This window comes from Primulina tabacum, chromosome 2 (assembly GCF_025594145.1).
Source record: "Primulina tabacum isolate GXHZ01 chromosome 2, ASM2559414v2, whole genome shotgun sequence".
Lineage (NCBI taxonomy): Eukaryota > Viridiplantae > Streptophyta > Magnoliopsida > Lamiales > Gesneriaceae > Primulina > Primulina tabacum.
The window spans coordinates 48438542-48582720 of NC_134551.1; the positions used below are offsets into that span (position 1 = coordinate 48438542).

A 144179-nucleotide genomic window follows, 5' to 3' on the forward strand; every position below is an offset into this window, starting at 1 on the left:
AGACGGTCTAACGGATCTTTATTCGTGAGATGAGTCAATTTTATATATATTTATGATAAAAAGTAATGCAGTTTCACAGGTTACTCAAATAGAATATTTTTCTCACAAAATTAATCAATGATATCGTCTCACATCAATTTTTGTATAAATTTAATATGGGATATCCTACTGCCGAGGGAAAATGTGGACACCACGTATACCTAAGGCCATCTTCAACCCAAAACTCTATTTTAAATCAACTTTATTTTAAAATAGTGCAGTTTATGCACCAAATACAATATTTATCTCCAATTCATCTACTTAAAATCTTACTCTAAAAAATATATTCTCGAAATATTTTTTTTTATTTAATTTATTAATTTTTTTCTTATTAGTTATTAGTTATCAAATGTGTATTTTTTAAATTTAATGATATAAGTATGGTTATATTTTATATATGATATAATTACTATTATATTTTATTAATAATTGCAATTCATGTGGGTCGAGATGACTCACATTAAAATTAAAAAAAACTTTAAAAAAGAAAATAAATAAATAAAGAGAGAGCTCGACCTACTCATTTTTTATTTTAAGTACCCACTCTTCCTTTTTTTTCAATTTTTTTATTTATTTTTTTTCAAAAAAAAAAAACTCCTTTGCTCCAAGAAAAAGAAACATTACTATTAAGTAATTAATAACGTAGATATTTAATAAAACATTACTATTAATTAATTAATAACGTGGATATATTTGTGTCGTGTGGTGTGAGATCAAATATACTTAGAAACTTCAAATTTCTACTGAGAAACGTTTTAATTAAACAATTAGATGAAGTGAATATCATGTCTCATATTTTACCGAATTTATAAGGAGTTGGTCTCTTGTGAAACGATATCACGAATCTTTATCTGTGAAATTGGTCAAACCTACCGATATTTACAATAAAATATAATATTTTTCATTGATTACCCAAATAAGAGACATGTCTCGCAAAATACGACCCGTGAGACCGTCTTACACAAGTTTTTGTCATCTATAAGTTTCAACTATATGCTTCTAAGATCAACGGTTCCAATTTTAACGGATTGTGGAACCAAAAACAAATTCTTGGATACGGTTTTGAGTTTTTTTTCTTTTGTTTTACTAATTAGGTTCTGGTTCTAATTCTGGTTCGACTACAATTTGAACTGAAAGTTAATTTTTAAAATTTTAATTAGTATTTTACATATTCGTATAATACGAATTGTATCATGTATATTGATTAAAAATTAGATAATATAAAATTTTGGCTATGCAAACAAAAACTAATTTGACAGTCGCTAATATATTTAATATGAGAAAAAAATATTATTACAAACTATGAAAAATTTCCTCAAATACAATATTTGTCGTTGAGTTTTCTTGGTTACCGTCTATATCACATACTAAAATTTTGAGACCTTTAGGATTTACAACTTTGGATACAGAAACGTACAACAAACAATGGCTGAAAAATAGTTTTTTTTAAAAAAAAATAAGACATATGATCATGATTATCTACGACTTTTGTTAATTGTCATTGCATACGAAACAATAAGGGGAAATTATCTCTGTTTGAACTTGAAATGAAATCTTGGATTATAAATGGTCAATGACATTCTTGAAATAAATATTTTGTGACCCACATTACTTCTGGTATGAATTTTTTTTTTCAAAACATTGTTCTTAGACTAAAAATAAATAAAAATCTAATTCCATTGCATGATCCAAGATAATAATCTATATTCCGTAACAACACAATATGAGTTCCAACCTTCAAATTTACTTCATGTTTCGGAACTCCAATACATCAAATTCCATTTAAAAATTCGGGTGAATGCACATCGTGTAGCATATCAACATTTATATCTGAATCGCATGCCGAATCAGAACTTAAATATAATCTTCTCACTGAATTTTTTTTATTGATATCATGTATTCATTTATTGACGGAACAACATCATGTATCAGTGATAATCTAGCTCTCTATTTGAAGTATGTCGTATCACTTGCCATACGACCAAACAATAGATATGTAAATACTGTGATTGTTGCAATAGGATAATCACTGTATACAAACAACATTTCATATGGAATAGCGATCATCGCATAGTCGTCATTTTGTTCTTTGATTTTTCGTCAACTATATTTGCAATACAACCCAAAAATATCTTAATTTCATCACCTTCTTCGTCGGAAGCCAAAATTTGAAATCACATATTCTTAGTCAATATCAAAATTGTACAATGTCTCCATAGGTGCGACGAATTAATAATGGCATTAATATATATAGATTATATATATATATATATTATTTTATTAAGTTTGAGACACTTATAATAACTAATTTTGGTGTCATGATCTGTTTTAATAATTATATATATTAATAAAATATTAAAACTTTAATGTAAGTTATATGTAGTTCAGTGGATAGAGTCATTGTTTCTTGGAAATTAAATTTTAGGTTCAATTCTTATTGAGATCACTTTTTTATTCTTTTATTTTTCTATTTATTTTTTAATTTATATATCAAAATTACAGTATAATATCTCACTATTCTTTATAATTATATTTTAATCTTTATTTAAATTTTAATCAAATGAATTATAAAAAATTTATGAGTGATGTAAATGAGTGACGGGGTAATTATAATTAATAACTAATGGGCCAAACTTTTGAAATATGGGTTTTACGACTGGGCCCATTTGACCAATAAAAGCCCATTTTGATTAAGATGAGCGCGAAGCTAGATATGCCAACAAAAGGACCAAGACACTCAAACTCCCAACAATTCCATTATTTAGCCCGTCGGAAGAAGTTAATTTTGGATAAACTAATTATCAATTTTTTAAAGTATACATTATTTTGTTTAATTTCAAACTAAAACAATCGAAAAATAATTGAAAATGGTTAAAAATTATTATCTATTCATATTTTCATTTTGTTTGTTCTGTTTTCAATTTGATTTTAATTAATCACACGAAAAGCTTCAAAAATCTAGTATTACTTCTAAAATCTACTATGAACATAATTATTAAAGTATGTCTCTTGTGAGATGGTCTCACGAATCCTTATCTGTGAGACGGGTCAACCCTACCGGTATTCACATAAAAGTAATACTTTTAGCATAAAAAGTAATATTTTTTCATGGATGACTCAAATAAGAGACATGTCTCACAAAATACGACTCGTGAGACCGTCTCACACAAGTTTGTGTCTAATTATTAATGATAAATAGAAAAATATTGCGATGTTAACAAGTATTAAACAAATATTGATGCACATACGATTCTTGAAATTTAAATATTTATGTCAACATTTAGATGATTTTAGCATTCCTAATCAGAATGTGTCAATAATAGTAAAAGATGATTTGATGTTTTGAAGCCTTTTATTGTTGGTTGGTAGTTTCAGCTTTTAAAATGTCGATAACTAGTTTTATAAGTACGAGTCAAACTTACCGATATTCACAATAAAAAGTAATACTCTCAGTATAAAAAATAATAATCTTTCATGAACGATCCAAATAAGATATCCGTCTCACAAAAAACGACTTATGAGACTGTCTCACACAAGTTTTTGTCATATTTGAAAGGTGTGACGTGAAAATTTTGATAAATTGTTATGGTATGCTTATATTGTTTCTGATTTTGTGAGATTAGTTATATTGTGATTGGAAAGAAATAGGTAATGTATCGATATGACGTTTAATTTATTTTACGAAAGAATGATAAGTAAGTCTTTTATGGGACAATCTCACGAATCTTTATATGTGAGACGGATCAACCCTAGCGATATTCACAATAAAAAGTAATATTCTTAGCATAAAAAGTAATATATTTTCATGGATGACTCAAATAAGAGATTCGTCTCACGAAATACGATCTGTGAGACCGTATCACATAATTATTTTTTTTTGTGTTAAATATGATATATTTTAAAAAAAATAAATAGAAATACAAAACATATATAAAATCGGATTGGACGAAAAAGGGTCAAAAGTTGAAAAAATAGTCGGGGAATTAAATTTTACTCAAAAAATAATCATTATTAAAATTAGAGGAGAACTTGGTGACGAGTCACGCCTCATTTGCCGACGTCTGTTCGTGAGTCACGCGTGCACATAGTCAAGTCAACGCCTTTGGGGAAATGTGAGGATTTGATTTAAATAATTAAATCCCAAAAGCATACCATAAATGCACATTTGATAATAAAAAAAAGCATGTATGATATCATGAATCTTTATCTGTGAGACGGGTCAATGTTATCGATATTTATAATAAAAAGTAATAATTTTTCATGGATGACTCAAATAAAGATCTATCTCACAAAATACGATCTATGTGGTCAATCCTACCGATATTTACAATAAAAAATAATATTTTTTTTATGAATGACCCAAATAAGAGATTTGTCTCATAAAATATGATCCATGAGATCGTCTCACATAAGGTTTTGTCATAAAAAAACCCATAATAATTTGGGTTCTTGAGGTGTATTTTTAAATTTTTCGAAATAAGCGTATGTACGGGAGGTTCAATTTCCAGTTTAAAAAATTTGGTTATACCTAAAATTTCAATTCTTCCACTACCAATTTTCTTTTTTCCTTTCTCGAACATGGAAATTTTTTTTAGTTTAGGTGGTGGTGGTAGTAGTATGTACGTGGCCTAACTTGTTCATCAATATTGATGAATAGCCAATAATTAACATGGCTGCGATGTGTAATCTAACGAATTATCATTGATTAAAATATGTCGAGTTTATGTTTGATTATTCATAAATTTTATATACAATAGTGATCATTAGATTTATCACAAGAATAATGTTCTCAACTAAGTTGAATTGAACCGTATATATTCTCACAAAACTTGTCATCAAGGTACACAAGAAAAAATAGGCAAATTTAAGAGTTATTTTCAAGATTTCTGTTGGCTCCTATGATAAAGGAATCATATTATCTTAATTCTTAAGAAAATATTAAAATGATTATTTATTTGTATAAAGTTTTACAATAACTTAAAAGAATTGGAAAAAGTTATATGTATACACAGTTAATATATTTATATCGAAAGGGTGTAATAAATTAAATGAATATTTCTGAACGGACTTAAATTTAGGTACTATGTTGAACTGTTGACTAGAATTGTTTATCTCACTTGATAATAAATTATATTAAGCATTGTCCTTGAAATAACTAACTTTCTCGACCAAATCGAACCTTTTCTTAATCAAAACATCGTATCTTTGAAAGTATTCTCGTTAGATATGAAATGCGTTTCATTACGAATCTAGACAATTTTGTATATATATATACATGTCAATCAACACAGTATATTTTTAAAAGCAATATTAAATTTAGTAGCAAGTTTCTTGTGAGAAGGTCTAACGATCTTTATTCGTGAGACGAGTCAATTTTATATATATTTATAATAAAAAGTAATACAGTTTCACATGTTAGTCAAGTAGAATATTTGTCTCACAAAATTATTCAATGATATCGTCTCACAATAATTTTTGTATAAATTTAACATGGGATATTCTCGGGGTATTTTTTTTAACCTCGGTTAACTCTTTTTTTTAAGAAAATGACTTCCTCAAGTTAAAAAAAGAGTTGACCGAGGTTATTTAATCAATTTCTCTGATATCATCCTCCGGCCAAGGGAAGATGTGGACACCATGTAGACCTAAGAAACATTATTATTAAGTAATTAATAACGTAGATATTTAATAATGTTGGTCTCACGTGCGGAATTTGAGATAATAAAACCAGAAAATAAAGAATAAGCTGGACACCGAGATTTACGTGGAAAACCCCTAAAAATTATTAGGGTAAATACACGGGCAAGATGAAAAGAATTTTCACTATAATATTTTGTGGTGTATAACTCACTCACTGTGTTTCGAAAGAGAACACACACTCTCTTAATACAGGAGAACAAAACACCTCACAAATATTATAGAACTAAGCACACAAATGCTTATAAGATGAGAGAAAACTCGAAGAAGGGATGAGTTCAGAATGAAGAGGGGAGCTCTATTTATAGAGCCTCTTGACCGTGTGAATACGCGTTAAAAACGCGTATTCTAATTCCGTCTGAATTATTAGTCAACTTTACCAACTTTCCAAGCCTGCAAAAAACGTGTTAATGATTTTTGTCCCCGCCCCATTTAATGTTTTTGCCGACATTTCTCCCACTTGGAGATCGGATTGAGAATCAAACACATCTCCACACATCTTTTCAATCTTGCCATTGCCTGCTGCTTACGTTTCTGCTAGGCCACTTGAGGATCTACACCACACAAACTTATCAGTGTTTACTGGCTTGGTCAGAAAATCAGCTATGTTTTCTTTCGTATGGATCTTCTGCATATCCACACTTCCTTCATCTACTACTTCTCGCACAAAGTGAAATTGGACTCCAATGTGTTTCGTCTTGGAATGAAAGGCTAGATTCCTTGCAATGTGCAAGGCACTCTGACTATCACAAAACGAAGGAACATTATCTTGTTTGTGTCCGATCTCCTTCAATAACCTTTTAATCCATATTGCCTCCTTGCAACCTTGAGTAGCTGCCATGTATTCTGCTTCTGTTGTAGATAACGCCACAACTGTATGCAGTTTTGAAACCTAGCTTACTGCTCCCCCTGCAAGTGTAAACACATAACCAGTAGTAGATTTCCTCTTATCAGGATCACCTGCATAATCTGAATCGACAAAGCCCCTGAGTGTAAAATCCGATCCTTCATAACATAATGCAGCATTCGAAGTACCCTTAATATATCTAAGGATCCTTTTAACAGTGCTCCAATGCTCTCGTCCAGGATTCGTCATATACCTACTAACTGCTCACACTGCTTGAGCAATGTCCGGTCTTGTACATATCATGGCGAACATCAAACTTCCCACTGCTGATGCATATGGTACTCGAGACATCTCCATCCTCTCTCCTTCATTGCTAGAACACGTCTCGGAGGATAACTTGAAGTTAACAGGAAGAGGGGTCGATATTGGCTTGCAATCTTGCATGTTGAAGCGTTGCAAGACTTTCTTCAAATAATTTTTCTGGGAAAGCCAAATCTTTCTGTTACTTCTATCTCGGTGAACTTGCATCCCTAGAATCTTGTTTGCTGGTCCCAAGTCCTTCATATCAAATTCCCTAGCTAACTGTGCCTTCAATCCTTGGACCTGATCTTTGTTGGGGCCTGCTACCAACATGTCGTCCAAATACAACAGTAAAATAAATATAATCATCACCGGACCTCTTGAAATACGTACAAGGGTCTGCACTCAATCTGTTGTATCCAAGGCTCATGATATAGGAATCAAATCTCTTGTACCAACACCTCGGCGCCTGTTTGAGACCGTACTGAGATTTTTTCAACCTGCAAACCAAGTTCTCTTTGCCTTTTTCTGCAAAACTTTCTGGCTGGAGCTTATATATTTCTTCTTCAAGATCTCCATGAAGAAATGCCGTTTTCACATCTAGCTTTTCTAGATGTAGGTCAAACACCGCACACAATACCAATACTACTCTGACTGTTGTAAGCCGAACCACAGGAGAAAATATCTCATTGAAGTCAATGCCTTCTTTCTGAGCATACCCTTTTACCACCAATCTAGCACAATACCGTTCCAATTGGTTATTGTCATAACGCTTAATCTTATAGACCCATCTGTTACCGATGGCTTTCCTCCCTCGTGGTAGTGTAACAAGATCCCAAGTTTTATTCCTATCTAATGCCTCCAATTCTTCTTGCATTGCTATCATCCACAAAGATACATCCGAGCTTTGAGTAGCCTCATGGAAACTCGATGGCTCACTATCCTCTGATAATAGACAATATGCAATGTTACTTTCAGTGACATAATCTGAAAGCCAACCTGGTGGGCTTCTGTCTCGAGTTGACTGCCTCACATTGGAAACCTCAGACTCAACATGTTCTTGTTATTCGTGCTCTGGTACTGCTTCACAAGAAACTTGACCTTCGTCCTTCTTATTTTCCACCTGAAAAATAGTAGTTTCTGAATTCGGTGTGCATTTGTCTCCCTTTACTTTATCTTCCTCGAAGATAACATTCCTGCTGATGACAAGCTTGTGAACAGTAGGATCCCACAAGCAAAACCCCTTTACTCCATCAGCATAACCCAAGAAGATACATTTTCTGGATTTTGAATCCAACTTTGATCTTTCTTGCTCATTGTACAGAACGTACACAGGACTTCCAAATGTATGCAAATGAGAATAATCTGTCGGTTTCCCGGTCCACATCTCCATCGGAGTCTTCAGATCAATCGCCACTGAAGGAGAACGATTGATAATATCACAAGCGGTTTTGACTGCCTCCGCCCAAAATGACTTGTCTAGACCCGCAGTCCTCAACATAGCTCTTGTTCTGTCCAACAAGGTCATGTTCATCCGCTACGCCACTCCATTCTGTTGTGGTGTGTAAGCCGTCGTGAATTGTCTTTTGATGCCTTCATGTTGACAATATGCATCAAATTCGTCACTGGTATATTCTCCTCCGTTGTCAGTCCTCAAACACTTGATTTTCTTTTCAGAATCAAGTTCAACCCGCGCTTTGAATTCTTTGAAGATTTGGAAAACATCTGATTTCTTCTTGATTGGATACACCCAACATCTCCTAAAGAAATCGTCAATGAACGAGACAAAGTATCTCGCTCCTCCTAGGGATACAACTGGTGCTTGCCAAACATCCGAATGAATCAGCTCCAATATGCTTTTGCTCCTGGCAGTAGAAGTGCCAAATTTTAATCTGTGTTGTTTACGAGTAACACAGTGCTCACAAAAGGGTAGTGGTATTTTTGTAAGTCCCTGGCAGCATCTTCCAGTTCTGAGAGAATTTTCAACCCCCGTTCTGACATATGCCCTGAGCTTTCTATGCCATAACACTGTTAATTTTTTTCCTGAACCAATTGATGCAACATCTAGTTCTGCCTCTTTGTGTGTTTCTCCCAAAAGTACATACAGATTTGCAGCAATCTTTTCCGCCTTCATAACCATAAACGCGCCCTTCACAATTTTCATGATCCTGTTCTCGATACGAGTTTTGCATCCGATGTCATCCAATTGCCCCAAGGACAAAAGATTTTTCGTCAGCCCTTTTACATGTCGTACCTCCTGTATGATGCGAATGGTGCCATCAAATATTTTAATTTTGATAGTACCGACCCCAGCGATTTCCAAGGCATGATCATTTCTCATGAATACAGATCATCCTGAGACTGGTTCATAATGATCAACTCATTCTCTCTGAGACGTCATGTGCCACGTCGCTCCTGAATCCATAATCCATGTGTCACAAAATTTGTGTCTGCCTTCTGCAACAGTTGCTGCTTCGCTAAATAATATTTCACCACTGCCTGAAGTACTGGCCACGTTTCCTTGAGAACTCTTCTCGATACTCGTACACTCTTTCTTGAAGTGCCATTTACCGCCACATTTAAAGCAGTAAATATTTTTCTTCTTACTTCTCGACTTTGATCTACCTCGTCTTTGGCTCCCATTGGAGTCACGGTCCATAAATCTTTCTCTTATCATCGGTAAAGCCTTTGCCTGCTTCGAAGTTACCAACCTATCTTCCTTATTCTTGCGCCGGCTTTCTTCTCCGAAAACCGCAGTTAAGACATCGTCGAATCTTAGAAAGCCTATAAGAATATTGTTGGTAATGTTGATGATAAGTTGATCATATGAATCTGGTAGACTTTGAAGTAGAAGCTCCGCACGTTCATTTTTCCCTATTTTATGCCCCATGGAAGTGAGTTGGGCAAATAGAGTATTTAGTGTGTTGATATGGTCGGTCATCGATGAGGATTCCGCCATCCGAAGAGTATAAAGTCTTCTCTTTAGGAAAATCATGTTGTGTAGCGACTTGACCTCGTACTTCTTTTTCAGAGTATCCCAGATAACTTTGGCTGTTTTTATCTCAGAGATACTTGACAAAACTTCGTCAGCTATAGCTAAGTGTAAATTAGCAACATCATTATCATTCATCTCATTTCACTTTCCATCATCTGCAATCTCCACCGGTCTATCTCCAATAGCCGCCAAGCAATTTTTCTTTCTTAAAATTGCTTGTATCTTTATTTTCCACAGCATAAAATTGCTTCCGTTGAACTTTGTTATCTCATACCTTCCCGCCATTATGTCTACAACAATTTAGTAGACTGGACAAAATAAATTCCGCCTTAAATAAAAAATCTCAAAAAATCTTTTCTGATGTGGAAGATCAGTCTAGGCTGCAACCACAGAGCATACTTAGAATTTTAAGAATTTTAAACCAAGGCTCTAATACCACTTGTTGGTCCCATGTGCGGAATTTGAGATAATAAAACCAGAAAATAAAGAATAAACTGGACACCGAGATTTACGTGGAAGACCCCTAAAAATTATTAGGATAAAAACCACGGGCAAGATGAAAAGAATTTTCACTATAATATTTTGTGGTGTACAACTCACTGACTGTGTTTCCAAAGAGAACACACACTTTCTTAATACAGGAGAACAAAACACCTCACAAATATTATAGAACTAATCACTCAAATGCTTATAAGATGAGAGAAAACTCGAAGAAGGGATGATTTCAGAATGAAGAGGGGAGCTCTATTTATAGAGCCTCTTGACCGTGTGAATACGCGTTAAAAACGCGTATTCTAATTCCGTCTGAATTATTAGTCAACTTTACCAACTTTCCAAGCCTGCAAAAAACGTGTTAATAATTTTTGTCCCCACCCCATTTAATGTTTTTGCCGACAAATAAAACATTGCCATTAAGTAATTAATAACGTGGATATATTTGTGTCGTGTGGTGTGAGATCAAATATACTTGAAATTTCAAAATTCTACTGAGAAACGTTTTAATTGAACAAGTAGATGAAGTGAATATCACGTCTCATATTTTACCAAATCTATAAGTTTCAACTATATGCTTCTAAGATCAACGGGTCCAATTTTAACGGGTTGTGGAACCAAAAACAAATTCTTGGATACGGTTTTGATTTTTTTTTTTCTTTTGTTTTACTCTTTTGGTTCTGCATTCTGATTCGGCTACAATTTAAACTGAAAGTTGTTTTTTAAAATTTTAATTAGTATTTTACACGTGCGATATACGAACTGTATATCATACATATTGATTAAAAATGAGATAATATGAAATTTTTGGCTATGCAAACAAAAACTAATTTGACAGTCACTAATATATTTAACATGAGAAAAAAATATTATTACAAATTATGAAAAATTTCCTCAAATACTGGTATTTATCGTTGAGTTTTTTTGGCTACCATCTATATCACATATTAAAAATTTGAGACCTTTAGGATTTGCAACTTTGAATACAGAAATGTACAACAAACCATGACTGAAAACGAGTTTTTTCAAAAAAAAAAAATGATAAATGATTATTTACGACTTTTGTTAATTATCATTGCATACGAAACAATAAGGGGAAATTATCTCCATTTGAACTTGAAATGAAATCTTAGATTATAAATGGTCAATGAAATTCTTGGAATAAATATTTTGTGAGCCACATTACTTCTGGTAAGAATCTTTCTTTTCAAAACACGGTTCTTAGATAAAAAAATCTTGTTCCATGGCATAATCTAAGATAATAATCTATGTTCCGTAACAACATAACATGAGTTCCAACCTTCAAATTTAGTTCATGTTTCGGAACTCCAATACATCTAATTCCATTTAAAAATTCGGATGTATGCATATCGTGTAGTAAATCAATATTTATATCTGAATCGCACGCTGAATCAGAACTTAAAGATAATCTTACCACCAAATTTTTTTTATTGATATCATATATTCATTTATTGATTGAACGACATCGGATATCAGTGATAATATAGCTCTCTCTGTTGGAAATATGTCGTATCACTTACCATACGACCAAACAACATATATGTAACTACTATAATTTATAGTTGCAATAGGATAATCACAGTATTTAAACAATATTTCATATGGAATATCAATCATCACATAGTCGTCATTTTGTTCTTTGATTTTTTCGTCTCCTATATACATATATATATATATATATATATATATATATATATATATATATATATGAGTGACGGGGTAATTATAATTAATAACCAATGGGCCAAACTTTTGAAATATTGGTTTTACGACTAGGCCCATTTGATCAATAAAAGCCCATTTTGATTGAGACGAGCGCGAAGCTAGATATTATGCCAACAAAAGGACCAAGACACTCAAACTCCAGCCCGTCGGAAGAAGTTAATTTTGGATAAACTAATTATCAATTTTTCAAAATATACATTATTTTGTTTAATTTCAAACTAAAACAATCGAAAAATAATTGAAAATGGTTAAAAATTATTATCTATTCATATTTTCATTTTGTTTGTTCTGTTTTCAATTTGATTTTAATTAATCACACGAAAAGCTTAAAAAATCTAGTATTACTTCTAAAATCTACTATGAACATAATTACTAAAGTATGTCTCTTGTGAGATGGTCTCACGAATCCTTATGTGTGAGACGGGTCAACCCTACCGGTATTCACATAAAAGTAATACTTTTAGCATAAAAAGTAATATTTTTTCATGGATGACTCAAATAAGAGACATGTCTCACAAAATACGACTCGTGAGACCGTCTCACACAAGTTTGTGTCTAATTATTAATGATAAATAGAAAAATATTGCGATGTTAACAAGTATTAAACAAATATTGATGCACATACGATTCTTGAAATTTAAATATTTATGTCAACATTTAGATGATTTTAGCATTCCTAATCAGAATGTGCCAATAATAGTAGAAGATGATTTGATGTTTTGAAGCCTTTTATTGTTGGTTGGTAATTTCAGCTTTTAAAATGTCGATTACTAGTTTTATACGTAGGAAATAGTGTAAAAAAACGTTTGTGGTTTTAACAAAATTTATCAAAATTAATAATTAATGGTAACCGATATAATTCAAAATATTTGAAACACAATCGTAACACAGTCAGTGTCAGGTCATATGGATCCTTCTATTTGTTTATTTTAATATATGACTTGTCCTAACGGGACTGGAAATTTAAGGTAGACGGAAAATATGATGAAAATCCAGAAGTCAGTTGGCCTTCATTCCACTGGGGGCTTAGGTGAAAAATTATTCCAAAATGGATTTAGTTATTCATTAAGCGGATTACTTTAGCCGATGACCGCGTGTCATAGTTAGGGGTGAAAACGAACCGAATCGAGCCGAATAATAGTAAAAGGTTAGGCTCGAATTAAGTATGTTCGATTTCGAGCTTGGTCTGAAGCTCAAAAATTTAAACAATTTGGCTTGATCTCAGCTCGAAATGAAGTTCGAGTTTAAGTAACTCGAAATATTCGAACCTATTCGTGAATTATTCGAAATATTGTCCGGATATTAATGTTCGAGAACTTTGGTCGAAATTTCGAAATGTACATATATATTTATTGTATCATTATATTATATTAATAAAATATTAAGGTTCGCTAGCGACTTATATACTATCGAAAAAAATAATTTTAGCTCGAGTTCGGCTAGAAAAAAATTCGAAGTTGTTCGAGTTCGAATCAAGTTCAATAAGTTTGAATACAAATAGAATATTTATTGAGTCGACTCCAAAACCAGTGAATCAGCTTGATTTGTTTACATCCTTGGTCAAAATAATGACCAAACCCATATGGAGCAAGTCGTCTGCTAGCTTCCAAATCCATTGACAACGAATTAGGGTATACCCACCTAGTCTCCTCTATTTACTATTTAAATTAAATTAAATTAAAATTGGGGCCTAAATGCCAAGATCGTCATTATGTTTGGCTGCCGATGAAATCTAGTGCGTGAATATTCTCGTTGAATCCAGCGTTGTCCTCTCGAGGCAATCGCTTAAAGCACGTCACTTTTCACTACAAAAGCCTTAAATGACTAAAGGGCCGATTCCAAAAATTAATGAATCAATCAATAAAGCAATGCATTTTGCATAATTAACCAATTATTAACATCTTTATGTTTTTTTTAAAAAATTATCATTATTACAAAGATCCGTGATTGTTTATCCGCTCTTGCGCACAAACCGTGACGAAGGAGAAATAATACCTAATTAGATGAGCTCATATCAATGATAAAAAATAAATGATTAAGAAAAAACAAGAAGATTGTGTTGGATGGAAGGATTTTAGATTAGGACTGTAATATAATTTTATATTAAAAATATATATTTCGAGCGTTTCAGATGTTTCGAGCTTTCGAACCTTAATGTCTAAACAATAGTTTGAATAGCTTGCGCGAATAGATTCGAAGATTTCGATTTAAAAAAAAATTGAGTTTCGAATCGAACTCGAATATAATTAATTTGACACGAATTGGAACCTTAAATTTTTACTAATATTCAAATCGATTCAGTTCATTTTCACTTTTAATTTGGATATTTGGAGGATTTCAAACGAACTTTTTTGAAATGTAATGATTTTTGTTGCACGATTTATTGCCGCAATTGTACGGTGTCAAGTGTTAGTACTAGATTAATACGTATATCGTCTTATAGAGCGTATATGTAAATTTATATTAAGTACCGTAATTAGTATAGTCGAACTTTATGTAGAGAATTTAAGAAGGATGTTGATTATTTACTAGCAACTAAGATGAATTTGAGCATACAAACTATGCAAAATTAGTGATAGAAATAATCTAGAAGTGAGATTTCACTTGATCTTCGTTATATTTAATTATTATTTACATCTATATTCATAAATTTAACATGTTTACTAACCAAGAATTCTTACTTCTTCCAACTCCCTTTCCCGAGTGATAAGTAAAAATTAATCATCTAATATCGATTTAGTATCTCTACGCGGAATTAAAAAAATCAGAAAATGAAATCCCACATCGGGAGATTTCCAATTTTGGCTTAAGAATTCTGTTATAAATTGAGTCTTCCTTATTTGCTTTCAGTATCCCAAAATCAAAAGCTTTTCAGCTTTGATAAAAAGAGAGTGCATAGAAAAAAAAAGTGTATTTTTTTCTTGAGTGCGGGAATTCTCTTGTGTGAGTTAGAGAAATTATTTTCTCGGTATACTCGGGGTTTGGGAGTGAGAAATATTGAGTGTATTGGTGTATACACTTGTTGTAATATTTCTTTCAGTTATAAAAGTTGTAGTGCTCCGTGGACGTAGCCTATATTGGGTGAACCACGTAAATCTTTGTGTTCTTGTTAATTATTTTATTCCGCATTTTTGGGTGTATTATCATCTTGATCGGCATCGCTTCGGGGTAATTTCCTAACAACTGGTATCAGAGCCTTGTTGTGAAAATTCTTAAAAATTCTGAGTATGCTCTGTGGTTGCAGCTTTGTCTGATCTTCCACATCAGAAAAGATTTTTTAGATTTTTTGCTAAGGCTAGAGAAGCGATGGCCGGAGATGATGGATCAGGACCGGGAATCAACAAGTTCGACGGAACAGATTTTTCGTTCTGGCTGTTACAGATAAGAGATTATCTGTACAGTAAGAAGCTGCATCAACCTCTATCAGGAAAGAAACCAGAAAAGATGGAGGATGATGATTGGGAGCTCCTTGACCGACAGGTGTTAGGTGTAATACGATTGACCCTAACGAAGAACGTGGCACATAACGTGGCGGAGGCAAAAACAACGGAGGAGATGATGTCCATTTTGTCGGACATGTACGAAAAGCCATCGAAAAATAATAAAGTTCATCTCATGAAGAAGTTATTTAACTTGAAGATGAGAGAAGATGCATCGGTGGCTAAATACATCAATGAATTCAACACGATTATTTCACAGCTAACATCGGTTGAAATTAAATTTGATGATGAGATTCGGGCACTTATTCTTTTGGCGTCTTTACCAGACAATTGGGAACCAATGCGGCCAGCGGTTAGCAACTCTGTTGGAAAAAGAAAGCTACAATTCAATGACGTCAGAGATCAAATTCTTGCCGAGGAAGTTCGCAAGATGGATTCTGGTGAAGGAACATCATCAAGTTCTGCTCTAAATCTCGAGAATAGAGGAAGAGGCAGAAGTGGCGATAAGAGTTTTAACCAATGGCATGGTAGGTCCAAGTCAAGAAATGAAAAAGACAATAACACATTTGAAAAAAATATGAAGTGCTGGAGCTGTGGTGAGACTGGTCACTTGAAAAGGAATTGCAAATCAACAAAGAACAACGCTAATGTTGTTACTGATGAGGTACATGATGCTCTATTACTATCCATGGAAAGCCCGGTTGATTCTTGGGTTATGGACTCGGGAGCTTCGTTTCATACCACTGTTAATCGTGATGTATTCGATAATTACATTGCGGGAGATTACGGAAATGTTTTCCTGGCTGATGGAAAACCTTTGGAAATAATTGGTATGGGTGATATCCGGATGAAGATGACAAATGGATCTGTCTGGAAAATCAACAAAGTAAGGCATGTACCAAAGTTGACACACAATCTGATTTCAGTGGGACAGCTTGACGACGAAGGTCATAAGGTGACCTTTGGTGATGGTTCCTGGAAAGTGAAAAAGGGAGCCATGATTGTTGCTCGGGGAAAAAAAACTGGAACACTTTATAAGACTTTCAGTTTGAGAAATAAATTAGCGGCTGTGGATGCTGGAGCTAATTCAAGTCTATGGCATAGTAGGCTTGGGGATACGAATGAGAAGGGAATGAAGATGTTGGTGTCAAAAGGAAAGCTACCAGAATTAAAGGCTGTTGAACACCAACTATGTGAAAGCTGTATCTTTGGAAAGCAGAAAAATGTGAGGTTTTCAAAAGAGGTTAGAGAACCAAAATCGGCGGATTTGGAGCTGGTATATACTGATGTATGTGGACTATCTCCTGTGACATCCCTTGGAGATCACTCAAGATATTATGGCACTACTGTTGACGATTCGAGCAGGAAATTTTGGGTTTATTTTATGAAAAATAAATCGGATGTTATGAGACCTTGAAACAGTGGGAGTTAGCCATGGAAGATGTGATGAATTCACTGTCATCCAATCACATGTGAGAGTTGTCAGAACTTCCTGAAGGTAAAAAGGTTTTACATAGCAAGTGGGAGTACCGGTTAGAACATGACGGTATCAAGCGGTACAAAGAAATACTTGTTGTAAAAGGTGAAAAGGAAGTCATTGGTTACACTGATATTTTCTCTCTGGTGGTAAAGTTAACTACTATCAGGACTGTACTTGGATTGATGGTAAAAGATGATTTACATCTGGAACAGTTAGATGTAAAGACGACGTTTCTTCATGGTAAGCTAGATGAAGAAATAAATCAATCACAGGGATTTGAAGTACGAGGGAAAGAGAAAATGGTGTGCAAACTTCTGAAGAGCTTATATGGTCTCAAACAAGCTCCAAGACAGTGGTACAAGAAGTTTGATGGTGTAATGAATAATGATGGTTTTCGGAGGTATCAGGCTGATCACTATTGTTATGTGAAGCTTGATGGTTATTATATCATACTACTGATATATGTAGATGATATGTTGATAGCAGGAGCTTGTGTGGAGGAGATTGATAAACTTGAGAAAGAGTTATCAAAAGAATTTGCTTTGAAGGATTTGGGTGCTGCAAAACAAATCATTGGAATGAATATCCTTAGAGATCGGATGATCACGAAGGCTGTTATCATTGAAAAACTAAAGTTGTGTTTGACTTCAGTTGGTCTCCTGGACTAACAAAGGAGGTATGAGCTGCTGCACTGATGGTGTGAAGACATGATTGAAATCAAGTCTTCAAGTGGGAGAATTGTTAGGTGAGTTTTTAATGAGGTGGGGCCCACGCGGAATTAAAAAAAATCAGAAAATGAAATCCCACATCGGGAGATTTTCAATTTTGGCTTAAGAATTCTGTTATAAATTGAGTCTTCCTTATTTGCTTTCAGTATCCCAAAATCAAAAGCTTTTCAGCTTTGATAAAAAGAAAGTGCATAGAAAAAAAAAGTTAATTTTTTTCTTGAGTGCGGGAATTCTCTTGTGTGAGTTAGAGAAATTATTTTCTCGGTATACTCGGGGTTTGGGAGTGAGAAATATTGAGTGTATTGGTGTATACACTTTTTGTAATATTTCTTCCAGTTATAAAAGTTGCAGTGCTCCGTGGACGTAGCCTATATTAGGTGAACCACGTAAATCTTTGTGTTCTTGTTGATTATTTTATTCCGCATTTTTGGGTGTATTATCATCTTGATCGGCATCGCTTCGAGGTAATTTCCCAACATCGGTTGCCAGTTATGTGTTAAAGTTTAATTACTGCAAACGACATAACCGACTACCAAGAAACTCATAAATTTGCTCTAAAACGATTACATAAGCACGGACACGGACGATAATATTAATGCAAATAATGGACTTATCCATTTCAAATGAGTACGTTGGAGAATGAATTTGAAATTCAAGAAAAAAAATATAATGTAACAACACGAGATTTCAAGTTCTCCGTTCTAATTTTGAGCCAAATCGATATAATAGATTTGAGAATTTAAAATCAAATCTACTCAAATTATATGATTCAAATTTATGCTCAATCCATATCCTTTTATGTTAAGGATATCACATGAAATTTGTTAAATACTACCTGAGTCACAAATCATTCCGACCAGCCATTTTCAAAATTTGTGGCTACGAATTTTCTTAACTATATAATATATAAATTAGCATACTTTTATTTATCAATTCAAAACCCAACCCAACTATACATTCATAGCCTAAGGGATAGTTTATTTTCCCATTTACAATTTGAAAATTGAGAGAAAAAAACAAAAAAAATAAATTATATGGGAACAAACCTAAACCTCGAGGAGCCGACGAGTGGTAAACACCAAAAACACTAGCATGGGATAATTTCTCAGTGGGTGTCACGTGTAACTGTGGAAGGCCATTAATTTAATTTGCTGATTCTTTTAATGGTTGACGCTTGAAATACCTAATGGCCATAATACATAGTTAACCTTATCTATGATGCAGTTAGCTGTATTAATTGCAACATAATTAAGCCACATGATATTCAAGGATGTTGCTAATTACTCCAACAACATTATTATAAGAATTTGATATAAGATATAATTAAATTTGAATGTTATAAATCTTGAATATATAATTACAAAATTTTGAAATTAATTAGTTAAACAATTCCAACTATCAATTGCACGGTCCTATTTGGTTACGCTTTACCTTTGCATGTTACAGATATGGTTAATGAATATGAGCATGGTTGACTCATATCATAGTAGACGTAATAAAATCTCATATTAATATATATGTGATGTTGCTGAAATTCGGGATGGTAGTTGGGAGGTCGGATCTCACTTGGGAATATCGGATCGTACCTTCGAAATTAAGAAGTACAAACAAGAACGTTAGAAGGGAGAAGGTTGTTCCGGCATAACCTCTCTGACGCTCAAGTCAGAGAATAGAAAACAGATAGAATACTGTGTGTAAAGTGAGTATATGAATTAATAAACAGTGAATGGAACCTGGTATTGATAGGAGAAGAATAAAGTCTTGATTTGATAGGTCTAGATTCCCAGAATCTTGGACGATATTAGATTAAATATTCGCCGGCTTTATTTTTGTGGGGCTATCCGTTAATGTCTGAGTAGGAGACTCTCTTATGCAGGACATGTCTACAATCTGGATACTGTGTGAGCTCGGCCGAAACATTCCCAATCAACACGATACCATAAGCGGGAGGTTGGCTCGAGTCATGATGGGAGGTTGATAGGAGAGGTCGGCCACATCTTCCGGATTGACGAGGTTACGGACGTACGAGAGATCGATCGAGATGACCTCCCACAAGCTTCGTGTGAATGAGACGACCTCCTGTCAAGCTCTATCCTAAAAATGACCTTCCGGGTTTTTCTAAACATTGAGCACAAATCCACGTGGACTATCGAGAGTAGGCGGACTCTATCCCTAGGGTATCAATATGAATGGTTACACACATTTTGCATAACGAGAGAGAGACATGGGCAAGATTTTAACAGCTTGATATATTTTTATTGATAAATTTAAAATATCATAAAGTTGAATATATAATTTCAAATATTTCATTGATATTAAAAATTGGCTTAGGTGATGTTGAGCAGTTGAGAAGGGTAGTAGCCAACAAGAAAGACCAAGGCAAATTATAATGCGCAGCTGCATCTCTCTCCAACATCCCTCTTTGTATGGAAACCAATGAAAGTGGCAGAGTTTGAATTGCTGCTTCCTCGTCCAGCATGAATTCCCTTTTCAAATTAATCCTCATCATTACCTTTTTTTTCGTCGCAGATTCCACACAAACATGCAGCAACAAAACAGCAGACCAAGCTCTACTTTCCAAAGCATTCGCCTCTGTTTCTGGGTTCAACTTTTCTTGGTTTTTCTTCACCAACTGTTCAAGTCTTCCCATATCAGAAATCAAACTCCCTTCGAGGAATCTCACTGGCACGATTTCATGGAAGTTTCTTGCGAACATGACGCAGCTGCAAGTAATAGATCTCTCCAACAATTCTTTGGCAGGTTCTGTTTCGCCTGTGATATGGTTTCTTCCGAATCTCGTTGAAATCAACCTGTCCAACAACCGGCTTGGAGGTGTACTTGGGCTCCCGAAGCTGGGCATGGTGAAGTTTAATTCATCGTTGCGAAGGATTGATGTTTCGTTCAACAGGTTTAAGGATATTGGTCGCGTTTCGAATTTTAAGAATCTTACTTATCTAGATTTTTCGCATAATAGTTTCAGAGCTGTTACGTTGCCCTTTTGGTTTACCAACTTAACTAATCTAGAATATCTCGATCTTTCTAGTTGCAATTTTTCTGGGGACGTAAAGGCAATTTCCCGTCTCCAGTTCTTGAAATATCTTGATGTTTCTGACAATGGGTTCACTGGAAATTTTCCCGCTGATTTTCCACCATTAAGTAACCTTAAGTTCTTGAATGTCTCATCCAATAACTTTTCTGGTGAATTGGACTCAAAATTTGTCCAAAAGTTCGGTTTTTCAGCCTTCAGTCACGCCGGACATTTCATCACTAGGAATAGCACCGCCGCCGCCACCGCCAGGCCTGATTTACACATTAAACCTCACCCGGGAGCCTCGCCACCGCATAAACCACCACAGAAAAACACCGTCAAAAATCGCAAACCTGTCAAGAAAGTTAAACCCGAAAAAGCCTTAATCTTAGCTATATTACTACCTTCAACATTATTCCTAATCTTGCTTAGTTTTTTTACGTACTGCCTATGCAAGAATAGAGCGACTTCTAAACGAACCAAATGGGCAATCACAAAGCCAATCCAAATCCCATTCAGGTTAGAAAAGTCGGGTCCGTTCTCTTTTGAAACAGAATCCGGGTCCTCGTGGGTAGCTGATCTAAAAGAGCCCACTTCAGCTCCTGTGGTAATGTTTGAGAAACCATTGCTGAAACTCACCTTCAAAGACCTTATCGCTTCGACTTCGAACTTCGGGAAAGAATACCTTCTTGCAGAGCGAAAAAACGTGCCCCTTTACCGGGCTGTGCTGCCCGGAGACCTTCACGTGGTAATCAAGGTCCTAGAAAATGCCAGAAGCCTGAGCCATGATGAAGCTGTGGCAATTTTTGAAGATATTTCTAAGCTCAAGCACCCTAATCTACTACCCATCTCTGGATACTGCATTGCAGGTAACTGTACTGTGCATAATTGTTGTTTTGCTTGATTCTACATTTTCTTAGCTACGATATTTGTTGTTTTGCCAAATTTTGCATTTTCTTAGCTACCTTATTTAATAGAATCACGTGAAATTTGGTTTCTGAGAAACTAGCTGAGTATAGACGCATTCGATTATTGCCAGAAATAGGTTTTCGTGATTAATTCCTTGGAGCGTAGCGCTAAAATTCAATTTTTCAGTTCTGTAAAATCTCCTTCTGAGGATGCATTGATGTTCGTGTCATCAAGAAAGTCAAACTTGGAGATTTTAGCCAACTGGGATTTTGATTCCAGGAAAGATATATACATATCAACGTTTTGTAGAGGAATTTAATATTAGATATTACAAAATTTAATTAAATTTTTAATATATATATATACACATACACAAATTGAAGTATACCAACGAGTCAATATGGTAGAAAATTCTACCATGCATTGACCATTGAGGGATTTCTTGAATTGCACACCTACTTTCATTAATGAAAGGCAGATATTTGTGCCGAATGGCAATCGACAGAGACTTGACAATGAAAGAATGAAACATTAAATTCGGTGTAACGTTGGGGTATCCAGATTGGTGGATATAATCCAATTCATGTCATCCAAATATCTTCTCCATCTAAATATTCACCACTGCATATAATTGATTTGTGTGCCACAACAATATCCGGTTACAAATTTGTAATCGGGTATTGCTATTTTTTTTAAAATTTGTTGAAGACAGCGTGATTGAGATGCGCTTATTTTTTGGGTCGAGTTTTTTTTTTGGTCGAGCTTAACCCATGCTCGACCCAAACACAAGGGTCGAGACCCAAGCTCATCACTATTTTAGTGAAGAGTTTGCTCGACCCTTGGGTTGAGTAGGGGTCCAGCTTTTTTTTTATTTTTTTTTCACTTTTTTTAATATTTATTTAATTATAATTAATTATTATGTGAAATATAAATGTACGACTGAATGAAATCTACAAAACTTTTTTTTAATGTTATAAATATTGTTTTGTTACAAATTAGTTTTGTATAGTTTGTTATAAATTTTAAAATTTTGTTAATTTTTATTTTTTTACAAATTAGTTATTCAAAAATAATCGTTATAAATTTTCTAATTTTGTATTTCAATAAAAATATAATATTAAATAATAGATAAAAATAATTAAAGTGGTGAAATGATTTTATTTAAATGAAAATAAAATATTAATTAAAGTGACAGCGGGATCCATAAATATTTGGTTGGTGTGAGATACTTGATTGTGAAATATGAGATATCTGAGTAGAGAAATATTTGATTGATGACGTGGATCAGGAGGTTCATAAATATTTGTAGGAAATATCCTTGTTAACGTGGATGACCTTAGTTTGTGGATTGTTCTTTCCTATTGTGCAGGTAATGAAAAGTTGGTGTTGTACGAATTTATGGCCAACGGTGATCTACACAGGTGGAAGCATGAACTCCCGACTGGAGCACCAAATGTTGAAGATTGGAGCAACGACACGTGGGAGATCAGATCCGGGTCCCACTACACTTCCCCCGAAGAACTGGAATGGCGCACCCGCCACCGTATCGCCATAGGCATCGCCCGCGGGTTGGCCTACCTCCACAATGCCCGGTCCAAGCCCGTGGTGCATGGAAACCTCGCGGCGTCAAATATCTTATTGACGGACGATCTAGAGCCCAAAATTGCGGGTTTTTCTCTAGGTGATAAAGGTCGACTCGGTGGGTCTTCCGAGGGCGATGTGTATAACTTCGGAGTCGTGCTCGTGGAGTTGCTGACCGGCAAGTTGGGTTCGGCCGACACGGTTGATTGGGTGAGACGGTTGGTGAAGGATGGGCTTGGGGTGAATGCGCTGGACTCGAGGCTGAAACTTGGTGGCAACTCCGTGGGTAAGATGACAGAGTGTCTTGGCGTCGGGTACTTGTGCACGGCACAAGCGCCGGGGAAGAGGCCCACGATGCAACAAGTCTTGGGTTTGCTCAAAGACTTGCATCCTTCCCCTCTAGAGTTGATTTGAGTTGATCCCCCGCACATGTGAAAACAGACTTGGTGCGTTTTTCTCGTCTCTCATAACTGGCCCCTAGCATGTACAATTATAGATTGGAGGAATTTATTTCAAATTTAAAGAAAAGGTTTTTCAATTCCTACAAGTTATATTTTTAGAGGAAATTTTGGACTGGTGAAGAGCTCCGATTGAAGAGCAAAATTATATATTGAAAGTTCCCACGATTGATATATATTCTCTTCCTTCCGAACATGTTAAGCCCTCTTATACATGCATGCAATCTCTTTTCTTTCTTTCGTAATTTACGAATATAATTAATATTCATCTCATAAAATTAACTCGTGAGACCATGTCATATGAATTTTGTGATATATATATATATATGAAAAAGGAGCTGTAATTGTCAAAACTTGATAAAAGCAATATTCCATTGTCATTAAAGTGCATAACAACAATCTTTAGCAACAAAATTTGGGTCGACAGAGAAAAAGAGAGAATGGACCATCCACCATACATAAATGTAATTAATTATTGTTAAATTAATTCATAGTGTATATACGGAATATGCATGCATGCATGGTCCACTCTTTCGATTTATTTATGTATTCAATCAACGCAAAATTTGAAACCATAATAATATATATAGTCTGCATGGATTCAACGTGTATGCATGGAAAACCATGAAAAGTGAGTCTGCGACCGTAAATGGATCAATTGTCGAAAATTAACAAGTTAGCCATCGTGCCGTGTGGGAGAAATCTCCCAAGCTTTTCTTTTTCCTTTTTCTTTTTCTCCAAAATCATTATCCCGCACGACCTTTATTTATTTCTCCAAAGGCATACATAACTTATTTATTTTCCTCATCTCCAATGATTGGAACAAATTATTGGTTTATTAGCCATTGTTTTGTGTACAAAATAAGAGATTATTAATTTTTTAATCTTCCACTTATCATGTGTTTGGTGTGTATAATTAAGATTATGATATGCTAATTCAGTCTGCACCCGGCAAACACCGTAGGCATTATTATCCTCTTGTTGGTGATTACATAATCACTTGAGAGAAAAGAGATGATGTTTGATTAATTTAAATTTCATATAATATCTTAAACCTTAAAATAATTATAAATTCAACAAATTTAGTAATATTTAAATATAATTTATAATTTGATTAATATTATAACTAGTTTAATTATTATTAGTAATATTTTAATTATTATTATATTATTATTTTTAACTATAATATTATAATTTTTGCTAATCATTATTTAATATTCAAATTTGTATTACAATTTTAATTATCACAATACATGCATATATATGTTATTATTAAATTTTAATTATTTTCTATATTATTAATTGATTTTTTAGTTGTTTTCGGAAATTGAAATTAGTAAAAATTTAATAATTAATACAATATTGTAATTTTATTTATAATTTTTTAAATAAATTAATCATAGAAATTTTATTTATTTATTCAGCCCATTTTAATAATATATTACTAATCAATATATGATGAAGACATTAAAATAATTATAATATAATTAGCAAAAATAATCAAGCAATTTAAAATTTTATCAAACATCATATAATTTATCATAATGTGTTATTCATCGTTATCTTTCATTTTAAAATTACTCATATTATGTATCATTACTTATCCTATCAAACGAACCAAACAATGCCTTACAATATTTTAGTCACTAAGCATTTCACCCACTCACTTTTTTACATAATTAATCATTGCCGTTAAGTTTACCATTCAATTGTTAAAAAGACTAATGTTGTGATACTTATCAAACCGTGGGGACAAAAGAAGCTTATAAACTAAAAATCAAGTAATCATATTTATCTTTGAAATTTTTATTTTATTTTTTGATAATTTGTATTTTTATATTAAGTTTAGAGGAAATGAATATTTTATATAAAATAAGTATTGGAAGTTTAAAATTTAAAAATTTTTTTTTTTGCCTTTCACAAAACTGTAACAAAAAATTATTAATTTTGAAAAATTAAATCTCCAAACCGATCCTTTTCAAAATGTTTTTGGTCATTTATATAATGCAACGTAAAACTTTGATATTTTTTAAAAAGATGAAGAACTAAATCAATTCGTTAACTTTAACTATAAAACTAAAGGCAAAGACTAACTTTGTTATATCTTCAGAAGTTTACAGACCAAACGTGTCAAATATAAATGTTTAGGTACCGAAAATGTTTTAGTGATGAAGTATAGGGACAAAAAATGTCTTTACCTTGTGTTGTACAGTTGAACATTGTAGGTAGCCTATCTTTTACAAGTACCTAACCCGCCTTTTTTATGAATTTCAATCATCGGGATAAAATACTTACAGCTATAATCTGATATATCAGAAAAAAGGGGATGAACACTTGCAAATATCAGCTGGGAAAACACACTCGAAACAAGAAATAAACGAGCTGCATGGACTATTGATCTTTGCGCATGCACTCATTACATCTTGGATGTCGATAAATGCTTTTGCCAGATAAACAAGTGTTATTCACTACTCTTTGGCCTTCCTCGATCATCCTTCGTATTCTTCTCTCAAAACTGTGCCAGCTGATTGTGTTATTTTCGAGAAGGATTGAGGCCAAACTCTTCTTGCTAGGCCTCAAGATGGGAGCATTTCCTCCACCATAATAGGTACGAAAACCAGACACCAAGGATGATAGCTGGCTTCCCGAGTCGGTCACGGAGAAAACATCAGAAGCAGCACAAGCGATAAAATCCAAAGCTGCAAGCTGCATCCGATACAAGGAACATGTCTCATGATAGTGTGAATCTTGTACATAAAATGTATATGCATTGAGACCAAAAATAAAAGTAAAAATTGGCTGTCAATGGTAGCATTATGTCTCAACGTCTAACAAAAATATATACAAAAGCTTAACCACTACTTTTCAGTAGTTGCTGCTAGTAATATATTAGTAGTTTGCAAAGCTGAAAACATATGCCTTAATCCTTCTTGTTCACCTGAGATGAAAAATTCCGTAGAGGTTCGAGTTCTTTGGGAGAAAGGAGATCCTCCTTTGTAACCATATTCGGATAAAGGCCAGTAATAGATTTCATCTTTGATTTTCCTCCATAAATTTTTGATCCAGCAAGATAGATGTAAGTTCCACTGTTAAATCCGAGCCCTGCAAGAACCAATGCCGCTTCTTCTGGTGTTAATGGGCACCTTCCTGTTATTCTTAAGTCTGTCGGAGAAATCTGTCTGCAGCCATTTAAAAGAAAAAGGGCATTTTTCTAGACATATTAATGTGAAGAATGATCTCAAACGTTCAAGTGTTTCTCATATACCATACTTTATTTTCTTCAACCGCTCGAGGAGAATAGGAAAATGCTCCTCTCTATAGGCCTGGAGCTCCCGTTTCTCATCTTCACCGCCTCCAAAATCACACATGGAATATGCCACCATATCAACTTCGAACCGCAAATGCAATGCAAGGTATTTGGAAGAGCTTGTTATGGCGACTTGCTTTCTTGGAGGGATACTTGAGATGTATTTTCCAAGAAGCGCTTTGTCTAAAAGGCTTTTTGCACTCTCATATTTTCTTATCCTCTTCACTAATAAAGAGCCGATTTTTTGAATTCTCGGGACGAACTTTAATGCGTGAAAGTTACACTTGCATCTTAGTTTCTATGAAATAATTGAAGGTATCAGAGATCAATTTAAAAGTATATCTTAGAGGTACTTAACAAGAAGATCACTTTTTTTTACCTGAACATCAGAAGGCATTGAGTTGAACCCTAGTCTATTACCGAATCCAAGAAAGTGAACAACTCCATTACGAATTAAAATAGGGAGAATGTTCTCTGTGTATTCTTCAGGCGTTGCCTCCTTTGAAAGATCTGAATCTGTTACCTGACAGCAGCAACAGAAAACTACAACATTGTCCCAGAAAGCCTGTTCTTGATTCAAAAATATTATATAGGACACATACGAGACTGCCAATTGCCTTGAGATCTTTTGATTTCAGATTCGAAGGGAGCTCCTTCACAATATTTACATTATTCTTCAGTGTATTCATAAAAGTATCCTCTTGATAAATATCATGAAACTGGCTGCAATAACAATAGAGTGCACAAAAATGAATCAGGTGTGTAATAACCAACCGAGGTTAAAGAAATATTCAAAAGAATTGTTGATAGTCTCGAAGCGTTATTTACCTTGGATCCTTCCATACATTGCTGTAAAGAAATCGAGGAATTACTAAAGTTGCATTAAGGAGAGATGCTACCGCAACTGCGTTACAGACCTGTAAATAGAACAAGAGGTTGGATTTGTTTGGTCATAAATCAAAATTCAGCAAGGGAAACAAAACTTGAGCGAAGCATCTATCTTGAAGAGGGACACAATAAGCAAGAGAAAAATTAATAGCAGAAATCTAACCGCAACACGTTGTTGATTTAGACCTCCATTTGCACTAACTAATACATAACCAGTGTGGTTCCTGAGTGTTACAGCTCTGGTTACTATAAGTAGTTAAAGTCATAAAAGTTACCTTGTATCGAAGGGAATAAATCGAATCTTAGTAAAATCTAGTAATGATGATGTACCTTGTGACCCATTATCAGCCCAAGGTTTCCACAAAGAAGCTTGAAGATATCGTTCCTTCCAAAAATTTGACTCCTTTTGCTCAATCTCTCTCTGCAGTATGAACATTAAACACGACAGTAAAATCTTTTTATACAAGACATTATAAATCATACCCAGGTCTAGAATCATACCTCTGCGAGTGAAACTGATGCCATATGTAATAGCCGAAAATACATAACTGGAATTTTCGCTTGGTCATCATATGTAGTGTTTCTCCCCTGAAACCAACAAACAATGCACAAAACATCATCTTCTGGACTCTATTATGTATGTAGATCTATTGCAATCATATATCGGATTATCACAAATTATGCCAAAGTGTAAGTTCTACAACAATTTACTTTGAAATGTTATAATCAGGATACTCAGGAAAGTGAAAACTTCATTGAGATCACACATAAACTGAAAGATGTATTGTTGTCAAAATGGACATCGAATGGCAAGTATGCTGCAGAAAGATATGATATTTGAAGAATATGTGAGTTACACTTCCTGCAAGCTAAATTTATCAAGGTTTACCTCTTGATCATATGATTTTCTCGAAGCTTGCATATTCTTGAAAAGTGTGGGATTAAACACGGATGGCAATAACGAATCCAGAAGAAAAAAAAAGCCCATCAACATAAATGTAAACACGATAGACCTGATATGCCTTCGTAGCCACTTCATATGCTTTTTACCCCCCCAAACTCTCTTACAAGCACTGTACTTTACTCTATCATTCTTATACCATTTCTCCGTTCCAGGTTTGTCCCAATTATGCTCTCCTCCAAACGACCTTCTACCTAAAGACGGATCACCATTTTGTGACATTCTCAATTGGTGCTCCATCACCGTAGGCAGCCCCGACTTAAAGCATCGGGAACAGGACTATTCTGAGTCCCTCAATTCCTTATAGAACCAAACACCTTTCTGCGTGCTGTTCTCTTAAATTTCAGGAATGGCAGCTGTTATACCACCACCATCACACTTCTTTCAGTACATAACTACACGTTTGTCCCAAAAAAGCACCTCAATGGAAGAACAAATATTCTATGGACTAGGGAAACTTTATGCTTAAAAACCATCATTTAACAACCAAACGCACTGTAATCTGCGTTTATTCTTGGGATGTTTGGAAATGAGGTAGGAGTTTGGAGAGCTCAAAAGTTGGATGGGAAAATATCCACCCAATATTAGATAAACCGGAAACATCAAAGAATAATAATCTTGGATTGAGAGTAAAGTTAAAGAAATCTAAAACATGTGTCAAAGTATAAGCAAATTGAATCGAACACATTAAAAAATCCTAGAACTTGTATTTGAAAGCTGACCTTTCTGTGCGAATACAGTATAGGCCAAGAATCACATCGGCAACAGCTACTCTACCAAACTGGATTCTTTTCGTTCTGTTCAAGCGACGAGTGGGAGTAAAACAATAAAACCTTTCAATCTTGAAAATGGTAATGGGTGGGAAAGGGTATTTCAGAAAGATCAGACTTGGTTTTCAAGGGCCCATTTTATACCGACACAACTATCACAGGTTCTTCTGATTCTTGGAAATCAAGAATATTGACCGTTGCCCGATCAAATTCAAAACAGACGTTCACCCAAAATTATGAAATTTATTAGAAATATTACTATGCAATTATTATTATACATTTAAATAAACAAGGAATGATCACGTGTGATGCACGTAAGTGACTAATAATAAATAATAAAGATTTAGATAATTTTTAAAATCGTTTGAATATCATCTTGTTTATAAGTATTTATTAATCTAAATATATCAAAACAAAATAAATAAAAATACATTATGCCGATAAATCGAACATATTCATTTATTTATATAGTATTTTTTAATTCGTGTGATTATAACATAATGATAGCTCTATCAAATTAACAAAGATATTTTTTATCCAAATATTATTCACAATGAAAAACAATAAAAATAAAATTAATAGAATAATGAATATTACTAAAACCAAAATCACAATATTTTTAAATGAAGTGCATATAGAGATTATCAAATAAAATTCTCTTAATTAACTAAATTATCATAATGATGTTAAAATAAAACCCCTAAACTTGTTATTAAGTTAAATATCAATTTTGTTTTTGCTAACTTTTAACTCTTTCCGAATATTGTTTACTTTCTCCTTTTTAAAAAATATATATTATACATAGTTAATATATATCAGAATATATCATTTGAAAATTAATATTAATGATTAATAATTTCATGTTAAATAAAAATTTAAAATGATATCAATCAAATAAATATGTGTAGTAAAACACATATACGTAACATTCAGTTTAAAAATATCATATACAAAAAATTTAATTTCTAACAAATGATAATAAATTAGCACTATAATTCATATTTATTATAAAGATTATCTTAATTAAAAATTATAAAGATTATCTCATAAATTTAATACAAAAATATAAAGTAATTTTCATTTTTTTTTAATTTCTCATTAATTTTTTTTCTATGAATAAAGTTGAAATAACTCAAAATAATCAAATTAATAATAACTTAAAATAATCTAATTATATTACAAATAAAATATTATAAAATTTGCAAAAGAGCATATAAAATCTACATGCTCTCAATATCCATTTTAATTGGAAAAAACCATAAGAAAAATGACATTTTCTCGTATAGTTTTTATAACACTTGTAGAAAAGTGTAAGCTTGAGATATATATTGAGACATTAATTAATATCACAATTTATTAAATTTAAAATATAAAAAAGTATCATACTAATGTATTTGTAATATTTTTCGTCAATTCAACTAAAATAATGAAATAAAGTTATTCTCATTTTTCATCTCAACTCTTAAATCAGAAAATTAAAAATTCACCAAAATAAATAAATGAAACATTAATTAAGTAATGGTCTCTAAAAGTGTAACTAAGAAAATTCACAATCAAACTCATATATTTATAGGTATATAGATCTGCTAACTTTTAACCCATTGCGGATTTTGTTTAACTTTATCTGTTTTTTTTAGAATACATATTATAGATAGTTAATTTTATATCAGAATGGATCATTTATAAATTAATATTGATGATTAATATTTCATGGTAAATATATTTTTTAAATAATATCAGCCAAATTAATATGTGTAGTAAAACACATATATAAAAATAATAATAAGTAATAAAAAGTTAAAAAATATTATATTTAAAAAATTAATTTATAATGAATGAAAATAAATTATCACTATAATTCATATTTATTAAAAAAATTATTTTCGTTAAAAAATTATAAAGATTTCTAATAAATTTAATATAAAAGTAGAAAGTAATTTCCGCTCTTTTTAATTTATCATTAATTCTTCTATCTAGTTGAAATAAATCAAACTAATCAAATTATAAGAAAAATTTACAAAAGAGCATATAGAATCTACATGGTCTCAATGTCTGTTGGGTGCAATAATTATCCCTGCTTGGTAGAGCGATCGAACCGTGGTGCTTGAGCTGCTGTGCGGTTTAAAAGATTTGAGTTGCATCATTACCACTAGCTATAGCTTTTGGTAAAACGGTAAGCACTCGGTCCTACAATTGGTATCAGAACCAAGGTCACGGGTTCGATTCTCATTGATCGCAAGGAGTGCAATTATTGGGAGGCAGATTGTTGGGTGCAATAATTATCCCTGTTTGGTAGAACGATCGAACCGTGGTGCTTGAGCTGCTGTGTGGTTTAAAAGATTTGAGTTGCACCATTACCACTAGCTATAGCTTTTGGTAAAGCGGTAAGCACCCGGTCCTAAAATGTCCATTTTCATTGGAAAAGTACCATAAAGAATGACATTTTCTGAAGTTTGACATGTGTTTTAAGATATTAATTAAATATCACAATTTATGAAATCAAAAATAAAATAAAGTATCATATTAATGCGTTTGTAATATTTGTCGTTCATTCAACTAAAATAATGAAATAAAATTATTTTTATTTTCAATATCAATCTTTAGATCAGAAAATTGAAAAATCACATAAATAAATAAATAAAACATTAATGAAGTAATGATGAGTGAAATGGTAACTAAGTAAATTAACAATTCAAACTCAGATCTCACATAAATAAATAAATAAAATATTAATGAAGTAATAGTGAGTGAAATGGTAACTAAGTAAAACATTAATGAAGTAATGGTGAGTGAAAATGCAACTAAGTAAATTCACAATAAATTAACAATTCAAACTCATATCTCACCTAAATAAATAAATAAATAAAACATTAATGAAGTAATGGTGAATAAAAATGTAACTAAGTAAATTCACAATAAATTAACAATTCAAACTCATATCTCACCTAAATATATAAATAAATAAATAAAATATTAATGAAGTAATGGTGAGTGAAAGGATAACTAAGTAAAACATTAATGAAATAATGATGAGTGAAAATGTAACTAAGTAAATTCACAATTCAAACTCACATATTTATAGATAGTCCCTAAATAAATAAATAAATAAAACATTAATGAAGTAACGGTGAGTGAAAGAATAACTAAGAAAAACATTAATGAAGTAATGGTGAGTGAAAGTGTAACTAAGTAAATTAACAATAAATTAACAATTCAAACTCATATCTCATCTAAATAAATAAATAAAATAAATAAATAAAATATTAATGAAGTAATGGTGAGTGAAAGAGTAATTAAGTAAAACATATAGAATAGTATAGATAAATAATTTCATTCAATAGAAACATTAACATAAAATTTTAATATAAATTTATAGCAAAATTGTAACTTTTATTCCATTCCTTTGCTTTCCCAAATTACTAATATATCTCTCTAAGCTAAAAAAATTATTAAAAATATATCAAAATGATTGATTAAATTTAAAAATATTTGCATAAATAAATGATTGTCGAGAGTTGTTAGTTGTAGTGTGTGTGTGTATATATATATAACTTAATAATATAGCATTGACTAGAATGTGTGAATATTTTTAAATTAAATATTTTTAAATTTAATATTAATATACATGCTCGTTTGATTCTTGACTTTCAATGTTCCAAGTTCCAACTTTTAAAATTGTAAGTCTTTTGAGTTTGGCCATCAGTATTTTTTACAGGGATATAAATATATCAAGTCATTTATAGTTACTTAAAATTCGACTCAGTAAAAAACTTGTTTGACACCATTCGTTAAGCCTATCAAGCCGAGCTTGAACTCGATTTCGAGTTTGAAAATTTTACCAAGGCGAGCTCGAGTTTAAGGATATTCGGCTCGTAAGCTCGCGAGCTTGTTCACAAGTTCGAGCTCGATATCGGCTCATTTACACTCGAATAGTTTGTTGGGATTTGAGCGTAAATAATAACTTGCATTGTCTCAAATCAATTTAAGTGTAAAAGAAGTGCTTGAAAGACTATAAAATGAATAATATACCTCGTTAAATACTCATATCTTATTTAATATTTTGGCTAAGAATGATCAACAAGCTCAAAAATGATATTGCTTAACGAGCTCGAAAACGAATCTGCTTAACGAGCCGAGCTCCAGTTAGACTCGTTAAACAAGATAAATGAACTATTAATGAGCTGAGTTTGAGCTATTCACATGCTTAATAATTTTGAAACTAGGAAAGCTCAAGCCTCATGATAAAATCTCGAATCGAGTTCGATCCTATATATATATATATATATATATATATATATATATATATATATATATATATATATATATATATATCTTAAACGAGCCGAGATGAACAACCATCTACATCCCTAACTTTTTTCATCAACCAATTGATATTTTAGGTCTACTTAATTAGTCATTTATTTTTATTGTGAATTTTTGTTTTTTCAGATTAATATAGCAATAAAAAAAATCAAACATACCAATTACCCTATAATTTATCTTTTATGCAAGGTTTCTAAAGCGTGAAGTGTCACTGTCAAGTTTCAAGTTTTACAAGTTTAAGAGAGTGTAGAACGAGATTAAGAACGAAAAATCTTTTTATTTTAGTATAATTTTAATTGTTTTAAGTTGATAAATATATTAAATAATATATACAAACACATTTTTTGAATTAGTGCATAAATTTTCAAGCTATTAGTGTGGAATAAAATTTTTGTGCTAGGTTAAGTATCATCCCTCAACAACCGTTGTCGTATGTTTTCAACAACGGTTTTAGCGAAAACTGTTGTCTTTTGGGGGTCAAAGACAACAGTTTTTACAAACCGTTGTTTCTTTGGGGTCAAAGACAACGATTTTTAGAGTAAATGACAACGGTTCTATAAAACCGTTGTCTTTGAGCGTTTTTTAGGATCAATGACAACGGTTCATAGAACCGTTGTCTATTAGCGTGTTTTTTTGGACAATCCACAACAGTTTTAAGAAACCGCTGTCGATTAGCGTAGTTTTTGGATAAACAATAATAGTATACGTTGCCTATTTAGCGACGGATTTTCGAAACCCGTCGCTACATTTAGCGACGATTTTTTGAAAACCGTCGCTAATTTAATAAAAACCATCGCTAATTTAATATTAGCGACGGTTTTGTTTAAACTGTCGCTAAATTTAGCGACGATTTTATGTTAAATTATTGCATGTTTAAAATTAGCGACGGTTTACAACACCCGCCGCTAAATTTAACGACGGTTTTGTATAAACCGTCGCTACACTGAGCGACGGTTTAAAACCAAACCGTCGCATCATTAAAACATGCGACGATTTTTCTAAAACCGTCGCTACATTCGATTTTTCTAATCCCGTCGCTATAAAACAGTCGCTAATTTAAATTTAGCGACGGTTTAACCAAAAACTGTCGCAAACTCTCTATAAATAACCCCATTTTCAGTCCATTTTCCTCCACAACACTTCACAACATTTAAAATTTTTCTCACTACTTCATAACACTTAAAAATTTTCTCTCTTACACGATTTTACTACTTCACAACACTTAAAATTTTTCTCTCTTACATGATTTTAGTTTCGATTGTTAGTTTCTTTTAAATTTATTAAAAGATTTTTTTTTATTTTTCGAAACAAATTAACGACGAAAATCTTGATTAAAGACCGTCGCTAAAATTATCGACGGTCGTGATTGCTAACTGTCGCTAATTTTAGCGACTGTTTAATAACCTGTCACTAATTAGCGACGGTTTTGAATAAAAATGTCGCTAAATTTATTAGAAACCGTCGCAAATTCTACCTACCACAACGGTTTTTCGTTGAACGGAATTTCAACAACACCTTCAGTTACAGCAGTTTTAAAAAGGCTACGACAACGGATAAAATCCGTTGTTGTATGCCGTTTTTATTGTAGTGTAGGAACGACCAGAAAATCGTAATAAGGAAAAAACACATTTATTTGACTTTTGTGTTTGCCACTAACACTAACACACCTTCCTTCAAGCTTGGTGCAAGTTGCAAATATCAAGCTTGGATATCAAATTGCATGTTGCTCTTTATCCAGACTCTTGGCGAAGATATCTAAGAGTTCATTATAAATGGAAATGTAAGTCGTCTGAATGATGTTGACTTAATTTTCTCTCTAACCACGATTTGAATATGTTGAGTCCTCTCACGATACATTAGGTTCGTAGGCCACAGCGATGTGTAAAGCCGTCTTATTATCACATAATAAACTTGTTGGGCTGGTGAATATAACACACATGTCATTTAGAACTCCACATATAAACAACCTCACAAGTTCTAACAATCATTGTCCGATATTCTACCTATGCTAATTATCTTGACACTGTATTAATCTACATCTTGATACACAAAGACAATAAAAATTCACCAAGATTAATATAGAAACATGTCAAAGATAGTTGAGACATAGGACAAGAAGACAACCAGAATTAGCAAGCAGAAATAATACATCTATTTGTGTAATAGGCCAATGATTTATTGCTGTCAAACTAAACAAGCACCTAATAGTTACAATCTTAGCGATGAGAGAAATATATCATGGAAACCTATTCCCGGTTGGTGAGTGTAACCCTCAGCTACTAAATGTGCTTTGAATTTATCCACTGACCCATGGGATTATACTTAATTTTGTACACAAACGACATCCAATAGGTTTAGCATTCTTTGGAATATCAATCACATCCCAAGTGTGATTTGATTCCAAGGCAACAAATTCTAAGTTCATGGCCTTTTTCCATCTTGAATCCTTGATTGCCTCATGATAAAAAAGAGGTTCATGGACATAGGATATAGTGGCCACGAAACCCTGGTATGAAGAATAAGACAGATGATGAGATATAGGATAAACACAATGAGTTGAGTGGCTTTGAGGCAAGGTGAAACAAGAATAATCATTTGTCCATAGAGGTGTAACTCATGTCCTAGAAGATTTGCGCAAAGGTGGAAAATCATTGATTGAATAAAGAGGTAACATAGAGGGATCATCAGCAGGTGGAAAATGATGATCAACTGCTGAAAAACAGTCTCAACAAGTTAAATGATGTGAAAAAGAAGAAACAAACTGAACAAATTTGGCAAAAAGAAATTTGTACTCATGAAAAATAATGTCTATGAACATAATGAATATTGACCTAAAAAAGATCCATGACCTTTTATCCTTTTTGCGCATTTGAATAGCCTGGAAAAACACATTCAATTGCATGGAAAAAAAATTATGATCAATTTTAAGAAAGGTAACATAACAAAGACAATCAAAATTTCTTAAACGAATATATGATGGAACTTTATGAAACAGAGTCTCAAAAGGAGTTTTATTGCACAAAATGGGATTTGATGTTTTATTTATAAGTTAAATGTCAGTCAACACACAATCACCCCAAAATTTAAGGGGAAGGGAAGACATAGTTTCTAAAGCAAAGAATTGTTGAGTAACCAAAACCCATCAATCTTAGAATGCATAAGAAATGCACAAGTTCCCCAAGAAAAATTATCAACTACACTCAAGAGATACCTTTCCCCAATATATGTAGGTATAATAAAAGGGCCCCAAATATCGAGATGTATGAGATGAAATGGATGCAAAGACTTAGATACACTGACTTTAGGTAATGCCGATCTAGATTGTTTTTATTGAGAACAAACATAACAATGTTTCAAAGACATATCTTTTGATAAGAATGACAACAAATAGATTCTGAAAATTGACATGTGCCCCAACCTCTTGTGCCAAATGTTACAATCAACAGAATTCTAAGAAGCAATATGAATAATTTTAAACCGTAAATTATTATAAAGAAAATAAAGGAATGTAAAGAAGTCACATTGTTGGCTGAACTTGAATGTTGAAATAGATGATTGCTGAGATGATATAACCCATTTTTTTCTCTATCAATCTCCACTGTGAGAATCCGAATTTTCAGCAGTAGCTAGCATTTTGCAGCAGCTAGAAATATCCACCAGCAACTAATATTTCATAAGATGATATTTTTCCAGCAGATAGAATCCAGCAGCAGAAGAGTTCAGTAGCGCGAGATTCCAGCAGACAACTACTGATTCTGCTTATGACTTGTAACTGAAGTATTTAACATGGAATAAAGTCTGTTAATGGCACATCATGGCAAATTATGACCATTAATTGGAGACTAACAGTAAGAATTTTACCTATAAATAACATCCTCAAATTTCTGAATTTGGGTTACACAAAGCTTGAGTTATAACTTGAAATTCGAGCTAAGAGAGTGCCTTTTTCGAGCAAAAAAAAAATCCAGTAGCAAGAACAAGAAGATTCCGAACTTCAACCGAAATTTTCTAGCAAATTACGGTAAGTGGACTTATGTATAAACATCTTGAAACCAGTTTGATAATTTCTGTTTTGAAGCAAAGTAATTTCCAGCAGTAGCTAGCATTTTGCAGCAGCTAGAAAATATCCAGCAGCAACTAATATTTCAGAAGATGGTATTTTTTCAGCAAATAGAATCCAGCAGCTGAAGAGTTCAGTAGCACGAAATTCCAGCAGACAACTACTGATTCTGCTTATGACTTGTAACTGAAGCATTTAACATGGAATAAAGGCTGTTAATGGCACATCATGGCAGATTATGACCATTAATTGGGAGGCTAACAGTCATAATTTTATCTATAAATAACATCCTCAAATCTCTGAATTTGGGTTACACAAAGCTTGAGTTATCACTTGAAATTCGAGATAAAAGAGTGCCTTTTTCGAGCAGGAAAAAATCCAGTAGCGAGAACAAGCAGATTCAAGACTTCAACCGAAACTTTCTAGCAAATTACGGTAAGTAGGGCTTATGTATAAATATCTTGAAACCAGTTTAATAATTTTTGTTTTGAAGCAAAGTATATGTATTTTTTATTTCTGATCTCTGATTATGAAGCACTGAGATCTAGTGAACTAATTGTAGGAATATATATTCTGAAACATTCCTGATTACTGACTACTGGCCTCACCCCTTAGAGGAGAGAACATATAGGGGACTGATATCAGTTTAGCCATGAAATTCACAAACGTGCTCAGTGCTTACTTGCTAAATTTTAAGTTCTGATTTCTGTTCTGAAACATGAATTCCTGAATATCGATTTATGTTCTGAAAGTAAGAGTTTCTGTATATTATTTGTATTACTGTTTCTGTTGTAAATAGTTTTGAAAACTGAGAGTTATTCCCGCCCCCGCTTATTGAGTGACAATCATATCACTCATCCACTAAACACATATCAGATAAGAACAAGGAAGAATCGTTTAGAAGAATAAGAGCAGAATCAGTTCTGGGGCTAGTGAAGAAGACTGTTGTTTTTCAGTTCTAAATCATGTTTTTCGCTGTATCTGTTAAACATTGTTATGTCTGGTTTTACATTTCCACTGTAAAACATTAGTTATTTGAGTTTGTATCAGACAAGGAAATACTCAGTATTACGAATAAAAAGACTGGTTTCTGAATTTTGTACTTTTGAGGTTTGTTGTTTTCGAATGTAAATTTGAGAGCAACGTCGGTGTCGACCAACCCCGTCCCTGGGGCGTGACACCCACCATCATTCCACATTTGAGGTCCTGAAACAAACAAAAAGATGGATATAAGGTTACAAAATAGTTATGTGTTTGGTAAACTTCGAGATGGACAAAAGATTAAATTGGAAATGAGACACATATAGAACATTATATAGGGTGATATATTTAGATAAGGGAATATGTACAATGTGGCGGATATGAAGCATTTTACCATTTGGCAAACTTATATATTGAGAAGCATCAACCATAAACTTAGCACCTTGCAACAACAAGAAGCAATCAATCACATATTCATTAGCAGCCGTGTACAAAATCCAGTCATTCACAAAATGATCAGAAACACTACCTTCCATGTTAGCAATAGGAGAAGTCCGAGGATTTATGCTAGTAGACCCCAAAAATTTAAGTACTTTCAGAATATTGTGCAAGAGAAAATACCGTGAAGAGAAAGTGCCATGGAATGGTGGTGCTTCAGTGCAACTCTCCTTGACTATGTTAACATCTGTAGGTTTCTTAGGCTTAATATAATCTTTGAGGTTCTTTTTGTTATGTCCTTTTGGCTGTTGTTTAATAAGCGATGCCCCGAAGGATACCCAATCAATTTGTAACAAGTAGCTCTAGTATGACCTGGTCAATTATTGATGATGACCGAGTGAATCGGGTAAGAGTTTGGTGGGCGATAGTACCGGGTCAGGTTGATGAGCTGGAGATGGTTGCCCGGGTAACTGCACTTGCACTTTTAAGGGAGAAAGAACGTTAATGGGCACCGAAAGATTCTCCGGCATGACCACTCCGACTCTCAAGTCAGCGAAGGGTTTTAGAGAGAATCTGGTAATAAATGATGTAGGCAGTATGAAAAAAATAAATCCCCTTAACGTTAAATAAACCTATTATTTATAGAAAGTCGATGATGACCTTGTTTTCAGTGTTTTCTTACTAAGTATGGTAAGATGGTTGCTCATACCTTGTTTTCTGACATTAACTGCTCCTAACCATCCATTATGTCCCTTGATTTGACAACAATGATTATTGAGTCGAGGTGCCCATACCTATGCACTCAAGTGCGTTGCTTTTATCAAGGCCACCCGGACATAGAGATATCATCCGGAATCTATCTGAGAGGCCAGATATCCTTAGCCCGAGGAAACGATGCCCCATGCATCCATCTATCATGGCCATACCTGATCAACCTTAGCCCGGGGAAATGATATCCTGGGAATCCATATATCCGGGCCCTTACATGATACTACCGAAAACTTTACGTGCTCCGAGTTATTTTAGGATTATCCAGGACCCGGATTCATGACCCTGGTTCTTCCCACATCCATGACCCTGGTTCCTCCGGGGGTATCACCAATTATAATTATCAATTTTGAGCACCTCATCCTTTGTCTCATCAGCCTTGATTTGTGATGAGTAAAAAAAGAAGCTCGTGTCTCCATAGAAAACAATGGTCCATGTGACTCGTCCAGTGAAATTTTAAAAAAAGACTTGGCCAACACTAGAAAGTGGAGTCATCATCAAAATCTTGTTGCAGACTTGTTCAATCCCATTAAGAATTGAAGTAATTTCTATTGCTAATTCTGGTCCATGTATTGCTTCGATGTTGCACACCTACACAAAGAAAAAGTAACCAAAGATGCAAATTCATCCCAAAGTTTCTCGAGTTTATAATAATAGGGCATAACAATTTTGCTTCTGTGATTTAATCGACCTATATCGCTATGGATTGAACAAGTCCTTGAGCCATTGCTTTTATCAAACTATTCATTTAAATCAGCCCAAACTATTGACACACATGTGAGATATACAATGCCTCCGAAAATTTCTTTGGAAACAACATTCATAAGCCATGATAAAACAACGGATTGCATCACTCCCACTGATGCAATGAAATATGTCCTGCAAAAGGTCGTGGATAAAAACCAGTCAATAAACTAAATTTTATTTTTTGCGCGTAAAGCAATCAACATAGCTCTACTCTAGATTTCGTAGTTTTCAACCGCGAGCAATTGATCATTGATTAAATTTATCCTCGAAGTATCCAAAAGATACAAATACAAAGGACCATCGAAATCACTGGAATTAGTGAAATCAATGAAACAAAAATCATGAGCTCCGAGCAATACCTTCACAAATAGTGATCGTTTTCAGGTAGAATCTACGATGAGATTCTTTAGAATCTGCAATTGCCGCTATCACGCCCCAAAATCGAGACGTGACATCGGCGTCGTTTAACAATTTAAAATCGTATATCGTTTTCAGGTAGAATCTACGATGAGATTCTTTAGAATCTGCAATTGCCGCTATCACGTCCCAAAACCGAGACGTGACATCGGCGTCGTTTAACAATTTAAAATCGTATAACAACAAGCCACGTAGTACATCAAATAACCTAAAGCCAGTCTATTACATAATCAATAATCGTATTTACAATGCGATTACAACGAAATGCGGAAGCGTAGAACACGATAACACAACTAAAAGATAGAATGACAAGACTGGTCTTGAATTTGTTTGACTTCATCACCAATTCCAAAAGTATTCTTGTTATTTATCTTCGATTTGTTTATCGTTCTTATCTAGGGTGGGAATGTAAAGGGTGAGTATTTGGGAAATACTTAGTAAATGGGGGTCGATCGGGCATAATGAATATCAAAGTTATAATTATACGAATACATTATCATAATTTCAATCATAAGTATATTGAAGCGAATACGAACAAAATACAAACATAGCACTGAAAATCATCTCATTTCCATGGTTTACTGATCAGTCCCCTATATGTTACTTCTCTAAGGGGTGAGGTCAAAGAACGGTTATTATAACCCACCGCATCAGGGCTTTAAACAAAACATATCATATATCAAAATTTCCTTGCCATTTCTAATTCGAATCATGACAGTGCATTTCAAATATTTCAAACATGCTTTCAAATATTATAACTAATATCAAACAACAAACTGTTCAAAGATTTTCATAACAAATAAGAACGAATATATCATGCCGATCGAATTTCAAGAAACATACATAATGTATTTTTAAGCAATTATGGATATACTTACGAAGAACAAGTATATCGAGATATATATCAAATAGTACACTTATGAAATGCAAGTGTACGTAAGTGTATAGCAAAAACCCACTTACTTGATGATAATCTTCAAAGATTTGAGGGAAAGACAACTGAAAATTCGATCACGAAGTTGCTGGATTTCGTCGAACCGGACAAGAATTCGGCTGCTGCGGTGCTTCGAAAATGGACAAGAATGAGTTGCTGAAATACTGCTGGAAGGTGTGATTTCTCCTACCCTTTGGCCACTATTTATAGGCTCATGGAAGGGAGGTGAAAAGTCTCTCATTCAAGACCATTACATCCATGTTTATAGCATCCTTAAGGGCTTTAAACACCATTAAAAAGCTGTTATGGCTCTTCAAATTCAGCCACCATTAAAAGGCTGTTATGGTTGCTGTTATGACTCTTCAAATTCAGCTTTAAATTTATGGCTTGAATGGAGTTTAAAGGCTTGGCTTGTGTGGTTAATTTCAGGTCACAACAGCCGCATCAAAAAAACATTCACAATTGCTGCAATCAAGCATCAAAATTAAACAAAAACGAAGATATTTTTTCTCTGATATCATATTAAATTACGAAAGAATTGATCTGAACAACACATTTTTATATATGCATAATTGGTCGTAACATAGGAAGGAGAGCATGTTTACACAATTCTCAAACCCATCTAGAATAAAGAATTATTGTTGAAGGGAGGATTGCTACCCATGAACAACTCTTGTATTTCGTAGATATTAAAATTATGATAATTTGTTTTTTTATTAGATTCTAATATAAATTCCGGCATTCCACAGAGATCACATTTCTTACTTAGTAAGAATATTGAATATAATAATTTTCTTTATCTTATGATTTGCGTGATTAACCTACATATCATTACTATGGATCGACAACTTTGCCGCCCTTTCAAGTTTCAGACATCCATTGGAACGAAGAAATGTATGAATTTGGTAAATTACTCTACGAAGGTTTAAATTATAGCAATAAAAAATTAGTAGTGTTTTGCTCGTAAGTTTGTTTCCCTAAGGATGCATTTGAATGGAACAATTTGGAATAAAAAGATATCTCCAACTGTTTGTTTAATTTCTAAAATTATTGATTTGAAATTGTTAACTATATGTTATTCTAGTTTTATTTTTTAAATAATGATAATGAATTTCGAATTCTTACGAACCCTTTACGACCCATGATTTGAAATCAAATTCTCCAATCTGAAGAAGGGAAAAACTTGTTTGAGATATATCTTATTTGGGTCATTAATGAAAAAGTATTATTTTTTATGCTAAGAGTATTACTTTTATTGTGCATATCAGTAAGGATGACCCGTCTCATAGATAAAGATTCGTGAGATCGTCTCACAAGAAACCTACTCTCTGAAGAAAGCCTGAGATGGACTTAATATATACGTAAATTTTGGACATAGCCGATCCTAACAATTTTTTTTCCTGAGTCTAACTTTATAAAAAAGTCCATGAATCATAATATATGTTGATATTTTTTTAGAATCATAATAATTTTTTTTGAATTATATCAATATATTAAAGACATCAATGCACAATAGTCAAAATATTTCTATTATATTTGAGTAGTAAAATCAAATGTGCACAAAATAATCACTATAAAACAATTTGTCTTAAAGTTTTAGAGTGAATAGTATTAATCAAATTGTTCATAAATTTATTTCTCAACTGATAAATCCATTTAATCTTTTCTTGTGACATGATTTATCAAGAAAAAGTTTTTATGAGCTTTAAATTTTAGAAAATTCGTTTTGCACTTACGAACATAACCATAATAGTCAACAAAATTTTTAAAAAGCAAGGGTAAGCATTTGATTAATATACATCTATTTTATTTTAGTAACTCATCTAATCAATTTGTCGATTTTTCTTTTCTTGATAATGAAAAATTTAATAATGTCAACTTCGAAAATAAATCGTTTTCATCGATATCAGATAATCTTTATAAATAAGAAATGAATTTTTATATTGGTCCAATAAGGACTAGAAAATGTTTTTTGTTTATATTTGACACAAGGAAAATAAATTTATATTGAGAAAAAGTTATCAAAAAACATAGGAATAATATATTTTATAAATAAATTTAAGAAGCTCAGTAATAATAAAAAAAAGTTACTTCTATGCACATGAAAGATCAATTTTTGTGGTATCAAGGAAAAAGCTCAGAAGTAATAATTTACATTATGTCAATTTACAATACTATATAATAATTTTTTTCCCAAAATTACGAGCTCCCGATGAAAATAGATCTGAGTCGACGACTCATCTGTCTCCAAATAAGAACGGCCCTGAGATTCAATTTTCTTTGTTTATTAGCCTCTCCCGCAACTTCATATCTGATTGGTATGATCAACCGATCAAATTCACTAATTTAAAGAGGCTAATTTTTACATTTTTCTATTATCCATGATTTTTTTTGAGCTAAATTCAAATAATGGAAATTATTAAAAAAATTATTAATTAAAATAATGGAATTTGTCCACTACCAATTGACACAAGGATGACAATGACACAACAAAGGGGTTAACATCTGACGTTCTATCTCCCACCCTTGCAGACAGTATGCACTCAAACACTTGCCCAAATTTCTTCATTTAAAAATTGCATTTATGCAAAACAAAAACTTGTTTGAGACGATTTTACGGGTCGATTTTGTGAGACGGAGCTCTTATTTGAGTCATCCATGAAAAAATATTATTTTTTATGCTAAGAGTGTTACTTTTTATTGTGAATATTGGTAGGGTTGACCCGTCTCACAAATAAAGATTCGTGAGATTGTCTAACAAGAGACCTAATTTTTATGTAAATATTTCTTTATTATTATTATTAATATATTTTTTTGTCACGTTGTCAACAGTAAATGTAGTATTGGTGGCATTGAATTTGAAGGGAGCCCGATAAGGTTATTTATTCATACAAGGAATAGTTGTTCAAATTGTTAATACACTTTGCCATTTATTGACTGAATTTTTCTAAAACCTAATAGTAGTTGAAGTATAATGAAGTCAATAATATATATTATTTCTTTTCTTTTATTTTATTTAAATAGAATGAAGTCAATAACAAATAATGTACACTTACTATTTCTTTTAAAAATATGTCTATTGTGAGACGGTCTCACAAATTTTTATCTGTGAGACGGGTTAACCCTACCGATATTCACAATAAAAAGTAATACTCTTAGCATAAAAATTAATAATTTTTCATGAATGACTCAAATAAGAGATCGTCTCATAAAATACGACACATGAGACCGCCTTACACAAATTTTTGTCTTCTTTTAATTGTCTGAGTAATAATACAATTGTATTTATAATACATTATTAAACTTACAAATCTCATACTAACTAACATTGGTATGTCAATTTTACGTTTAATGATATCTGTTAGTTAACTTTATTGATGTAAATTTATTAGTAATTTTATATATATTTCAATTTTTTCTGATTTTTTTTCCTCTAACTTATATCTAATTTATTATTTGTTTCATGCTGCTCGTGCAGCCACTATCGGCACGAGCTAGCATGTCTAGGATCAACAAAACCCTAATTTATCTACAAGTTTAAAATTATTTCAGTAAATATTATATAATCATTAATCTATAAGTATTATAATGTTAATCTATAAGTATTATATTATAATAAAATAAATATAATTTTTACAAAAAAAAGTATCAAAATTTTTTTAATATGCGTGTAATGTAAAGGGGGAAAAGAAAAGGAAATGAAAAATTGATGTGAATGTGGCCAAAATGGAGCCCAAGCCCATAAACTGTGTAGGCCCATTATCATCTCCATTCATAACTCGTTACAGCAACTTCAATAAGTAAAACGCGTTTTCATTAAAACGTCGAGGCACAACTTGGTAATTAAAGCACAAGTCCAGGGTCCCTTTCCTAATTATCTGTAAACAGAACAAATGAGAGAGGGGGAAAAAAGTGGGAATAGCTGTAATCACATGGAGTGTTGTTTGGTGGATGGGTCCTGCACCACTTCCCACGCCTTTTTCTTCTTCTTTTACTCTCTTTCTTCTCTCTTTGTTTCTTCTTTTTCCCTGCCGACAATGATGAATTCTGAATCCTGAAGATAATTTTTCATTTTTTTTGGTCAAGTGTTTTCTTGTTCATTGCCTGGATTTTGTCTCGTTCTAGTGCGTGCTATGGCCGACGATAAGGTACGGTTTTTGCTTTGTTTTTTATCACCGGAATTATGGGTTTGTGTTGCTTGGAAGGTTTGTTGAGGAGGGGGTGTGGTTGAACTTAATCTTGTCGTTTTTATGTTTTTAATTTAATTAATTTTATTTTTACAAAAATATGCTGTAGAAATTGCAGATCTAGTTTTAATTTTGATCTTGGGTTGATTTGTTAATTGTGTGGTGATTTAGAGTCAATAATAGGAATTATTGCTGCCGTCTTCTGTTTAGGAGAGTTCGTCTTCATTTGATCTCTACTAAATATGATTTCTAGTGATTTTTTTGTTGTTTTGGTCTTTCCAACTGCTTATTTATCATGAAACGTGACTTTTTTTTGACGAAGGTGGGATTAATTTCGTAATGTAGGTCTTGTTTGTTTGCTCTATATGAAGGAAGTTAGCTTCTTTTTTTTTTACTAGGTCTGATTAAGTTTGTAATCTTATATTAATGTCATTCCTGTTTCAAAAGGTGTTTTCATCCTTTACTTGCGAAATGGCTGATGACCCCAAAATTTTATAATTCCTTCCGGAGCTACTTCTTCATGGCTTAACAAATCAATTTTCTACTTGTCATTCGTTGTTCTTTGGCTCTTGTTTTGAGTGTGATTTTACTGAGTGTAGGAGATGTCTGCTCCTGTAATGGGTGGGAATGATCCAGTCACTGGCCACATAATTTCTACAACCATTGGTGGCAAGAATGGAGAACCTAAGCAGGTAAAGCTGTTAATTTGTTGAAACTCTCGTTGACCGACAAAAAAACCAATCATACATAATAATTTTATCCATTTATCTTAACATCTTTCTAAGTTTGTAGTTGTAATCGACCTAAGCTTTAGCAGCCGCCGTGTTTCCATTATTTCCCTTATTACAAGCTATTACCTTTCTCAGTTGTTAGACAGCTATTGACCATTGATAGTGTGAGTTATTTTGCGATCTGACCTGACCATTGGGTAACGAAAGAAGAAGTGAGAACCTAATTTTAGAAATCTAATTTTTGTCATGAAATTTATTTGCAGACAGTTAGTTACATGGCAGAGCGAGTTGTGGGGACAGGTTCATTTGGATTTGTATTTCAGGTACACATATCTATTCGCCAGTAGTTTTTCAGTCAGTTTCTGTTGTTTTGGTAAATGTGTTGTGCTTTTTATTTATTTATTGATTATTAATTTATGTTTTACTGTAGGCAAAATGCCTTGAAACTGGGGAGACTGTAGCTATAAAGAAGGTTTTACAAGACAGAAGATACAAGAACCGTGAGTTGCAGTTAATGAGGACAATGGATCATCCTAATATTGTTTCCCTGAAGCATTGTTTCTATTCAACCACGATAAAAAACGAGCTATTTCTCAATTTAGTTATGGAATATGTTCCGGAATCAATGTTCAATGTTCTAAAGCATTACAGTAACATGAATCAGAGAATGCCACTTATTTATGTAAAGCTTTACACCTACCAAGTAAGCAATGAATTTCCTTGTGGGATGTGTAGAAGTCATCGTTCTTTACTTAAGTCTCAATAATGTGACATTGCTTTTACAGATTTTCAGAGGGTTGGCATACATGCATTCTGTTGCTGGAGTGTGCCATAGAGACTTGAAGCCACAAAATGTTCTGGTACAAATCAGGAGCAACGTTTCTCAACTAAGTATTTGATTTTCCTGCACTCTTAGCTTGATTCATTTTCTCTGTTTATAGGTTGATCCTGCAACACAGCAAGTGAAAATATGCGATTTTGGAAGTGCAAAAGCATTAGTAAGTGACACTATTTTGAAATCAATATTCCTAAAGCTTATTCTTTCTCTTTTTTATCGTGTGACGATTTTGTAGTGTTTTCTAGTTTTGTTTCTAGTTGCCAACTAATGTGTTTCTGACATCTAAGTCGTTTTCTTTATTTTGAATAGGTGACAGGCGAGGCAAACATAGCATACATCTGTTCGCGATTTTACCGTGCTCCTGAACTAATTTTTGGTGCAACTGAATACACTACATCCATTGATATTTGGTCAGCTGGTTGTGTCCTCGCTGAGCTTCTTCTGGGCCAGGTGAGTTGCATTCTTATTGTTGCCATCACTGAACAGTTGAGACTTGAGATGCTTTTTTGTTTTTTCATTTTCAATTATGGGTATCTGCGCTGGTCTGACTTAATTGAATCGAATTATTTAGCCTTTGTTTCCTGGAGAGAATGCTGTGGATCAGCTTGTGGAGATCATCAAGGTATAGTTTCATCATCATATATGGAAGTGATTGAAGTATTATCTAGTGGCTAATGAATTTATCTTTCAGGTTCTTGGAACTCCAACAAGGGAGGAAATTCGTTGTATGAATCCAAATTATACCGATTTTAGATTCCCGCAAATAAAGGCGCACCCTTGGCACAAGGTATGCATTACATTACACTTTTGAAATTTTATCATGTTGGAGTGGAGTTGTGTCTTTGTTCCTGCTTTGTTTGCATTTCATCCTCTTTTTATTTTTATCGTGTTTTTCACTTTTGAAAGAAGTGTGTTAAACTGGCATGTGTGTTGTTTGGGGAACTATCCTAATTCCTGTACGACAAGAAAAGATAATAAAATAATTTAATATTCTTTGGTGTCGCGAGGGATTGAAAAGAAAAACAGTAGATAACACACCTTTGAGAGATTGTTGTGTGGACATCTAGAACATTCTCGCTTTATCATGCGTTAATTATTGCGACAATGACAGTAGGAGTTAGAGATGGAGTATAGAACAAGAGAGGAATTGAACGGTTATGTTCACTTAATGGTGTATTTTTTCCATCTTTTCGCTTTCTGATTGACATTTACACATATGAAACTAAACTAAACGGTAATTATTTGACTACGTGGCAACAACATATATCTGGACTGGAGAACTACCATTCCAGGCTTGGAATACGGATACCCAAATCTGATTTTCACAGTTTTAATAATTTCTTATGCAAATATAGTGACACAATATTACGCTGTCTGACCAGACAGTTGAATATATCGATTTCCTGACATCTGGTTGCTCCTCATTTTGGATTTCACCTATATAATAGTGAATCACACAGGGTCACCAATCCCGGGTTATATGGAAGAAATTTGCTAGAAAATGGTTGTATACTGTTACTTGTGGAAGAAATTGGCTAAAATATTACTGTTACAGCCAATACTTATGCCCAGTTGAGTTTGTCCTTGGAGTTTACTGTTTCTTATGGTCATTTTTATTTGGTCCATGCCTTGAGATGTTTTTTTGTCTTGAATTTTTTTTTGAATGGAATGGAATCATGAACTTGCTCTTCTTTCCATAGTTTTTGTAAATAGACTTTCTTAGTATCTATGCCATGTTATCAGGTTTTCCAAAAACGAATGCCTCCAGAAGCAATAGATCTTGCCTCCAGGTTGCTGCAATACTCTCCAAATCTCCGCTGCAATGCTGTGAGTTTCCTTTACTTACCTTTTTTTAATATTAAAATGATAATTTCATGGCAGATGCTTTGATTTAACTATTCTCGGCGCCATACATCTGTAGGATCAGCTTTTATGTGTTTGTATCTTTGTATTATTATTATTATTTTTTTTTTACTCTCATACTTCTTATTGCAGCTAGATGCATGTGCACATCCATTCTTCGATGAGCTTCGAGAACCCAACACTCGATTGCCAAATGGTCGCCTACTACCACCTTTGTTCAACTTCAAACAGGAGGTGTGTGAATTTAGCTTGATATCTGTTCCCTAATATCTGTTACTGATTTAAATGAAACACCGGAACTGTTAAGAAAGTAATGTTCTCTAGATAGCCCAAAATGATTTTTTAGCTACTCTATGGTTTCATTTTATGGGAAAATTCCAAAAATTCATATCCGACAAAATTCATGAAAATATCTTACCTGAAAAATGCATTTTACTAAATTTTTGTAGCAAAAAACCTATTAGGTCAACATCTATTATTTTCTTCCTAAGGCATTTGATCAATATGTTCGAAAAATCACTATCTTTTATTAGAAGTACCTCTAATTTGATTGAAAAATCTTTTGAAAGATTTTAAGAATATATATTTTGGAATAATTAATCATACATGCCATAAGATTTTTAATCTAAATCTAAACATACTTGCGTCCATTAAATTGAACTTGGAAAGGATTTATTTTCTTGATCATATTTAATTTTATGATGAAATATATAGCTAATTCAGGCAGATTATTATGTTCATCGGAGACAGATTTCCCTTAGTAGCCAATCTCACTAAATCTCACTCACAGTGAGGGGCTTATATTAGTTTGTGGTGTTTTGTTATCCACTACTAATCATGGTTTTCCTTCTTCCTGCAGCTGTCTAGTGCTGCTTCACCAGACCTCATTAACAAGCTGATACCCGACCACGTGAAAAGACAAATGGGTTTGCATTTTTTTGCATCCTACGAGGGCATGACGTGAGATTGTTTGGCCCGTGGATGAGTTAGTTAATATGAAGGGTTCTAAATGGCCTCTAAAAGATGAGGATTTGTCCTACCAGCCTGGTCATCCCTTGAGATTCGAGGACAAAGCACCGAAGAAGGCTACAGCTTGCTATTTAGTCCAGTTGACATCTCTACGCGTGCTGTTTTCCTAGTTGTTTCTACCTGTTCTTTGAGCGCCATGCTATGAAGAAAGAAAAAGATCCTGTTTTGTATATGTTTGGTGGTTGATAAGAGAAGCTTGCTGCAGACCAAAAATATAGAGTCTATGAATAGATGAACAGTAAATATCCCAGAAGGAGCAGGCGGAACCAAAGTGGCGGGGTATTTCTATTTTTGTCCTCTTTTTCTCCCTCTGTTTTGATCGGCTTCTCTTTTGTTTCCACTTGCTGCTTTCAACTTGTGAAAATATATTTGGTTTTTTATTGTGCCAAGTAATCAGTATAATCTTTGTGCTTCTTCGCATTTGCATCCCTGGTCAACAACTAATCGTGGGTAGATGGAGAATTTCCGGGATGCGCCCCAATCTAACGACTTTCTTGCACAATCATTGTCTGCTGCTTTTTAGTTTTTGGTTCCGACGGAGTTTGTTGGGCATCTTGTCCTTGGTGCGATTCTCAAGCTCCGAGAGAGGAATTAGTTTTTATTTAATTTTACTATTGGCTTTAATTAATTACACTTCAAACCTGGTTTGTTTACATTTGAATATATTTATCTAATATTATTATTAGATATATATAAATTTAAATATTTTGGTTTGAAATATTCCTCTTTCCGATCTAGTATATATAGGTCTCTATTTCTTTTTATATTAAAAAAAGCAAAAACTTGTATGAGACGGTTTCACGGATCGTATTTTGTGAGACAGATATCTTATTTGGGTTATCAATGAAAAAATATTATTTTTTATGTAAGAATAATACTTTTTATTGTGAATATCGGTAGGGTTGGTCCGAATTGACTTATTCATTAGGAAAAGCTATTGAAAAAATAAATGTTATATTTTTTTTTCATGTTGGCCTTAATTTTTACGAAGGTTTTAGTCGGATATAATTTTTTTTAAATTAATTAATTAATTAATTAATAGCAACTGCTTAATATTTGGAATGGAGTATTAATAATTGAAAATTAGCCTTAATATATATATGATAGAGACTAGCCACAAACGCGTGTAACGTAATACATGATATCATGTAAATACAGAACATATTATATTTTTTTCAAGTATTTTTACATAAATTATTTATATATATTTTTGTCTTTTGCATAAGTTGATTGTTTTTTTTAAACAAAAAATCAAAAGCAATGAAAAAAAATGGACCATGGTTAAATTTGAGAGTATTAAATTTTTTTTTTAAAATGTATTTTAAGCAACTTCAAAATTATATCCGAAGTGATTATCTTGAAGTGGTAAGTATTATAAAAAAATGGTGTAAAACTAAACAAACTGGTCCGCCACCAGTAATTATCGTGCATTCCAATAAAAGTAGAAAGTCAAAGCAGCACAGCACGCAATTCTAAGCAGCTCTATGAATTGAGTCTCTTTAATATGAAAATATTTAATTTAAGGACTTCGTACTCTTTTGCGCAGTATTATAATAATAATAATAACACTAATATTTACCGGTTTACTGCATTGTTTTTAAAATTTCGAGCTCCCCGCCCTCCCATATATAATATAATATAATATAATATAGTATAGACTTGCACAAATTTATATTAGTTTAGTTTAATTAAATAAACCACCACCAATTTCTATACTACATTTTGATTTCTTTCGTTGCATATTTATATATATATATGTGTGTGTGCAATAAATATAATTTTTTTAAAAAATTATTTGATTAATTAGATTAATTTAACACATATATTAAAAAAAAAGGAATAGTTATTTGATCTTAAACATGAGCAAACTTTATAAATATTAATTCATAATATTCTATACGTATTTCCAGAATAATTTGACGCAACGTAAACATCATACACAAAATGTCCATTTACTAATCTTCACTTTTGTTAATGACCAATTTGCCATCAAATTTAAATCAATTGTTTTTCAAATTATTGACAAAATTGCCATCAAAATAAATTGAATATTTACACGTTTGCCATCAAAATTTATTGGACTATTTTTATTCACTTTATTTAAAATTAAACATATTGATTATATTATGAGTTGATCTGCGACTCATAATTTACATTGTTTACGTTAGTTATATCACAGGTATCATGGGGTCTCACATTGATGTACATCTGCAATCCTCATGCTCACTACCTTACAATCTACCAGAGGAGTTTTTTTCTAAATTCCATATTCTTGCATTTAGTTGTTTGTATTTAATTGATTTTGTGTCTTGTGTGTCGTCTAGTGAATTGAGTACAATGCACGAATTTAGTATGTGGAGAGGTAATTCTTTTTCTTTATTTATTTGTTGTCATATCAGGAAAAAAATTCATCGCGTTGTGTCGAGTCGTAGGAAATCTAGATGATGAAATTGGTAATCGTTGACTAATGATGAATATGAGTTGACGACATACATGTCCATTGATTTTGATACTTCATTAGTAAGATGCCCTATTGTCAATGCATACTATATTTTTCCGGATGTTGAATATTTTTTAAGCATGTACGTGGGAACAAGTGAATTGTGTGAACAATAGTGAAATTCAAAATTTTTGTGGGGAAATTGAGAACCATGAAGTGTTTGTTGAATTTGAGTGCGTATCTTTTGAAACAAAGTATTCACCAGGTATCATGAAAATGACTCTCATGCAATTTTTGTGATTATGCAATTGAATTGAGCCTACCTTGAAATATACATCTATGAACTCTTTCTTACATCAAGTCTCAGCATTGTAAGCTTAGAGAAATGAAATCAAAAGTCATACATTCATATCTTATAGGAGTACATATGTGAAAATTTGCACTTATGGAAGAAAAAGGTTTATTGCAAAAAAGAACTTTTGAAAATATAAGATGTAAGGTGAGGGGAAAGCCAAATATAGGAAAGAAATCTTATTCCTAAGCTAAAAACAAAGGAATTTATGGAAAAGAATAATGTCATGTGAAAAATCTGACCGTGCATAACTGAAAATGAGCAATGTACTCCCATCTTTTTGTTCATTCCCTATTGTCATTGGTAGCATTCATTTGAAGCATAATTTGCACCTATGAAGTCCTAATAATTTGTGCTTGTTGGTGAGTAACTAGTGGATAGGGGATGTATGAAAGGAATAATTGCATTGGCTTGTTGATTGTGTAGGACCGTATATCATATTAACGTAAATCCTATGTTGTTTATTGATAATTCATGCACTTGCTATGTGATTACGTGTATGACATATATAATTGACAATGAAAGTGAGAAAATAGGTGGTGATAATGAAAGATTGTATTAGAAATTGATTTGTGATTGAAAAGTATGCTGAACCACAATAGAAAAGTGACACATATTTCGGTTTTTACCATAATTAACAAAGTATTAGCCCAAATGAAAGGAGACTAATTTCATTGAAAAGCTAATACATAGTACTAAAATTTTCATGTTTTGAGTTGTGTCCAAATCCATTCGAAAATAGGGGCAAAATCATCCCGAAGTGTAACATGGGCATTGTAGTTCCTGCACTGACACATTTTGAGAGAATGAGCATAACTCTCGCAGTACGATATCCAAATTGAGTGAGGTCAGTGTAAAATGAAAGATAAAACATAGAGCTATAACTTTCATGTTAACCACGTTTGCTAATTCGAAACCTAAAATATAATTTCGGATAGAACAAATCGCGCTGGGCACAACTTCTGCGCCCCCCACCGCGTGACAAGCCTTTGGCCGAACCGGGCGCGCCCGAGCGCCATATTTGACCGCCCGGGCACGAATACATCTGCTGCACATGATTTAAGGCTGATAAGAATGGATTTTCTCACAGTTATCTTCCATCTCCACTGAAAGTTGAAGGGAAAAACAAGAAACCATGGTTCTATCGCACGAAATCACCTCGAAACACTGTCAGAACTTGGAACAAATTATATATTCGGAATTCTCGCATCGAGAGCGTTCTTTTGAGGTAAATTTCTTCTAGTTTCAGGAGCTCTAATTATTAAAATGCTGGAATAACATGTATTTAAAGTCAAGATTCATATATGCGATAGAATAACCGACAAGAAACTAAGTTTTGAAGTCGGAATTGAATTATGTTCTGATTTCAATTTGATATGAATTTTCAAAGTATCAAAAGATATTTGAAACTTATATTGTTGATTTTGAATGATGTTATTGATTGAAATGAAGTTATTGATGTGAATAAATTATTATACTGATATCTTCAAGCTATATCGACTGGAACGAAGAATTGAGTTATGTTGCGACCGAGTAACATACGACATGTATCTGTATCATATGATATATGTTTGATTGATGTGACAGAGAATATATGTCTATATGCCTTATTTGTTGAGCTGATATGGAATACATGACATACACGTTGAGCTATAATCCTTGGATACCTATTATGATTGGATTTTGTTCTTGGGTTTGTGAACACGATGCTATGTTTGACATTATGTGACCCTTAAAGCATAGTCATTAGTGGCCCCGATGATTGATTGAGATTTGAGATTTGATAGCGCTTTGTCGACATTATCATACAAGTATCCCTGATTGAGGCCAGTGTGCCAGCTTGAGCATTGATTTGATAGCGATTCGTTTGATTATGACATGTGCTCAGTGGATGGGCATTTGACCTGATACCTCCACGACATACATGTATTGAATATCATATATCATTGTTTAGATACTTGTGGTATATATTGTGGTCGTTTTAGACTGAGCTTTGCTCACCCCAGATGGGGCTGTTGTAGTCTTTGTATGTGGACAATGAGAGGTACTCCAGAATATCAGGAGATCGGAGAGGGTCCTTCCGGAGGGAGTCACAGTTTGAGCTAAGGTTTTATGTTTTTTCCCAGTGTATATATGTATCTATATATCGGGGCATGTCCCGTGGATATAAGTTGTTTGTATGTGATTGATTTTAATTATGTGTGGGCATGTTTTATGAAATGAGAATAAATACTATTTTTAGTTTTCAATTAAGATATTTTGGGCGGCATTGTAAAGAAAATTTTAACTCGTTTTTCGCTGTAATTAATTAATCATAATCAAATTGCATTGTAACAACGATTAGGAGATAAGGGCCCCACAGATTGAATGACTTGCAATTCTTGATAACGAACCTATTTGAAGTGCATGCTACCAGTAACAACATAACACACATTCATACTCAAAATTCAATGAATGCTTCAATGGGTGTGATAACTTGTGTTGTACTATAATTGGTGAAAATATGTCAAAAATTCAGTGAAGCATGAAATTTAAAGCAATGAAATCACCGTTGAACTAGTTTCCGTTGTTGTTTTTATTTTCTCTTTAACATATTTTGCTCGAAAGTGAGCGATTAGTATGAGGAAATTGATAGGGGTCATATTTACGTGTTTTATTGTTTTATTTTTAGTTTATTTTGCATGAGTTTGTGTGTATCAAGTTCATGTTTCATTCATTTGAGTGTTAAATTATGCCTACGGTCACTCCTCATGGTTGTTGGTGGTGAATTTGTAAGAAAAAAATCAAAATAATGAAGTGAAGGTGAAAAACTGAAGATCCGGATAGAAGGAGTTGTGCTAGGGCAATTATTTTCAATAGACAAAGCGTGAATATATGAAATATCGAGGAGCAAAACAGAATATCTCGCCCTAGGGCGTTTGGTTTTCGATTGCCTAGCACGCTTGAAGGAAAAATATAGTGCTGAGGCAGAAGACCTCGAGCTAGGACAGAAATTTCTGACCGTCCTATCGTGCCTCGACAAGGAAACCTTTTGTATGCGCGGATTTCTTACCTTGTTGGACTCTTGGGCCCTAGACAAGAATTACATACCAGAATTCAGAATTAAAAAAAAAACACAACCATCGCACAAGAGGAAAGCGAAGGGCGGCCAAGTGAAGAATTCAACCGAAGAACAAGAACACATACAAGCATTTCTTCCATCATATTTTAGCTAGGATTCAGGGGATCCTACCCCCAAACAATTATGTTTTATTTTTTTGAGAAGATTAAATTTTATTACTGAGCACACTTGATTATGTAACTGGTTTTTGTTATATCTTTGAATCATGATCAAATTCGAAGTGATTTTATACTGTTATAATTGAGATCGAAGTGAGATTTTATAGCATGATAGAGTAACATAAGCTATTGTCAACAATCTGCATAATAATATGAGACTAGATACATGTTGATAGTAATAGTTTAATAGCCGAAAGCTAGAGTATTCCACCGTTCGTTAATGCGATTGCAATTGCTAAATAACGTAAATACAATTTGTTATAACATTTTGTTAATTATATTAACATAGCTAACGTAATATATCGATAAATTAAGAAATCTCATCAAAAACATGTTTTATAAATTGAAATTCAATCATCAAAAAGATTAATGGATATTTGAATCACGATACTAGCAATTATTTATTTATTCATTTGATTTAAATTATTTTATTATGTGTTATAAATTATTTGTCTAATCAATTTCTATTAAAATAATACTCTCGTACTTCTGCGGTGTATTTGAACATAAAATATTTATTTTTAATAAGAAATTTTCAGGGGAAGAAAAGGTCAAATCACGCTGTGTTCCGTTAGGGGCATGCATAAAACAAAATGAGCAAAATTTTCAGGTTCAGTGAGCCAAAATTTGTTATTGTTGCTGTTTAGTTTTGAGAACCCATGAGAGAAACGAAGCTAATTTTGGCACTCACTTTATACTGGATGACTACGGTGGCTGATGCTTCATCAAGTCTTCTTTCCCCTAAGGGTGTTAACTTTGAAGGTGAACACCATTACTCTCTCCATATATAATTTCCTTGCCCATTTATTTTTATTTAAATGCACCAGTTTTGTATTTAAGCAGTTGCTGCGCTGATGTCTGTGAAGAAAGAGATGAGAGATCTGAATCATGTTTTGGATGGATGGGATATCAATTCTGTTGATCCTTGTACTTGGAACATGGTCGGTTGCTCTGCTGAGGGATTTGTTGTTTCTTTGTAAGATATCCTACAAATTTAAATACTCTTGCGTGCTGCTACTTTCTTGAATTACGGAAAAGTGTATTAGCTGGTTTTCTTTTCGTTTGCATAAAGTTCCCATTTTGTTTTATGTTGCAGAGAAATGGTCAGTGTGGGATTATCCGGCACCCTGTCACCTAGCATTGGAAACTTAACTCATCTGCAGACAATGTGAGTTCTTCTAAAAACGTGACTATTGTACGGCATTTCAGTATGACTAGTATTAGAGGGCAGTTGTATGCTTTTAGTGTGGAAATGTTGTTGAATATTATCAACAAGGATGGTATGCTTTGTGAATTCAAATTATGAGGAATTAAATTTTCAGTGCATAAAAGGAAAATTTTCTGATAATGAACCAGCCAACCACTCTTTCTTGATTTGTTTACTTAACATAAGATGCATGAATAACGTTTATTCAAGTCGGTATCTGCAGGCTGTTGCAGAATAATCAGTTGACGGGAGTTGTTCCTTCAGACATTGGAAAGCTCTCAGAGTTACAGACACTGGACCTCTCTGGAAACCAGTTTTTTGGTGAAATTCCAAGCTCTCTTGGTTGTGTAGCGCATCTTAATTACTTGTATGTTCCGATGCTATGCATCCGGATTTTGTTTTAGTTAGAATACAAGTTTGGTTTAATTTAATTGCTATAATAATTTGACATGGATTTTCAGGAGGCTAAGTAGAAACAAGTTGTCTGGACAAATTCCTACATCCATAGCAAACCTTACAGGTCTTTCATTCTTGTATGCATTCTGACCCCGAAGTGATTTCAAGTGTGAGAATGTGAATTAATACACACAGTAAAAGAAATCCATTATTTTGCAGGGACTTGTCATTTAATAACCTAAGTGGTCCCATCCCTAAGATACTTGCTAAAGATTACAGGTCAGATTGAATTAGTTTTTATAGCTATTTATGGATAATATGCAAATGAGTGTTACCTTAAAGAATTTCAATATCAGGACGATTAATTATGCTTGAACAAACTTCATTGGCATCGTGCTGTATATCTGTTTCTAACTGTTCCATAAGGACTCTCTTTTTGTGCACTTTTCTTTCATGAAGCAACAATGCTGCATGCTCATTGTTTACTATTTTTCTTTTATATTACTTCATATATTTTCAGTCCATTAAAAATGCTTAAACTGGAAATCATTGCTCAAAGTTGTTTCATACTTGAAAATTTATTCCAAGTTTTGACCAACTGATGTTTGGAGACTTTCATCACATCCAAATTCCTTTTTTTTTGTTTACTATGGTGAATTTTCATGTGCACAATTTTAATGGAAGTGGAATGTATCTAAACATGTAGAATTGAAGAAATAGATTTGTTTTTACGTGGATATGGAAGTTGCGTTTGTCATTTGCATCTCAAACAAACTGGCATCTCTGTTTCAGACAGTACACTGACAAATATTCTTGTTATCCTGTTCAAGTCTACTGAAGTGGTGCTTTTTTTACAGTGTTTCAGGCAACATTTTCCTCTGCTCTTCATCCTCAGAAATTTGCATGGCTTCTCATAACCCAGTGAACGGTAAAATATTGCACCTTTTAACACCGCTCTTATATATGGTCTCTGCAGTGTTAGAAACTGGTATAATCTGTCTTTCAGGGACTAATTCATATACGGAAGTCAGCCATCATCATATAATTATAGCTGTTATTGCCGGAGTCAGTTGTGCACTAGTCGTCTCTATCTCACTGCTCATATGTTGGGTGCGTTGGTATAGATCTCGTGTTTTGTGTACTTCCCATGGTACTTCCTCATGTCTCTCTCATTTTTTCTGCTTCATTAAAGTCAGAATGAAGATGATTATTAAATTCCCTTGTCATTTTTTAATGCAGTGCAGCAAGGTTATGAGTTCAATATTGGTCATTTGAAACGCTTTTCCTTATGCGAATTACAAGTTGCAACAAGCAACTTCAGCTCTAGAAACATAATTGGACAAGGAGGATTTGGAGTCGTCTATAAAGGTTTTCTCCCGAATAAGACAGTAGTGGCAGTCAAGAGATTCAAAGATCCTAGTTTCACAGGGGAAGTTCAGTTTCAGACTGAAGTGGAGATGATAGGCTTGGCCTTGCACCGGAATCTTTTACGTTTGTATGGCTTCTGTATGACTCCTGCTGAAAAGCTGCTGGTTTATCCTTTTATGCCGAATGGAAGTGTTGCTGATCGCTTACGAGGTTTGTTGAGCTCGTTTTTTTGGTCATATTATTAGTTAATTTTGCATTAGTTAATGTATTTGACTTGTCAATTCTAAATTTGTAGATTTTTTCCTTGTGAGTTTGATGGTTTAAAATTTCCGTTTTTATTTGATAGACCCTTGTCATGAGAATCCGTCTTTGGATTGGGGTAAACGGATGTGCATTGCAGTTGGGGCAGCTCGTGGTCTTCTGTATTTACATGAACAGTGTAATCCAAAAATAATTCACAGGGACGTCAAAGCAGCAAACATTCTACTTGATGAAAGTTTTGAAGCTGTTGTGGGTGACTTTGGCCTTGCTAAGCTCTTAGATCCTCGGGATTCACACTGTAACGACTGCAGTACGAGGTACTGTGGGACATATTGCACCCGAGTATCTCTCAACTGGTCAATCTTCTGAGAAAACAGATGTCTTTGGATTTGGCATACTGCTTTTAGAACTCACAACAGGACAGAAGGCATTAGATGCTGCCAATGTACAAGTTCAGAAAGGAACGATCCTTGATTGGGTAAGAAGAAACTTGACCTTTCAAAAGGCTAGCAATCGGGCATGCAATATTTCTATGCAACTTGATATTACGATTGTTGTAGACTGTAGTTACAAATATAGGCTGCTCGTGCATGGTATGCAAATTTTGTGTTGATTTTACAAATATGGCCTTCTTAATTCCCTTTCATTTTTGTTGACTTTGGGAATTGGCGATACCGTTTCGTACACGATGATAACTACTTAATCTTGGTGTCACATGCTTAATATTTTTCTTATTGGGATGTAAGAATTGCACCGTCTTGTGTATCTGTTTATGCAATAAAACCATCAAAACGAAGTACTTTGTTTATAATTTAATATCTTAGTTGCACAATGAGTGATACTCTTAGCTTTGGGTATTGTGGTAAGAGACCGTTTTACAATTGTGAAGATAGACATTCCCTTTAAATTTTTACGGCAGTGTAGATAGTATAGATACAAGCATAAGTAAACCTTTTTGGTCAAGATTATAGAATTTACGCTCTTTGAGTTAATCATTCAAAATTTTCAAGTCGAGACTTTTTAATCTTGTTGTTGATTCCCACAGGTTAGAACCTTGTATGAAGACAAGAGATTGGAAGAGCTTGTGGATAAAAACCTAAGGGGATGTTTCAATGCAGATGAATTAGAGAAGGCTGTAGGACTGACTCTGCAATGCACTCAATCAAGTCCGGACCTCAGGCCAAAAATGTCAAAAGTCTTGAAGATCTTAGTTTCTGGAGAAAGGGAGCCTACAGAGTCACCAGGTGTAGCTGATCCATGTCAAGGCACAACATTTAGTTTTCCTTGCAACTTTAGCCAAGCCCGCGAAGAATCGTCCTTTGTTGCTGAAGCAATCGAACTCTCAGGGCCTCGATAATCATGTATTCATTGGACTCATCTTCAGGCTGTTGTTTTTGCTTCCATCCTTGATTTGTGGAGTGCTAGTTGGTGATTTAGGTCAAATTAATCAACACATAAATTATTGGTACAAAAGTTGAATTTTCCATTTTTGGTCTACAAAATTTTCTCAGGTCTGCGTTCGTATGTCCATATCTACTTTCTGGTGCTGATAAACTGCAGATCGGGAGTCTTTTAACATATTCATCTGGCAGTTGTTTAGTGTGTCCATATCTACTTTCTGTATATCAGACAACGTTGCCATAGTTTTCACTTTTCATGTATAAAACTGTCCTGTCCTAGTTTTCTTTTGTGATAAAAGCCAATGCCTTATACTTTCTATGTTAGCCATCATGGTTTCATTTTTCGATTCTTGTTCTCCCAAAGTTGGAGGAGCCATTTGGCACTCAAATATTTGAGGTGAAGGATAGCCTGCAAACTCCAGACGTATATCCTTATAGATTTATAATGATAAGATTCAGGTGAGTAAGAATGAGTTAACTGTTGGAAAGACACTCTAAACTCCCCTGACTCCGAATCATGGGGAAGTGCTTGTGTCCTTACACGGTTCGCCCCGTAGTGTTTACGAGAAAGTCATCATCGAAACAACACAAGGCGTGTTTTCTTTTCTTATATGGTTACACACACCCTTCATATAGTATACATTGCATCTTACGTTTGGATGTAAAGAATATGAGAATGATGTATACCAGAAAAAAAACGTTGACATTATATTGGTAGGGCCACATTCTTGGTTGGCAAGTGACTCCTGCTAGCTTGCTACCTTAAATTTGAGTTCTTGAAGGTCACTCTTTTCTTTCTTGTGTCGCTTGTAAGGAAGTCTAAAAAATGGTGAATCTTTGGACCCCTTTTTACTTAGTTCTTTCTATATTTGAAAAACTGTGCATGTTTCATTGTGTTGGTCTGATTTGATTTATTAGAGTACACCACCCTTCTATTCTTTCATCCCATCTGAAATCTTGCAATGCAGTGCAAATGCAGTACATGTGTACTTCTTTTGCCTTTATATTCTGTACATATACACCAATAACCTCTAATACCAAAAAAATTGATCCCAATGTGGGCTAAAGAACTTGAACATAGTTAAGTTTAATGTGTATGAATACTATCAACATGTTTTAATTTTAACTAGCATAAAATATGTGCGATATATAAATGCATAAATCATAATTTACATAAGTAAAGCACATCAAATTCAAATAATTATCAATTTAAAATACTCGTGACTAACTCATCAAAAAAATATAAAAAATAATCAAATAATAATATTGATAATAAAATATAACACATAATATTCAATTTAAATAATATTTAACTTCTTATATGATTTTTTTACCTTTTGTTTTTAGAATTATATATCATAAATAATTAATTTTATATCAGAATCGATCTTTTGTATACTACATTGATGACAATTAATTTCTTATTAAATATAATTTTAAATAATAAATAAATCAACATATGTAATGAAATACACATTTAAATAATATTATATGGTAAATATAAAATAAAATCAAATAAACTTATAAAATAATTATCAAATATAAATTTTATACTACCGGTATGATTTTCATCATAAAATTTGAATTATAATCAAAAAATAAAATTTCATAAAAAATTCTGTTTTTTGTATTTGTTGAATTAGTTGGTTTTATTTCAAAATAATAAATAAAAAAATTAAAAAATATCATATGTAGAAGCTCTGACACTTTGACAAATACTAATCAATTATCATTATAATTTATATTTATTATAAAGATTATGTCATATTTTCTTATAATAGAAAATAACTTATGTGACTTTTAATTGCTTTTTAATATATATTTTCCGTTCACTATATACTTATGATTTTGATAGACGATTTATTTTGACAGCAGTTGCATATAATTTTTTAGTTATACAAATTAATAAAATAATCATTCATATAACATATATATTTATGTATATGTTATAATTATATATTTTAAAATCTAATTCACCAGCTGCAACTTTTGTTTTCATGGTCGTGGCGAGGACCCTTTCCAAATCATTCATTGATAATGGTCTTGGCTCCTAAAATGGAAGAATGACACCATAATATATAAGATAAAACTTTTGAACATCCAATCCTGTCAAACTAAAGCATTCGTTACGGTCGCCCCGACAACGCAAATTCAGTGCTAGATTTTGGCCGGAGATTCAGAATATTTTTTTTATTTAAGATAATTTTTAGTTAATATGCCTTTATTATATTGGAAACTACATTTTGATCAAGAGTAAGTCTCTTGTGAGACGGTCTCACGAAACTTTATTTGTGATACGGGTCAAACCTACCCATATTCACAATAAAAAGTAATAATCTTAGCATAAAAAGTAATATTTTTCATGGATAACCCAAATAAGATATTCGTCTCACAAAATACGTTCCGTGAGACCGTCTCACACAAGTTTTTGGCTTTGAATCAATTTCGATCAATTACATTCTTATTACTATACATTACAATATTATCAATATAGAATGGAAGTTGTGGTGGTTATTTTGTATCCCTCCAATTAATTTGAATGAAATATTAGAATTTTTTGAGTCGGGTCAGATTAGTCCTCATGACGAGCATAACCCATTTATATTTTCAACGAAATGTTATCTTCCCAACTTTAAATCATATATTTCGACAAGAGAAATTAAATATAATAAGAATATTTAATTAATATTATTTTATATAAAGTCACAATAAAATAAAATTAGGTTAGTTTGTGGAGCCAAGATTTGGTCTGTGATACCCGACTTCAAGGCATTCTTGAAGGATACCTGCGACCAAACTTTTTTTAAAAATTATTGACCCACAAATGACGTTTTCACCATCTAAATATCCTCAAAATCATCTATTTTGTCTTTTTAAGACATGATTAATTCAAAAAAAAAATACATCAATTTTGACGATGCTAGATTATTTAAATAATTTTTTTACTGTATCAGCTGTATGTTACACTTTTTTAACTGTTCGAAAATAAATAAAAAGAATTCAGCATCATCATTTGACTACTTGATGTCTCTTTTTTTTTTTATTATTCATTCGACATGAAACTATTTTCAATGATAATATTTGATTAGCATGCTGTGAAAAATAATTTTTCAACAAAATTACCTAAGATGTTAACCAAACTATTCTCCTTAGCCAACTCCAATAATAATTTTTAAGAAAATAGATTTTAAAATATATAATTATATTTTAAAAGTATATAATTATATATATGTATTTGTATGTGCTTAGTGGTTATATATGTATATACATTGGATATTTCAAATTATTTGTTTTCTATGATCCATTTTTAATATCAAATAGATTGTAGTATTGAACATTTGAAATCATTTGATATTTAAGTTTTAGAGTTGTATCATAACCAAATTATATGCAATATTTCTATCACTTACTTGATTGTGGATTTTTTTTATTTTTTAAAATTTTTATAAATAATTAAAAATATATATAGAAATTTAAAATTATAAATCAAAATATCAAATGCTACCAAATTTTGTATATTTAATTTATAAATTTCTCTTAGATATAATTTTTTTAAATATTAAATAAAATAGTCATACAATATGTGAGACTGTGAAACTAATTTTTTACTAGTTATGCATCAAATTTATATATTATGAGAGTTGATTTTATAATTGAAGCCAAGAAAATATTTTAGTTCTAATTTTGGTTTCACTATTCTTGAAACCATGATCTTGTTTATCTTTAGACAAATGTCTAAATCTTAAACATTGTTAGTAGTTGTTTCAAATACTATCAAATTTTGTTTATTGAATTTATAAATTTGTCTGATATATAATTTTTTAAAAGAAGTGCTTCTAAAATCTTTAAATTTCTTATTATACTTGGTGAACTCTCTGAATTTTTTAAATTATTAATATATTAACATTCATAATTTTTTATATCAATTCCTCTTAAATAATTTATTAAACTTTTTACTTTCAATTCTTAGTTAAAAAACCATAAAATATGTTAGTATTAAATTTCATATTATTATATACATATTATGTTATTCTACTATTGCATTATTTTCATATATCTTCATGTGATACTATAATTTATTATTTAATTATAAATTACACTAAAAAAATAATTACCAAATTACATTAAAATCATAAAATAACATGTAGAGAAAAAATTAAAAGGATAAAATATTTAAATGTAGTATAAACTTGTTATTTGATAAAATTAATATAAAAATTATATTTTATTCTTGAAGTGATATAAATTATTACAATCAATATATATATAATAGTGATAATCCATTAGCATTTACTGATTTACTAGACTATTGATTATATATTAGGTGTAATAATCATACTATTAATTAATTATATATTATGTGAAATAAATATAGAATTTTAATATATAATTTTTGCCCTTACAACAAATAAAATTTTACATATATATCCATATTTTTAACTTTTGACAACTGGAAAAACAGAACACACGATCCACACTTTTATAGATATATAGATATAAATATAGATAAAAAGGTAATTTTATTATCAAACATATATTCATTTTTAATGTATCATTATCATTAGATTTGCCAAAAAATTTGTAAAAAATTTCAATGCAATTAATCTAACTATACACAATTTAAGACAATAGTGGAAAATTTACAATGAAAAATCATTTTTTACATTTTATAATTATAATAGATAAATATATATTTTAAATGTTTTTTATTTTAGTTTTAATATTTTTAATTAAAATATATTTTTTTATTCAAAAATCTATTTTTAAATATTTTTTGTAATAATTATGTATCAAGAAATGTTATTTCACTAATATATTTTTATTATCAAATATCTATTTAATTTTTACGTAATATTATTTTCGAAATTTTTTATGTTGTGATTTCTATTAAAAATAAATGTATAAATTAAATAAATAAATAATACACTAACTCCTACAAATTCAATTCTAAAATTTGACTCTAATTTTATATATATCTACAAATTCAATATCTAACATCCATACCCACTAATTCTCGCTTGGTTTGTAACCAAAATCTACACGTTTAGGTACAGTTTGGTTCGATATATTATTTATCTATATTTTTATCCAATCTAATCTTATGTTTGATGCACCATATTATTTATCTATCTACAAATCATTTATCTTACATCAATCAAATAATCAATCATTTATCTCAGATCAATTAAATCACTGAATTGAAATTATACTATTACATTTAATAAATCATGTTATGAATATTTTATTAATATTTTCAAAATGACAAAACGATAATATCATATTATATCAAATTTAATAAAAATAATCAATCAAATCAAACATTATATTATCTATTTTTTTATATATTTTATTTTATTATTAAAAAATATTATTTATCTCAATATTATTTATCTCGTACCACGAACTAAATCATAACTTGTAGTATACATAGACATGACCACTGACTGATTGAAATTAGTGCATTAATTATTGGCACGAACTGAGGTTAATATGGATTGGCACCCTACCTATCGTCAGATGGATTTGGTACCCACAGACAATATCGCTCGCACTGTTTGCCTTTGCTTTAATTCAACATCATACATCCATTAAAATTACATAATAAAATGTGGATTCTATTTAACGTAAGATGACAATTTCCTCCGAACCCGTTGGAAGATCCGATATCCGACCTGAATAGAAGAGGGTATGAAGAGATTTTTAGACCCGATTAAATAATTGGGTAATCGGGTATGAGGATTTTCGGGTTTGGGATATGGAGTCGGGTTTGATATAATCCGACTCACACCCGACCCGAATACCCGTTTAAATTAATATATATATATATATATAAATATATATATGTATGTATATATGTGTGTATATATATATATAAATTATATTTATTAAAGATTCATCTTCTCAAATCCAAGTACTTTTGTTCAACTAATATAAACTATTTTTAATATTTTGTTATTTTTTCTATAAGGTTTATTTTGCAAATTTTTATCATTAATAATTTTTCTTATTGTTCATTTAAATATTTTTTTAAATATTCATAACTTCATTGAAACAATTTAAATTTGAAAAAATTCAATTGTATATGATAATAGGGTATTTGGGTAGGGTATGTGTATCCGATAATCCGATGGGTATGGGGATGAGGATGAAATTCAATACCCGATGGGTATGAGGATGAATTTAGTAAATGAGTATGGGGATGGATGTATGAAATCCGACTCATACCCTACCCATTATCATCCCTAAATAAATGTATTCTTTTCTTCTAATATATAAAACACATGCATTGGTAACATGTTAAGTAGAAATCTTAAACTAACGTAATTTGTCTATTATTGATAACGTTTATTTAATAAGATTTTCAAATAAAAAAATAGTATATGAGATTTAAAGTCTTAAAATCTTTAAGTCAATTATTTGTTTCTCTGTACTGTAAGGGTGCGTTTGATTGGAGTGATTAGGTGGGTTTATGATTTTTAAACCCACCTAATCCAATGTTTGGTACGATTTTTATTTAACCAACTCAATATCTCATATGAATGATTAGGTTGTATTAGGTGTGATTAAATAATACCTCATTCTCTCCTAGGATTATTTATCCTTCTCTTTCACCTAGGATTAAATAATACCTCTTAAATAATACCCTCTTTCCAATTTTACCCTTTCTCTTTCACCAACACCGGACCACCTCCGCCGCAGGACCGCCGTTGGACTGCCGCCAGACCGCAGACCGACTCCGGCCGCTGACCGTCGTACTACCTCCGTTGCCGGCCGCCGCCGACCGTCGTACTACCTCCGTTGCCGGCCGCCGCCGACCTCCGTCGACCGTCGGACCACCACCTCCCGCCGCGGGAACGCTTCCCGCCGTCGGCCGTCGGACCAACGTCGACCGCCGTTGCCAGGCCGCCGACAGCCGTCGGACCGCCTCCCGCCGCCGGCCGTCGGACCACTTCCATTGCCGGGTTGTCGCCGGAGTAAAGAAAAAACTAAAGAAAAGGGCAATTTTATCATTTCATCATAAAATTCAAAATTATCTCATACTTAAAAATTATATCAAACATAATACTATTTTATCTCATATATTAGATTTCTATCACAGTCATTTACATAATATTCATTAGTTTATTTTATTTTCTGCCAAACACAACTTAAATAGACAAACTGTCTGTCTGTAGCCTTTGAAAAACGATGAAAAGTGGGATTATTGTGTCATAGACAAGCTCGATTAACTCCAGCTGGCCTGTCATAAATTAGTCCTTATTCCTCATATTCATTTATATTGGCAAGATATTGATTGTCAAGCAATGAATTAAATTCTTTAGAAAAAAGGACAACAAAAACATTTTAAATAGCAAGTCATTGACTAACGATGTAATTCAGCTTCATGAAATTTTATCTAATTTTCTCCCATCAATGAAGGGAAAAGTGAAAGAAAATTTCCCAATCATTTCGTAACCACGCTTTATGTGCTACTCATTCATCTGTGATGACCGACTTTACTTCAATTTGAATTAAACTGTCCATAAATTTACAGCCCTTTCCTGTTTTCATACAAACTAAAGTAAATATGTAAAAATTCCATATCATCTTTAAGACAAATATGAATATCTCATCCATGTTTATCAAAATGTGTGAGGTCCGTTGATCGTGTGTATTTATATATATATATATATATATATGTATATATATAACATGCACATCCATTCGCATTAATTACTGTGTTGTGCATGGTGTCAACTTTCAAAGTGAAAGTGGTGAACTTGACAGTGTAAAGAAACTTCAGACTATTCATCAAGATAGCTTGTTCTATACCCATTTCCGCTATACGTGTCACCATCCAATAGTACTCAACCCCTGTCTCAATCTTTGAGTCAACCGTATTCCCCCTCTTACCTTCCTCTCCGGGTTACATATTTTCTTGTTCTTTTCCAAGCGATTATGTGGGTTGTCATTTTGAAGTATTGGGTTTGATTTGTGAACTGCTGTTTGAACATTGATGGATCCTGAGTTGAGAGAAATCAATCGAAGCGTGCATATTGATACTGCCAGCGGTGATGAGTCGAGTGATTCAGCTAATCTGGGGGATGTAATCAAAGTGGGAGAACATGAAATTGCAGATCCAGATTCGAAGGTAAATGGGACGACGTTGAATAATGCAGCACCAGTGGATGAGACGGAAAAAATGGAAGATAATCGTTCATCTTTTGTCATTGATGTTAATTGCAACGATGCTATGGGGGATAACCAAAGGGTTTGTAGAATATGTCATTTGAGTGCGAAGGAAAGTGGGAAGAGCTTGACGGGGTTGATCGAGCTTGGTTGTAGATGTACAGGTGATATTGGAGTTGCGCATTTGGATTGTGCCAAGGCTTGGTTTAGGGTCCGAGGAAATAGGTAATCTTGATTTTGCTTTATATTTTTAATAATGTATGCGGGAAATTCGTTTCTTGTTTAATTTCACGTCTGTCAAATCAATGGAGGTCTATGTTTTGAAATGTTTGTTTGTCCCTCCATCTCCCTGAGGTGATCTTGTGTTTGTTCATATTGCTTTAGGATGATACTTTCTTGTCCTTGTTTAAAATTGTGACTTGATTGTTTATATGAATTGAAGTGTATAAGAATTTACTTTAGGATATGGTATAAGAGGCCAGGCCAGCCTTGAAATTCCCAGAAAACTTCAAGCAAACCATCCATAGTCCAAAAGGAAGCATCTATGTGAAAACATAAATTGTGAAATCTGAGAATTTTGAACTTTAATGTGCAACAGCTCTTCATAGGGGGAGAAATCTTAAAATGAAAATTCAGTTTTATTAGGAGTAACAAACGGAAGCCGAGATCCTTCTCAAATATTTTGAGTCCTTCCAACTTCCAAGGGTCTTGTAGTGTAAAGCGCTTCCAATTGTAAATCATAGTTCTGCTCTCTTCTGCTAAATATGAGTTTTAAACGTACTTTTCTTTCAGCGGCACTTTTCTTTTCCTCACTTTCATTGTATAAGATTGTTTTGATATGTGTTTACAGATTATGTGAAATCTGCGGCGACACTGCAAAAAACATCAAAGGTGTCAGTGATTATGGATTCATGGAAGCATGGAACGATAGGAGCTCCACAGATCCTAGTCGTGTTTCATCAGAGGGCAGCAGAAGATGTTTGCGAGGTCAACGACTATGTAACTTTTTAATGGCATGCTTGGTGATTGCATTCGTCGTCCCTTGGTTTTTTCGTGTAAATATGTTTTAGCGAGGCGACTAAAACTACAAGAAAAACATTAATTACACTCTCGTTGTGAACGGTTCAGCCGCCATTGCATTCGCAGTCTTCAGCCTGAGTCTCAGAGATCAACAAAAGAGTAAGTTCACCTATGTAGATGGTGGAGACATTATTTGCTGACTGTTTATGAAGTATTACAGTGTTAAAAATATAATAGCTTGAATATTCACTGATGAAATGGTCTAACAAAATCGTTCTTTGACCTGCCCATGTAAGAGCAATGGTCGTGTTAGTTGTATGTATAGACCAATGTGACCAAATTTGTTATTTGTAATATTACGATGTTCATCTTCGTATTCACAAGTGAGATGACACTCATATATTGAATGTAATTTTATTCGTGGAAACAGAAATGTGACGAACGATTGATAGACAACATATCAAAAATAATATAATATGCAAAAAAAAAAAAAAACTCTTTGATTTCATGTGATATTTCTCATCAAAGTTGGCTTAATTTAATGAAAGTGGTTTCATTTTCTTAAAAACACACACACACAGACACTCTTGCAATTCTGGATGTAAAATCTTACAAGAAAGTGTCACAATTAAAATGCAACTGGATAATATGCCATTAAATCTATATTTTTTTTCGACCATATATGTTCGACTACAAAGAAAGAACTTTTTTTAAAAAAAAACTTGGTAAATAGGTTATTAATTTAATAAGGCATCAACTCCCAACAAATCCGTTGTAGTCTAGTTGGTTAGGATACTCGGCTCTCACCCGAGAGACCCGGGTTCAAGTCCCGGCAACGGAAAATTATTTTTTGTACTCCCACAGCCCAACAACTCAAACTGTGAGAGACCAAAAGCGCAGAAGTTCGTCCTCAGGTGAGTCCAAGCTCATTGTTGATGAATCTTGTGCTGTTTGTTCTTTCTTTTTGTGGAGATGGAAATTTACACCCTTTCTTGCCTATTGTTTTCTCTATCAGAAAATTAAATTCAAAATTAATGACCAAACATAGAAACTCCAATGAAGATGGAGTTGTCAGGTAAAGGTGCATAACTTAAGATGCAAAAGTTAACAAGTTACGGCAGCAAGATTTGCCTATCGTATTCTCGCACCCAAGACGCATCGGAAGTTTAAAAATTTTGTTTTTTGACGTCGTCTGTTCAAAAACATTCATAAGACGTTTAGAATTATACCTTTGCGTTCTTAACGCTTGGACTCCAAATTATTCCGATGTTTAGATGGATATAGCTGTAGCACCCCATAACTTAAATGATATTTGCATATATTATAATTACTAAAATTTATTAATTATTATATTTTTTATATATATAAAATTGAATGAAATAACTAATATATTATATTTATATATGCACATTCATACATGCATACATACCTACATACCATCATCATAGTTGCTTAACCAACACACCACCTCCCTTCTTGCCCAACCGGTGATCGAGATTTGTTCATCATAGATTGGAGATAAGGCTTGATCATTGCCTATAAAATGCACCCTTCACCTCAGGAATTTCAAGAATTCTCAGCCTGAATTTTCGAGTTTAAGGAGTGGGTCTAGTATAGGGTCGAGTGGTGAGAGTTTATAACTCAAAAAGTAGAGAAAAAGGGCCAAAAATATCTTTATATTCCCAAATCCCTTCCAAATATTCTATAAAAATTCCACAACACTCTCAACTTACTCAGAAATATACCACAAAAGGAGGTGTCGAAAATCATCAACCGATTTTTCGTTAAAATTCAGAAATCGCTACTAACAGGGAAGGGAATAGTGCCGGAAAACTCGTTTTTCAGGTACTGTTTTCACTCCCATTTTTCGTACTTTTCTTTATTGTATTATACCTTAGTCCAAGCATGAAAGTTGTTCATTGTGTGTCATAGTTCTCACCCATGTTAGTAGTTTCCCGGAATCGACACCGGAAATAGTGTTTTCCGATGGTCAAAGTAGGAGTATAAGCTACTGCTTCTTTTACGTTTCTGGCATATTTCGGCTAGGATTTAGAGAAAAGTTAAAGCATAAAAGTTGTAGAAAATAAGTTTTTACATCTACTGGAGAAATATGGGCCGCGCGTGGTGGCCAGACGCCGGTCACGCGCTGCCGTCGTGCACGCGCCGGTGAAAAACTAAAATTTCATTTTCCGAACGTTTCTTTGTATGATTCCAGGCTACTGTACAAGTTTCGTAATTTTGGATGAGTATTGCATTTACTGTGAATTTTTAAAGGGAAATACTATGATTTTCGGATATGATATACTATCTATATGATCATAAAAACCTTTGTATAAATGTTCATAGCCTTCAATACTTGAAAAATATATCATTGGAAGTAGCTATGAAGTTTTATAATTTTTCGACTCACAAGTTATTTATTATGATTTTTGTGAGTTATATATTAAATGTTATATATATCGATTAATGATAAAATAATTTCAAATATTACCTATTTTGAATTTTTTTCAGTTAATATTATGATAAGAGTTGTTATAGGAAATATTGTAATTTTTGGAGTTAAATATTAATTATTGTAAATTTTAAAGATAGTTTTGACTATTAGAAAATAATTTTGACAAAGAAATATTAAATAAATAAATAAAATAATTTTTATGAACTTTTAGTCAATAAATAAAGTTTATAAAGTTATATTCTTTATTTTGGTAAAAATTTAAGGATAATCTATATCAAAAAATGTTTACTATACTAATGATAATCACATTGGTCAATATGATTGACTTGAAATTGGAACTCTCACTCTCATCTATAGTAAGTCTCAAGGTGAGGAATTTACTTTTACCGTTCTTCCTAAAACTTTGGCAGTTGGCATGGAAATTATAATATGATATTTTATTAAATGATATTTGCCATGTTTTATTGATTTCTTGTGCTTGTGCATAATTATTGTATTTCTTAATCTCGTTGATGCATCACTTCGATGGCCACTCCTTCTATCATGATAAATCATCAATCATGTTTATATCCTTCTTACCGATCGAATCTATTATCTTGATAGCCTCATAGTCAAATTTATTCTACTTAATTTACTCATTACTGTTATTACATAATGATGGAATGCTTCACTGAAAAGTTCTCATTGTAATATCATCACACTAAGTGTGATTCTTATCGAATTTTCACCAAATAAGGTCTTGGTTAATCAACGAATGAATGAACGAATGATTGAATGATAAAATGATTGACCAAGACGGAGCCCTGGACAACGGACTTTGGTCTGAAGATTGAGTCCATTGAACAACGTGACTTTGGTCCGGGTATATTAGTTCACTTGGCTCGTTATTCTTGTTAATCATATTTTTTATCTTGTGCATTTATATAGTCGGATGATCGCCCTATTGTCTATTATATCATTTTGTTAAATTTAACATCATATTGATTATTATTTAATTCTCACTGAGTCCTTAAAGACTTAACCTCTTTATTTTCTTTATCTATTGTAATTTCCAGAGCCAGGTAACCAAGATTTGGATAAAGAAAGAAATGTCGATGTATGATCCGTCAGTTGTTGTTTGGAATTATTGCTGGAAGGCATAATAAGTCATTTAGTCTATGAGTCAGTTTGTCTGAAATGTTTACGTCATTGTCACTCTTACCGTCTATGTTAATTTGGACATGTAAAACTTTATCGTAATTTACTAGTACTTGTACGTTTTGCTTCCGCTAATAAAGTTCTTTAATAGTTCTTATTACTGCCTGTGATACTTCTAAAGAGACATAATTCTCTTATGAGGTATTATTAGGGAATGTGACATTCCTTGATGTCTAGTTTCAAGACAGGGTGTCACAATAGCCCTTCTTGTAATTTCCTACGAACGGCTCTTCTCCTTTGATCGTCTAATTGGGTCCACGATCAGAAACTGAATTCCTTGTTTGGATTGCACTAGTAATTCCAAACAATTCTTGCGTTGAGATTGTAATCTCCGAATTTCCAAAAGACGGAGATCGTGCGACGATGGAAACGCGTCAATAAAAAAACCAAAAAGGCCAACAATTTTTCTTTTTCCTTTGTGGTGGCCGAGAGGTTTATAAGGAAGAGAGAATATTATTTTTTCTTTTGTGTGCAAAAATTAGGTTAGTAGTTATGAGTCCTTGTGGTGTATATATAGAGTGAGGCTCCTAATCCAATTAGGAGTCCCTCTCCCACAAGGACTCTATATTTTCATTATAATTAAATTCTCATATTATTAATATATAATTTATTTATTAACTTTTAATAATACATGATATAATAATATCATATACACATATTTTATATCACCATATAAAATATATACATGTATATATATTAAATTAAATAACTATTATTTAATTTATAAATTAACTCCTTAGTTAATTTAATTATAAACTCCTCTATAATATTAATGGAAATTTGTGCATATTAATAGTCATCACTGCTAGCACAATCATTTAATTAGTAAATTTCAAATTCACTAAAAAAAAATGATTCCGAACTCATTATAACCCCGATCGACGATCCGAAAGCGCCGATGTACCAATGATACAAATCTTGTTCATATAATGAAAATCGAAAATTTCGAAAATCAAAATTTTCACTTACCAAATTTGGAACTTACCATATATGACAGTAACCATATTTGGCATCTACGAGTTCTAGTGAACTCCTTCACAAAACAAACAGTTCCACTCTCCTTCCTTATTTAGCAATCATGCCAACTTTCATTTCTTCCATCCCATGGAATCAGCTCATAAACTCCTTTATAAGCTTTCTGTTTGATCTCCATCATACTATAGTCGTCAAATTCCAACTTTTCACATCTCCGTGTGATTCAGAATAACATTTATTCTTATTTAGGCTTACCCTAGTTAGTCTCATTCTTTTCATCAACACCTTGATCAAGAATGTCAGAACTCATTTCTGATTGGACCCATCGGATCATGGTAAGAGCGTCTAGTAGCATCGTCCTATGATCCCCTAGGTATCATTGATAGTGCCTGTAAGAACCTTTAGTCATGATTAGCGTACAGTACGGTCCCTTCAACACATATATCCCGATCGAATCTGCAACCATTAGTATATCGAGAGTTGCATATGAATTCGATAGCGATGTGATTTATCTTTGAGTAATAGTGTCATGGTATGTGCAACTGAGGAAACACCTTTCCAAACTGCACATGTCTTACTCCGGCCAAAGATTTCTTACACTATTGACTCATCAGACCACATAGGATATCTTTACCCGTAGGTAAACGGTGAATTCCCGACTACAATGCATTTGCTCCTACATATTTCGAAACTACACCCAACCTCGCCACCTAATGACCCTCGATGGAGTCGGTAAACGGATCAAAGTGCATGCTAGTATGTATAGCCCTTACATTGTCCCGGGTCAAAGGACTAATGGTGTACAACCTATAACTGCGCACTATTCCACTTGATAAGTGAGAACCACTTGGACAGTTCGAGGGAAGGTTGTTTAGTGCATCATCATATGATCATCCATCTGTGTGAATGGACATCTCTATGCCCTTATCAATGAAACATGATGTTTAATCCACAGATGCTAGTTTCGAGCTCGAGCGACCTTTATCCTTGTTTCAGGCGGCTGAATCGACTAGGAACTTATTTAGAATATACGGTACGCTTCCTAATGAGTTTCATGATCTTACGTTGGGACGCAGACATCATGGTACCTATTGTGTATTCAAGAACTTTATCTATGCAGCTTGCATGAGTATACAGATAAAGTATAATGCCATAATCGAATAAAATCGTAAAATATTATTAAAATAAATATTGTTTTACATCAGAGTCAATAAAACCAGAGCCACAAGTTGGCTTACCGGCACCTACTCTAACACGGCATCTAAAGATGTACAAGTTTCTACATCAACTCCATAACATATCATAGAGTTATAATGAGCTCAAAGGCTTTCCCAACTGTAAAACTATCTTCGAAGTAAAAGCCATATAAATGGGGTCGTCGGCATCAAAAGATGTAAGCAATGCTGCAACTCTCAAAACACTTTCACTTACATTGTGGTGTTTGAAAAGCCGGCATGCATAACACGCTACTAATTTTTCGAGTCGGAGTTTGCAAGGACTGCCAAATTTACTAGTTTTCCTGAACTTTAAGTCTTGACAATGACAAATCCCTTCACCCTGTAAGATTTTCAACTACAATTTAGTTGCCAGAATAAATGTATGACACAACACTCAACTGTCTGACCTTACCCTGGCGTACTTGATTGGAAAAGAACCTCCAACATTGCTTCAGCAGAGGGCTGCTTATACGCAGATGCTCAAACAAATGTTCAGAGGGGCCAAGAACACATGATTCCTGCATCTACCAACTGCGAGAGCCGATAAGTCAAAATGCAATTTTCCCAGAAAACGATAATTATTCAGTTCCACGGAAGGGACAGACCCATCAACCGAATTGCAAAAATATCGGAGGAAATCTAATATTCAAACCCTTTGCCATTAAACAAAATCAATGGAAGATTCAAGATTGTACCTTTGAAGGAAAAGAAGGGCTTTCCCAATTTGTGTCCATTCAAAGCAGAAAAATACGGTGAGCGAAGAAGATAATTCGAGTATAAAACAGTCGCACTCATAATTTTTTATCTTCGTACTTTCTGGATAATGCGAGAGTCAAGAACAAGATATGATCCAAAGCGAAATTTGTAATTTAACATATCCTGTCCAAAAATTTTGGATTTTAACAGCTCATGAAATGTGAACATAACTGTTTGATGAAGAACTGTATAAATGCAAGAAAAATGGAATCATCATAATATATTTGAATATTTTAAAAAATTTAATTATTTTCATAATTCTTATATTATATCTCAAATATATCATTGTCACATGACATATCGTGCAAATTGGGTTCATGACTACAATATTATGTTAGTAAAATAAGAAAGATAATAATAATTAATATTTAAGAATAATCTTATCTGGCATGAAACCATATTTCGATCTTTTAGTTCAGTGTTTGATAAGATGTAGTTTTCCAATGTGAGAGACAAATTAGAAAATTGATCCCCTAACCAACTAATCCAATACCCAAACGTTCTACTATTAATGCAAATCAATGTCATCAACTTTCTTGGTATTATTATGAATCCGTAACACTAATAATTATGTTTAACATGTAAAAGTACTCAAAATTGGTTATTATTATTATTATTCTTTTCAGCATTCAATATGGATTATTACATGTAACTAATGATAACAACTTCCCACCACCACAAACTAATAGCAACGCTTGAGACTAAGCATGAAAGAATCATTTTTCCGTTTCATTTTATTATAGTTTTAATTATATCAAGTTTACATGAACTCGAGGAACTACGAGAGTGCGAGTGAGAAACAAATGGATGAATTCCTCATAAGGATATAATGCAAACCTCTAGAAGTACTTGTGATTTTGAACATGAAAAGTATCAATTCTAACAAACAACCTGCATCATGTTTACTCTATTGGAATGCAATTCGAATGCTGTAACATATCCATGGAAAAGGAAAAGAAATCGAAGGAACCAAAATGGAACCCCAAAATATGTCAAATCGATCCTTTCCTACAGAACTAGTTAGCAGATCCATGCTTAGAAGCGTAGCGATCTAATGTAAGTAAGCGGACTAGTGAGTTGTTAAGCAGACGTCTCATAGTCATACAATCAAGAAGGATAACAAGGTTTGCATCTCAACTATACCTTTATCCTCGGAGAAGAGGCATTTAATATATTATGATGTAAAGTTGTATACCATCATACCATCGCGATCGTCACACGTGAATGATGTGATCAGATTCAAGCACTTGAGCATCAGTAGCTCTTATAGCATATTCATAGCATCATGAATAGCAATGATATTTGTGTCTCAACGAAAGTATTAATTTTGGATTATGAAAGTTTTAATAGGATGAAAATCCTGACATTTGCATCTCAACAAGAGCATTGATTTTAGCTATGAAGTTACAATCAGATTCGAGCACTCGTGCATCTGTAGTGCCATGCTAAATCTTTCCCCAAAGCCTGATACTATAATCAACGGCAGTGTCGTACACATGACCAGAAACAACTTGATAGTTCATTTGGCTTCAATCAAAATGTAAATACACTCCGTGCATGGTGGAATCAAAACATGGCAGATCCAGAAAAGCAAAGAACAAAAAGGCAAAATCAAAGGCCGAGGAGAAAGTGTTCAAAAATGAGAGTAGGCAAATTGTTACATCTCAAGAGAAGCATGTTCCTACATAATCAACACAATTTTCGCCATGTGACAAATCAAATACCCATACCATTAAAAAATAAAACTAAAATTAATCAGACTCAAAAAAATCCTCCTTTTCTTTCCCCCTCGTCTCTTTCTGAAATTTCTTTTACATAAATAAGGAATGAATTGAACAATTATGACGTTGAACCAACAAATCTCCTAAGCTAAATGAACAACCGAACAATCTTTTGTCACAAACTCATTTGCAGCATCTAGATAAAAGAATCAAGAAAACAATGAGAAAGACAATGGAAGAAAGCCCAATTGCAACACCGAGAACAATCTTACTAGGTCCATGGTGATGCTTCTTGTCCTCTACATCACTATAATCTGATTCATCAGAATTATCACTCGAATCATCAGAAGAATCCTTAGCCGGCGGAGGAGACACAGGAAACCCGTGTTTATCACAAGGAGCAATACCAAGCTTCAACTTTGATCCCAATGTTGTGTGGTTGTAACAAAGATATGAATTTTCACCAACCTTGAGCACCTCCAATTTCTGTATGAATGTTGCATTGAAAGGCAATACCCCATGAAAATTATTCCTTTCAAGATTTAAGTACTTCAAACTCTTCATATCTCGAATGAAATTCGGGATCGTCCCATTCAGCTGATTAGAACCCAGATCAAGGTGCATCAGCCCTGACAATTCAGCTAGAGACTGCGGGATTGGACCTGATAACGAGTTTGATCCCAGAGAAAGATTCTGCAAGGCGCTTAAGTCTCCAATTGTGCTGGGAAGCGTGTCATCAAGGGAATTAGATGAAAGATTCAGGTGCACAAGATTTTCAAGGCGGGTTAAGGAAAGGGGTATCTCTCCTTTCAGACGGTTTCCAGATAAATCGACAAAAGTAAGATTCGGATGCCAATGTTTAGGAAGAAAACCGGAGAGATTTGCATGTGAGAGAGTAACAGAATGCAAGAATCTCATGTTGTTGAGTATAATAGAAGGGCCACTAGCAGTTACAATAGCTTTTGAAACAGTCAACTCAGTAACATTCTCCAGCCTGCTGAGCCAGACCCCTGTGAGCTTCTTCAGGCTGTTGATGCAAGTGAATGACCGAAGATTCAAGGCGAACTCAGTGGGGAGACGAATGACGGGAATGGGGCAGTTGAAGAAGCTGAGCGAAGTGACTGTGGAGAGCGACTTGAGGGCGGTGGTGGACAAAGCTACGTCTTCTGAGCAGTTGAAGAGTGACAGTGAGAGGAGGTGTCGGAAGGGAGAGGAGGAGTCACAGGTGGCGGCGAAAGGAGAGGTGAGGCTGCGGGGAGCAGGGGTCCTTAGGCGTTGGGATATTGAGGGAATCGAGTGCTGTTCGTTGTTCTGGGTCAAGGGTAGAAGTGGAAATAGGGGAGGGGGAGGGCAGTTTTGGGGTCGGAGAGGAGGAAGGAGATGAAACAGGGGAGACGGCCGCCGTCGCGGCGGTGGCGGAGACGGTGGAGGAGATGAGGAGGAACAGGGAGAGGAGGGGAGGATATAGTGACATTCTTGCTGAGATTCAGTATACCGTGAGCTGAGCTCTGGCAGGCTACTTTATAATATATGCATATTGAAAGAAGGTGTGTGACAGTTGGATGGACATCTTTTAACCCTTAGATTTTGATATATTTACACAAATCTCAATCTCGAGTGACGGGTAAGGTTAACGATTTCGCTTTGAAAAAGGGGCATAAAAGTAATTCAATGATCAAATAGATTACCGTAACATAAGTCAAAGGGTCAAATGTAAGATCCAGAGTGGTATTTAAAAATAAAGTATATAAAGAAAATGTAGAAGCAGAGATTTTCCATTAATTAAAGTTGTAAAAATATGATATTATGTTACTGAAAAAAACTTTGTGTGAGATAGTTTTATGGGTCGTAGTTTGTGAGATAGATCTTTTATTTGGGTTATCAATAAAAAAAATATCACATTTTATGTAAGAGTGTTACTTTTATTGTGAATATCGGTAGGGTTGACCTATTTTACAGGATAAAGATTCGTGGGACCGTCTCACAAAAGACATATTACTGTGTTATAAACTATGATCCTCCTATACATGGCTCTTTCATAATTATTTTTCTTTATGCAACAGTTGTTATATAAACTACTTTGAGTAGAGATTTTGAGACTTTGGGTTTAATTTTACGCCATAGTTTTGATCCCACGAGTGGACCATTTTTATTTAGTTACAAATTATATATTCGTGAGTTGATATGATAGAAATTAATATAATGATTTAAAATTTTAATTTATTTATATAATATTTGAGTCAATTATTGAATAACATACATAATAAATATATGTAATTAACTCATACATCATATTTGGCACTAAGTGCTGCCTTATATTTGTAATAATTATGGTTGTAGGTTGATCTAACACGAGACTCAACTTATGTCCATGCGTAGTTACTGGTCCTGAGTTAGTCCAGTATGAGTCGTAGTTTATGTTCATGCACAGTCACGCATAAAATATCTCACTCCCAGAAGTTTTGTTTTCAAGTGTTGGGAGAGGCAAAAAAAACATTCAGTGGTGAGATATTCTATGAATGATGGTACATGTGATACGAGCTGTGCTGAACCAACATACGGTCCATGACCAAAAATGGTGTATGGGCATGAGCAAAGTCTCATGTCGGGTCAGACTATGACCCATGATCATTACAATATTTCTCAATTAAAAGAATTGTTAAATTTCAATATATCATGGTTTTATTTAAAAATGAAGATAATTTATACCCTAAAATTTTAAATTTTGCTTATGGACTAATATGAAGTATACAAATAAAGTTCTACGCGATGTCTGTAACTCAAGCATTAGTAAAACTCCTGAGGGATAATAAAATAAAAACTTACAAACGACTGGATTCAACGGTAACGCATGTGCATGTGAATTTTGCGTTGACACATTTTTTAGTATCAAATCGAGATTTGAAATCTCAAACCAAAACCAACTTATTACAACATTAACCTAGAAAAAACAAGCATTCTTGGCTGCTAAATTTTACCCTTACATCATCTTAAACTCAACAATCAATAGCAATGCAGTTTTGAGCAACTGTGGAAGCATCGTTTGTGCTTACGAATGGGTTTATCTTTACCCAAACCAGAGAGAAAACAGACGCTAAAAGAACAGACCACAACACAACAATGGTCGGAGTCCGGTTCTGTCGACCCATCAAACCCTTGAGGAAAGGATAGAGATGAAGAATAACCCAAAATGCAAAGAAAACCTTACCAAACAGAGGGCCCCAAGATTCATATCCACTGTTTAATGCATCCGAAAATCCAGCAACGACCCCGACCAAGTTCACAATTAGAATAGTCGTTGGAGGGATCAAAACTGTCGTCCATTTGAATACATAGAGCTCACCAAAATCTGCATCGTCTGCTGCTTTTGCTGTCACGGTGAAATTTGTGTCAATTCCAGCAAGCATTTTCAAGAATCCTTGGAAGACTGCAAAAAGATGAGCTGAGACGCCTCCTATGACCCAAAATTGCTCGTTACGCCACAATGCTTCAATGCTTACGCCACTCCATCTCATTTCGAGCACACTAGTGACAATGATGGAAAGGAAGAGCCCAAGAAATAGGATGCTAGCCAGGTTGGAGAGCTAAACCAAGGAACACGCCTAGATCAGTTAAAAACACGGAAAAAAATGGCAGATGTTTGAATCTAGCTTGAAAGATTAAGGTGAGATTCTTACCGTTGGTATGATGAATTTCCCGGTCAGAAGGCAAATGGCAGGCAATGAGCAGTATGCGACAAGTGGGAGGGATGTGAAAGGATAGACAATGGTGTTGATGTACGCAAGGCGTTGGAGCCATTTGAGGCGACCGCCTCCAAATCCATACCACAAAGGGCAGTGTCGACTCAAGAAAATTTCAACAGATCCTAGAGCCCACCTTAGAACCTGGTGCAGTCTATCAGACAAGTTGATTGGTGCTGATCCTTTGAACGCTGGCCTTAAGGGCATGCAGTAAATTGATCTCCATCCACGGCAATGCATCTTGAAACCGGTTAATATGTCCTCAGTGACTGACCCGTATATCCAACCAATCTACAAACACATAAACGTTTGGCATATTCAAGCCAGCACGTGGGGAAGATAATTCAGATACTAAAAAGATTTAAATTTCTTACCTCTTTACCCCAAGCAGTCTTTTCTTCATACCCACAGCTTATGACATGGATCGCTTCTTTGATCAGCGTAGATGGATTAGCCGATTCGGCTACTCCTCCGTTTTCCATCAATGTAGACTCGATAAAAACCGAAGATAAGCCAAAAGTTTTCTCAAAGCTCATTTGAGAGATGAGTAATGACCTTTCATGCTCGTCATAACCTACAGATTTGACCAAATAGATGCACTTTACTATTTGAAGATTCCACATTTGATGCCTAATAATCCGGTACATCAAGATTCAAGAAACTTACTTTCGATCTCTCTGAGGTTAAAAATGGCAGCATTAAGGTCTTCCCTTTTTTCATCACGATGGACCTCTGAGAGATTCTTTTCTTTTACAGACTTCTTTCCACGGCAGCAACAGCAACAACTGCCACACCAGGAGCAAGATGAAGAAGAGGCCTTTGGTATAGTGGGAAGAGACAAAGGTCCATAGCCATAGAGAGCTTGTCTGTTAAAAACACATCCTGTTCCCACATAAACCGGTCCTTGAATTCCATCCAGCCCTTTCATGTTAACCTGTGAGAAACATATTTACCAGCTGCCTTAATATTTTCTAGTTTCTAATAACAGGTCTTGAAACATGATTCTAGATTTAATAGCTCAAGAGTCTTTACATCAAAGAAAACTGTGTTTCGGTTGGCATAACGATCACTCTTGTCTATCCCATCAAACCTCTGAGGAAACTGCACGTAACATACATCTGGACCAACTTGGGGATCCATTAGAAAACACATTGCCTCACGAATTGCCTTGCTATTGTTAACATAGTGATCACAATCAAGATTGAGGATATAAGGTGCATTAGTAAGAACGGCAGATACTCTCACCTTAAAGAAAAGAGACCAAATGTCGTTATTAAAAGCATGAAATAATACACACAAAAAAACATTAAAAACTATCAGTACCAGAGCATTTTCAGCACCGGCTTTTTTATGATGTTGATAGCCGGGTCTCTTCTCCCGTGAGACATAAACTAGCCGAGGAAGCTCATTACCCTCTATATCATGTGCGCCAGTATTCCCTAAAAACACCTGAAGGTGAAACAGGAAAGGCTGTGATCATTAGGTTAGTTTTCAGTGAGGCTATCTTTTCCCAACAGAAGCTCCTGTGAAGAAGCACAAATCTAGATTACAGTGTCAAGAACGATACATGTAAGAGAAAAATTGTTGGTGTTAATTCATAAATAACTTCAACAACAAAATCCCGAGTTTAAACCAATATATTGAACCTGGATCATTCCCGGATGGTCACGTGTGTTATTTCCAGGCCAACTTGTTCCATCGGCCATGGTCCAGCCATCATCTGGCGTTTTCTGAGCCTTTGCTACCAAAGCATTCACCCTGACCTTATACTCTTCATAGTCTCTCTAAAATCCAAAATCAGAAACCGTAAAAAGACTATTCAGCTAAGTTGATCTTATCGACAAATAAAAAAATCTCATTGTTAACTAGATCTTGGAGGCTGTGTACAGATGTAGATTTGTACTTACTTTCATTGCTCTGCGTTCCTTGACAAAAGAAGGTTGTATTTTATCCTTCAAGTAATCGATCCTCTGTGAGAAGTAAAACTCAGGTGCTCTTGGTTCAATGGAATACTTCTTGCAGAAAGGCACCCATTTCCTTGCGAAATCGGCAGTTTCCGCAAGAGATTCAAAAGTTAGCATAGCAGCACCATCATCAGATACATAGCAAGAGACTTTATCGACAGGATAATCAATGGCCAGAATAGATAGAACAGTGTTTGAAGTTATCAAAGGAGGTTCTTTCAATGGATCAACTGTGCTGACGAAAAAATCAACTGCAGCAAGCTCAGAGGGTTCCCCCTCTCGCTCGTACCTAGCCAAGCAGTTAATAAAATTTATATTTCATAAAGATCATATATTCAAGAAATATTTGCTTCGACCTTTGATCAAAATCCCCAATTTGTGATAGTGCAGGCCACTTATAACAAAAGGAATGGTTGAAAAGAAGAGAAATATTATGTTAGCAAAGACAAATAAGAGCATCAAGGATCAAAAGAGAGCACACCTGGCAGATAGCCTATCAATGTATGTGTCCCTGTTAACTGGAGACCACTTAGGGAACTGATCCAGCACCCACGAAAAGGCAAACCAGATCTCACAAACTACTGAAGTGAGCCATAGCCCAAATGCACTATCGACAGGGTTTGTTACTCGATAATTGAAGAAAAAGGCCAGAATAATCAGTCGCATAATGATTACAATTCTGTATGGTGTGAGTTGGGATTTGGGTAGTGGAACCACTCTTGAAAGTGGTTGTGAAGCGTCGATTGATCTGCAATAAGTTTGTGTTTTATCCCACGTAAAAAAATCCAAAATCCACGACTTTTTTCAAGAAGTTCACAACCTTATATCAGTACACTTACTGCGGCTTTTCTTCCATTTGTTGCTCGGATGGAATTTGGGCTTCGGTTTTCTCCTTTGTTGCATGTTTCTTTTTGTTTTTCTTGTCTTTCCAACTTTCCACACGATTCTTCCATATTGGATTCCCAGTATCATCTATGTATTCTACATAGATAAGATACATAGATATGAAAAGACTACTTCAATAAAAATTTTACTCACTAATATAAAGGGAGAATTCATACTATCATGAAAAAAAATATTTCACACACCACTGTCAACTGTAGAAACAGTACTAATATTTCTAGCATGAATTCCAGTATCCTGCAAAACATCAAACCAATAAAAAGATTTTATGCGTTAAGCTTAATCGTCTTCGCCATTTGCAACAAACAATGAAATACACTGTTTCCTCATCTTACAAGTAAATATATTGGTCTTTTAACTTCGAAACTGTTTGAAGGGTTTTGGTGAACAATACCTGCACTGTATCAAGACGTGATGCCATTTTCATATGATTTCCAGACTCTTTTTCTCCACTATCAGTCTCCTCCTTGTCATCTGTTCATTTCATCGCAACAAGTTAATGTTTTTTACAAATTTGAGATAAAAGTAAGATTCTTTTTCTTTAGAGATCCAAACAGTGGGCAGATTTTTGCCGCAATCAAAGAGAAATTACAAGGCAGCATATCATGAACGTTGAACTTCTGCAGGGACTGATCAGAGCCCTTTGACATGAAGGATCGGAGACACAATTAAGCACGGAGAAATAAAGTTCAAGATTTAATACCATTATTATGAGGAGTGCCGCAACGCATGCACGTGTTGCGTCCTTGCTTGATTTCGTAGTCCACACAGTACCTACAGATGGGATAATTGCACTCGTGACAAGCCACAAACAATCGACCATTAGAACTCAATCCCAGTTTTTCACACAAGTGCTGCATGAAAGAACCCCAGGCTCCATCATCTTCACTTCTCACCTCCCGCAGTAATTTTCCTGAATTCCTCTGCACTTGAAATCCAAATTCTTGTTTTGCTACTTTACCAGTATGACAAAAAAGTATTGCTTGATATGAAATCAATGCGAAGTATGAGCTATTTTTGTATTGGAATTCGAAAGATGGAAAAGGGATGTTGAATCAGATGTGGGTTGAGGTGTTGGTGTCACGTATTTGTAAACCCGGAGGGATAAAGATGGAAGCAATGTCGTTTTCTTGACAGTAAGATTTAAAAATTTGCGGGAATTTGAAGTAAAATTGCAGTTGGGATTTGCTACATCTCAACTCACCCAACCAACAATCCTTGAGGTTTAAGCTACTTTGGACCAAACCAAAATACACAGAAAAGCTGAAAATAAGGCTGACTGAAGTTTTGAGCAATTATATCACCCACATTTTTACAATCAAACTCAAGCAATGTTCGCGGAAATATTGCACTGAGCTCGATCGAAAACTCGACAATTTTGGTTTCTTTCTAGGGTTTTTTTTCGTTATCTAGCTAGGTATTTTAATATTCTTTATGCACATTTCGGACTCCAGCAGCATACAATGCGAGTACTAACCATATATGCCTTCTACGATTAGTAAAATACTTGCTGCGGGAAAATCATATTGTAGTTGTATTTGTGTTCTAGCTCAAGAAGGTAAAAAATATGACGGTACCGCATTGATATATTCATCCCCACATTAAGCACCATTTTAGAGATGCAGATCTAGTTGCGAATACAAATCATTCACACGAATGATAGACCAAAGCCCAGTGACACCATCAAAAAGCTATGCAACGCAATCTCACAATATCTTGCGGAAAAAAGTCGACCAGTAATTTTAGTTTCAACGATCTTATAAATCATAAAGTACACCCATTAAAGGGGACATCAAATACATTTCAAACTCGCAAACTAAACATTAGCAAACACAGCCTAGAAAATTTCATGTGCAAAAAGGCCCGTCTCAAGCTTTCCAACAGCTGCACACAGACCCTAAGGCTGTGCATTGATACACCCTACGGTATAAACCTTCACTGCACTGGATGTGTCACAAACAATAAGGTTTTCTGAATCAGAGGGAGTGGTGCAGAGCCAATTGACCTAAGAAAGTAAAATCCAATCAGAACAATCCCATGACAATAGGAAAAAGCAAGTCCTTGGCAATCAAATAACCAAGGAGAAGATTGTGTTCACCCACCTTTTTTTTCAGATTAATGTTCAAGCGTAGAAGTTGGTCGCCATGGCCAGCCAGACCATCCTCGTAAGCTTTTGACCAATCCCACAATTTTATAGACTTGTCATTCCCACCTGAAATGATAAACTTCCCTTTCTCTCCGAACATAGAAAAGGCCCTGGTAGAATGTTATTTATCAACTACGAATACAAAATCCTTTACAACAATTAGATTTCAACAAACAAGCACAACACCACAGCATAGCTTACACGGAGGATACTGCAGCAGTGTGTCCACCAATTGAGTAGTCTAAATGCAGTCCTCTATCAATTCGATCTTGATCCTGGGAACCAAAAGCTTCAGCATCTTTTGATGTCGACTTAGATTTGGTTCCTAGCTTAGGCTTTACAGTTTTGGACTTAAGCTGGGGCAGTATCAACATTGAGTATACTGATGTCACCATCACCCCTAGCCACTACACAGATCTTTCCAACTTCATCAACCATGTCTATTTCAGGAACTGCTAGACTATGGATAAAAGCTGGGTTTAGACATTGTCCTGCATCACCTTTGTTGCCTGTATCAGGTATTTCAATAACAAATGTTAATGAAAAAAAGAATATAACGAAAGAACGTGGAGAACAGATGAGGAGAACATATAGGATGAATTTATACCCATGTCCATGATTTTATTTGGTCGTCCTTTGGAGAAGTCCCACATCACAAGTTTTGAATCAAGACCCCCAGATATGACTGCAACAACCACCACACACAAAATTAAAATGAAATAACAGAAAACACTGATGTATTAGACAAAGCATAGCAACTAAAACATGAATATTTAGCAGCCAGAATATCATATTATTTAACTCAAAAGATATTCAAGACAGTTGACAGTCTAGAATGATGCAAAACAGATATCGACACATAGAATACTACTGAAATACAACTTTCTTTATCAACTAGACAAATGATTGTGAGATACTTTATCACTAGGATTTTTCCTGCCCGCACACAGGTGTTAAAAAGGTTGAACAAATGACCAAATGAACTCGACATCATCTCATGCATAAAAACAAAATTTACCTTCCCAATTCTTCCAAGGAAGAAACTGAACAGTGCTGCAAATCTGAAGAAGACGGTAAATGTTACAAAAGTTTGCAAATAATATGAAAAAAAATTAAAACCGTTAAGTAATGTAATAATATATATCGAATCTAAGGGACATCGACCTTGAGAGAAGTTTAAGGTCAACAAGCTTTCCATAAGATCAAGAGATCAGAACACTGCATCTAACGTTTGAAGGGAAAATAAAAATCCCATAAAAACGACCAAATAAACTGTAATCTTCCTAAAGAAATTTATTACAAAATATCTTTACGAAAAGAAGCATACGCTCTTGTGGCCAGCTCTTAGAGTTTTGAACATACATTGTTGTTGGGTGTCAATGATCTACAACAAAGTCAAGAGTCATTGTCTCAGCCACAGCTCCCTAAACATTGCAGATGGCATACTCTGATACTCCTGTGATGGACGTAAAACCTCTCTGTCAAATAAAAATACCTTCACATCTCCAGTATCATCTGCCGCAGCAAGGAACGGTGACTTTGAATGGAAAGCAATCTGAAATTGTGCAAATGACATATCAGTAACAGGTTCGTATTTATGATTTAGTTTCATGCACGAGGGAAAAATCTTGATTGTCTACATCAATATGGATAAATAAAAAGTTCCGATAAGAAAGCTGAAGGTTTACTACGAAGATGCAGCCGATCCTGAGACATAAGTAAAGCTAAACATAACCCTATCATGAAATTCAGTTCTTTTTATTCTCTTTCACTTCAAAACAAGTGTATAGTTAGTTTATCCTCATAACAGAAATGCAGAAAAATTTCACGCCAACAAAGAATGTCATGACAAGAAATTCAAATAAAACAAACATTTAGATTTTATACCTGATTTATCTCATCCTTGTTATAGTTGTAGCATTCAATTTGCTTCAATGAATCTGTCTTTAATTGTAACAGTCAACGGATAAGTGTCATTGTTAACATCAGGCATGCAACAACATATAAAAGTTTTAGAAAGCAAATCAAGCAACTCGCATGACTAGTATATTAAAATCAAATGCATATTTATTAGTAGAAAGCACAAGGGAAAGTTCAAAAAAATTTACCTTTGGAAAAGAGAATGTATGCAAACATCTTAGTACATTTATGAATAAGCCAGAACACAAACAGGAGATATTGCTCAAAAATCAGATAAATATATTTGTAATCTTTTGAGAGAACATTCCAAAAACAAATTAACAAGGTCAAATCAATGCACACAGCATACCATATGGAGATCAAAACACTTGACTTCATTGCCAGCAGAAATATAGACGATATCTTCATTTCCTGCGCATGCAAAAAAAACATAAAATCACACTAACAAGAAAGCTGCACAGGAAATTCTCCAACAAAACATATTTCTCATAATCTGTGCCGAAAAACATATTTTTCATTTTGCTGATCTATAGAAAGGTCACCTCAAGTACTCATTATGTAGATGAAGTATAGATAGTGAAATTTATCAGGAAAGGAAAACAGTCTCAAATGTACATCATCAATTGAAATTTTCTTTCCAACCTGTCCTTGCAAACATTAAATCAATGAAATTCTTCAAAAATTCATTGACCAAAACATAGCCCATTATAAGTGCAGAAATTAAATAGGGAAATTTCCCGAAAAAAATCTCACAACAATATTCCCTGCATCTAGTTGAAGTTCGCAAGAAACGATGACAAATACTTAATAGTGATACATAATAAACTAGTCTCTGAAAAAAGCCACAACAAACACAGAATTCCTGCTCTATCAACCATGTCAACTAGCTTTGCACTAAAGTATAATCATGGATCACGAAAGAATATTAAGGATGCAGAAATTGAAAGGTCGTTGAAACTAGTATATCAAAGGAAAAACGGAAGGGAAAGTACTAACCTGGTTTGAAACATAACGATGAAACAGGAACTCCATTCCCTACATCCATCTTAAACAACACATCTTTGCACCTTAAATCAAACCAGCAGACGAAACCATCCTGTTGTTGCACATACAAAACCAATCAAGAGACTACAAACTCTATATATAATCAAGAAAAGGAAAATAGATCCAAAAACGCTAATAGATTCCTCAAAATCAAAACTTTCTGCATCATCCTCAAGAAAATTAAAAATAAACACAGAAAAACACGCATGATTCCAATTAGTTTATGAGTGGAGAAAGCAGGGGGGAGACCTCCCCGGCGGTGGCTATAATTCCAGGGCGGAGGCGAGAAGCGATACATGAAGTGGCAGCAGCGGAGTGGCCTCGCAATCTTCTTGGTTCCATCACTACGAGTCTCCCAGCCCCCTGAACCTCCCTTGTATTCCTATTTCGTGGCTTGGGATTAGAAGTTAATTGTTTAATCTGTTTTAGGGTTTGTACATACAAAATTTTGGTTTTAGAAAAATAAAAATTTATAAGATAATAGAACAAATTATTTAAAAAAAAAATAGATCATCTAATTTATTTTAAGACAACGTACATCTTTATATTTTTATTTAAAAATAAAAATATAAAAATTCCAATAAACTTTGATATATTTCAAACATATTCTCCATAATTCAATAATATTTTTTCCATATAAAACAATGGACTACCGAAATTAACTATTTTAAAATTTTTATTTATTCAAAAACTTGTATATTAATTTTTTATTTTAATATTATATTTCTAAACAAAGAAACTAGAAATACTCTGAAATTATTCGTATCTAGAAAAAAGCAAAAACTTGTGTGAGACGATCTCACGGATCGTATTTTATAAGATGAATCTTTTATTTGGGGCATCCATGAAAAAGTATTACTTTTTATGCTAAGATTATTACTTTCTATTTTGAATATCGGTAGGGTTGATCCGTCTCAGATATAAAGATTCGTGAGACTGTCTCACAAGAGACCTATTCCTTAAAAAAAATGTAAATAAATTACCATTTTGATAATTTGATTACATCCATGGACTATTTATTTCTCTTTTTAAAATGCATGCACACGGCCATGCATGGTGAAATGAATCAGTGTGTTCTCCATGTGTATTTGGATTTTTGAACTGAAACGGTGAATTATAAATCTATATTTTCAATTTGTTTATGTTTAGAGAATTTAAGTATTTTCAAATACATAATCGATATATGAAAATCATGCCATAAATCATTTCCCAGACCAAATCCAAATGAATTAACGTGTGATCGTTCGAATGAGATTAAATGCGTGAGACAAAGATAATAATGATGATAATTATATCCACAAAATGTCGTGCTGAGCTTTGTTATAATTTGAAATATGTCGTAGAGAGCATGTATGTGACATTGGTTTTCATAAATCAAATGACCATTATTGCATTAAAAATAAAATTGTGCGGTGTCACGCCCCGGGACGGGGGTTGGTTGACACCGGCGTTGCTCTCAAATTTACATTCGAAAACAACAATCCTCAAAATACAGAATTCAGAAACCAGTCTTTTATTCATAATACTGAATATTCAATGTCTGATACAACTCAATTAATAATGTTTTACAGCAGAAATGTAAAACCAGAAATATAACAACGTCTTAATAAATGCAGCGGAATAAACATAAACTAGAACTAATAGAAAACGATCTTCTTCACCAGCCCCAGAATTGAATCTGCTCTTCTTCTTCTAACTTTTCTTCCTCGTTCTTATCTGAGATGGGTTTGGTGGGTGAGTGATATGATTGTCACTCACTAAGCAGGGGCGGTAATAACTACCAATTTTCGAAATTGTTTTCAACAGGACAGTAAAACAGTAATATGCAGAAAACTCTTATTTTCAGAACAGAAATCAGAATTCAGAAATAACAGGTTTCAGAACAGAAAACAGAATTAGTAAGCACTGAGCACGTTAGTGAATTTCATGGCTAAACTGATATCAGTCCCCTATATGTTCTCTCCTCTAAGGGGTGAGGCCAGAATCAGAATCATAATTCAGAAATGTTAAGAATATATATTCCTACCATTAGTTCACTAGGGAGTTTCAGTGCTTCAAAATCATATATCAGAATTAAACATACAGAAACTGTATTTTAAAACAGAATTATCAAACTGATTTCAAGATACTTATACATAAGCCCACTTACTGTAATTTGCTAGAAATTCCGATTGCTGAAGTCTGGAATATGCTTGTCTCGCTACTGGTTTTTTACAGCTCGAAAATACACTCTCTTAGCTCAATTTTCAAGTGATAACTCAAGAATTGTGTAACAACAATTTCAGAGACTTGAGGGTGTTATTTATAGGCCAAATTCTGACTGTTAGCCTCCCTATTAATGACCATAATCTGACATTAACAGCATTTATTCCATGTTAATGCTCTACCATTAGTCCACTAGAGAGTTTCAGTGCTTCAAAATCATATATCTGAATTAAACATACAGAAACTGTACTTTAAAACAGAATTATCAAACTGATTTCAAGATACTTATACATAAGCCCACTTACTGTAATTTGCTAGAAATTTCGGTTGCTGAAGTCTGAAATCTGCTTGTTTCGCTACTGGTTTTTTACAGCTCGAAAATACAATCTCTTAGCTCAATTTTCAGGTGATAACTCAAGAATTTTGTAACAACAATTTCAGAGACTTGAGGGTGTTATTTATAGGCCAAATTCTGACTATTAGCCTCCCTATTAATGACCATAATCTGCCATTAACAGCATTTATTCCATGTTAATGCTTCAGTTACAAGTCTAAGCTGAATCAGTAACTGTCAGCTGGAATCTCATTCTTCTGCTGCTTGATTTTATCTGTTGTCTGCTGCTGGATTCTAATCTGCTGGAATTCTCTCTGCTGTAAAATATCAACTTCTGAGATATTAGCTTGATGCTGGAATTGTTAGCTTCTGCTGGAATTTTCCTTTGCTACTGAATATTGCTAGCTGCTGGAAATATTAACTTCTGCTGGAGTTTTGCATTGCTGCTGAAATGCTGGAAATTCGGGTTCTCACATGCGGAGTCACGCATATACCTCGTATATTTTGATCAATGATAGTCGTTGAATATGCAATGAGGACAATACTCTCAATGTAGCATCTCATTAACCATCGGGACATTAAAGTTAGCTAAGATGGTTCGATACATATGTTGTCACGATTCATGATAGCTCTTCAAGAAACTATAACCGAATAAAACAATTTTTTCCAAATACCTCAATTTTGTGGATGGGTTTGGTCGTTTGGACCATGTATTTTCAACATATTACTTAATAAGGAAAACTACAATTTTGGTCAAGCAAATTTAGTTATTTGTGTCTTATATATTATTACATTTCAGTTTTGATCTTGTATATTTTAATTTTTGACAATTTTAGTTTTTTTCCAAGATTGTCCTGATGTGGTAATGTAACTGCCACATCGGCACCATGTCAGTTATGCATCAATGTCACATCAGAAAAGAATGACTAAAATAAAATAAAAAAAAATAGATAGCGGAGTAAAACTGAAATTTGACAATATAAATAATCAAAATCGCAAACAAATAAACATATATATAGAGCAAAACTTATTGTTTCCCTTACCTAAAACTTATGCGTATATGTATATTGCCTATTCATACACTGAGTATAAGCACAAAATATTGATGGAAGTTGAGTTAGATGCTAACATGAAATAACAAAGTATGAAATTTTGCGAACACGTTGTGTGAGGAGTCATGGAGTGTATTGTCTTGAAGGAAACCGAAATCGACAATATAGACTGATGTTGACAAAAATAGTGATACCTCTCCGAAGATTGGGATTCAACGAGGGAGGTCAACCCCCGACCTAAGAGTAGCCTGAAATCACAAACGAGAATGTGAAAATGGGGATGAAAGGTATTTTTTATGTGTATCTCCTCTTACGTCCAGGTTAAAGAATATGAAAAATATAAATAATGTTATTAGTAAGTGATACCCCATAAATAGGTCCCTCAAGATCAGGCCCAAACATCCGGCCCATCCTTATCCCAGATCGAAGGCCCATGACAGGCCCAAATATTCTCCTATAAATACCAGGTTTGAGTGTCTAAGTCAGGATTCACTATATTAATTTTTAACGACACCCTTAGCTGTTTTCTCACTCTATTCGCATTATCTGACTTGAGCGTCGGAGATGCTACGTCGGGACACCCTCCCGTCCTCCTTCTAGCAGTATCCTTCGTGATTTCAGGTCTAGAGTGAATTCGAGGTCTGCATTCGGGCTAGTGTCACCTGCTGGAACCGAACCCTAAATTTTCAGTGAGTATCACTTGGTGCCGTCTGTGGGAAGTTTGAGCTGAGACAAAGAGATGGTAGGTCAGAGAGGGAGAAGAAGAATTAATTCAGTGTCGTCGCGTTCTCAGATGAGACCCGAACATCCTCTTCTTGAGGAGACGAGATGTGAACAACCTCGTCCTGAGACGAGGGCCGAACAACTTCATGCTCGATGAGAATGTAGGGAACTTGACCGTGGAACAATTGGGTCAATTCATTAACAAAACAGTAGACGAGGCCATGAAGAGGAACAAAGAATCTATGTTTGCCAAAGAACAGGACACTCGCCAAGAACGAGAGGAGAATGCGGAGGGTCGTCAGAGCAGGGTCGAAGAGACGCGGCCCCTCCCGAGTGGAAAGAATCCAGAGATGGAGGAGATGAGGAGGGAGATAAGAATGTTGAGGCAGCAATTGGGAAACAGAGCTCCAGCTCCCAAGAAAGAGAGTCCTTTTTCCCCCGTCATTTTGAAGGAAGGGCTTCCCCCAAGTTTTCGATAGTCAAGTGTGGGAGAGTATGATGGGTGTACTGACCAGAAGAACACTTTGGAATATTTGAGAATGCGGCTTTGTTACATCAGCATTCAGATGGAGTTAAGTGCATGGTTTTCCTTAGCACGTTGGTGAGATCAGCCCAGCAGTAGTTTAATACGCTGCAGCCCAACTCCATATGGTCTTTCGAGGATTTTTCTATGGCTTTTTTACACCGATTTTCTAGCAACGAGAGGTACCAGAAAAATTATCTAAACATGTTCGTGATTAAGCAACAAGAAGCGGAAATTTTGCGATAATTTATTTAGCATTTCAACAATGCAACACTGGAGATACCAGCGGCGACCCCTGATATTATGATAAGTACCTTCACCCAAGGGCTGAGAGGAAGAGAATTCTTCAAATCCCTAGTCAAGAAACCTCCGTTGAGCTATGATGATCTTTTAGCTTGGGCAGAAAGGTACGTGAACCTACAAGATGCACAAGGACACAAGAGGATGGAGCAGCGACTTGGAGGAAGTAGGGTTGAGGGAGCGGAGAGAGAGGGTAGGAAGAGAGGTGTGAGTGAGAGAGAAGAGGATAAAAGTAGAGGTAGAGGAAAATTCTCATCCCATGTTGCTCTGAATAGGAATCGAGACAAGGTGAGGGAATCAGAAAGGAAGTGGGAGAAATCGCAGAGGGTTGAGACTGATGCTAGATTTCCTCCGCTTGATAAACAAGAGAAAAGAAGAGAGAAAAGTTGGAGAATGCGCAGGACAATGCTTTAACGAGGTCCTGGAATGCTTACCACCTTGAAATATTACTCTTGACTTTATTGTTAATGTATTTTGTTTCTGAATTTGTCCTGCATAATCGATTGAAAATTAATAAAACCAATTTCTTGTATTAAGTTCATGGATGTTGTATTATTATGAGGATGACATGAGCTGAAATTTACCTACTTGAGCTAAGCCTAGCAGAGGAGAAATGTTTGAGAGATTGGAAATTGAATTTTCTTACTTGGACTATGCCTAGTAGAGGAGAAGAGGTAAGAAAATTGAAAATTAAATTTTCCTACTTGTGTTATGCCTAGTAGAAGAGAAGAGTTTGAGAGATTAAAAATTGAATTTTCCTACTTGGGTTATGCCTATTAGAGGAGAAGAGGCGAGAAGATTGAAAATTAAATTTCTTACTTGGGCTATGCCTAGTAGAGGAGGAAGTTTGAGAGATTGAAAATTGAAATTTTCTACTTGGGCTGCCTAGTAGAAGAGAAGAGGTGAGTAGATTGAAAATTAAATTTTTCTACTTGGGCTATGCCTAGCAAATGAGAAGAGTTTGAGAGATTGAAAATTGAATTTTCCTACTTGGGCTATGCCTAGTAGAGGAGAAGATGTGAGGAGATTGAAAATTAAAATTTTCCTACTTAGGCTATGCCTAGTAGAGGAGAAGAGGTGAGTAGACTGAAAATTAAATTTTTCTACTTGGGTTATGCCTAGTAGAGAATAAGAGTTTGGGATATTGAAAATTGAATTTTTCTACTTGGACTATACCTAGTAGAGGAAAAAATGTGAGGAGATTGAAAATTAAATTTTACCTACTTGGGCTATGCCTAGTAGAGGAGAAGAGGCGAGGAGATTGAAAATTAAAATTTTCCTACTTGGGCTATGCCTAGTAGAGGAGAAGATGTGAGCAGACTGAAAATTAAATTTTATCTACTTGAGCTATACCTAGTAGAGGAGAAGAGGTGAAAATACTGACAATTAAATTTTACCTACTTGGGCTATACCTAGTAGAGGAGAAGAGGTGGAGAGATTGAAAATTAAATTTTGACTATTTAGACTGTGCCTAGTAGAGGAGAAGAGTTTTTGAGGAGAAAAATAAAATTTTACCTAATTAGGCTGCACTTAGTAAAAGAGAAGAGTTGGGGAGTAGAAAAATTAAATTTGACCTACTTGGGCTGCGCCTAGTAAAGGAGAAAAGTTGGGGAGGAGAAAAATTAAATTTACCTACTCAGGCTACGCCTAGTAGAGGAGAAGAGTTGGGGAGAGGGAAAATTAAATTTTACCTACTTAGGCTACGACTAGTAGATGAGAAATTAAATTTTACCTACTTGGGCTATACCTAGCAGAGGAGAAGAGGTGAGGAGATTGAAAAATTAAATTTTATCTACTTAGGCTGCGCCTATTAGAGGAGAAGAGTTGATGAGAAGAAATTAAATTTTACCTACTTGAGCTATGCCTAGTAGAGGAAAATAGGTGGAGAGATTGAAATTTAGTATTTTCCTGCTAAGGTATCGCCTAGCAGAGGAGTCAGATGATGAAGAGGTGGAAGTTTTATTTTTCTGCTAAGACATCACCTAACAGAGGAGTCAGGGGTGAGGAGGTGAAACTTTTATCTTCCTGCTAAGACATCGCCTGGCAGAGAAGTCAGGGGTGAGGAGGTGAAACTTTATTTTCCTGCTAAGGCATCGACTGTCAGAGTAGTCAGGGGTGAGGAGGTGAAACTTTTATTTTTCTGCTAAGGCATCGTCTAGCAGAGGAGTCAGGAGTTAGGAGGTGGAACTTTTATTATCTGCGCTGCGCAGGGCGAGCGCTCGAGGGCGGGCTGGCGTGCGGGCGAGGAGATGTAATGGTGGCGGGAAGAGAACGAGGGCGTGCTGGGCGAGTTCACTTGCCCGAGGGCAGGCTGACGTGCGGGCGAGGAGATGTGGTGGTGGCGGGCGAGGAGATGTGGGGATGAGCTTTGCAACCTTGAAAATATACAATAAAGAAAGTCCCTGCAGGAAAGGGCATCGATCGTACGTTGCAGAAAGACAAAACCTACAAGAGTGATTCAAGGAGGTATGTAACTGCTAAATTCCAATTTCTTACACTGCATGCATGCTCTGCCTTTTGTTTGTGCTTTTCTTTCTGCCTAAACGTTTTCATGCATGCCTCCTCTCTGGAGAATGACATAAAATTACAACTGATAGGTCTTGTCAAATTCCCATCCAACCAAGTACGGTGCTAAATTTGACCCTTTCTTTTTAAATTATTATTTTTTAATTTACTTTGACCACTTTTCTTGTGCATGCATGGAATTAATGTCATGTCCCGAGCTCGAGCTCGTGTCTGCATGACTGCACAATTGGTCTCTATAGCAAGTATTTTGTATTCATATTCGTTTTATGAAAATGATTAACTCAAGTTGCTATAGGAGTTCATTGTAACCCATTATAAACTCATTTTAAAATGTTAATTTTTTACCACGTAAGACATAAAGTATCACAATAAATGCTGAAATAACAAGTTCATGAGTAAAATGGTTTGGGTTATATCTTTTTGCTATCACTGTTTTTCAAATTAGCAAATGCCAAGTCTTGATCCATTTCTTGTAAGAAGCGTTGGGAAGCTTCTAGTAAATTCAAACACTCCTACACTTAATTTAGCTGCTTTCTTGTAAAAAAATTTAAAAAATGAATCCAATTTTTTGAGAATTTATCCCTTTCAGTAACGATTATCTCGCACACTTTATCTTAGGGCCAGACTTCCCTTTACATCATGCCCATTCTTCGCATCATTCCAAGCACATTTTTGGATTTTCACGGATTCTGAATTAAGTTTTGATGAGTTAAACTCCGAGATAAATTTAAAAAAAAAACTCCGGTTTAAGCTTGATCCTGGGGAACCTCGTTGAACCAGATCAACTACTGATAGTGTTTATGAAAGGTAACTCAATAATATGTGTAAATACGAGCTTTATATTCAAATAAAGGAACGATATATACCACTAGTATAAGTCATAAAATGTTATTGATTCTATAATTATTATTAGAATCAGAAACCCCGGTTTTAATTTCAAGTGGGAACACTGCGAACTGACATATACCAATTGCATCAGTGATATAAGCTTGAATATAAATCCAGTTGTCTTTTTAATGTAGAGTGTAGGATTCGCTTCTTTGATAGGGTTAGATTGTAAAATCATCTTAGAATCCACTGATATATTTTTTTACTACGATAAAGTCTTTCGACGAGCACTGAGTAAATTCTTATACCAACGTAGTAGCATGCAAATCACGCTAGTTAGTTAATTATATGCAACAGGCTCGCCCAAGAATGTGTTGATGGGGAAAATCGAACTCGTGCATAATCATTTATCAAATACTGACTTACTCTACTAACTCAAACACTCATCAAAGCTAAAATTCGCTAATATTGTATTAACATAAGATGCGTGAAGAAGAATGAAGATAGTTACCGAAAGCAATTGAAGAATAAATAAAAATAGTCATTTTTAGTATTGGTCAGCTACGTAATATCGAATCCAATCAAATCGTGCAAAATATATATAATATATTACACATTTGTGAGAACATGTAAATATATATTTACAGTCAAATTGAATGAGAAAAAGAATACCACACCACGCGAATTCGTGATATACATACAGATTACTCGATAATATTAAAGAAAATAATAGTAAATAACTTTAATACATTACATGCATAGCTATATATGATTCTTCTGTTCTGCATAAGCTCTGACTCCACTGCTGCATGGCCACTTATAAGCATAAATCGTGTTCCATAAAAATTGCGATATTTGTATTGTAAACTCCAAATTTAGGCTCTATCAGTCGATTCTATACCCGCGACAGTGTATGCAGTGATTTATTATTGCTGGTTTTGGACTTTGGTGATCTGGATTTGGCCTTTACTGTTGCACATATGAATGACAGTGACACTTTATTAGGGAGTAGAGGATTCTGTAGTGACCCATTCATCGTCTTCGAGGATGCAGATATGCATGCCACTTTTTGTTCGACAAAATTAAAGCATCCTAGGCAACATTGCTTAGTTAATTTGAAATATCACATGCACATATTATATTTATATATATATATATATATATTATTGAAATCATGTTAATGTAGCGCCTCTTGATCTCTTTGGACTTTGCCGAATGGTCAAGTTAAAATGTGATTCAATTCATGAAGTGATGTTATGAAGTGATCACGAAGGCTTTTCATTTTTTATAAATAGGATCTCCCTCATTTGCATTCATCATACCTTTCTCTTCTTCTCATTTTTCTCTAATTTATTTTTATATGCGAATTTTTAAGTATTAACGCTTAAAGTTCAAATTTTCAAAATATAAAATCTTGAGTTTCGATTTTCTAAGCTTATACGCTTAAATTCAAACTTTAGAATTAAATTCAAGAGTTGTCTTCTAATTTTGAATTTTTTAATAATTTGCGCTTAAATCCAAGTTTTGCAAAATTTAAACTTTTGGAATTGAATTTTTAAGTTTAACGCTTAGAATTCGAAATTAGAACGTTTGCGTATCATCTTCATAGCGTTCTAAACATTTCAAGTTCGTGTGGCTTTAAAATTTGTAGTGCTACTATTTTAAAGCCGTAGTCGTTGTATCTTGAAAACGAATTGCCAACAACCGTGAGCACCGAGGCGGGACAATATCGTTTTAAAGAAAAAGAGTCAAACTCTTAGCCTCAACTATTCTCGTGGCCTTTTGGTTCAACCATTTCTATCCCAAAATTTTCCAAGAAAAATAAAAGAATACCTACCAACATATATATATACATATATATATATATATATGTTGTATGTCTGTATGAGTATATATATGTATGCGCGCGCGCTCATTAAGTTCAATTTTTTGGAGTATGATTGAGTTGGAACTCAATGCTTGACATGGGTACTTACTAATTTACGTGTCTTTCAAAGTGTTAAAGGTCAATATATGCATGTATTATTATATAAAAGTGAATTATTATATAAAAGTGATATTTAAATAAAAATCCAATAATCACAAAAACAAAAAACAATATAACTTGAACGAGAATCTGATTGATTAATTTACCAATAGAATTTTGTCAAAATTTTCGACAAGATACATCTCAATAGAAAACTTAAGAGTAACGACAGCATATGTATAGTCAAAAACCTAAAAAAGTTTACCATACATGAGGTCAAATAAAACAATATTTATTCTGTGGATGAATTACTTCAATCTTTATATTAAAATCTCGTGATTTCCCTTAGATTTGGTTGGTTTAAATATTCGACAAAAACTTGTGTGAGACGGTCTCACGGGTCGTATTTTGTGAGACGGGACTCTTATTTGGGTCATCCATGAAAAAAGTATTAATTTTTATGCTAAGAGTATTACTTTTTATTGTGAATATCGGTAAAATTGACATGTCTCACAGATAAAGAATCCTGAGACCGTCTCACAAAAGACCTACTCTCAAGGTTATGCAATCATCATATATACATATACATTGACTAAATTCAGCAAAAAATAATGAATCCCAGAAATGTATTAATTATTAGACATTCAAATACGGTAACAGAAATTTTGTAGTACTTTTTCTAATTTAAATCTCGAATGCGACAACAGCAAGCATGTCAGTTGCATGTAATTTCTTGACATTCCTTGCAATGCATGACATACATTCATTCTTCGTTTTCACCTTTTCAGCCCCTATAAAATTCACGCACCTACACCTATTCTTTTTCCAATAATTGATTGATATATATACACGTATATATAATAATATATATTCCTATATCACATCACAAAGATCACACTAAAATAGAAATGGGTCGTTCTAAAATGCAAAGGAGAATGGCTTTGCGGAGAAAGCTTCAGATTTTGAGAACTCTCACCAACTCCAAATCCGTAAGTTGCGAAATTTTCTAAAAACATACAATTAATTAAATTTGTATCCTAATTTATTTTTTGTTAATTATAAGAGTTATTTATTAAATATTAATACAAGATATTACTTTGTTGCTCGGAATGGCCGGGGGCAGGTCAAGAAGAGGGCTATTATCTTGGATGTTTTCCTCTACATCTACGAGTTGAAGCTGCGAGTTGAAGCAATCAAAAGAGAATACCGATACCTAGTCAATCACATCCAAGTACGTGTAGTATATCGCTTGTTACGCATGATAATGCATTGAATGTTCGACTCAAGTTCTACGATCTTATTCACGTATATTGATTATCGTACTTATATTATGTATCATTCGTCTTCTCATCAATGAGACTATTACTTGATGCTTTTTTTTAAATAAAAACCCACTTGAACAATATAATAATTATACTCGTTATTCATTTACAATTTTCGATAATTAATTTGAACAGGATGTGAAAGTAGAGAAGCTTGGGACGGGGATTTTCACGGTGAGAGTGACATGCAAGAAAAGTGAAGTGATAATGGGGTCCATTCTTGAAGCCTTTGAAGAAATGAAAGTGAATGTTATTCAATCAAGAGTGACCTGCAAACACTTTTTTGGGATGGAAGCCATTGTTGAAGCTTCCGCCGATACTGATGAAACAATGGTGAATGAAGCTGTACTCAAGGCTGTTCAAAGTGATCACTGGAAAATATGACTTATTATTGATGATTAATCAATCATGCACCTAGTGTTTGTTCATGTCGCTCTCGTTTCGAAGCTCGAATAGTTCACAGAAAGTGATGCGACTTAACTATTAAAGGCTAAAAGCGTGTTTCGGAACTCATTTTGTAGTTCAAGTCGAATATGTTGTCATGTATCTTCCCTGCATTGTAAGAAAGAAGAATTCTTAATAGTAAGAAAAATAAAAGGAAAAAAAAAGAAAAAAAATTAAGAAACATCAAATTAATCTATTTCACACACATCCACGTCATTAATTTCATAAATCATGGGTTTAATTCATGCTAGGAGAACGATCACGTACACAAAACAATATTATATTTTAAAAATTAGTTATTTTGGGTTTTTATCTCAATTTTGTTAATTTATTTATAAATTAATTACTTAAAATTATTATATGTTTTTTAATTTATAAATATTTTCTCGTGATATCTCATACTGATACGATACATAAAATTTAAGTTTGGTATCATATCGTACCGAATTTTTCGGTATACCAAATTATCAATATTTTATATACGTGATCATTCTCCTAGGATGAATTAAAAATCCATGCACGTGAATTATCGGGTACTTAGTGCTATCTCAATAAACGTAAGGGAATACTCTTATAAATATATTTAAATAAAATGTTGTGATTTCTAATAAATTGCAAAAACTTGTGTGTGAGACGGTCTCAGGAGTCGTATTTTGTGATACAGATCTCTTATTTGGGTCATCCATGATAAAGTATTACTTTTTATGCTAAGAATATTACTTTTTATTGTGAATATCGGTAGGATTGACACGTCTTATAGATAAAGATTCGTGAGACCGTCTCACAAGAGACCTACTCCTAATAAATGTCTCAGTGTTATGTGCATGACAGTTGGCTAGTAAAATTTCACAAATTTAATTTCGAATCCAGCTATATTTATTCCATGGACCAAAAATATAATTCTACTTTCTTATTAACAATGGTGACATTATGATAATAATGGGACAAAATTAATATTTACCGATTCGTATTAATTTTTTTATTTTTTATTCTAGAAAAGGAGTCGTATTAATTAAGCATAAGCGCCTGAGATGACTTACATATAAACTAAACTAATCGTTGATAAATTACTAAAGTAATTACGAAAAAAAATTCTATTAAAATAATCTTTAAAAAATGCAAATAATATCGACACTTATCACTTATATATCGATAAGCTATAGATATGATCGTCTGATTGAGTGCGTCATCAGACGATAATTAATTTCATTAAAAAATTATATTAATTATATGTGGGGTTCAACTAACTTAATTATCAATTCTCCATTAAATATTATTAATTACAGTATAATTTTATACAATGGAATCTAATCGAATAAATATTAATTAATGACTAATATTTATATTAATAACATGAAATTAAAATGTATTACTTTATATGTCAAAAGTATTATTTTTTTTCTTTTAATTATGAACAAAGTTAACTCATCTAAAAATGTTTGTCTCTAGCACATGAATTTCTAGCACACGTAAAGTCGTCTCACAGGAAGCCTACTTGATACAGCTTGGATGGGCTCACTATCTTTGGCACATCCCTAGCCCAAATGGAAGGCAGGCCCATGACAGGTCCAGGTATTCTCTAATAAATATCAGGTTTGAGCATACAACTCATAGATATCATCAATATACTTTTTTTCAGCAGCACCCTTAGCTGCTCTCCCCTTATATCATCAGTCTCTGACTAGAGCATCGGAGGGCTACGCCGTGACACCCTCCCGGACCCTTCTAACTGACTTCTTCGTGATTTCAGGCTCAAGACAAATTTGAAGCATGTGTCTGGAATAGAGTCACCTGCTGGAATCGGACCCTAAATTTTCAATGAGTATTAATACTCGTGACTAAGCAATTTGTTATCGAAGAAGCACAAGACTTTTCTGGTCTATATTGTTATTCAGTTTATGCTATCAAAAATTTTAAAGGATCGGAATATCAACACCCTGTTCTATTTCAGCAGCAAGACCAAAACTTGTCACAATAGGCAAATCTCCATTAAGCCATTTTACATACCATGATAACACAATAGCTTCACGAGCTAAAAGACGAGTCATTCTATTTGTAATCTTAATTTCTCTTATGTTCAAGCAAAACGAAGGAGTTAGATTTCATAAAAGTTTGAATTTCCAGTGCTAGAACACCATTTGGTCCCAAGTCCTCATCCAGTACATTGATGGCGTCAATTGCTTGAATAGGGTGAGAGTATTCATATACTTATAAAATAAACATAATAACAGTTAACTCCGCTCCTTTCACAGATCCCGAGTTCCTAATTTTGCATGCTGAAGCACCCCGAACTAAGCCTAGAGAATCTTGATCAACTACTTTCCCAACGTTAAATCTATTCTCATGCTCGTCAAACCCCGCATCAACATCAAACTAATGGGTTCGACGCGATTCAGAATTACGTAGATTGCATATTTGTGTCATGCACACTAAGTTTACCAGTGTGTTTTTTTTTTTAAGAAGAAATTTTAATGGATAATTAATAGTTGAGTGGAATGATAACTCTAGAAAAGGCATGTAAAAATGATGTTTTTTAAAGCATGTATATGTAATATGTTTCTCCTATTACGAGTTTAAATGCTTTAGTAAATTATTTTATGGAAAATTGCGAATTTGGTTTATATATTTGTCCATTTTGATGATTTTGTTATCGAATTTTGGTTTTAATTTTATATTTTTAAATTTTTTAAAATATTAATTATTTTTTCTAAGTGTTATGTAAGATTATAATCCAGGAACGCGCGGAGCCACCCCAAAGGCTGGGGTGGGCTCCAGCCCAGTCTACTTTTTTGGGTCTAATTAGGAATATGGATTGAGTTTTTTTTTTTTTTAAATTTTAGCCTTGTATTTTTAATTTTAGCCCAATATTTAGCCCATTTCTTGAGGCTTTTCTTTCACAGCCGTCCTCCCAAAATGAAAACAAGATGATGAAACCTGCTAGTCTCCTACTGGTTGGAAATTTCACGTAAAGGAATTTTTAAATATTTGATTTATATTATTTAATGTTGTTTATCGATTCATTCAGCCCAGGATAAAAATATTTTCTGGATACGTCCATGTTATAATCACAGTTTTTCCATTATTCCAATGCTAAAAAGAACATTACTCAAACTCTAAATTAAGGGTACCACTCGTATAACCCAAAAATCAACTCAATCAAAAAAGGAGAATTATATGAATCGGTAAACTTTATTTTATAAATAAATAATAATAACAAAATTAGATAGCCCTTGAATCAACAGAATTTCCAAGATTAATGTCTTTCAAATGTAAGAAATATGACACATATTAGAAGAGGCGTGGCATGTAGGAATTGACGACGACCAAAAAACCTATCATTTTTTACGAACATGCAGCCTCAGCTTTAGAAATTGAGACGTGCACACACCTCTTCCTTTGACAATAAGGTTCCCGCAATAACTCATCGATGGTGTGAGATGCCTATAAATAGCAGTGATTGAGGTCCCTAAGCATATACCTCATAAGAAAATTATACACCATCTATCGAGATGGTGGAGTGCTTAGAAGACTTCAACATAAAGGAAAAGCAGAGAAATCAAAATTTTTCAATGGCCGGAGGTAACACTCGATTTATTTCCGCATATTGATTATCATGTTTATATACGTGCAGAAACATGATTTTTAGAAAAAAAATTCTAACATTTAGTATCAGAGCCATGATACATCTGCCTTGAAAATATTTGTTTTCATATCATGAAATTTTGGGAAAAAAATTTTAAGTTTTACGTAAGAAACTTAAAATTTAAAGATCAGACATAATAATATTAAGAGACTTACCTTAGAATTGTGTTCTCAATCGGAGTTTGAATTTCTTCCTTGAATCTTGAAAAATAAAATAAGAATTTTTGGGAGCAAAATATTTTCGGAGAAGGTGCTACTGGTTTTTTCTGAAAATAGATGAAGACTTGCACGAAATGAATAATGCATATGAACGTGTATGCATTTAAGATTTAAGAGCCCACACAGAAATTGAATGTCATTCAATTTTCCTTTCAAATGTGTCGGCAATGAATTCCTTTTACTATTATTATTTTTTTAATAATAATAATAAATGAAATTGAAAGGGACATGTCAACTACTACAAATAAATCACAATTTGGTAAGGTTTCGGTTTCCAATACTGTAGTGATGGTTTTCAGTGATTTGATTAAAATGAAAATTCTATGCAAATTCTAATACAAGTTTAGAAAATAATTTTGCATTTAGATATTATGTCAAATATTATGGATATTTATTTGATATCCACATGCAAATTCAATATTATGTTTGCATTTATTTTTGAAATTTAAAATGCAAATAATATTAAAAAAAATAATTGGTACATCAATATTCATATTATGTTCATATTAAATTATATTAAGTTTTTTATAATTTGAAATGAACATATCAAGTAAAATGTGAATACAAAATAAAATATTTCAGATGTTCACAAATTAACAAATAATCATCACTTTATCACTACTCTGATAAAAAAGAAAAACTGATTAGGAGTCTACATTTTCACGTAAATGTGATCCTCAGAAAAACTGATGGGGAATGTAATTGTTCATATTAAGTAAAAATGTGAATATAAAGTTATTTAATGAAAAAAATTTGGCTTATAAAGATTCACATAAATGTGAATAATTAAGTTGAATAATAATTATAAGGTGACGTAAGAAAACATGATCTAAGAGAGTTCTTCATATATCAATTTAAACTGCCTTGACTTGCCACTGGTCTCCCCGAGGAATGTTGCTCTGACTAGGAGTTAGGTATTTAAAGGGCCTTAGTACTACCTATCTTTCTTGGGAGCACTCTTGGAAAATGTTGATTATGTTACTAAATAATTATTATATAAAGTATTAAAGTAAAGCCAAAATTTTTTCCAGTGAACCATATAATTTTAAATAATTGAGGAATAGCCACATCATCCTTAATTATGAAAAATTGTGCATTAAGTGGATTTGGATCACATAATGGACATCAATTGTAATTACTTATATAAACATAATAAATTTTACCCCACAGAGATTTTTATTATATTTTTATATAACTAATTAGGTTAAAATATAAAATTATATATTTTTTTTAATTTACCCACAGTAGTTAAGGAAAATACATTTTGATAGTTTTATCATAAATTTACAGAAAAATCTTATTGAATTAAAATTTTAGCCTACAGGCAAATTTTATGTCACTAGATTTTTTTAAAAAAACACAAATTACATTGGTAAAACATGAAATTGTGTCAAAATTTTAAGCATATGATATTTTGTGCAGTTATGAAACCTGCGAGTTTTTCTGATATGAAATGTGACATTCCCGAACTGAAAGGCGATTATTATAAAATATGGAAAGAAAGAATTCTTCTTCAATTAAGGTGGATGGATATTGATTATGCTATACGGAAAGACGAACAATCTGCTATTACTGAAAACAGCATTCCGAATGATGTTGATCTTTATGAAAAATAGGAGCGATCTAATCGACTCTGCGTAATGTTCGTAAAGACCAAAATCTCTGCTGGTATGCGTGGTTCTGTCGATCAGCATAATAATGTCAGAGAATTACTGAAGGTTATTGATGAACAATTTTAGTCTTCAGATAAGGCACTTGCCAGCACCTTAATTATGGAATTCTCTTCATTAAGGCTCACCAGTGTGAGAGGTGTGCGAGAGCACATAATGAAGATGCGGGACATAGCGGCTCGGCTCAAGACACTTGAAGTGGAAATGTCTGAGACTTTTATTATGCACTACATTTTATGCACTCTTCCACAGCAATATGGACCCTTCAAAATTTCCTACAACACACATAAAGATAAATGGTCAATTAATGAATTAATGACCATGTGTGTTCAAGAGGAAGGAAGGTTGTTGATGGAAACAAGTGATAATGTCTTTATGACTACATAAGAAAAATTTACGAAACAAGCCAAAGTCAAGGGAAAAGGGAAAGGAATAATTCCACCTCAAGCTGACATTAAGAAAGAATCCAAGTGTTTCTTCTGTAAAAAGACGGGACACATGAAGAAGAATTGCAATAAATTTAAGGACTAACTTGAAAAGAAAGGTATTCTTACTTCATTTGTCTGTTATGAATCTAATATGGTTAATATGATTTATAACACATGGTGGGTTGATTCTTGTTCTACAATCCATGTTACAAATACCTTGCAGGGTATGCAAAACCTAATGAAGCCAATAGAAAATGAGTGAAGCATCTATTCAGGAAACAAGATGTCTTCGCATGTGAAGGCTATTGGAATTTGCTGCCTAGTGTTAAATAGTGGTTATATTTTAAAATTTAAAAAGGCCTTTTATGTTCCTAATTTTTCTAGGAATTTAATTTCAGTTTCAAAACTTGTACCTCTTGGTTATTCATTTCAGTTTTTGGATAAATCTATAAATTTGTTTTATAAATCAAATATTATTGGAAATGGTACAATGGTTGATGGCATTTTCTCTATTTCTTTACAAAATAATAACACCACCATGCATGTTCAAGGAGGTATTAAAAGATGTGTTATAAATGAATATTTCTCTATACTATGGCATCGGAGATTGTGACACATCTCCATAGAGAGAATTAAAAGATTAGTAAATGATGGAGTACTCAGTACTTATTTTGAGACTTGTGTAGACTGCATTAAGGGAAAGTAGACCAATAAGTCTAAAAAGGGTGCCAAGAGAAGTACAGAAATATTAGAAATCATACTTTCAGATATTTTTTGTCAAGATATGGACATGCAAAGTCAGAAATACTTAATCTCCTTCATTGATGATTATTCACGATACATGTATATCTACATGCTTCATAACAAAACCGAAGCACTTGAAGCCTTTAAGGTTTTTAAGGCTGAAGTGGAGAAGCAATGTGGAAAACATATTAAGATTGTGAGAACATATATAGGTGGAGAATATTACGGTATATACACTGAGAATGGACAGGCACCTGGTCTGTTTGCGAAGTTTCTCCAGGAACATGGGATTGTTGCCCAATATACTATGCCTGGTTCTCCGGACCAAAATGACGTAACTGAGAGGAGAAACCGAACATTATTGGACATGGTGAGGAGCATGTTAAGTAGCTCCAAACTTCCTAAATCCTTGTGGATTGAAGCTCTTAAGACAGCTGTATATATATTAAACCAAGTTACAACTAAGGCTGTCCCAAAAACGTCATTTGAGTTATTAAAAGGTTGGAAACCGAGTTTGCAACATATACGTGTTTGGGGTTGTCCTTCTGAAATAAGAGTTTACAACCCACATGAAAAGAAACTGGACCCAAGAACTATAAGTGGATATTTCATTGGGTATACCGAAAAATCCAAAGGGTACATATTTTATTGTCCATCTCACAACACCAGAATTGTGGAATCAAGAAATGCAAAATTTCTTGAGAATGATTTGATTAGTGGAAGTGATCATTGAAATGATATAGTTTTTTAGAATGATCACATTAATGTACAACCCTCTTATTAAAATGACAGATTGGTCGTTATTCACATCCCTCAAGACCAAATGGGTGTTAGACAACCATTTCATGAAGTTCCACAAAACGCTGATGAAAATCCATTAGATCAAGTTGTTAATGAAAAACAACAAGAAATTGTTGTTCAACCAAACAACCTTAGGAGATCTACTAGAATAAGAAGATCAGCTATATCTAGTGATTATGTTGTGTATTTACAAGAATCGGACTTTAACATCATAGCCGAAAATGATCCTGAAACGTTTTCACAAGCCATGAGTTGTAATGAGTCAAAATTAAGGTTTAATGCTATGAAAGAAGAGATGAATTCTATGGCAGTTAATGGAGTCTAGGATCTTATTCAGTTGCCTGATGGTGTAAGATCCATTGGATGTAAATGGGTATTTAAAACAAAGAAAGACTCATTAGGCAACATTGAAAGGTATAAGGCAAGACTCGTTGCTAAAGGATTCACTTAGCAGAAAGGAATCGATTATAAGGAGACTTTTTCTCCTGTATCTAAAAAAGATTTTCTTCGTATCATTCTGGCATTGGTTGCACATTTTGACTTAGATTTGCAACAAATGGATGTGAAAACAGCTTTTCTTAATGGAGAACTATAGGAAGAGGTTTATATGAAACAACCTGAAGGATTTTTCTCTAGTAATGGTGAGCAATTGGTATGTAAGCTTAAGAAATCTATATATGGATTGAAACAAGCTTCTCGTCAATGGTATTTAAAATTTCATGATGTTATCTCTTCATTCGGATTCGTAGAGAACATCATTGATCAATGTATATACCAGAAGGTCAGTGGGAGCAAGATTTGTTTCCTTATTCTATATGTGGATGATATATTACTTGCAACCAATGATAAGGGTCTGTTATATGAGGTGAAACAATTTCTCTCTAAAAACTTTGATATGAAAGATATGGGCGATGCATCTTATGTCATTAGCATGAAGATACATAGAGACCGAATTAGAGGTATTCTAGGTCTGTCTCAAGAAACCTATATGAACAAAGTTTTAGAAAGATATCGGATGAAAGATTGTTCACCAAGTATAGCTCCCATTGTGAAAGACGATAAATTCAATTTGAGCCAATGTCCAAAGAATGATCTAGAGCGGGAACAAATGAAAAACACTCCTTATGCTTCTGCTGTCGGAAGCTTAATGTATGCTCAGGTTTGTACTAGACCTGACATTGCATTTGTTGTTGGGATGTTGGGAAGTTATCAGAGTAATCCAGGTTTTGACCATTGGAAAGCTGCAAAGAAAGTAATGAGGTACCTTCAAGGGACCAAAGATTATATGCTTATGTTCAGACGAACTGAGAATTTGGAAGTAATTGGCTACTCTGATTCAGACTACGCTGGCTGCATTGATTCAAGAAAATCCACTTCAGGATATATTTTCATGCTAGCTGGTGGAGTTGTATCTTGGAGAAGTGCAAAGCAGACACTGACTGTTACTTCCACTATGGAAGTTGAGTCCGTATCTTGTTTTGAGGCAACCTCACATGGTATATGGCTGAAGAGTTTCATTTCGAGGCTTGGAATTATGGATTCTATATCTAGGCCATTAAGAATATATTGTGACAATTCAGCTGCTGTTTTTATGGCTAAAAATAACAAAAGTGGTAGTCGAAGCAAGCACATCGACATTAAGTATTTAGCCATAAGAGAACGTGTTAAAGATAAGAAGTTACTTATCGAACACATTAGCACTGCATTGATGATTGCGGATCCTTTGACTAAAGGCATGCCACCATTGAAATTTAAGGATCATACAGGAAGAATGGAACTTGGTTCCTTTATGTAATTTTGTTGTAAGAACAAATTAATGAAACAATGATGTGATATTTTCTCATATTTGTTGTGCACACATTCATTAATTCGAGAAATATCAATAAAGTTGGACCTCGAATAAACATTGTGTTTATTCATTAAGTTATACAGATTTGAGAGACATAATGCATTGTGATACATCAAAGATCATACTCGCTTTTAGAGGACATATCGTCATGATTCATGTATTTTGTTTTCTCCTATGGTAAATGAGATATATGTGTCAAGTGAGAGAATGTAATAAATATGACACATATTAGAAGAGGCGTGGCGTGTAGGAATTGGCGACGGCCAAGAAACCTATCATTTTTGACGAACATGCATGCAGCCTCAACTTTAGAAATTGAGACGTGCACGCACCTCTTCCTTTGACAATAAGGCTCCCGCAATAACTCATCGATGGTATGAGATGCCTATATCCAAGATTTGGAGATCTCTCCGGCGAACAGCGGAGATACTGACTGCTCCGCCCTATCCAATGAATTCAAGATCGCCTCCCCCTCCACTAGAAGAAGGTAATTAATTGGATTATCGATCTTATTTAATTTAATGACGTTTACTTACTTACTCGTTATATATATATATATATTTCGCTGGATGAATCGATATACACTAAAATTAATAGATTAAACAAGGATAGATTAATAGTCAAACACTTATCCAATTTTTGGTTAAAATTTTAAGAGGTTTTAATAATCATTTTGACCCGGTTTAAGATCCAATTTTGTGGATAACTATCTGATTATTAATCTAACAAATCAAGTGGAATATACTATCAAAACTCAATAAATTACATGTTTCTCATCTTATTTCTTAAAGTGTTAAAGTTATTTATTGAATAAAAACTTTATCTTAGAGTGTTGTACGTTAAATATCGATCCTGATATTTAATATATATATATATATATATATATCATTATTATTTAATTTGATTTTAACTTTAAAAAATATAAAAATAGGAAGCATCAGTGAACTCGACAGATTTATGATCAACTCGCAATACAGATTAATTTCAGTCATCAAAGCTCATTCCAGTTGTCCACATGTTTGTACTACCTGCAAATATGTAGACGATGATTAGAAAAATATTATCAAAGAAACAAAATTTAAATGCATAAAATAATTTATGTATTTGAGTTACCATCTATTGATCCAAAATCTTCTTCATCTGAGTTCTCATCTGTGTTATCATTATTTACAGTTGATCTGATAAACGAACTTTGTCATCTGTACTAATATTAAAGAAATTATTAACTTTTTTAAAAATTAATCAATACATACCCGTCTTTCAAATTTAGACAGTTGTGTTTGTCATGTGACACCTCGACGCCCGCATCCACGACACTGTCTGCCCCTTGATGTTGACTTCTCCTTCGATGATTTTAGTCTCTTCCCACGTCCTTTTGTTCTAATTTCTGAAGGATCAATGATACCAATGGCTCCATCCAAGGTTCTCCTACTTTGAATTCCACTGCGTAATGTTCTATTAATATTCATCTCCTTCATTTTGCTATCAATAGAATCAAACTGTTCAGCCAAGAAGTTTGTCCCCTCATCACTGAAAGATGCAACATCAATTAAAGCTGAAGCTTTACAAGATAGCCTCATATGTCTAGACATCAAACATCTTTTTGGATCGTCGACCACATTTTGCTCAGCCATAGTGTATAGTACGCCAATCTTTGCATCTTTTGTCCAGCGTTTGAGTATATACTGATCAGGTAAGTGGAACACTTGGTTGATATGAAAAAATGCTAACATATGCCTGTACGGAATACCCTCAAATTGAAATTTTATGCAACTACATGATATATCGTATCTTTGTATGTCATGCGTAAGCAGTCTATGTTTGGCAGAAGAAGAACTTTGAAAATTAATGACATTGTAAACCCCAAACTCAATTCCGATAGATGCTTGCTGCACATAATAACCATGACTCAGACTAATTTCATTTTGAAACTCCAACCATTTGTTTTTCGTGTATACATTCACCATTTGCAATTCCATTGGCCAGTTCGATTTAACCTTTGGCCGCTCGTTCATATCAGTATGATCGGCAACTAAATCATTGTGTCTTTGGTGTCGAAGTGCCTTATTGAAACGAATTATAAAATCCATCAATGAGTTATTGCTACAGACGTACCTCTTGAAAAATGCATGTGAACTTTCAGACCTCTGACTACTTGACATTCCTGCAGAAAATACATGGTTGAAATATGCCGGCACCCACTTATGTCGCAACTCATACATCAATGACAGCCAATCATTTTCTACCAAGTTAGCACAATTCATAACCTCTTCCCATGATCTCTCAAATTCAATAGAAGTCGTAGAATGTACAATGACATTTTTTATGCTTTGATAGTGGTCACGGAAAGTCACCGGGTTCAATTTATCTGAGAATTTGTTTAGAAGGTGCCACAAACAATATCGATGAATTGTTTTAGGGAAAACTTCGCCTATGGCTTTCGTCATAGCAGGATCCTGGTCAGTTATGATCAAGTTTGGTGCTCCTTTAAGCATGGCTTCTAGAAATTTATTAAGCAACCAAACAAAAGAATCAGTTTTCTCATCACTCAAAAATCCACAACCAAAAACAATGGTCTGATGATGATGATTAACTCCTACAAATGGTGCAAAAATCATCCCATATTTGTTGGTGTTATACGTTGTATCAAACACCACTACATCACCAAATGCAGTGTATGCCCTCCTTGATACAGGATCCGCCCAAAAACACCGAATAAATATATTGTCTGAATCAGTCTCGTAATCAAAAAAGAAAGTTGAACTCTTGTCTTTCTCAGACAGAAAGAAATCAATCAATGTTTTGGCATCAATACCCTTGTGCTCATCCCTAAGCGTTTTCTCGTAGTTTTTTATATCTCTTTCTGTGCAACCTACATGTTCAGGCCCTCCAGACTCTATTTCAAACAATCCCATTTGTTGACAAGTAGGTACATTCGCTTCTGCAAACTGTTGACTCAGTGATTTCTTTGCTGCAGAAACAGTACGATGTGAGCGTAACACATGCACCTTTGAAGGAGTTGATAGTGGATGATTATGACTTTCTATGAAGGTACTAACAACCCAACCTAGACCAGTTTGTTCCTTCACAACTAAAATCTTTGACTTACATCCAGTTCTAATCTCACCACGAGCTCTTTCCTTTACTGGTTCTTCACTTTTTGATTGTTTACTCCATCTGATTGCATCTGTATGTCCTTCTTTAAAGCATACAAATTTTTTTCAGATAACTTCTTTTGTTTTCTTACTTTTTATGCTATTGCTCATTCTTGCACTAAAACCAGATTCTCGTGCGTATTGGTTGTAGAACGAAAACGCCTCCTCTAAAGATTCGAATTTCATCCCTAATTCTGGCTTTTGATTGTCTCCTACTTGGGGAATGTATGACAGTTCATCGCCGCTGTTTTCTTCCATTCTATAATATGAAATTAACAAAATTAAAAATTGCTACACATACAATGCTAGCTAGCTCTGCAAACAATTTCGAAAAAATCGAAATTTTTTTTTAAGGATAAGAATGACTCGTGCTCGAGGTTCTCTAATGCATTCACACATACACCGAACCCAATTTTTATTTCCAACAACCTCGATTTACATTCGCGCACATATTTTTATACCAGAGGTTCTCTAATACATTCACGCACATATTCTACCGGAAATTAACAAAATTAAAAATTGCTACACATACTATGCTGGCTAGCTCTGCAAACAATTTCGAAAAATTCGAAAATTTTTTTTAATGATAAGAATGGCTCACGCTCGAGGTTCTCTAATACATTTACACATACACCGAACCCAATTTTTATTTCCAACAACCTCGATTTACATTCACGCACATATTTTTATACCCGAGGTTTTCTAATACATTCACGCACATATTCTACCGGAAATAAGAAATTTCCAACATCATCGATTTACCTTCTGATTTGAGGTGCCCGAAAAAATCCTGCACGAGATCTCCAGAATCACCTTCACTTGAAGCTCATGACCGTGTGGTGTGTTTCTTTCATTCTGTTCTGGTTGGTGAAGGCGGTAGGTGGAGGATTTAGTTTCTAAATTAAAAGCCTTTTTTGTTGATTTGAGTTTTTAACTTTTTAAAAAAAAATAAAAGAAAACTGCACAGGTGGGCTGGCGCCCACGAAAACAACACTCTATATATATATATATCATTATTATTTAATTTGATTTTAAATTTAAAAAAGATAAAGATATATTTTTATTTTGAAAAAATAATTTATTTGTATATATTTTAATAAAATAATAAAAACTAAATTTTAATGTTGGTTATGCTTATCAATAATATTTTTATTTTTATTATATTTAATTTTATGATATTTACACTTATTAATTCAAAAATTATTAATATCTTTATTATTAACATTATTATTATTATCTAATATTATGTATTGCTTACATATATGTACAACAAATAAGTAATTTTAGTAAGGGTATAACAGTAAATTTATTAATATTTAAAAGCTAATCACATATTCAAAATGTTGAACCAAACAATCTTAATAGTATATATAACATAATGTTTGATTAATAATATATCAATCTTTTTATCTATAGCATAATCAATCATTTATTTATCTCATCACTTGTACCAAACACATCCTAATAACATTAATAAAGAAATGAAGAACTTGCGTAACGGTATAGAGCCAATTGTTATTTTTTTTAAATTATAATATTTTTATGAGAAGCTTATTCAATAATTTTCTTTATACAATCAATTTGTGATCATTAAAAATCATAATTTTTAATTAACATACTTTGTTACACAATCATTTAATGAATTATTATCGAAACAATGTAACAATAATAAAGTAGTTAATGACTTACGTTTAATCTTCATTCTAATATTACATATAACGATATATATAACAAAATACATATTTCTTATGCCAAATAAAAAAAAAAGACGCTAGTCCAATTTTCGTTGCTTCATATATAGAGAGCAAAAACACTAATGTTCACCAAAGAGACCAATTTAAATTGATATTACTTGATATCTATCATCTGGTTTTAGGTGGAGTCGAGTTTATAACCCTCTATCTTCCATTAGATCCAACCCTAAAGAACAATAATCTCGCAAAAATATTTTCTTTTTAGGTAATTATAATCTTCAAAAAAAAATTTGTGAGACGGTTTCACTTATCAATTTTATGAGACGGATTTCCGATCCGACCTGACTCGACTCATGAAAAAATATTATTTTTTATGTCAAAAGTATTACTTTTTATTGTAAGTATGAATCGGTTCGATCCGTATCCCTATATCGTGAGACTTTCTCATAAGAGAAATACTCTATAATCTTTTTCAAAAAATTAAATTTCAAATTAAAATTATGTTACATTTTTAACTAGTTCCATATGTATTAAATTTATATGTAAAGGGATGGCTACAAAAAATTGGTCTCTTCATAGTGTTGTTTTACATTCATTTTGCGATTTTGATAATCTATTGTCAAATTTCGTTAGCAGTCCGTTATTTTTATTTTTTGTTGTTATAACAATTTTATTCATTTTTATTATATGATACTTATGTAGCGCTGCTGCAGTGCTTACACAACGCGACATGATGTTGATGTGTGAATCAATCCCTTGTACAAATGACGAAGTTAGAGAAATTATATTGACTTATATTCATCAACTAATCTCCTTAATTTTTTTTATCAGTTGTACTAGTTACAAACGTAATGTTATTCGAGATTTAGTTCATTTCTGAACTTGGCCGAGATTCCAGTGTGTGTGTACATGACATTTTTTAATTCGCTACTAATAGCAAAGTTCAGAATATTAAACACAACGGGGAATAAATATTAGGGTTTGATCCAATATTATTTGGCGGATTACATGATATGCATGCATGTGGGTTAATCAGTTGAAGAAATAATTTTAAAGAAAATTTTTATTTAATTTAAAGTGGAAGAAAAGCCATACAGAAGAGAATTATTTCAGTTCCACTCAAAGAAGCGGCGGGGTTGAAGCAGAAAGGTGATCAGATGAGTGCTCCGCCGTCGGATTCTTGGAAATGGAGAAAGTACGGCCAAAAGCCCATCAAAGGTTCCCCCTTCCCCAGGTACGTACGTAGTTAATCAAATTTTATTTTGTACTAATTATCAATCAAATTCATTAATTTTTTGATGCTGTAGAGGTTATTACAAGTGCAGTAGCTCAAAGGGGTGTCCGGCCAGAAAGCAAGTTGAGAGGTGTAGAATGGATCCTAACATGGTGGTGGTGGCGTATTCTCGTGAACACAACCACCCTACGCCGGCTTCTCGGGATAATTACTGATGCAGCTAAAATAAATGAGTCGTGTAGACTGCGCACGCGATATACGACTGGTCAGTAAACAGGTCCACTTGGCCCGTAAATCAGCTCACCTGGCTGGTAAACGGGTCCACGTAGATAATATACAGTTAATTGGCGATGCGTCACCTGCGTCACGAACACTTGTTTGGTCGGCGTCGGGAGAGTTCCCGACGTAGACACTCCGACGCTCAAGTCAGTAAACAGTTCAAAGAAAAATCAGAGAACTAAAGAACTTTTATAAAAATGAGAACATACCCTGAATTGTGTAGGAGTTCCTCTATTTATAGATTTTTAGGAGTGCTTAATGAGTTTGGGCTTTCGAAAGCACAATCCAAATTCTGGGTCTCAATAATGTTAAAACTAAACAAATAACTAATCAAAATAGACTTATTAAATTGGGTTTTTTCTTATTAATCCAACAAATAATTAATCGAGTTAGATTAAATAATTATATTGAGCTAGTACCCATAATAGGCCCACCACTCTCGAGCAGCTGCAAGCAAATGGAGGTGATCGAGAGTATAAACTTTGTGCATAAATTAATCAGGCAAAGATCAAAATTTTTTATATGCAGGTTTTGGGAAATGATTTTATTTCCCTTTTTGCAGTAAAGGCGATTCTTATTTGCAATATATATGTGTGTGTATATTTATATATTTTTGGAATGATTTTATTTCCTTTAAGTCGTTAGGAAAAAAAATCTCCAACCACTATAAATATGAGTAGGCGTGAAATAAATTAAAAGAAGACAAAACAATTGCAAGAAGAAGTGAGTGAACCGAAATTGCAGACATGAGTGCGCATTGTTTTTTCCATCTCTTTGTTGCATTTTTATTGGTTTTGACTTTTCATGCTTGCATTGTCGTTTTCACCTCTTTGTATTGTGTCTTGGAATAAGATTTTTCAAACGTGTCCCACTATACTTTGATAATCATCTTTCCATTCTTTCATACTTGAACGAAATGAGATGGCTTTCTCCTCTGTGATTTATTTTTATTTCTTTGTTTGGGTTTTGAATTGGTGTATGGCGGAATGAGGGAGCGGGCAGAATGGCTCTATTTCATCTGATGATGTGGTGTATTTCTGGCGACTTGGCGGATATGGAGATGAGTCGTTCACTGCTGGAAAGAGGGATGATTGTTTGCCTTCGGTCGAAAGGGCGGTGGATCATCGACGCTTGCTATGGTCGGGTATGGAGGCAGCACTGTGGAGAATATTATTGTTCATGGCAGCGAAGATGGTGGTGATGGTCATTCTATAATATACGTTGACTTTAGCTATGGTTGTGGAGTGGTGTGCGAACGAGTGTGCATCCTCGAGTGACGAAGTGACTTTTCTCATGGACGGCGCCAAGCTGATGCAGCTAAAATAAATTAGTCGCGTAGACTGCGCATGCGATATCCGACTGGTCAGTAAACAGGTCCACTTGTCCCGTAAATGAGCTCACATGGCTGGTAAACGGGTCCATGTAGACAATATACAGGTAATTGGCGATGAGTCACTTGCGTCACGAACACTCGTTAGGTCGGTGTCGGGAGAGTTCTCGACGTAGACACTCCGACGCTCAAGTCAGTAAACAGTTCAAAGAAAAATCAGAGAACTAAAGTACTTTTATAAAAATGAGAGCATACCCTGAATTGTGTGGGAGTTCCTCTATTTATAGATTTTTAGGAGTGCTTAATGGGCTTGGGCTTTCGCAAGCACAATCCAAATTATGGGCCTCAATAATGTTAAAACTAAAAAAATAACTAATCAAATTAGGCTTATTAAATTGAGCTTATTATTATTAATCCAACAAATAATTAATCGAGTTGGATTAAATAATTATATTGAGCTAGTACCCATCATAGTCCCCCACTCTCGAGAAGCTGCAAGTAAATGGAGGTGATCGAGAGTATAAATTATGTGCAAAAATTAATCAGGCAAAGATAAAAAAAAATTATGTAGGTTTTGGGGAATGATTTTATTTCCCTTTTTGAAGTAAAGGCGATTCTTATTTGCAATACATATATGTGTGTATATTTATATATTTTTAGAATGATTTTATTTCCTTTGAGTCGTTAGGAAAAAAAAATAACCAACCACTATAAATATGAGTAGGCGTGAAATAAATTAAAAGAAGACAAAACAATTGCAAAAAGTGAGTGGACCAAAATTGCAGACATGAGTACGCATTGTTTTTCCATCTCTTTATTGCTTTTTTATTGGTTTTGACTTTTCATGCTTGTATTGTCGTTTTCACCTCTTTGTGTCTTGGAATAAGATTTTTCAAACGTGTCCCACTATACTTTGATAATCATCTTTCCATTCTTTCATACTTGAACGAAATGAAATGGCTTTCTCCTCTGTGCTTTATTTTTATTTCTTTGTTTGGGTTTTGAATTGGTGTATGGCGGAATGAGGGAGCGGGCAGAATTGCTCTATTTCATCTAATGATGTGGTGTATTTCTGGCGACTCGACGGATATGGAGATGAGTCGTTCACTGCTGGAAAGAGGGATGATTGTTTGCCTTCGGTCGAAAGGGCGGTGGATCATCGATGCTTGCTATGGTTGGGTATGGAGGCAGCACTGTGGAGAATCTTATTGTTCATGGCAGCGAAGATGGTGGTGATGGTCATTCTATATTATACGCTGACTCTATCTATGGTTGTGGAGTGGTGTGCGAACGAGTGTGCATCCTCGAGTGACGAAGTGACTTTTCCCACGGACGGCGCCAAGCTAATGAAGCTAAAATAAATGAGTCGCGTAGACTGCGCGCGTGATATTCGACTGGTCAGTAAACAGGTCCACTTGTCCCGTAAATGAGCTCACCTGGCTGGTAAACGGGTCCACGTAGATAATATACAGTTATTTGACGATGCGTCACCTACGTCACGAACACTCGTTAGGTCGGGGTCGGGAGAGTTCTCGACGTAGACACTCCGACGCTCAAGTCAGTAAACAGTTCAAAGAAAAATCAGAGAACTAAAGTACTTTTATAAAAATGAGAACATACCCTGAATTGTGTAGGAGTTCCTCTATTTATAGATTTTTAGGAGTGCTTAATGAGCTTGGGCTTTCGCAAGCACAATCCAAATTCTGGGCCTCAATAATGTTAAAACTAAACAAATAACTAATCAAATTAGACTTATTAAATTGGATTTTTTCTTATTAATCCAAATCAAAATTTTTATTCAGGTTTTGGGGAATGATATTATTTCCCTTTTTGCAGTAAAGGCGATTCTTATTTGCAATATATATGTGTGTGAGTATTTATATATTTTTGGAATGATTTTATTTCCTTTGTCGTTAGGAAAAAAAATCTCCAACCACTATATATATGAGTAGGCGTGAAATAAATTAAAAGAAGACAAAAAATTGCAAGAAGAAGTGAGTGGACCGAAATTGCAGACATGAGTGCGCATTGTCTTTTCCATCTCTTTATTGCATTATTATTGGTTTTGACTTTTCATGCTTGCATTGTCGTTTTCACCTCTTTGTATTGTGTCTTGGAATAAGATTTTTCAAACGTGTCCCACTATAATTTGATAATCATCTTTCCATTCTTTCATACTTGAACGAAATGAGATGGCTTTCTCCTATGTGCTTTATTTTTATTTCTTTGTTTGAGTTTTGAATTGGTGTATGGCGGAATGAGGGAGCGGCGGGCGGAATGGCTTTATTTCATCTGATGATGTGGTGTATTTCTGGCGACTTGACGGATATGGAGATGAGTCATTCACTTCTGAAAAGAGGGATGATTGTTTGCCTTCGGTCGAAAGGGCGGTGGATCATCGATGCTTGCTATGGTCGGGTATGGAGGCAGCACTATGGAGAATATTATTGTTCATGGCAGCGAAGGTGGTGGTGATGGTCATTCTATATTATATGTTGACTCTAGCTATGGTTGTGGAGTGGTGTGCGAACGAGTGTGCATCCTCGAGTGACGAAGTGACTTTTCCCACGGACGGCGCCAAGCTAATGCAGCTAAAATAAATGAGTTGCGTAGACTGCGCGCGCGATATCCGAATGGTCAGTAAATAGGTCCACTTGTCCCGGAAATGAGCTAACCTGGCTGGTAAACGGGTCCACGTAGAAAATATAGAGTTAATTGGCGATGCGTCACCTACGTCATGAACACTCGTTAGGTCGGGGTCGGGAGAGTTCTCGACTGTAGACACTCCGACGCTCAAGTCAGTAAACAGTTCAAAGAAAACTCAGAGAACTAAAGAATTTTTATAAAAATGAGAACATACCCTGAATTGTGTGGGAGTTCCTCTATTTATAGATTTTTAGGAGTGCTTAATGGGCTTGGGCTTTCGCAAGCACAATCCAAATTCTGGGCCTCAATAATGTTAAAACTAAACAAATAACTAATCAAATTAGACTTATTAAATTGCACTAGTAGAAAAATCGGATTTTACTTCGGCAGGCTTTACTTCGGCAATAATAAATTACGAAGTAATACACTACCAATAACTTCAGTAATAACACAAGCGAAGTAAAATAATATATTTTACTTCGGATGTTTAAAAACACGGGCTTCACTATATTTTTTTATTATATTTTACTTCGGCATATCAATGTTGACGAAGTAAAAAAATAAGAAAAATAAGTTCATGCTGAAGTAATAAGATGAACCGCGCCGATTAACAAAGAAAGCTAAACTATACTGAACATTTAGCGACGGTTTGTAGTTAAAAACCCGTCGCTGATTAACAAAGAAAGCTAAACTATACTGAACATTTTCAAAAAGCCGTCGCTAATAGCGACGCTTTTTTCGCGCATATGCGCACTACACTTCAGCGCATATGCTCGAGTGCCTCTGTTCTCGCATCGTAGCTACTGGCCTCCTCGCGCATATGCGCGCGACAAAGCGCGCATATGCGCGAGGTCCTTTGCCTACCTCGTGCATATGCGCGCATCGGTGTCGCGCATATGCGCAAGAGACACTGCCCTCACACATCAATTTTCGCATGTAATCACATTTCCAGTCACGGTTTGTTTTAAACCGTCGCCGATTTAGTCAGCGACGGTGTTATAAAAAACCGTCGCTATTAGCTACGGAATTTCAAAAACCGTCGCTAGTAGCGACGGAATTGTCAGAAAACCGTCGCTGAATAATATCGATTATATCATATTTCCTTCTCAGACGAGCTCATTATATCCATCCACATTTTCTTTCAAAATTATCCCTAACACCACGCCGTTCCACTCACCGCCGTGGGCTTCGAACCACCAACACCACCGCCGTTCCACTCACCGAGAGGGAAGCAAAACACCACCACCACCACCGTTCAAAGCACTGAGTTAGTCCGGCACCAGTTTCCCGAGGTATGGTATTGATTGGAACGATAATTGGTTAATTTCTTGTTGTCGTACCTCTGTTGAGTTATTTATTGAAAATGGCCACCACCAACCTTATCAGAAGTTTGAAATACATGGTGTTAAGACTTTATAAGTCAAGTGTATTCTATGCGGCTCACGTGTTGACAGAATTAATGCAAGCGATTGGTAGGTCTTTCGATACGGTAATTGATATATTGTTGTGTTCAAAGACTCAGTAGTCTATTGTCTTGTATTATCAAGAGCTACTAGTTGAGAAGTCCCTTTCTGTATGACTCAATAGTTTCTGATGAGGTTGGTGGTTGAGATACACACCATTTCTTTGGAGGTGCGTGTTGTTTTCTAAGGCCTTGGTTTTCCGTCTCTGGGTTCTTAATGTTCGGCATTGTCTAAAATATTTGTTGTCCCCTTCTTGTTAGGCATTGTCTAATTTTCAGTTTTTCTAACTTATATGCATTGTGTGTTGAGGACTGGACATGACGGTGTTTGTTAGTCATTGTCTCCGTCGAATTTTTTTGTTTTTCTAACTTATATGCATCTGTGTAGTCTTCTTTCGTTTGTTAGTCAATATGTAGTCTTACTTTTTAAAATGTAGTGGGGTGAAGATGTACAATGCCTCCAAGGGTATTTCTAAAGGGCCAAGTTTTAAAATATTGACGGTATGTATCGTACTTATTTATGAATACATGAATTGGTAGTGGTTATTAATTAGATTGCGATTGTTGCATTAACTTTTCAATTCCATTATAGGGTAATCTGAAACAAAGTGGTTCGGTTGAGTGTGGATATTGTGTGATGAGGTACATGAAAGAAATAGTCGATTGCGATGATCCACCGTTGGAGAAGATGGTGAGTTTCTTCTTGGGATAAATTTGTTGATTGATTGAGATGAATTGTTGTCATTAAGATATATTTTATTGTTGAGATAATGTGTTGTTGTTGAGATAATGTGTTTCCATTGGGATATATTTTATTTTTGAGATAATGTGTTGCCATTGGGATATATTTTATTGTTGAGATAATTGCTTGAGATGAATTGTTGTCATTGTGATATATTTTATATTATTGATAAAAAAAGGAAATTTTGTTCCTGATTTTCATATCTTCTGTGTTGTAATCTTAAGCTTTTGTGTTTATTCTGTTTATTGCTGATATATGTTTTGGTTAAAATACTTTCTTTTCATTTGTTTTATTTGGTGGGTTGTTGGTTTTATCAAGAAATTTGAAGCCCAGAAATCATATACGGGAGTATGATTCTGGACTGTAAGTGTTGTCTTTTTTTCAAGATTCTTGTATCATTATCAAATGGCACAAATTCAATCTGTTCTTACTTTTAAGTTGATTTCGCTTCTTGAGACAAGAAGTTGGGTGGCTTCAGATTTTGTTGGAGTTTAAGGTGATCTGGTTTTGTCTTTTTCTGTTTTTTTTTGGTCTATATCTGTCCTTATTGGTTCCCTCATATCGGATTGAACTCGAGACTCTTGTTGTCTGCGTTTATTGGTACATGCATCATGTTATCATATATTAATCCTTTTACGTTAATCCTCAAATTAATATGGTTTTACTTTTTTGTGACAGCTTGTTCTTCGAAAAAAAATATGTTGTACATGGGAAATTCTTATAATTGTTTTTAAGCATGGGTTAATTATATTTGTGTTCCAAGATTAAGTTTTAATTTTCCTAGCTAGCTTGGCGGCTCATCCAGCCTTACGTTTTTTATGTTTTAATCATCCAGCCTTACGTTTTTTATGTTTCAAATTTCAGTTTGCAGGATGCAACAAGAACCAATATTACACCCAATGTCAATATGACGAGGTTAGAAGTGAATGGAGTGAATTTGTTTACTCCTATGTAGGTGCTTAGATGGATGGTGTATGTTGGGACAAATATTTTGTTTGTCATTGTGGATTATTGGATATACTTTTGGTTTTGTGGATACATTTTTTGGGTTACTTGTGGATTGATGAATATGTAATTGTGGATTCGTGGATATTAATAATTTTTAGATGGATAATCTATGAGTTTAATTATATTAGTGTATTAAGTCATATATTGCGAAGTCTTTTTTTAACAATTACTTCATCAAAATAAAAAAAATGAAGTGTAATAGGTAAATTACTTCATTGTTATTTGCAAATTGTGAAGTTACATAATATTAAATACTTCATCAATAAGAAATCAGACGAAGTGATAGAATTAATTTACTTCAACATTGTTCTGTTAAAGCGAAGTTGTTTTGCGCAATTACTTCAGCAAAATACAAATTACTGAAGTCTTTCGAACCACTTACTTCGTCACTAAATGTAAATTGTGAAGTAACATAATATAAAATACTTCGACAAATAGGATAAATGCTGAAGTTATAGATTATATTTACTTCCACAAATAGGATAAATTGTGAAGTTGTTTGTGTCTATTACCTCATCAAAATACATAACTACGAGGTCTTTCAGATGAATTACTTCGTCGATTATTGTAAATAATGAAGTAAAATATTATAAACTACTTCGCTAAATAATAATTAAGACGAAGTTATATATAATATATTACTTCATTATTTACAATAATCGATGAAGTAAAACACATTTCTTACTTCGGCACCGGTCCAGAATCCTTCGAAAACCGGCCAAAGACTTCAGTATTTTCAATCATACAACTTCGGTTATTATGCGAAGTAAAAGGTACATCTATTACTTCACGTCCATATACTTCGGCAATTAACTACCTTATTACTTCATTGAATACGCGAAGTAAAAAGCGATTTTTCTACTAGTGTTGGATTTATTATTATTAATCCAACAAATAATTAATCGAGTTGGATTAAATAATTATATTGAGCTAGTACCCATCATAGGTCCCCCACTCTCGAGAAGCTGCAAGTAAATGGAGGTGATCGAGAGTATAAATTATGTGCAAAAATTAATCAGGCAAAGATAAAAAAAAAATTATGCAGGTTTTGGGGAATGATTTTATTTCCCTTTTTGCAGTAAAGACGATTCTTATTTGCAATATATATATGTGTGTATATTTATATATTTTTGGAATGATTTTATTTCCTTTGAGTCGTTAGGAAAAAAAATATCCAACCACTATAAATATGAGTAGGCGTGAAATAAATTAAAAGAAGACAAAACAATTGCAAAAAGTGAGTGGACCGAAATTGCAGACATGAGTACGCATTGTCTTTTCCATCTCTTTATTGCTTTTTTATTGGTTTTGACTTTTCATGCTTGCATTGTCGTTTTCACCTCTTTGTATTGTGTCTTGGAATAAGATTTTTCAAACATGTCCCACTATACTTTGATAATCATCTTTCCATTCTTTCATACTTGAACAAAATGATATGGCTTTCTCCTCTTTGCTTTATTTTTATTTCTTTGTTTTGGTTTTGAATTGGTGTATGGTGGAATGAGGGAGCGGGCAGAATGGCTCTATTTCATCTGATGATGTGGTGTATTTCTGGTGACTTGGCGGATATGGAGATGAGTCGTTCACTGCTGGAAAGAGGGATGATTGTTTGCCTTCGGTCGAAAGGGCGGTGGATCATCGACGCTTGCTATGGTCGGGTATGGAGGCAGCACTGTGGAGAATCTTATTGTTCATGGCAGCGAAGATGGTGGTGATGGTCATTCTATATTATACGTTGACTCTAGCTATGGTTGTGGAGTGGTCTGCGAACGAGTGTGCATCCTCGAGTGACGAAGTGACTTTTCCCATGGACAGCGCCAAGCTGATGCAAGCTAAAATAAATGAGTCGCGTAGACTGCGCATGCGATATCCGACTGGTCAGTAAACAGGTCCACTTGCCCCGTAAATGAGCTCACCTGATTGGTAAACGGGTCCACGTAGACAATATACAGTTAATTGGCGATGCGTCACCTGCGTCAACAGTTCAAAGAAAACTCAGAGAACTAAAGAACTTTTATAAAAATGAGAGCATACCATGAATTGTGTGGGAGTTCCTCTATTTATAAATTTTTAGGAGTGCTTAATGAGCTCGGGCTTTTGCAAGCACGATCCAAATTTTGGATCTCAATAATGTTAAAACTAAACAAATAACTAATCAAATTAGGCTTATTAAATTGGGTTGATTCTTATTAGTTCAACAAATAATTAATCAAGTTGGATTAAATAATTATATTAAGGTAGTACCCATCAATTATCACACGACCAACAACCGCCGTAAGACAGCCAGATCCGGCTCCGCTGCAAACGTCACGATTTCTACATCAGAAGAAGAGGAAGAAGAAGAAGAGGAGGAGAAGAAGAGACCCGTAAATCTTTCCACCGAATCTCATGAAATCATTTTAGAAGCAAATTTAGCAATGCATATGGGGGGGCCTTGAGTAATGAGGACCAATTCGGATGGTTGACGGACTTCGACCAAGTCGTCTTGTACAATTCTAGAGAGCCCTGTTTTAGCAGAGGAATTGAGAGTTGCCACAGATGATGAAATGGCGATGATCTTCAAAGTTCGAGAAGAAGACGAGTCGCTTTTCGCAGATCTTGGTGAGTTGCCGGAGTGTTCCACCGGGGGAGATGCGGAGAAACGGCGGTGCTGCACAGATGAGACAACGTTCCTGCCGCCACATTTGTCTGCGGTCATGATCGGAAATTAATAATTCTGATCTCATTGAAGATTACGTTCATTAATTAATTGCTCTGATTATTCTTGCCTGGCCACGGGGTTGGGTCATCAAGGCCCAAAAGTACTGAAACCCACTTGGGCCCATAAACAAATATTTTTGGGCCAACTAAGACCAAGTCCAATCAAGTACATACTCGTATTCCCTCCATGTTATTACAACACTGGATCTAAAGAGTAGTCAGCCAAAGCATGTGTATACATGAACAACATGCCTTCTTCAAGATTCTTTAACTTTTCTGCATTCCATCACACACATATACACACACAAATATGTATTATATACATAATTCAAGAAATAGTTTGGTAACTAATCTTCTTGCATTTCTATACAACCAAAGATAATTGACCACAGAAGTTTCGGTTCTGATTAACTCTGGTTTTATATGTTTCTTCTACATAATATAAGCTAGCTCAACTATATATTAAATAATTATCATGGATATTTATTTATGGTACTAAAAGTAAAATTTATCTTAGAAAGAGGAATCTCTTTAAAACCCAACCGTATTTTAGCTGAAAACATGACATGCAAACACGTTCAAGATCACCAAATGTTGGGTTTTAATGATGCTTCCCACGTCCATTCAATGATTGCATACAGCCATACCAGTCCTTTTCATGCATCTCTCTTTTTCACATAACATCATATCTTTTTTTCAAAAAACCCGACTTGCAGTAATTGTTGTCTCCTTCTCCAAGGGATACCCCACCATTGAAACAAAAAGATCAAACCTTTAGTCGTATTTACACCAGCAGCAGTTTTGGATCATCCATTTTTGAGGTTCAATTCAATCACTTGAAAGAACATATGTCTATCTCAGAATCCTCATACCCACCTCGGCCAGTCCCTCTCACTTCTCCTTCTTATTCTTCAGTACTCAGAATTCAATTGGTTTCCAAATCTGTATCAGAAAGATTACTTACCAAGTTCTGCGATGTCTCGGAACTTAATTTTGATTACTCGCAGAGTGGGCTGTGGTCTCCTCCCATCCCAAGAAGCGTGTTCTTGAGTTCCCCGGGGCGTATTGTCACGGAACATGACATGGCTGCGCAGCTCAGAAGCGCTCTGGAAAGACATAGCAGAAGAAGGAGACACAGGTTTTCTTTCAGTGTAAGTGGTTAAGCATACGTGGAAACTATGGGAGAAAATGTACATCGATTTCAAGAATACAATGCTGGAGCTCCTCTCTTTGGTCTCATGCAGTTATTATTGTTTAATCCTAAATATTTGTTAATCTTCCAGGCTTGCTTGTGCTCCCCAAAAAGAAACCAGAAGAATGAAGAGATGACTTCAACGGGCTAAGTAACATTCAATGGAATCACAATTAATACTCAGTTCTTTGTACAGAAGTTTCGAACTTGTAAGTAATTAGCTTGTTTCTCTTCTGTATCATGCAGTTGATTTAATGCCAAGTCCTTCTGCAAAAATTGCTCGTTCAGCAGGTCCATGTGAAAAATAAAAATCATATTCAGGATTTTTGTTGACTGATCAGAAAACTTACATGGGAAAAAACTACTTTCTCCAGGCATTTCAGGACTTAAGATAAGATTTTTATTTATTTTTATTTTTTTTGATAGTGTTAATAAATTATTTCGATTTTATTTTAGTTATTTAACTGATATTAATCACGTACGGAGGATTCAAATTCACTCGATTTTCATTAATAACGAAATTTTAAATACACCAACCAAATATTAGTATCATTTTGAAATCAATTATTCAAATTTCTCTTCAAATCAAATAATCCATCCACGAGTTGGCACCCAGGCCCTAGCAATCAATGCTATTCTTAAATGGTACTAGGAAGACAGTGGTCCAACGTAAGTTATTGGATAACCCTCCCCCTACCTTGTTTCTTTCTAATCAAGTACCAAAATTGCCTCGGAATCACATTGATTCAACCCAAAATGCTTCCAACACATTTATCAAAATGCATCAGTAGCATTTTAGAGAGCAGTAAAAGAAAGATTTGAATCTGACTTCTCTGCTCCTGACAGTGGATTAAGCACTAATGGCTAATGAGCCAGTACAATGTCCTACTTCAGATTCATATTTTTCATTCCAGAAACTGCGGTTGCAATAGTCCCGGATGTAGCTGCACTGTCATTATTGCCAAATTTTGAATAAATTTGGAGGAACCTGGAATCCCAAACAACCAAATTTATCGTTCAAAACGAGACAAGAAGTCGCAAACTCTGATCCTGAGTTGAACTTGTTGGTTTTGAAATTGATTGGATCCAGAAAACGGGAATCAGTGACAAGAAATCAGAACCAAAAACTATGGCCGATTCGAGTAATCAAAACCAGATTATGATAATACATTCGAGTTTTCCCAGGAAGACAGAGACAAAGCATAACATAAAACTCAGTGATGCTCATTTATTCCCACATCCGGTATTTACATCAACAATTAAAGAACATATACAGGAGAAGCGTCTTTCCCAGACAAAACTGGACAATCTAATCACACACTCTTGATGCTTTCTCATCCCAGTAGCTATAAGTTTCTAAGCCTGCAATAGCAAATAACTAAATTCACTCAATGAAGTAGGGAAAAATGGGGAAAAAAAATAGAAACTTAAAAAATTTAATTCTATGGCAGCTAAGTGAAGAATTAGATTGACGAACAGAAAATCCATGGATGCCAAAATGGCCTAAACTCCAGACATTGAGAAGGGAAACAAGAAGAGTTTACCAATTTTCTGCATATCATTTTAACCCTCAATCAGGCCTTGCGTCAAGGATTAGGAATACGATTCTAGATCGTCGATAGGATGGGACTCATATCTTGGGGCCATTTGAGCTCAAGGACATAACGTCTTTCTACTTCATATTTTATACACTCATCTTCTTCCCCAATATTCAATAAATTTAAACTACTGCCATAGAAAACACTGAAAATTGCTTATGTTAAAATAGTTTGTCTATCCAATGATAACAAATATGTATGGTAAACGAGTAGCTTTATAGAATATCATGAAGCAACATTTTCACATTAACAACGAAAGACCGAGATGGAGATCGAATGCCAGCAAATGTATAAAACAAATCACTAAACGGATGATATAAACAAGCTTAAATCAACTTACCATCCATGGTCTTAAACAGGAACAGGGGTTTGTTCTAAGCTTTCTTTGCCCGTAACACCGTCTTTCAGATTCTGGAAGTACACATTGTAGTCTTTTTCTGCTGGAGGATTTTCAGGATCCACAGTATATGGTTCACTGAACGGAACGACACTCTTAACCTGTAAATGAAAGAGAAACGAATAAATAAACTGCCTTTAACTCTGTTGAAAACGGAAAGCGCAGACGCAAAATAGGCATCCTAAATCTTGTTACAGACGTTCCAATTACCCATCTTGATGTCTCGAGACTTCATATTTTATTCATCATGGGCGACATGATTTCATTTTCAAACCATCGTCAGAATTTAAGGGAAAAAAAGGAGGTAGATGTAAACAAGTCCTCTAATAAAGTAAATCCAAGTCCAACTATAACCTCAAATGTCTTGTCACATGCATATGGGCTTTCTAGAGAAGCAATACATATTCGTGCAATCTCTTCCCTTGAAATTTTACCCTGCCCGTGAAAAGAGATAAACCATCACATTAAGCAAAATGAGTCATAAATCGTACCCAAGATCATAGCAAAGTTTTGATTACTTCATTTTGTAACCATACCGTTATATTGTCTCCCTGATCAAAGATTAGATCGGCTCCAGCAGGTTCCTCGGTTAACGCACAGGGCCTGACAATTGTATATGGAATCCCACTTTCCCTGATCAAATCCTCCCCCTGCAATTATTTAACGATAAAAGAATGCAAAAAGTCCGTATAAAGATAACCAGAATAATGTCGGAATGTGTTAAGGCACCTGTAAGTTTGTAGCCCATATTAAATGGAATGTCAGAGAACGGAAAAGATTTCCATCATTCTGATTTAGCTTAAACTTACCTATTTATAATTATATATGTATATATATTGAAGATCATTATGACACAAGGTATAATGTGAAACCTTCAATTTGTAGGTGAGAATGAAATCCAATTCCTTGTTCAGGCGGACGGCCGGAGGCTGCTTGCTTAAATCAAGTCCTGGCCTATCAGGCCTAGTGACTCCTGCTGAACTGACATGTACGAACCTATGTAATCGTGAAGGTGGCAAAGCAGATAACATAAAATCAGAATTGATCAACCTTTTCATGAGTAAAAATTACAAGAAAAATCATTGTTGTAAACCTGGGTGTTATTGGTTCTTTTAGGTAAGCCCGTATGGCTGCTACTGGAAGTTGAAATGGACCTTCCTTGAAAGTTGGGTTCAACTTACCATCATACTCAAACTTACTGAACATGAGCTGTATATAATGTATAGCATGAGCATGTTTCACAGAAGAATATTGAATATTTCAACTGAAAAGTGAAAAGGGGAAGCCCAAGGCAAAATTGTTATTGAGCATGCCTGCAATGATATAATTTCCCTCGGATCAAATGGCGGTGCATCAGGCACAGTTCGTGCTCTAAATATAGGCCTTAAAGAAGAGAAAGGTAGTCTCACCTGGATGAAACACAAAAGGAGGAAATTATTATTTATCCTTAATATTTGGGATACAAGAGAGATACATTTACTAACCGACTGCCATTGGTCATTCACAGTATCAAAGCCAGCTGTATAACCGACAGTGTCCCAGTCACGGCTAGTTCGGACTATGAGTTTGTATCTACGACCATCACCTTTGAGGCGTAATTCAAGACCATCATATGCAGAAAGATCTTCCGGCGCCGAGAAATTCTAAGGCAAAAAATAGAGACTTTTAGCTCTGAAATCGCAATATAAACCTGCAGTTTGCATATCAATAAACTTGAAGAAGCCTAGTCTTGTGCTTATTTAGGATTGGCTACATGGATCTTCTTCAGCTAAGCTCTTGACCAAGACCTTCTATAAAGTTGAACCATGAAAGGCTCCAATTCTATAATAATTATCTTGGTAGGATGTAACTAAAGTCATTTGCAGCTTTATTTTCTACCCCTAGTTGTCTAAAGTTGGCGTCTTATTCCGTTCCATATTACACAAAATATGCACCAAATCTAGTTAAGAAGATGAAATTAATTTTCTGTGATATTAATAAGTACGAAATCTATCTCAAAGTTATTTGATCTTATGATTTCAGAGTAAATAGTTGCAACTGGCAAGGTCTACTGTTGCAAGATAACATAAAAAACAAAGAAAATATAGTTACTGTAACCAATTCAGGAGCTTCTTAGCAAATAAAAAATGAGCAACAGTGAAACGCTAACACAATATTTAAAGTGGAATGCACAAAATGGTTCACCGAGCATTTAAGGGATCAAAACCAGCACTTACTCTCGTCCTGATACTGGTAAAACCACCATTGTTTGCCGTGGAAACAACTCCTAAAGAAAACGTGTTAATCTTTTCATAAAAGTACAGCAATAACATGACTACATTTAGTAAAACATGGAACAAACCTCTGAAAATTCCTGTTGGACCACCACTTTCACTGCCATTTGGATCGACTTGAAATGAACTTTGACTCACTCCTCCCATGACAACATCATCCAATGCACCCCAAGTAACGTCTGTGGATGACCTATTATCTGTGCAGGAAACGTAGATGCAAATACAAATAAGGCAAAAATGTTGTGATTAGAAGAAAGGGGAAAAAAGAAGAATGGAGAAACGTGAAGCATGGATGACTTGTCAACACAGAATGATGGTAATCCCTGGTAAAATGGAAGAGTTATCATGATTTGACAGCTAAAAGAAAAGAATACACACCTTCAAATCCAAATACTAGTTTTACACGACGAAGTCCAACATTTTCCTTGATAACATTAATCAGATTTTTCATCCCAATGAACTCCACCATTTCAGGGGAATCACCTTTTATCTGCTTTCACAAGTCAAATAAACACCCATTATAAATGATAATGACCAATTGCTCAGCTGGTGAAACTGGGAAAAGCAGATAATGAGTTCAAGCAACTTGACAAAGAACAAATTACTACATAGACGTTTAGGAAGGTAATGTACTACTAACCTCTGGCTCAAAGAACTTGATTCCCTGTGGAAGCACATGCCCACATTGTCAGAGATTAGCATGCTCAACAATACAAGAAACCCAAAACTGTTTGAAATATTATAGGCGCAATGTTTCTCAATGCAAAAGTTTATTTACTGCTTAGATAACAAGTATAAAAGCTACGAAGAGTATAGACTTCATCTATTACGAGGTCATTTCATACCTGACTATATTTGGCCCTATCTGGAGTATCACCTTCCTTTGGGCCAACAATGACGGAAACGGTATTGATAACTGCTCTCACTCCTTTAAAGTACTCTGGTATCAAACTGCTTGCCTTTGTAATATCTCCAATTATCTGAATTAATATAATTAAAAATGTCCCCAGACAAGAAAAAAATTAGTATTTAAAAGTGCAGAAATTTAACTAAAAAAATAACATGAATGTCTCACCAGAAATAGCCATTGTATGGACACATCCATAAAGAAACAAGTATTCAAAACTAAAATTATATTCAGAACTCTTCTCTTCTTAGACTTAGTAGAAGGGCAATGAACTCACCAAGTCAACATCTGGACCCAGCAATCGTCTAGCTTTCTCTTCATTCCTGACCTGAAACCTTGTTGATGAGATTTTAATGAAATAATGCAATATATCCATTCAAAAAAATGAGAATTCTTCATGCACAAAAAGTGTTCTGCCATCATTAATAAACAAATTTAAATAGCAGCAGAAAAGAAAAAAAACATGAGTAATAGAAATTACCAATGCTCCAACTTGTAACCCTTTTCTCTGCAAGAGATTCACCACCCTTTTGCCGACACCGCCAGTAGCTCCAGTCACTAGTATGATTCCAGAAGTGTTCATTGGCTTTACTTCTTCTCTAGGTGAAGGACCGGAGAGTTTCTCAATCAGAAATTCGAAGAACTTCAATTATAAATGAATCATGTCAGACTAGATATTTCACAATGTCAGACCAGGCAAACAAAAAAGGTTTTAGTAAGGTGAACCTTTGCAGGAGAGGGAGGTCCATTAAAGAAATAAAGTGTTTTTAAAAATCTGCCCACATCCCAACCTTGCTTTCCAGCTTCTGAGTGAATGAAGCCTCTGTAGGTTCTCGAGGAATGTAATGGTGCTTTTTGTTGGTAAACAAAAGGTTGAAATTTACGTTGAAGAAAAAGATTTGGAAGTGGACAAGGTGACACCAATGGAAATTGAGATGTCCCAGAAAACTTTATTCCGACAAATGAAACACCCTGCGACATTGAACACGTAAGCTTCCAGATACGAAAAGAAAATTGGCAACATGCCTTACTCTTTGGCAATAAAACCAGCACAAGAAAATAAACTAGCAAAATCGGATTCTACTAATTTTTATCGCTTACATTTCTTCAAAAGTAGTGGTATGATCGCTCATAGTTAAGTCTTGAAACATGCCTAAGGCAAAAGGCATAAACGATATATCAAAACAACTTTCATAGCATCCTCGGATGATGCCATATATGTCATCAATTATCAATAAACTACAGAATACACCAACTCTAATGGTGCAAAGTCTTGTACATTTGGAAAAAGACGATCATCGCCACACTTCTCATGTCCTAACAATTATAATTCGATGATCAATAAAACCATACACCTCAACCATTTCATAATTTATAGCTCACCAAATAAAAGAAAGGAAACCATTATCAGCGCTAAAGAAAATCCAGTGAAATCAAGAAACAAAGGCTGAAACAACAACAACTATAGTAAAAAGAACAAGATTCTTGAAGGGGTTCGAGAAACTTGCATACCTGGCAGTTCAAATTTCTTGCGCAAGGAGAAGAACAGATACCCGTCGCACAACGAGGATAATTACACTCCATACTTGTTAGCGAAAGCATACACACGAACAATTTGCAGAGAGAGAAGATACTAGATTAATATATGATTCGCTGGAGTAATTGGGCACCACATATTTCTTTCTTAGAATAGAACTAGAACTGTACACGCTCCTAGAAATGAAGGACGTTGGACATAAAATCTTGGAGATTTGTCTACGGTAACTAATATGCAGTGAAGGAAGTTACCATTGAAATCGTCAATCAGAACGTCAGGCGATTTTACCACGATATTGGCCCAGTTGTAATTATGGCGTGTTCTAGAGAAACAGCCCAATAAACAGAAGCCCAAATCAGCAAATTGAGCTAACTAAAGCCCAAATCAGCAAATTGGGCTAAGTACAAACTAAATAAATTGCAATTAGACATCTTACTAATTAGATGTATTAACTCATTTGAACAAATAACACATGCATCTTACTAGTAATAGAGATTTTCTAAATCGACATGAACTTTAGATCTTTTTTTTGTTTTTTGGGACGTACTTTGATCCGAAATGTAGAATAAATGAAAGAATTTCTTACTCGGAATCTTAATCAAAACTCCGAACCTCGTTCCCACACACACACACACAAATGTGATGATGTCTAGTTAAGATTTACCCATTAAAATTTAGAACATGAAACACTTTGGGGCATGTCCCCAAAGGACATTTGGCAGACACTTATTTTGTTCACAAAATAAGTAGTCGATGGACCAAAGCTGCTGTTGATCTCCCCGGCACCCATCACCTCTCCAACACCCTTTCTTTGCCGACAATTCACGTATATATATCATTCACTACTTAATTTAGGCGTTGATTGTGCTGCAGGTGCGTGCGTGGCGAATACTTAATATGATGCACATCCATCGCCCGTACTTATGTAAGCATTATTGGATGTTCAATTTTTCTATCTTTCATCATATCCAATATATGAATGTCAGCTCATCGTTGCTCATGTAAAAGTACACCGTGAGCGTGCAGCATATAAAAACTGTCTGTATATATATGGCAAAAACTTGTGTGAGACGGTCTCACGGATCATATTTTATGAGATGAATCTCTTATTATCCATGAAAAAATATTATTTTTTTTATTGTGAATATCGATTGGGTGAAATTTGAAAGATTTTACCTAAAATGAAAACGAAAATGGGGTTTATCCATTCATTTGGTTAGCCATGCATAATGGGTAATTAATGCTTGTGGACCACAACTATATACGTTGTTGGCATTCATGAATTCTAAGGGCTGCGATAAATACTGATTGGAGCTATACCTAATTATCGTTTATTTAATGATGGAAGTGAGCCATCACCACTCGCTTTTTCTTAAAAGAAATTGATAGAAAGAAAATATGTTTGAAATGTTTTTGAACCAGTTATAAATTTACTATAAATTGTGTCATTATCTTTTGTACTTGGATAAGTCCACGCATTTTAATAGTAACAGATATATTATAATCTATTATCGAATTGTGTTTGAATCGAAAGATTTGGATTTGCGAGAAGATTTGAAATGACTAGATTAGATAGTGTATTTGAAATTGAAGCAAAAAATGTATACTTGAGTAATACAGACAGATCCTTCATTTTGATCGGTATATTTTAAATCAAATATACTCAAATCATTCAATCCAGAATGCAAGAGCTTAATGGATTTTATAGATACATGCAATTTTATTAAAAATATTGTAATTCATCATATATAGTAAGCAACAACTTTTGCAACATTTGAATTATTTTATGATCAGATAATTGAGTAGTTAGTCGTCCATTATTAGTTGCTAGCTCAATGGCCAATAACCAAGAAGACATCGATAATATAATAATAGTGAAACGTAACGTAATGATAGTATCTTCTAATGCATGAGACTACTTTTTGATGGGAAAATTTAGTCTTCACTGAACCTTAAATAATATATATTATCATGCTCCTAAATTTGGTACAATTAGGCTGATCCGAGCTCACGTCAAGGCGAGGCCAAACCCATAATTCCGAGCCCACTATCAGGAGTCCAAGCTCATGAAAGGGCTGGAAATCCCGATCTCATCAAAAGGGTGGGTACCGTGGGTCCCGACGCAACTAAAGGATATGAAGATAAACAAATGTCCCGATAAATCGGGATTCGGATAAATCTAGTCAGAATAAGGCAAGAATCCTAGCAGTCGTCGGGATGGAGTCCTAGTGTTTGAAGTCTCCTAGCCTAAGTAGGACTCTATTTCGACAGGAGTCCTAGGCCAGCAAGGCAACTAAAACCTCCTCTATTAATATCAGGCATGTGCTATGGTTTTATTCATTCACATTCTCTCATTTATCTTGCACTATCACATTTCAACATTAAGTTTGCTCCTTGGATTGACATAAGTATCAGAGAGATCACGTCGGAAAAACTCTGGCGTCCCCTAACCCTATTTTCGTCGGTGCAAAACCCTGGATTCCGACCCGACCCGACCCGTTCAGCTGTGGAAATTTAAAGACCCGCTCTCCAGACCGAACACTTGTAAAATTTTGGTGTCATCAATTATATTTTATAAAAAAATGTAGATATATTAGTTTTTCATTTAATCTATCTAAAGAAATTTATAATATAAGGGGTGCAGAAATTAATTAGTTGGAATTACGTGTCTTGTTAGTGTTTATTGATCGATTTAAATATATTTTGCTAATTGTGTTTCAATCAAACATATGGATAGATATCCAATACATCCAAACATATCGAATCAGCTCAATTGGCAGTTTTCCAAAAATATATACGTACAATACAACCACCAAATTGAAGGTTTTTCTTTGTTTGTTGTTATTTTTTAAAAACAAAAATTTTACGCTGATTTTATTTATATATATATATATATATATATATATATATATATATTATATATATATATATATCACATCAGGACAGGGGACGATGACGTATGCAGAAGATAAGGTTAAGAAAAACAAACAAAAATTGCATTTAATTGATTATTAATAATTCACCCATTTGTGTTTTTGCTTTTTGTTGGTTCTGAAGTTGACAAAAGTTGAGCTGTGCGTGTGTTAATTTATTTGTCCGAATTTGTAAACTACGACTATATGTATGTATGTATAGTTTTTTTTTTTTTTTTGTAAAAACTTGTGTGAGACGATCTCACGGGTCGTATTTTGTGAGACCGATCTCTTATTTGGGTCATCCATGAAAATGTATTACTTTTTATTGTGAATATCGGTAGGGTATATCTGTCTCACAGATAAAGATTCGTGAGACCGTCTTACAAGAGACATACTCTAGTTTTTTTATGTTGTCCATCAACCGTATCAATCTCTGTACTCAGCAATGAAATATCACTTACCTATTAGACGTGACGAAATATATCAAAATTATATATCCAATGAATCACTGATATCTCATCCATGAACATATAAATTTAACAGGATATTAGAATGATTAATGTGAAAAAAACCAGGTTGATCACATGTGATTTGGCTTGTTATTGTTACGCATCCCACGGAAATTTCAATGCAACTGCAGCTGAACATTTCACTGTCGATAATTGACAAGCTACGGGTGGGCTTGTTGGATTCCCCAAATCTACTAATACTAATTGAATTTTTTATTCCCTTTCTTTCTAGGTTGAATTTGTGCTGAGTAGTTTTTTTTGAGACGATTATACGAATTTTTATCTGTGATACGGGTCAATCCTACCAATATTCACAATAAAAGTAATACTCTTAACATAAAAAGTAATATTTTTTCATTGATGACCCAAATAAAGATCCGTCTCACACAAGTTTTTGCCTTTGTCTTTTATAACTTAAAAATATACATTCGATTATTCAAATTCAAATTCAAATTTCAAATTCAAATTCATCATAAGAGACTCAGGATCTAAATCTATATATACAATTTCCAATAATTTTGAATATTAAAAAAATAATTAGTTAAGTTAAAAATATATGCCCGTGAGTAGGTTGCCAGTTATTATCAAGTGTGAGCATAAATAAAGACAAATTCAAAGATGTCATGGTCTTTTTTCCTTTTGTTTTTTTATTCATCATTTCAAAATTGAAGTTTAGTTCAAATTAATTTTAAATTTATGATATATTTCTCATTCAAATATAATCAACTCAAATTATAATATGCAACTATCTCAAATTAAAATATGATTTTTCATGAATTTTTATAATTATAATCTTAATATAAATAAAATTAATTATATAACATACTACAGGTGAAAAAAATAATTAGTTATATTAATATATATAAAGGGTAGGTCTCCTCTGAGACTGTCTCACGATTCTTTATCCGTGAGACGAGTCAACTCTATCGATATCCACAATAAAAAGTAATATTTTTTTATGGATGATTCGAATAAGAGATCAGTCACACAAAATACGATCTGTGAGATCGTCTCACACAAGTTTTTGCGATATATAAATATATGTGTTGTGTAAAGATATCACGCGGATGAATGTTACGGCTACCCTAGACAAGCGCACATGGTTATGAAAACTTGAAAAATGAAATTAAATTGCGTAACTAGAAAATAATATATCTCCCTTAAAAAAAGGATCTTGGAAATCTAAAAATTAACGATTTGTTGACATTTCTTAGGACCCTTCGGTTGAACTTTGTGCTCAAAAGTTCATGCCAACCGTAAAAATCATACGATAATATATTTTTCTCTAAAAAAATTCTATTTTATTTTGGGTCATTATTTTATTAAATATCTTGTAAACTTTCAATATTTAAATTCAAATAATAATTCAAGACTAAATCTCTTATAAGATTATCTCATAGATATTTTTTTATGAGATATATCAACCTGATTTATTACTTAAAGTAAAAAATAATTTTTTTCATGAATTGAATCTAATTGGAGATCTGTATCATAAAATTGATCAGTAAAACAATATCATAGAATTTTACGTATTATTAAAATGAATTACTTACACCTTTTTCAAAAACTTTAAGATCGACTCTAATTAAATGTAAACAAAATCTAACAAAACGTGAGCGTTATGTTTGTTGCCGTTGAAACGCTTACTAATGAAGCAATTTATATCATAATACTAATTAACTACACACACAGACATACATACATACATACATACATACATACATACATATATATATATAAAAACTTTAATTTAACTATATTATAATAATATTTTATGCTTATTAGATAAAGGAGAATTTTAAAATGTAAAAAATGCATCAAATATATTGATGAAGAAATTAGAAATATCAAATATGGCATTGATAAATTTAGGACATATTGTAATTAATGCATCATAAAAATGTTGATGTTGATATACTATAGATAGAAATATATATTTTAAGAAATAAAAATAATGCCAAAGACACCAAAAAGAAATGTGATCTAAATGGCTTTTATCAATTTAATTGAATTTTATGCGTGCGTATATTAATAAGTTTGAAATAATTAATGTACGTGGGATTTAGTTATATGATGCCAAAATATACTAACTAACGTTCTCATGGCTTAACAAAAAATCAGGGTCCCTCGTTATTTATAAAAGGAATTCTGTGAAACGGTATGACGAATTTTTGTACTTGAGATATGTCAACTATGCTCATATTTAAAAGATTCATGAGACGGGTCAACTATACTCATATTTACAATAATAAATAATATTTTTAACAAATAAATAATATGTTTTTATGAATAACCCAAATAATAGATATTTTTCATAAAATCAATCTATAAAATCGTCTCACAATAATTTTTACATATTATTTATTAATATGTTGAATTGACGAGCACGAAATTACCAAGAAATTTAGCCGACGGCTAAGCTCATCCCCCGCCTAATTCAACTTCCACGCGGCGCTCAAACTACTACTTTCCACCCTCTTCCCATCACCTAGACTTTGAGTGATCGAACGCTCCTGTCAGATTCATTCAATTAATTAATACATACATTTGTTAAAAATATGTACCTTTTTCATTTGCAAAAAAAATAAAATTATATCTTAACTTGTAAAATTTTTTTTTTGGTTGTATAATTAATTAGAATCTTACTTCACTAACTTATATTTTTTCAATATATATTCATTTTTCCCGTAGTGATAACATGAGATCGACCACATCACCAATATCAATCGCCATGTTAGGAATTTTTAGGTGACACATGAAGCCTCCGATGAAAAATGATTAAAATAAAAAAGTGCACATTTGTATATTAAGATTGTAAATTGACCAATTAAAAATACCGAAATAAGTTACACTGCAAAAAATATAATTTTTCATAAAAATATTATATCTATTGATTTACTAAATTTTTTTTATGTGAGGTATACAACTTTTTTTTTTAATTTTGACAACAACTCATTCGTGTTTTTTTATTTTGGAAACCCGCGATCATTATATTTTTATGTGATTTGGATCATGAGTAGATCTCTTGTGAGACAGTCTCACGAATCTTTATCTGTGAGACGGATCAACCCTACCGATATTCACAATAAAAAGTAATAATCTTAGTATAAAAAGTAATACTTTTTCATGGATGATCAAAATAAGATATCTGTATTACAAAATACGACATGTGAGACCGTTTCACACAAGTTTTTGCTTGGATCAATACGAGGGGTTTTTGTTGCTTCTATGTTTTTGAACCCTGCACTTGTGAGAGAAGATTATATATGTCATTGGGCCAATAAGCTCGCCAACAATATAATGATAAATAAATATATATATATAATATATATATCACAAATAAGTTAAATAGAAGCTATTGTCCTTATTTCACGTTTGATCATCGATCCAGCTATGAAATTTTATTTTGAAAAATAGCGAGAAGAAACCTTCAAACTTGACTTGGCCCAAACAAACTTGCACCCCAAGCACTCTCTCTAGCCGTGACGCGTTCCAGATTCCCAATAATTTCTTGCATTTCTTTTCCCACTCACAACTGTGCATATGTAAAACGTCCACGCTACAAAAATCACTCCCCATTAATTCCCCCCCTCGCCCACCAAAATCGATCACCCATCCACCCCTTGTTCTCCAAACTTTAAATGGCTCGAAAATCTCTACTGTTCTCCATTTTCTTCGTTATTTTTGTCACTTTGGTATCATCCATGAATGGAAGAATGTTGTTAATGGACATGGAACATAGTAAAGTCCCAACCGCGGATGCTGGGCTCTACTTGACGTCGCTTCCTAAAGGCACCGTGCCGGACTCTACGCCTAGCAAGAAAGGCCACGCCACGACCATCGACGAAAAACTCATTGCCCGCCACCTCGCCGCCATAGATCGGATCCTACGCTCGGTTCCTAGCCCCGGCGTTGGCCACTAGTGTTACGGGGTTTTTTGTTTTAATTTTTTTGATACATCATCCATAATTTTGGATTCTTTTGATCAGTAGATATATAGCTTAGAAATGTAAGTACGTGTACAGCATGGAGATCAGTTATTTATATACGGCAAGGTTTTCTATATTTACTGTTCGTTTATTCTTTTAATCGTAGGGTTAAGTTTTATGGGAG

General features: G+C 33.9%; 10 protein-coding genes, 1 long non-coding RNA gene and 1 other non-coding gene across 14 annotated transcripts; 6 read left to right on the plus strand and 6 right to left on the minus strand.

Moving 5' to 3' along the window:
- The first annotated feature begins 20088 nt into the window (after positions 1–20088).
- On the plus strand, positions 20089–23916 carry LOC142533738 (calmodulin-binding receptor kinase CaMRLK-like). The gene is made up of 2 exons (XM_075640617.1): positions 20089–21661; positions 23071–23916. Exons 1-2 carry the CDS (start codon positions 20242–20244, stop codon positions 23694–23696), a joined length of 2046 nt encoding a protein of 681 aa, XP_075496732.1. The 5' UTR covers positions 20089–20241; the 3' UTR covers positions 23697–23916.
- Positions 23917–25926: 2010 nt separating this feature from the next.
- Positions 25927–29785, minus strand: LOC142533745 (O-fucosyltransferase 8-like). 3 transcript variants are annotated; one of them, XM_075640626.1, is made up of 10 exons: positions 28825–29592; positions 28437–28523; positions 28266–28356; positions 28099–28181; positions 27876–27964; positions 27650–27770; positions 27427–27570; positions 27011–27345; positions 26679–26919; positions 25928–26446 (listed from the first exon to the last, which is right to left on the minus strand). In XM_075640626.1, the coding sequence occupies exons 1-10, from the start codon at positions 29134–29136 to the stop codon at positions 26132–26134; spliced, it is 1818 nt and encodes a 605-aa protein (XP_075496741.1). In that variant the 5' UTR covers positions 29137–29592; the 3' UTR covers positions 25928–26131. The 3 variants fall into 3 exon arrangements, with proteins under 3 accessions (XP_075496757.1, XP_075496741.1, XP_075496749.1); XM_075640642.1 differs by lacking the exons at positions 28099–28181; positions 28825–29592 and adding an exon at positions 29619–29785 and having other exon boundaries at positions 25927–26446; XM_075640634.1 differs by lacking the exon at positions 28099–28181 and having other exon boundaries at positions 25932–26446; positions 28825–29049.
- A 16445-nt stretch (positions 29786–46230) lies between these two features.
- On the plus strand, positions 46231–51406 carry LOC142533762 (shaggy-related protein kinase eta-like). The gene is made up of 12 exons (XM_075640654.1): positions 46231–46482; positions 47121–47213; positions 47516–47575; positions 47683–47955; positions 48038–48112; positions 48194–48250; positions 48400–48540; positions 48662–48712; positions 48782–48877; positions 49834–49917; positions 50086–50187; positions 50813–51406. Exons 1-12 carry the CDS (start codon positions 46468–46470, stop codon positions 50915–50917), a joined length of 1152 nt encoding a protein of 383 aa, XP_075496769.1. The 5' UTR covers positions 46231–46467; the 3' UTR covers positions 50918–51406.
- Positions 51407–57604: 6198 nt separating this feature from the next.
- On the plus strand, positions 57605–61980 carry LOC142533771 (putative LRR receptor-like serine/threonine-protein kinase At5g45780). Its single transcript, XM_075640665.1, is given in 12 exon segments — positions 57605–57815; positions 57897–58029; positions 58150–58221; positions 58484–58627; positions 58722–58793; positions 58876–58935; positions 59514–59584; positions 59663–59806; positions 59896–60234; positions 60371–60582; positions 60584–60763; positions 61331–61980. Coding segments are annotated over 12 exon segments (1842 nt in total). The 5' UTR covers positions 57605–57712; the 3' UTR covers positions 61643–61980.
- Positions 61981–69403: 7423 nt separating this feature from the next.
- Positions 69404–71243, plus strand: LOC142537990 (uncharacterized). The gene is made up of 2 exons (XM_075643442.1): positions 69404–70079; positions 70705–71243. The coding sequence occupies exons 1-2, from the start codon at positions 69682–69684 to the stop codon at positions 70922–70924; spliced, it is 618 nt and encodes a 205-aa protein (XP_075499557.1). The 5' UTR covers positions 69404–69681; the 3' UTR covers positions 70925–71243.
- Positions 71244–71642: 399 nt separating this feature from the next.
- On the plus strand, positions 71643–71715 carry TRNAE-CUC (transfer RNA glutamic acid (anticodon CUC)). Its single transcript has one exon. It is a non-coding gene; the product is annotated as a tRNA-Glu (tRNA).
- A 7384-nt stretch (positions 71716–79099) lies between these two features.
- LOC142533780 (receptor-like protein 51) lies at positions 79100–80717 on the minus strand. Its single transcript, XM_075640674.1, is given in 2 exon segments — positions 79100–80438; positions 80440–80717. Coding segments are annotated over 2 exon segments (1290 nt in total). The 5' UTR covers positions 80670–80717; the 3' UTR covers positions 79100–79378.
- A 1315-nt stretch (positions 80718–82032) lies between these two features.
- On the minus strand, positions 82033–91335 carry LOC142537806 (cellulose synthase A catalytic subunit 8 [UDP-forming]). Its single transcript, XM_075643296.1, has 25 exons — positions 91162–91335; positions 90865–90964; positions 90218–90279; positions 89836–89892; positions 89444–89503; positions 89276–89332; positions 88967–89009; positions 88556–88633; positions 88312–88457; positions 88150–88223; positions 87905–88058; positions 87736–87807; positions 86506–86854; positions 86197–86276; positions 85988–86039; positions 85739–85880; positions 85381–85647; positions 84843–85188; positions 84582–84719; positions 84259–84384; positions 83968–84180; positions 83602–83869; positions 83310–83509; positions 82873–83226; positions 82033–82779 (listed from the first exon to the last, which is right to left on the minus strand). Exons 1-25 carry the CDS (start codon positions 91252–91254, stop codon positions 82192–82194), a joined length of 4119 nt encoding a protein of 1372 aa, XP_075499411.1. The 5' UTR covers positions 91255–91335; the 3' UTR covers positions 82033–82191.
- A 10906-nt stretch (positions 91336–102241) lies between these two features.
- On the plus strand, positions 102242–103307 carry LOC142537991 (uncharacterized). Its single transcript, XM_075643443.1, has 3 exons — positions 102242–102358; positions 102493–102600; positions 102827–103307. Exons 1-3 carry the CDS (start codon positions 102278–102280, stop codon positions 103073–103075), a joined length of 438 nt encoding a protein of 145 aa, XP_075499558.1. The 5' UTR covers positions 102242–102277; the 3' UTR covers positions 103076–103307.
- A 10152-nt stretch (positions 103308–113459) lies between these two features.
- Positions 113460–114245, minus strand: LOC142537992 (uncharacterized). The gene is made up of 3 exons (XR_012818625.1): positions 113742–114245; positions 113602–113666; positions 113460–113516 (listed from the first exon to the last, which is right to left on the minus strand). It is a non-coding gene; the product is annotated as an uncharacterized LOC142537992 (long non-coding RNA).
- Positions 114246–114288: 43 nt separating this feature from the next.
- LOC142537807 (protein FAR1-RELATED SEQUENCE 5-like) lies at positions 114289–115901 on the minus strand. Its single transcript, XM_075643298.1, has 3 exons — positions 115736–115901; positions 114351–115684; positions 114289–114303 (listed from the first exon to the last, which is right to left on the minus strand). Exons 1-3 carry the CDS (start codon positions 115899–115901, stop codon positions 114289–114291), a joined length of 1515 nt encoding a protein of 504 aa, XP_075499413.1.
- A 15146-nt stretch (positions 115902–131047) lies between these two features.
- On the minus strand, positions 131048–136814 carry LOC142533788 (protein HIGH CHLOROPHYLL FLUORESCENCE PHENOTYPE 173, chloroplastic). Its single transcript, XM_075640684.1, has 17 exons — positions 136618–136814; positions 135832–136077; positions 135587–135748; positions 135383–135433; positions 135044–135178; positions 134839–134862; positions 134577–134688; positions 134267–134395; positions 134142–134191; positions 133410–133568; positions 133239–133334; positions 133019–133134; positions 132798–132921; positions 132462–132575; positions 132280–132360; positions 131869–132026; positions 131048–131292 (listed from the first exon to the last, which is right to left on the minus strand). Exons 1-16 carry the CDS (start codon positions 136705–136707, stop codon positions 131880–131882), a joined length of 1836 nt encoding a protein of 611 aa, XP_075496799.1. The 5' UTR covers positions 136708–136814; the 3' UTR covers positions 131048–131292; positions 131869–131879.
- Between the last annotated feature and the right edge of the window lie 7365 nt (positions 136815–144179).

Bases quoted from the DNA above. Each gene is read 5' to 3' on its own strand.
- LOC142533738 (XM_075640617.1), top strand. From the start codon at position 20,242: ATGAATTCCCTTTTCAAATTAATCCTCATCATTACCTTTTTTTTCGTC. The intron at 21,662-23,070 runs GTAACTGTACTG...CCTATTGTGCAG, and splicing joins CTCTGGATACTGCATTGCAG to GTAATGAAAAGTTGGTGTTG.
- LOC142533745 (XM_075640626.1), bottom strand. From the start codon at position 29,136: ATGGAGCACCAATTGAGAATGTCACAAAATGGTGATCCGTCTTTAGGT. The intron at 27,771-27,875 runs GTAAATAACGCT...TTGTTATTGCAG, and splicing joins AATGTATGGAAGGATCCAAG to CCAGTTTCATGATATTTATC. The intron at 27,346-27,426 runs GTAAAAAAAAGT...ATTATTTCATAG, and splicing joins CAATGCCTTCTGATGTTCAG to AAACTAAGATGCAAGTGTAA.
- LOC142533762 (XM_075640654.1), top strand. The intron at 47,576-47,682 runs GTACACATATCT...GTTTTACTGTAG, and splicing joins CATTTGGATTTGTATTTCAG to GCAAAATGCCTTGAAACTGG. The intron at 48,541-48,661 runs GTGAGTTGCATT...CGAATTATTTAG, and splicing joins CTGAGCTTCTTCTGGGCCAG to CCTTTGTTTCCTGGAGAGAA.
- LOC142537990 (XM_075643442.1), top strand. From the start codon at position 69,682: ATGGATCCTGAGTTGAGAGAAATCAATCGAAGCGTGCATATTGATACT. The intron at 70,080-70,704 runs GTAATCTTGATT...ATGTGTTTACAG, and splicing joins TTTAGGGTCCGAGGAAATAG to ATTATGTGAAATCTGCGGCG.
- LOC142537806 (XM_075643296.1), bottom strand. From the start codon at position 91,254: ATGGAACCAAGAAGATTGCGAGGCCACTCCGCTGCTGCCACTTCATGT. The intron at 84,385-84,581 runs GTTCAATATATT...TTTCACCTTCAG, and splicing joins ACCATCCGGGAATGATCCAG to GTGTTTTTAGGGAATACTGG. The intron at 84,181-84,258 runs GTACTGATAGTT...CTTTTCTTTAAG, and splicing joins CCGGTGCTGAAAATGCTCTG to GTGAGAGTATCTGCCGTTCT.
- LOC142537991 (XM_075643443.1), top strand. From the start codon at position 102,278: ATGGGTCGTTCTAAAATGCAAAGGAGAATGGCTTTGCGGAGAAAGCTT. The intron at 102,359-102,492 runs GTAAGTTGCGAA...GGCCGGGGGCAG, and splicing joins CTCTCACCAACTCCAAATCC to GTCAAGAAGAGGGCTATTAT. The intron at 102,601-102,826 runs GTACGTGTAGTA...TAATTTGAACAG, and splicing joins ACCTAGTCAATCACATCCAA to GATGTGAAAGTAGAGAAGCT.
- LOC142537807 (XM_075643298.1), bottom strand. From the start codon at position 115,901: ATGGAAGAAAACAGCGGCGATGAACTGTCATACATTCCCCAAGTAGGA. The intron at 115,685-115,735 runs GTAAGAAAACAA...GCTTTAAAGAAG, and splicing joins AATGAGCAATAGCATAAAAA to GACATACAGATGCAATCAGA.
- LOC142533788 (XM_075640684.1), bottom strand. From the start codon at position 136,707: ATGCTTTCGCTAACAAGTATGGAGTGTAATTATCCTCGTTGTGCGACG. The intron at 134,689-134,838 runs GTTAGTAGTACA...TTGTGAAAGCAG, and splicing joins TCAAGTTCTTTGAGCCAGAG to ATAAAAGGTGATTCCCCTGA. The intron at 133,135-133,238 runs GCATGCTCAATA...CATTATATACAG, and splicing joins GGGAAATTATATCATTGCAG to CTCATGTTCAGTAAGTTTGA.